Here is a 109030-nt window from a genome sequence, read left to right as displayed (position 1 = left end):
ACTGACACTGACAGACCCTGACAGACCCTGAGTGACCCTGACAGACCCTGACTGACCCTGACAGACACTGACAGACCCTAACAGACACTGACTGACCCTGACAGACCCTGACAGACACTGACAGACCCTGACTGACCCTGACTGACACTGACAGACACTGACAGACCCTGACTGACCCTGACAGACACTGACAGACCCTGACTGACACTGACTGACCCTGACAGACCCTGACAGACCCTGACAGACCCTGACTGACCCTGACTGACACTGACTGACCCTAACAGACACTGACTGACCCTAACAGACACTGACTGACCCTGACAGACCCTGACAGACCCTGACTGACCCTGACAGACCCTGACAGACACTGACTGACCCTGACAGACCCTGACTGACCCTGACAGACCCTGACTGACCCTGACAGACCCTGACAGACCCTGACAGACCCTGACTGACACTGACAGACACTGACAGACCCTGACAGACCCTGACTGACCCTGACAGACCCTGACTGACACTGACTGACACTGACTGACACTGACTGACACTGACTGACCCTGACAGACCCTGACAGACCCTGACTGACCCTGACAGACCCTGACAGACACTGACTGACCCTGACAGACCCTGACTGACCCTGACAGACCCTGACAGACCCTGACAGACACTGACTGACACTGACTGACACTGACAGACACTGACTGACCCTGACAGACCCTGACAGACCCTGACTGACCCTGACTGACCCTGACTGACCCTGACTGACCCTGACAGACACTGACAGACCCTGACAGACATTGACTGACCCTGACTGACCCTGACTTACCCTGACAGACCCTGACAGACACTGACAGACACTGACAGACCCTGACTGACACTGACTGACACTGAGTGACCCTGACAGACTCTGACTGACCCTGACAGACACTGACAGACCCTGACTGACACTGACTGACAATGAGTGACCCTGACAGACCCTGACAGACCCTGACTGTCCCTGACTGACCCTGACAGACCCTGACTGACCCTGACAGACCCTGACAGACCCTGACCTACCCTGACAGACCCTGACTGAACCTGACTGACCCTGACAGACACTGACTGACCCTGACAGACCCTGACTGACCCTGACAGACCCTGACTGACCCTGACAGACCCTGACTGACCCTGACAGACATTGACTGACACTGACTGACCCTGACTGACCCTGACAGACCCTGACTGACCCTTACTGACCCTGGCAGACCCTGACAGACCCTGACTGACCCTGACTGACCCTGACTGACCCTGACAGACCCTGAAAGACCCTGACTGACCCTGACTGACCCTGACTGATCCTGACTGACCCTGACAGACACTGACTGACCCTGACAGACCCTGACTGACCCTGACAGACCCTGACTGACACTGACTGACCCTGACAGACCCTGACTGACCCTGACAGACCCTGACTGACCCTGACAGACACTGACAGACCCTGACTGACCCTGACAGACACTGACAGACCCTAACAGACACTGACTGACCCTGACAGACCCTGACAGACACTGACAGACCCTGACTGACCCTGACAGACCCTGACTGACACTGACAGACACTGACAGACCCTGACTGACCCTGACAGACACTGACAGACCCTGACTGACACTGACTGACCCTGACAGACCCTGACAGACCATGACAGACCCTGACTGACCCTGACTGACACTGACTGACCCTAACAGACACTGACTGACCCTGACAGACCCTGACAGACCCTGACTGACCCTGACAGACCCTGACAGACACTGACTGAACCTGACAGACCCTGACTGACCCTTACAGACCCTGACAGACCCTGACAGACCCTGACAGACACTGACTGACACTGACAGACCCTGACAGACCCTGACAGACCCTGACTGACCCTGACTGACCCTGACAGACACTGACAGACCCTGACAGACATTGACTGACCCTGACTGACCCTGACTGACCCTGACAGACCCTGACAGACCCTGACAGACACTGACAGACCCTGACTGACACTGAGTGACCCTGACAGACCCTGACAGACCCTGACAGACCCTGACTGACCCTGACAGACACTGACAGACCCTGACTGACACTGACTGACACTGAGTGACCCTGACAGACCCTGACTGACCCTGACTGACCCTGACAGACACTGACTGACCCTGACAGACCCTGACTGACCCTGACAGACCCTGACTGACCCTGACAGACATTGACTGACACTGACTGACCCTGACTGACCCTGACTGACCCTGACTGACCCTGACAGACCCTGACTGACCCTTACTGACCCTGGCAGACCCTGACAGACCCTGACTGACCCTGACTGACCCTGACTGACCCTGACTGACCCTGACAGACCCTGACAGACCCTGACAGACCCTGACTGATCCTGACTGACCCTGACAGACACTGACTGACCCTGACAGACCCTGACTGACCCTGACAGACCCTGACTGACACTGACTGACCCTGACAGACCCTGACTGACCCTGACAGACCCTGACTGACCCTGAAAGACACTGACAGACCCTGACTGACCCTGACAGACACTGACAGACACTGACAGACCCTGACTGACCCTGACTGACCCTGACTGACCCTGACAGACACTGACAGACCCTAACAGACACTGACTGACCCTGACAGACCCTGACAGACACTGACAGACCCTGACTGACCCTGACAGACCCTGACTGACACTGACAGACACTGACAGACCCTGACTGACCCTGACAGACACTGACAGACACTGACAGACCCTGACTGACACTGACTGACCCTGACAGACCCTGACAGACCCTGACAGACCCTGACTGACCCTGACTGACACTGACTGACCCTAACAGACACTGACTGACCCTGACAGACCCTGACAGACCCTGACTGACCCTGACAGACCCTGACAGACACTGACTGAACCTGACAGACCCTGACTGACCCTTACAGACCCTGACAGACCCTGACAGACACTGACTGACGCTGACAGACCCTGACAGACCCTGACAGACCCTGACTGACCCTGACTGACCCTGACAGACACTGACAGACCCTGACAGACATTGACTGACCCTGACTGACCCTGACTGACCCTGACAGACCCTGACAGACACTGACAGACACTGACAGACCCTGACTGACACTGACTGACACTGAGTGACCCTGACAGACCCTGACAGACCCTGACAGACCCTGACTGACCCTGACAGACACTGACAGACCCTGACTGACACTGACTGACACTGAGTGACCCTGACAGACCCTGACAGACCCTGACTGTCCCTGACTGACCCTGACAGACCCTGACAGACCCTGACAGACCCTGACTGACCCTGACAGACCCTGACTGACCCTGACTGACACTGACTGACACTGACTGACCCTGACAGACCCTGACTGACCCTGACAGTCCCTGACTGACCCTGACTGACCCTGACAGACACTGACAGACCCTGACTGACCCTGACAGACACTGACTGACCCTGACTGACCCTGACTGACCCTGACAGACCCTGACTGACCCTGGCAGACCCTGACAGACCCTGACTGACCCTGACTGACCCTGACAGACCCTGAAAGACCCTGACTGACCCTGACTGATCCTGACTGACCCTGACAGACACTGACTGACCTTGACAGACCCTGACTGACCCTGGCAGACCCTGACTGACCCTGACTGACCCTGACTGACACTGACTGACCCTGACAGACCCTGACTGACCCTGACAGACCCTGACTGACCCTGACAGACACTGACAGACCCTAACAGACACTGACTGACCCTGACAGACCCTGACAGACACTGACAGACCCTGACTGACCCTGACAGACCCTGACTGACACTGACAGACACTGACAGACCCTGACTGACCCTGACTGACCCTGACAGACACTGACAGACCCTGACTGACACTGACTGACCCTGACAGACCCTGACAGACCCTGACTGACCCTGACTGACACTGACTGACCCTAACAGACACTGACTGACCCTGACAGACCCTGACAGACCCTGACTGACCCTGACAGACCCTGACAGACACTGACTGACCCTGACAGACCCGGACAGACCCTGACAGACCCTGACAGACACTGACTGACACTGACTGACACTGACAGACCCTGACAGACCCTGACAGACCCTGACAGACCCTGACTGACCCTGACTGACCCTGACTGACCCTGACTGACCCTGACAGACCCTGACAGACACTGACAGACCCTGACAGACATTGACTGACCCTGACTGACCCTGACTGACCCTGACAGACCCTGACAGACCCTGACAGACCCTGACAGACACTGACAGACACTGACTGACCCTGACAGACACTGACTGATCCTGACAGACCCTGACAGACACTGACTGACCCTGACAGACCCTGACAGACCCTGACAGACACTGACTGACCCTGACAGACACTGACTGACCCTGACAGACACTGACTGACCCTGACAGACCCTGACTGACCCTGACAGACCCTGACTGACCCTGACAGACACTGACTGACCCCGACAGACACTGACTGACCCTGACAGACACTGACTGACCCTGACAGACACTGACAGACACTGACAGACAGACCCTGTCAGACACTGACTGACACTGACAGACCCTGACAGACCCTGACAGACCCTGACAGACACTGACTGACCCTGACAGACCCTGACAGACAGACCCTGACTGACACTGACAGACAGACACTGACAGACACTGACAGACAGACCCTGACAGACACTGACTGACCCTGACAGACCCTGACAGACCCTGACAGACCCTGACAGACCCTGACAGACACTGACAGACCCTGACAGACCCTGACAGACACTGACAGACCCTGACTGACCCTGACAGACACTGACTGACAGACCCTGACAGACACTGACAGACAGACCCTGACAGACACTGACAGACCCTGACAGACACTGACAGACACTGACAGACCCTGACAGACACTGACTGACCCTAACAGACACTGACTGACCCTGACAGACACTGACAGACACTGACAGACACTGACTGACCCTGACAGACACTGACTGACCCTGACAGACACTGACTGACCCTGACAGACACTGACAGACACTGACAGACCCTGACAGACACTGACTGACCCTGACAGACACTGACAGACACTGACTGACCCTGACAGACACTGACAGACACTGACAGACACTGACTGACCCTAACAGACACTGACTGACCCTGACAGACACTGACAGACACTGACAGACACTGACTGACCCTGACTGACCCTGACAGACACTGACTGACCTGACAGACACTGACAGACACTGACAGACACTGACAGACACTGACTGACCCTGACAGACCCTGACAGACACTGACAGCGAGTCTCAGTCCAACGGCCTTAAGCTTCAAGATGATATTTGTTTCATCGAGGGGTCTGCTTGCACAATGACTCTCACTGACTAACCTGGCACAAACAGTTACTGTCAGCTGTACGAAGCTCATAGGGCATTTACAAGGTTTATTATTCAAGAATCAATGTTATATCATTTTAGCTTAAATTACCATTGATTGTGGCTTTAATATTAAGATATGGGGTAGGTAAACTGATCTTAGACCTTTGAGGGTAACTTCTATCCAGAGCAGAGCACGTGCCGCAGCCTTGTGCCTCTGAGTGGAGGTTGTTGAAGTGACATCGCCCCCCATGGTGGAAGTTGTTGAAGTGACATTGCCCCCCATGGTGGAGGTTGTTGAAGTGACATTGCCCCCCATGGTGGAGGTTGTTGAAGTGACATTACACCCCATGGTGGAGGTTGTTGAAGTGACATCTAGCCCCATGGTGGAGGTTGTTGAAGTGACATCTAGCCCCATGGTGGAGGTTGTTGAAGTGACATCTAGCCCCATGGTGGAGGTTGTTGAAGTGACATCTAGCCCCATAGTGGAGGTTGTTGAAGTGACATTGCCCCCCATGGTGGAGGTTGTTGAAGTGACATTGCCCCCCATGGTGGATGTTGTTGAAGTGACATCACCTCCCATGGTGGATGTTGTTGAAGTGACATCACCCCCCATGGTGGAAGTTGTTGAAGTGACATTGCCCCCCATGGTGGATGTTGTTGAAGTGACATCGCCCCCCATGGTGGAAGTTGTTGAAGTGACATCGCCCCCCATGGTGGAAGTTGTTGAAGTGACATCGCCCCCCATGCTGGAAGTTGTTGAAGTGACATCGCCCCCCCATGGTGGAAGTTGTTGAAGTGACATCGCCCCCCATGCTGGAAGTTGTTGAAGTGACATTGCCCCCCCATGCTGGAAGTTGTTGAAGTGACATTGCCCCCCATGCTGAAAGTTGTTGAAGTGACATTGCCCCCCATGGTGGAAGTTGTTGAAGTGACATTGCCCCCCATGCTGGAAGTTGTTGAAGTGACATTGCCCCCCCATGCTGGAAGTTGTTGAAGTGACATCGCCCCCCCATGCTGGAAGTTGTTGAAGTGACATTGCCCCCCATGGTGGAGGTTGTTGAAGTGACATTGCCCCCCATGGTGGAGGTTGTTGAAGTGACATTGCCCCCCATGGTGGAGGTTGTTGAAGTGACACTACACTGTTGTTGTTGACATGGCACCGCCCCCCATGGTGGCCCCCTAGATATCACTGCTCTGTGTGGATCTGTTCCACACCCAGTCACAGCACACACCAATCAGCAGCCAAAGCCAATCAGCTGGCCGTGTGAGCTGATCCCAGACTCCCCTTCAGTTCTACTTCCTCCCTCCAACAGAGAGGCTCAAGATCAGTTCTACCTCCTCCCTCCAACAGAGAGGCTCAAGGTCAGTTCTACCTCCCTCCAGCAGAGAGGCTCAAGGTCAGTTCTACCTCCTCCCTCCAACAGAGAGGCTCAAAGTCAGTTCTACCTCCTCCCTCCAACAGAGAGCCTCAAGGTCAGTTCTACCTCCTCCTCCCTCCAGCAGAGAGGCTCAAGGTCAGTTCTACCTCCTCCCTCCAGCAGAGAGGCTCAAGGTCAGTTCTACCTCCTCCCTCCAGCAGAGAGGCTCAAGGTCAGTTCTACCTCCTCCCTCCAGCAGAGGCTCAAGGTCAGTTCTACCTCCTCCCTCCAGCAGAGGCTCAAGGTCAGTTCTACCTCCTCATCCCTCCAACAGAGAGGCCCAAGGTCAGTTCTACCTCCTCCCTCCAACAGAGAGGCTCAAGGTCAGTTCTACCTCCTCCCTCCAGAGAGGCTCATGGTCAGTTCTACCTCCTCCTCCCTCCAACAGAGAGGCTCAAGGTCAGTTCTACCTCCTCCTCCCTCCAACAGAGAGGCTCAAGGTCAGTTCTACCTCCTCCTCCCTCCAACAGAGAGGCCCAAGGTCAGTTCTACCTCCTCACTCCAACAGAGAGGCTCAAAGGTCAGTTCTACCTCCTCCCTCCAGAGAGGCTCAAGGTCAGTTCTACCTCCTCCCTCCAACAGAGAGGCTCAAGGTCAGTTCTACCTCCTCCCTCCAGCAGAGAGGCTCAAGGTCAGTTCTACCTCCTCCCTCCAGCAGAGGCTCAAGGTCAGTTCTACCTCCTCCCTCCACAGAGGCTCAATGTCAGTTCTACCTCCTCCCTTCAGCAGAGAGGCTCAAGGTCAGTTCTACCTTCTACCTCCTCCCTCCAGCAGAGAGCCTCAAGGTCAGTTCTACCTCCTCCCTCCAGCAGAGAGGCTCAAGGTCAGTTATACCTCCTCCCTCCAACAGAGGCTCAATGTAAGATGTTCCACTGCCATCTCCACACTCTTCTAGAGCAGCATATTAAACACACAAATGAATGCATGCATATAGCCGTACACACAGGTATGTAAACAATAAACATAGCATGAAAGTATCTCTTTGTATTTATGTGAAGGAGAAAATGTAGAATAAAGACACACTCAACATGGATGGATGGCCAACAGTACATATAAACATGTCCAACAACAGTCCAGTTTGAGGAGGGGGGGGGGGCTGAGAGGAAGGTAGGAACACAGAACACCAGCCATGTTGCCTATATAAAGGACCTCTCACTGTGCTTCCATTATGTAAGACAGCAGACTACACCACAACATTGCTCCATCTCCAGCCCTCAGAGGACATCTAATGGATAGGTTTATATCTCGTACAAGGCTCCTTGACAGAATATATAAGCTATGAACTCTGATCCTTAAGAGGCTTCTGGGCACACCCATTAACATTGAATGTAATTCCTGACTGCAACGGTTTTCAGAACTAGGCTATTTCACAGCACTATATCTCCAACTACAGCGCTCAATGTGCCGACTGACTGGCTAATGACTTCCTCTGCATGCTTCTCCATTACACAGTGCATATTAAACAGGCAGCAAAAAGCCTTTCTCAACTCTCAAAGACCATAGACTTAGGCCAAATAGACAAAGGCAAACACACACTACTCACTGTTGAACTCCCTGTGGCGGGCCCGGGCCCTCCAGGGCCGGTTACGGATCCAGTGCAGCCGCCGGGACAGTTCCATGGCCTGGTGCCAGCAGTGTGCTGTGGCACGAGTCATCCACCATCCGCCTTGTCCCCGAGACAGGAGCTCATCCCTGGGCTGTAGTGGCCCACCTCTGGGCCTGTCCCTGGAAAGGATGTGAAGTTCCTATGGATCTCAAGTCAGACTAGCTGGGTCGGTCTGTTTGTTTACAGCCAGTCCTGGCTCTACCAGAGTCTAGTGAGAACACTGTGATGGTGTGGATCATCTCTCCCCCTTCTTTCTCTCAGCTTTATCTTTAATGCATGAGTCTGTGGAACCAAACTCCCTGGGCTGGGCGGAAGGCTCAGGGACACACAGACACACACACAAAAAAACACACTCCCCAGGCCCAGGCACCTATCAACGGGCTGCATCTGAGACGAGGACAGGAGTACACACCCTGCTGAAACGTAATCCGCTCCGGTCCGGACCAGAAGGGAGGGGTGAGGACAAGAAACGGTCACATACACAGACTACCTGACTCAACACAAGGCCATAATATATAGGGCCTACTGCATTGTCCTCACTTTATAAACAAAGATCATCTTCAGTTGGCTGAATCCCAACAGATGACTTGACATTAATTTTGCCATCTAATCCATCATGTGCTTGCTTAGAGATATCTAGTGGACAATCCTCTCAGTTGTTGTTATGTATACTACAGTACAATGCACTCAAACTATTCACACAACTTGACTTTTTTCACATTTTGTTGTGTTATAGCCTGATTTCAAATGGATTAAAAAAAATATAATTCTCACCCATCTACACACAATAACCCATAATGACAAAGTGGGGAAAAAAAGAAAAATCCGAAATTTTTAGCAAATTTATTGAAAAAGAAATACAGTATCTCATTTACATAAAGGTATTCACACCCCGATTCAGTACTCTGTAGAAGGACCTTTGGCAGCGATTATAGCTTTCTGGGTAAGCCTCTAAGAGCTTTCCACACATGGATTGTGCAACATTTGACCATTTTTAAATTCCAAATTATTCAAGCTCTGTCAAATTGGTTGTTGATCATTGCTAGACAACCATTTTCAGGTCTTGAAGTAGATTTAAGTCAAAACTGTAACTCAGCCGCTCAGGAACATTCACTGTCTTCTTGGTAAGTAACTCCAGTGTATATTTGGCCTTGGTTCTAGGTTATTGTCCTGCTGAAAGGTGAATTAATCTCCCAGTGTCGGGTGGAAAGCACACTGAAACAGGTTTTCATTTTCCAGGAATTGTGTACAGATCCTAGGTACATGGGGCCGTGCATTACCATACTGAAACGAGGTGATGGAAGCGGATGAATGGCACGACAATGAGCCTCAGGATCTCGTCACAGTATCTCTGTGCATTCAAATTGTCATCGATAAAATGCAATTGTGTACGTTGTCCATAGCTTATGTCTGCCCATACCATAACCCCACCATGGGGCACTCTATTCACAACGTTGACATCAGCAAACCGCTTGCAAACACGACACCATACACGCCGTCTCACCGGTACAGTTGAAACTGGGATTCATTAGTGAAGAGCACACTTCTCTAGCGTGCCAGAAGCCATCGAAGGTTAGCATTTCCCCATTTAAGTTGGTTATGATGCCAAACTGCAACCAGGGCAAGACTCTGGTGAGGACGACAAGCACACAGATGAGCGTCACAGAGACGGTTTCTGACAGTTTGTGCAGAAATTCTTTGATGATGCAAACCCACAGTAATCAGCTCAGACGACCCCACAGGTGAAGAATTCGGATGTGGAGATCCTGGGCTGGCGTGGTAACATGTGGTCCACGGTTGTGAGGCTGGTTGGACATACAAATTCTCTAAAACTATGTTGACGGCTTATGGTAGAGAAATTAACATTCAATCCCCTGGCCCCAGCTCTGGATAACATTCCTGTAGTCAGCAAGCCAATTCCGCACTACCTTAAACTTGAATAATGACAACCGTTAACATGTATACATCAACACCATTATGGAACAACTTCTAGGAGAGACTAGAACTTAACCGTCAATGGACACAACCCGCCGCATAGGAATGAATGTCAAGACTGTAACATGACAACATGGGGGATTGTGGAATAAGAACATGTTACTGAAATGTTCTGAAGGATGAAGTGATGGGTGGTGGAAATAGAGGTAGAGGCCCATGTGTCCTCTGTGCACAGCTTTTTATTAACATTTGGACAGTAAAGATGTTGCAGATAAACAAAATAACAGTCATTACAAAGATCCTCTTCTTGGTATGAGAGAAACAATGTCAAGGACACCACTATAGCCTGGTTCTATAGCCGCTGGCAGGACTGCACAAAGCGATGTGCGACCAGGCTAACACGCCCACATCATATATCTTCCTAGGCTGTGTTTAAACAGACAGCACAATACTGCAAAAAAAAACATTTTTTTAAAGAAGCTGATAGGATTGGTCAAAAGTCCAATTGGTGAAAAAGGATCCGAAATGGGCTGTCTGGCGAAACGCAGCCATAGAAGGCCGCACAACAATATAAAAAATGGCCTACATTTGGTCTGGCAGACAACACATTTACAAAAGGCACAAGTGAAAACCATACTCTGGCTGCATATAATACTCTTACAAGAACAACAAGAGAAACGTACACACCACTGATTTCCCCTGTGGGAGATATTTTATTCAGCAAGTTCAGACACCCAAATATAATATTCCTACTAAAGATTGAAACAGAAATGCCTGTTGTTCTGTAATGTATAGTGATGGACCTAGTCACTCATTGTGAAGTTAAACCTTTGATTTGTAAAGTAACATGCTATACAGGAAATGTATATTTCAGTCACGTGGATGGACAGATTGAAGTTAATGAGTTCATTTGTTAAAATGTCACCAGTACTTGGAATCCATAGTTATGCAGTAATGTAGAGTAAAAATGATTGCAGAAAGTGAACCAACAGCAGTTGAAGATAGTGATATCACCAAGGGTGACATTGATAAAGTGATATCACCAAGGGTGACATTGATAAAGTGATATCACCAAGGGTGACATTGATAAAGCGATATCACCAAGAGTGACATTGATAAAGCGATATCACCAAGGGTGGCATTGATAAAGCGATATCACCAAGGGTGACATTGATAAAGCGAGTGACACGGGTCGACCACAGTCCATATTGGCTCTGCCATAACCTGGCCAGAATAATTCCCAAATGTAAAAATGGATTAATGTGCTTTATAGGTGAAAAATCTGTCGATGTGCAAGGCACCTATCCCTAATTGCCAATTTCAGTCACTCTGAAACAGCATCTGCTAAATTATTACAATTTCAAAAATGTACACCTGACCACTGAGAACTATAAAAAGTGACCAAAAAAAAAACCTCCAAAAACATTCACATAGCAGTCACACATCCATGGAAATGTTTCTGTTTCACATTCAGTTCATGTAATGCAAACAAATTGATTTGATTAACAGGTGACAGGACTTGGTAAACAGCTTTGGATGGAATTAGATAATTTATTAAAAAGGGTCAATATGCAATTGCTACATCGATTTTTAGACTTATAAATTAATGATATGTACCCATTGATTCTTGAAGAATATAAATTATAAATGCCTGATGAGCTTAGTTCAACTGACTTTCACCATTAGAACCGAGAAAAAGCTTACATTTTGTTTGTAAACAAAGTAAATGTAAACAAACGGCCTCAAAATGGTTAAGACTGTCATTTTGATATCATGGATGGTCAGTCCTTGCAGTCCTTTGAGTGGCTATATTTCTCCCTCAGCTTTTTACCAAAACAGGGGCAGGGAGTACCCGTTTTATTTAACTCGGCAAGTCAGTTAAGAACAAATTCTTATTTACAATGACAGCCTACAGGCCCAAACCCAGAATGCGCTGGGATAATTGTGCACCACCCTATGGGACTCCCAATCACGGCCGGTTGAGATACAGTCTGGATTCGAACCAGGGTGTCTGTAGTGATACTTCTAGCACTGAGATGCAGTGCCTTAGACCACTGCGCCACATTGTTATAGTTAAAACTACTGATTGCCCCTTTAAAGCAAATTTCCAATGACAAGATACATGCATACACCAATAAGAGACAGCGCATTCAGAACAACTACTTTTGGATGCTAGTGCCCAGAGTACAGTGATCCACAACATTGACTTGCTCTCAACAACCTGAAGTTCATAAAACTACCACTAGATGGTGCATAGAAATCAAATATGTCTCAGCCAGTAGATTTAATATTTGATCGGGCTTCTCAATGAATTGCATTGTAAAGGAGATGTTGCATTCCTCTAATCCTGCAAGCTGCATCAAATGTTCATCCAAATTGCATGAATGTGCATATTTACAGCATTGAATCCTACCAAATTCATGTTGTTGGATTTCTAGGTCTATAAAAAAATAACAATAGAGAGCAAGACATGCATGACACCATGACAAGTCTATGGCAGAGAGGTCATGAATAGGATCGCCATCTCATGGGTATATTTTTTTTATACAAAAAAATAAAATAAAAACATTGAGACCAGTCCTCTGTATATTATTGGAAACACATCCTTTCTACATTTTCAGCAACTGTCCTTTTGGTTCTTCAGATAGGCTTATGGTTTGAAATGAAAACGTCAGTAAATGTAACATCTTAAAATCAAGCACAAAATTCAGTAAGTGCTGTTAACGTGCCACTGCTGGTGATTTCAACGCTGTCTTAGAGAGCCAGCTTGGTGTAATAAGGGCATAGGCTACAAGTCAATGTCATCTACAGGCCTACATGTTCCTTTCTGGACATCAATAGGGCAACCATGGTAACAGCTGTAACAATGTCAGTAACTGGTGATCTTGTAACATTTCCTGTGTGTGCCATGGTGTGCAAGGCCAATAGAATGATAGCATCCATGTGAGGCCGAAATTGGGCAATCGGCAACAGTAACTAAATTACTATCACCTGACAGATTAATGGTGAGAAATAACACAGTAAAGAGAAAATGCAATCTATTCTTATGAGAATGAGCATGTGTCAGAGACAATCTCTTATCTTGGTTTGGTAGAGAGGAATAAAGAAGATAAAAAAGGACATTACAAAGTGGTCACAGAATATGGACCACTTTGTTCTTCTGGGGCAGCAGGTAGCCTAGTGGTTAGAGCGCTGGACTAGTAACCGAAAGGTTGCAAGATCGAAACCCCGAGCTGACAAGGTAAAGCGCTGTTGTTCAGGCCATCATTGAAAATAAGAATGTGTTCTTAAATCGACTTCCCTAGTTAAATAAAGGTAAAATAAAATAAAAATTCACCGTCTGTCAGCTTCACCAATAAACATTACTTTGATGCCATAACGGCTCAACCCATGGCAGTTTCCATATAGTACATGAGTCAGTCACTTGACAGCCACTAAGTTGGAGAAATCTTCAATGACCAGTAAACAACCAGACAGGCAGTTTGTGCACACACACCACCTGGCCTAGTGCAAGTATGGCCAGAATGGGCATCTTTGACTGACACTTCCATCTTTCAAAACAAATAACTAATTTAATATTTAAAAAATATCAATTTTCCACTAGCTTTATTCAGTAGGTCCTGCTGATGAAAACCTACTCCTCCTAAATGGTCAGTAGGGCCTGTTCAAATCTCCATTTGATATTCTTGCGTTGTTAAATGGTTAAACTCCCATGGTTGATCGTCTCCATAGGTGTAACCAGTAGGAGTGAACTACATTGTGCTGCATGCATGTGGTTGTCAGAGTCCACCGGCACTAGAAAGTGGCTTTCCTCAGCACTGAACACACACACACTGTACAGTCCCATAGGACAAGCAAGTCACACATTATTAATAATAAAGTCCTGGCAAAAAATTAATTCAAAACAAATGTTCATCATTGGCACAGAAGGAGTGCAGCTGTGATTGTGGTCTGCCTGTTTCCACCTTTGGCTCAGTATCTACCTCCATCCCTCCACACCTCCTTTCATCCCTCACTCCAGCTTCTCCTCAGGGATGTTGTCCAGGTCTAGGTCACGTGAGGCCACACAGCACAGACACAGCTTCTGGGTGTTCAGGGAGATCGCATCTGGGGAAAGGAAATAGAACCAGGAAGTGTCAAATCCAAGCACAGCTCCCCAAAGCAAAGTGTTACAACTTTTAGTGCCCCCAACCAGCCAGTGATTGTCAAGAAAATAACAGTCGTTCTCATGGTTGACTGTTAATTAACCAACATATTTAGTATCTACTGGCTTCCCTACAAGCCACTGATGCAGACCTTTTTAACATGTAGTTGTTCCGAGGTCTTATAAATCCATGTAATACTGCCTACACTTACACAATAAATCATTTATTTATTTTAGACAGGTCTAAAGAAACATGATATAAAGAAAATTGAGTCTATTTCAGAAAAACAGAATAGCATACTCTGAGTTGTCCTTGTGGTAGGTCCTGTTCTGGCTATGCCAAACTAGTTCATTTAGCAGAAACGATTTGCTTAGAATTATGTGGCATTATTTATAGTATGAAGAATACAATTGAACAAAGCTGAATAAAATATAAAGGATATTTTATCCAAATGATTCGAGGGAGTGCACACATGCGGCAATTCTGTGTTGAGCAGTTAACAAAGAAATGGGTATTCCCAGGAGCGCAACTTTGGTTTTAGAAGTGGGAGGAGTCCGCTGGGTGCTAAAGCACACCATTGACTTGTATTCCTATATGCTTCATTTAGAGTAATTAATGCAACTTTAGTTATTCTACAAACGTTGGGCTATATGTTTAGATTTGATTTGAATAAAGTTGCTTGAAAGGCATGAGCTCTGTTTTGTTTTTAGTGCAGGCTGTACACACTACATCACTCTTTCATTCACAATTTTACAAGCACTTGATAATGCCTTGAATTTTACGGCGGCATCCCCTTCTGCGGCCAGTGGCCGCTGTGCCTTTGGCCCGAGCGCTGCGAGCACCGCTCACTCGCATTGCACATCACGTGATCGGGTCTTTCACAGACTACAAGTAAAGACAGACACATCGGGGACGCAAATGCGTGCGTCTTTATCCTATTCCCGAGGTGCATATCGAAGATACTGGAAGAACTGTCCACATTTACCTTACCAACAGCAAAAGCACTAGCCTATGTCAATCTACTATCCCCAATAGTACAAAAGTCAACCTATTCTGTGTGAGAAATAAATATTCCAGTCTGTGCCAGTTGTGCGATGCGATAGATCCCAAATCAATAAAACCACTAGCATCAAAAAAAGTTCACGCAACACGGCTGATGCAAAATATCAAAACGTTTAGCTTAAAATGTTCATAAACTGTTATGCTATTTCTTCACATTTTAAGCGCAGCAATGCACTCATGGTAGTAGGTTGTAAGCGCGAATGTTCCTTAACGGCAAAACACCAGTATCAAAAGTGACCGCAAATGCAATTATGCATGTAATGTTTTTATTATAAAGGTGCATTTTTATGGTGAAAATGATGTTCCCCAAACTTGAAATTCACGCGATGCTTATGTATGCCAGTTAAGCTCTACGCCCCTTGTAAAGCAGATTAATGTGCATAATTTTAAGAAGTTATTTGGTCTCTTTAGTGTGTGCGACTACGATTCTAAAAAGGTCGCAAAAATAAAAGGCATTGTTTCTTGTCATTCACAAGTGATAATTCACAATAGGCTAATATTGTCACCCATCAGACTATTTTTGATTTAATCTCCTCTTTACATATACGTGAAATTTGTTTTGATTTAGAATGGGCCATTATCAAGCACCCGTCTCAAAATCGTGTCAGCGAAAAAAGGACATGTCATCTATGCACTTAAATAGCGAATGGAGGACGCTTTTGCCGTGGTTTATTTTCATGCCAGCCAGGTAGCTATACTCCTGTTGTAAAGATAAATAATGTGCTGAATATTAGGAAAGTTGAGAAATAAATACAGTAGGCCTATAGCCTATAGAGAGCTGATGGGATCCTCTGTTTAGTAGAAGCCATCACTCTGTTTCTTCAAATAATTACAAAGCCTATAGAAATGTTGGGCAACATGAGCTCATGGGCTCTCATGAAGTGTTTGATTAGATTTTCGAAAACATTTGCATTGATGTCAGATTGATTAGAGGGACAATGGAGTGCTAAGTACCAGGAAGTTAGCCAGTTTGGTAGGCTACTAATGACCATCAGCAGCATCAAAGCTTGGAGAAGCCTAATTACCTTGACTAAACAGTCATGTTGAATTTGACTGCCTTCATGATGGCCTGTGTGAGGGTAATATGGTCACAGCAACAGCCCTACCTCCAACTACAGTAGATCTAACTTTGGCTGCCCAATTACAAAATCACAAGGTAACCATGATATGAATGGATAGCTTTCCACCATGTACAGTGGGGCAAAAATGTATTTAGTCAGCCACCAATTGTGCAAGTTCTCCTACTTAAAAATATGAGAGAGGCCTATAATATTCATCATTGTTACACTTCAACTATGACGGACAAAATGAGAGAAAAAAAATCTAGAAAATCACATTGTAGGATTTTTTATGAATTTATTTGCAAATTATGGTGGAAAATAACTATTTGGTCAATAACAAAAGTTTATCTCTATACTTTGTTATATACCCTTTGTTGGCAATGACAGAGGTCAAATGTTTTCTGTAAGTCTTCACAAGGTTTTCACACACTGTTGCTGGTATTTTGGCCCAATCCTCCATGCAGATATCTTCTAGAGCAGTGATGTTTTGGGGCTGTTGCTGGGCAACATGGACTTTCAACTCCCTCCAAAGATTTTCTATAGGGTTGAGATCTGGAGACTGGCTAGGCCACTCCAGGACCTTGAAATGCTTCTTACGAAGCCACTCCTTCGTTGCCCGGGCGGTGTGTTTGGGATCATTGTCATGCTGAAAGACCCAGCCACGTTTCATCTTCAATGCCCTTGCTGATGGAAGGAGGTTTTCACTCAAAATCTCACGATATATGGCCCCATTCATTCTTTCCTTTACACGTATCAGTCGTCCTGGTCCCTTTGCAGAAAAACAGCCCCAAAGCATGATGTTTCCACCCCCATGCTTCACAGTAGGTATGGCGTTCTTTGGATGCAACTCAGCATTCTTTGTCCTCCAAACACGTTGAGTTGAGTTTTTACCAAAAAGTTATATTTTAGTTTCATCTGACCATATGACATTCTCCCACTCTTCTTCTGGATCATCCAAATGCTCTCTAGCAAACTTCAGACGGGCCTGGACATGTACTGGCTTAAGCAGGGGGACACGTCTGGCACTGCAGGATTTGAGTCCCTGGCGGCGTAGTGTGTTACTGATGGTAGGCTTTGTTACTTTGGTCTCAGCTCTCTGCAGGTCATTCACTAGGTCCCCCCGTGTGGTTCTGAGATTTTTGCTCACCGTTCTTGTGATCATTTTGACCCCATGGGGTGAGATCTTGCGTGGAGCCACAGATCGAGGGAGATTATCAGTGGTCTTGTATGTCTTCCATTTCCTAATAATTGCTCCCACAGTTGATTTCTTCAAACCAAGCTGCTTACCTATTGCAGATTCAGTCTTCCCAGCCTGGTGCAGGTCTACAATTTTGTTTCTGGTGTCCTTTGACAGCTCTTTGGTCTTGGCCATAGTGGAGTTTGGAGTGTGACTGTTTGAGGTTGTGGACAGGTGTCTGATAACTGATAACTGATAACAAGTTCAAACAGGTACCATTAATACAGGTAACGAGTGGAGGACAGAGGAGCCTCTTAAAGAAGAAGTTACAGGTCTGTGAGAGCCAGAAATCTTGCTTGTTTGTAGGTGACCAAATACTTATATTCCACCATAATTTGCAAATAAATTCATTAAAAATCCTACAATGTGATTTTCTGGATTTTTTTTCTCATTTTGTCTGTCATAGTTGAAGTGTACCTATGATGAAAATTACAGGCCTCTCTCATCTTTTTAAGTGGGAGAACTTGCACAATTGGTGGTTGACTAAATACTTTTTTGCCCCACTGTATATGTCTTCAAACAAAGTCTACCTATCATTCCCCACGAATCAATCTTTCCTGTTGAATCATGTCAGCTCTATTCATTACATCTTAAGGTTGTTTCAGCCCAGTCTCACCGAGCATCCTGCCCAGGAAGGCAGGCCTGGAGGAGGGGGGCAGGTGGATACAGATGTAGTACACTGGAGCTCCAGACAAAGCCACCCCGATACCAACCAGAGAGTTGACGGTATCACTGTAGAGAGGTACTACCACCAGGAACACACTGCATAGGCAGTACACTATAGGGAAGAACAGAGAGAGCTGGAGAGAGGGAGAGAAAGAGGGAGAGAGAGCGCGCAAGTGGGGGGACACTCAACATGAATTATGCATTCCATCATGTTCTCACATTCCTCAGAGCAGTTGACAAAATAACTGATAGAAAAGTAGATGACTGACAGGAATTAAGACATTTAGTAACCGTGAATAAGGTCCTTACCTTGACGGGCCGGGGCATGTTGGGAGCCTTGAACCGGAGGTATATCTGGCTGGCGATGGAGAGGCCGATGAACAGCCAGTAGTTGAAGCTGAAGTAGTTGATGAGCTGGAACACGTCCTTCACGCACAGGTAGATCAGAGACATGCCTCCCTGCAGGAGACACAGAACACTTCAGAAGTCTGATCCTATATCAGACATGCCACCCTAAACCAGACAAAGACAGTGCCCACACACACCAGCAGGATAAACCCTATATTTCTACAGAGAAAAAGGATTGTAAAGCTACTATATACAACATCACACTCCCCATCAATCACTGTGTGACATGACATTTAAGTCGTCATTCACTTACGTTGAAGAGCAGTGCTGGGATGGGGGTGTAGCGCTCGACATGGATCATGCAGAGGACGTTGGGTAAATGGCCCTCCCTGGAGCCCACGAAGAACAGCCTGGAGACAGCAATGATGGAGGAGTTGAGTCCTCCGTAACAGGAGATGGCCACTGACAAGGGGATCAGCCACCGAGCCCAGCCCAGGACCAAATCAGAAAAAGTCTTCAAAGACAAGACAACATAGGTTCACATCTGGTATTTGGCTACAGAAACCTTGGTTAGGCTGTGTTCCATTTATTTCAACCAATTCAGCAATTTATTGCCTTTCCTTGGGGAAAGGCAATAAGTAAACATAATTTTCTGTTTACTTCCTGAATTGCAATGGAATTTACCCCATCTCTGCTAGCAACCGTCAACACACCTAAAAAGGACACTTACTCAGGGCATTCTGTAACTACATGATCATTATTAATTACCATAGTCCTGTGTACAAGCTAACCTCAGCAGCTAGAGGACTTTCCCTCCTCTTGGTTATCATGTCAGTGAGAGTCACAGGAGAATAGTATAGCTGGTGCCCCAGGCAAGCAGAGCAGCCAGTCTCCTACTGATGATGTCATAGGAACCAGAGAACAGCAACAGCTGATCAACTAGCTACACTGAACAGATGCTGCCAATTAAGACCTGCCCGTGACCTGCTAATGGTTTAACCATGGTGTGTGTGTTTGAAAAGAGAAGCCTTTTTCATTCATCATGATTGACTTAACATGGCAGGTCCCAACTCATCCATAACCCTACTAGTGGTGAGCGATTAATCAAACATTTGTTTTATTAAATAACTAATTGACAGACGCCTGTTCAATTACTTGAATTCCATTTACTTCTGTTTTTTGTGAGCTCAACGCGCAGTTTCTCTAGAAATAAATCAAATAATTAGAGAAATTAAGTCAAGAACAAATGTGGGACGCTGGGCTGAAGGGAGTTATAGATTTCATTAGGCAAATATTGAACATAATTACTATGTTTCTGTGCTAAACTAACTGCAGAGCCTCCAGAAACTATTTATATCCCTTGACATTCCACATTGTTGTGTTACAGCCTGAATTCAAAAATGGATTCAATTGTTTTTTTTTACCACATACAATGCCCCATGATAAAGTGAAACCCGGTTTAGAAATATTTGCACATTTTGTGAAAATGAAATACAGAAATCGTATTTACATAAGTATTCGCAGCCCTGAGTCAATATCTTGTAGAAGCACCTTTGGCAGTGATTACAGCTGTGAATCTTTCTGGGTAAGCCTCTAAGCTTTCCACACATGGATTGTGCAACATTTGACCATTTTTTCTTTTCCAAATTCTTCAAGCTCTTTCAAATTGGCTGTTGATCATTGATAGACAACCATTTTCAGGTCTTGCCAAAACTGTAACTCGACCACTCCAGGACATTCACTGTCTTCCTGGTAAGGAACTCATGTAGATTTGGCCTTGTGTTTTAGATTATTGTCCTGCTGAAAGGTGAACCAATCTCCCAGTGTCAGGTGGAAAGCACACAAACAGGTTTGCATCTAGGATTTTGCCTGTGCTTAGCTCCATTCTGTTTCTTTTCTTATCCTGAAAAACTCCAGTCCTTAACGATTACAAGCATACATACACATAACATGATGCAGCCACCACTATGCTTGAAAATATGGAGAGTGGTAGTCAGTAATGTATTGTATATGCTCCAAACATTGTATTCAGGACAAAAATATATTGTCTTGCCACATTTTTTGCAGTATTACTTTAGTGCCTTGTTGCAAACAGGATGTATGTTTTGGAATATTTTTATTCTACACAGGCTTCCTTTTCACTCTGTCAATTAGGTTAGTATTGTGGAGTAACTACAATGTTTTATCCTCAGTTATCTCCCATTACAGCTATTAAACTCACTGTTTAAAATAAATCACCATTGGCCTCAGGGTGAAATCCCTGAGCAGTTTCCTTCCTCTCCGGAACCCAAATTAGGAAGGACGCCTTCTTTGGATGGTGTATCAATACACCCTGTCACTACAAAGTGTAATCAACAGTAATTGGTAATACGCAGTCTTAAAAGTAGGGCTAGGCAATACAGCCACAATTATATCACAGTATTTTTAGTTTTTGAATAATACAAGTTTTACATTTGCTTTATGAATAGTGAGTGATCCTAGCGTGGCAACACATACATTCAATTAGTCTTTCTCCACTCTGATTGTTTTATACTGTTCAATTCAACCAAAACATATTTCAGCACTAATAATCATTTCCTGCACTCAATTACAGTGGTGGGAAAAGTACCCAAATGTCATACTTGAGTAAAAGTAAAGATACGTTAATAGAAAATTACTAAAGTAAAAGTGACCCAGTAAAATACTACATGAGTAAAAGTTAACGTATTTGATTTTAAATCTAATTTGATCAAATTTACTTATAAATCATTAGTATAATGATCAGTATAAATCATTTCAAAATTCTTATATTAAGCAAACCAGATGGCACCATTTTATTTACGGATAGCCAGGGGCACACTCCAACACTCAGACATAATTTACCAACAAAGAATGTGTTTAGCGAGTCCTCCAGAGAGGCAGTAGATGACCAGGGATGTTCTCTTGACAAGTGTGTGAATTGGACCATTTTCCTGTCCTGCTAATCATTCAAAATGTAACAAGTACTTTTAGGTGTCAGGGAAAATGTATGGAGTAAAAAGCACAGTATTTTCTTTAGGAATGTAGTGAGGTAAAAGTTGTCAAGTAAAGTACAGATACCAAAAAAAAAGCAACTTAAGTAGCACTTGAAAGTATTTTTACACAAATAATTTCCACATAGGGCTGCATGATATGTGCAAATAACCAAGGACTTATTTTTAACCAAATGTTACAAATGCAATTTGACTTGCGAATTAGAGAAACTGTTGGAATCATGTAAATAGAGTGACAGTTCAAATTCTATAGTTAAAATATAAGAGTGGGCACTGAATACAGTGTTGTTTGAGATGACAACAAATGAAAATGCCAGGGATGAGTTATCGTGACAGGGTAGGAACTAAAGTGTTAATACGTGTTTCCTAGGGGACCCAATATGCACGGGCAAACATTGCATGTTCTCTCTTAGCTACATCATGTAGGTAACATATTCTTGCTTTGCATATTCCTCTTTGATTTAGAAGATACTGTTGCAAACGTGATGGTTTAAGTCTACCCCATCACTTGTATTATCAGGCTGTAACAGCTAGCTACGTTTGCTCTTACTCAGTACATTTATTAGCGGCTAACAGTTAGCGTCTCACAGGATTTAGAGCAACTTGCTAAGACGTTGCTTTGCTGCTGTAAGAAACAAACTAATAATGTCATTATAGAACGCTAGTGTATTTATATTAATTAAGAAGCACGGCATTGTCGTCATTAACTTTGTTGCATTTGCTACATTGACCATGCAGACTGAACGCGTCTCATGGTTGAGGATGCGCTCCTTGAGTGACAGGGGGCGGGGCTAGGTCTGTGGAAAGTGACACGGAGAAAAAGAGCGGAGAGCGATGACTCAAGTAGCGATGTAAAACTATCAAAATTGACATTACACATGGCGTATCACATTTAAAAAATCAAACATTCAAATACCGGTATAGAAGGTAAAGTAAAATCCCAAACCGGTCCCTGCATCAATACCGGTATATCATAAAATACGGAATACCGCCCGCCATACTTTGAATAACTAGTAAAATGATTGTCGAGACAGCTCTGCAGCATACTTAGGCAGCTACTAGCGATGAGGGTTTTGAAATAATTTCACTATTCGAATGGTATCATGAATAATTGTGAAATATGTGTTTGACCTGAGCACTGCTGCAGGAGGGAGAGACGCTGGTGCTCTATTGCAGCTATTGAGGGGCCGAAGAGATGGGAGCAAGCAGACGGAGGGAGACTCAGTTAGCCAAGGCAACTCAGCTAACGTTACAGCCAAGACTACAGTCGTGGCCAACAGTTTTGAGAATGACACAAATATAAATTTTCAAAGTCTGCTGCCTCAGTTTGTATGATGGCAATTTGCATATACTCCATTATGAAGAGTGATCCTCTTTGCCATGCTAATGAACTGAATCCCCCAAAAACATTTCCACTGCATTTCAGCCCCGCCACAAAAGGACCAGCTTGACATCATGTCAGTGATTCTCTCATTAACACAGGTGTGTTGACGAGGACAAGGCTGGCGATCACTCTGTCATGCTGATTGAGTTTGAATAACCACCCAAAGCTTCAAAAGGAGGGTGGTGCTTGGAATCATTGTTCTTCCTCAGTCAACCATGGTTACCTGCAAGGAAACACGTTTCGTCATCATTGCTTTGCACAAAAAGGGCTACACAGGCAAGGATATTGCTGCCAGTAAGATTGCATCTAAATCAACCATTTATCGTATCAACAGGAACTTCAAGGAGAGCGGTTCAATTGTTGTGAAGAAGGCTTCAGGCCGCCCAAGAAAGTCCAGCAAGCGCCAGGACCGTCTCCTAAAGTAGATTCAGCTGCGGGATCGGGGCACCACCAGAACAGTGCTTGCTCAGGAATGGCAGCAGGCAGGTGTGAGTGCAACTGCACGCAGTGAGGCAAAGACTTGGCCTGGTGTCAAGAAGGGCAGCAAAGAAGCCACTTCTCTCCAGGAAAAACATCAGGGACAGAATGATGTTTTGCAAAAGGTACAGGGATTGGACTGCTGAGGACTGGGGTAAAGTAATTTTCTCTGATGAATCCCCTTTCCGATTGTTTGGGGCATCCGGAAAAAAGCTTGTCCGGGGAAGACAAGGTGAGCGCTACCATCAGTCCTGTGTCATGCCAACAGTAAAGCATCCTGAGACCATTCATGTGTGGGGTTGCTTCTCAGCCAAGGGAGTGGGCTCACTCACAATTTTGCCTAAGAACACAACCATGAATAAAGAATGGTACCAACACATCCTCCGAGAGCAACTTCTCCCAACCATCCAGGAACAATTTGGTGACAAACAATGCCTTGTCCAGCATGATGGATCACCTTGGCAAAAGTGATAATTAAGTGGCTCGGGGAACAAAACATCGACTTTTTGGGTCCATGGCCAGGAAACTCCCCAGACCTTAATCCCATTGAGAACTTGTGGTCAATCCTCAAGAGGCGGGTGGACAAACAAAACCCCACAAATTCTGACAAACTCAAAGCATTGATTATGCAAGAATGGGCTGCCAGGATGTGGCCCAGAAGTTAATTGACAGCATGCCAGGGCAGATTGCAGAGGTCTAGAAAAAGGGTCAACACTGCAAATATTGACTCTGCATCAACTTCATGTAATTGTCAATAAAAGCCTGACACTTATGAAATGCTTGTAATTATACTTCAGTATTCCATAGTAACACCTGACAAAAATATATAGACACTGAAGCAGCAAACTTTGTGGAAATTAATATTTGTGTCATTCTGAAAACTTTTGGCCATGACTGTACCTAACTTGTAGCAGCCAATGTTATTTATCAAACATTTATCACTATAACAGTGCATGTCTTGATTGAGCTAGCAACCTATAGCAAGCTAAGCTAATTGAGGAAACGCTGCGCTTTATCCCCAAACCCATTCAGATAAAACAGCTTACCTGTTGGTTGCTCGTTGTAGCCTACTCATCATTTCGCAAACTTTTAATTACATAATTCTATTCCTTCTTGCATTAGTGAATTTGCGCTCCACTTGCTACACATTGAGCCACTTTGATTGGCCAACAAACAACCTACACGTGAAGGCTACCAGACTTCTTATGGGGCATATCATAATAATGATATTGAAAAGTTGTTTTATTAAATTAATCATTTGAAATATAATGGTAAATCCTTGTACGCAACATGGATGTTTACATTTTATTTTAGAAAAAGCCTTTGTGAAAAATAGGCCTATTTTTTTGCCAACATTTATACTCACAAGTACTTGAATACTAACGTCAGTTCGTATATTCGAATAACCGTGCACATCCCTACTATCTAGCTAAATAGGATGACAAAGACCTTGCACTATAGGGAGCACAGGGATGACGTTAGATGGTTGGCTGCTACTTCCTGAACAGAGATAAAATGACCAAGGAATTAAAAATGAAACTGATATTTTATTATTTCAGAGTAATTTCCTTTTTCTATTGACATCTACCGAATGTGGAACTGAGAAGACAATGGAATGTTTTCGGCAATTGAACGTTCACTATTTTGGGCTTTGGAATCTCCATTAAAAAGCTATAAAATAATTCTCATGTCATTATTTCAGAACTCATTTAATGTTTTAAATGATCTAATCCAACCTCAAAATGCACCAATCGCTCAACATTAAACCCCACACAACCTCAAATCCAGAGCAGAGTAGAACTCACCATAGCCACAGCATCACTGGCCAGCACGGTGCCAGCATCCATAACGGTGTAGTAAGCTATATTAGTCAGAATGTAGATCACTGTGACGATGGGCATGGAGATCCCTATTGCCAATGGGAGGTTCCTGGTAGGAATGGATAAAAAAAATTGATAGAACGCTTTATAAAAATAGAAGGACAAACTTTGCGGGGAGAGAGAAACCTTGACAGGAACCAGACTGCCAGTGCCGGGCATACGTTCCTTGTCTATATATAACAAGAGTCAGACTAAGACGGGTCAAGAGAGGACTGGCAGTGCAGGGCTGGTGGAACATAGGAACAGTACCACCCAACCCTATGCCATACCGGGGTATACAGTAGCGCTATTTCTTTCCAAAATTAAAAATAAATATAAACATCATGACAGATTGCCTCACCTCTTCGGGTTCTTGATCTCCTCAGTGATGAAGTTGAGTGCGTCCCAGCCCGAGTAGGAGTAGAGCGCAGCGTACAGAGCCAGGGCCATGTCCCCAGGGTTCACTTTAGAACCCTTAAACAAATCCTCAAAGTTCTGCGTCTGGCCTACAGACAGAGGCCAGGGATCACATAATGAATTAGATATAATAGATTAAATAATTGAGTTAAATATCATAGCTCTTTTCCTAGTTTTCAATGCTCTTTACATTGTAAGGGGGACTCACCTCATCCACTACCAACTTTAAAAAACTCACACTCACACCTGGTCAGCAAGTGAAGCTCTATCATGAATAGGCCAGCACACTGACATTAGGGACAGGTGGGTTATGTGTCCCTAGCCAGATGCCGTACTGTACCTTGTCCCAGCTTGATCATCCCAGCAATGATGATGACAATGAGGGCCAGGACCTTGGCTACTGTAGAGACCACCTGGAGAATGGCCCCCCACTTCACCTTCATACAGTTCACACACGTCAGGAGACCTAGAGTGGGAGAGGAGGAAGAAGAATGTAGCAGACCACTCTCTGCAAGCAACTCCAAAGCAAGTGTTTCAAACCAGGGTTGGTTTAGGTAAATTCCATTTCAAACTGATGTAAACCAATGGCTTAGGAACGATTCATATCAGAATTCTTCACCTGCGGGATCGTCTGAGACCAGACACCCAGACAGTTGATGAAACTGAGGAGTATTTCTATCTGTAATAAAGCCCTTTTTGTGGGGAAGAACATTTTCTGATTGGCTAAGCCTGGCTCCCCAGTGGGCATAAATGGGACTCATACCATCCAAAAAGTTATACCTTTGACTCATCGATCCATAAAACATCCTTCCAAGAGTATTGATGATCATCCAGGTGTTTTTTGGCAAGCTTGAGTCAACTTTTTGGATGAGATGGGTCCCATTATGTCTGGAGAAAACCAAACACTAGAAAGAACCTCATACCAACAGTCAAGCATGGTTGTGGTAGTCTGATGGTTTGGGGATTCTTTGCTGCCTCAGGACCTGGGCAACTTGCCTTAATAGAAGGAACCATGAATTCTGCTCTGTATCAGAGAATTCTACAGGAGAATGTTAGGTCCTCCGTCTGAGCTGAAGCTGGGGTGCAGCTGGATCATGCAGCAAGACAATGGTCCAAAACACACAATCAAGTCTACATGAAAATGTATAAAAAGCAATGCTTTTTCCTAATCCCAAATGAGATGTTGTGGCAGGCCTTGAAAAGAGCAGTTCATGCTTGAAAACCCAAATGTCACTGAGTTATAGCAGTTCTGCATACAAGAGTGGGCCAAAATTACAACACAGTGATGTGAGAGACTGATCAACAACTACAGGACACATTTGGTTGCAGTCATCCAGTCACTGCAGTTAAAGGTGGCACAACCAGTTAGTGTAAGGGGGCAATTACTTTTTCACACAGGGGAATTGGGTGTTGCATAACTTTGTTGAATAAATTAAAAAAGTATAAATGTTTTGTTATTTGTAAACTCAAGTTCCCTTTATCTAATATTAGGTTTTGGTTTAGGAGCTGATAACGATTTTATTTTTTTGTTTGTTGAGAAAATCAGAAAGGGGGCATATACATTTTCACAGCACTGTAGTTTGAATAGCGATCCTTATTTTGTCTTCATAAACTGGGTGGTTTGAGCCCTGAATGCTGATTGTAAAATGGCGCCGGAAGAAATGGCAGCAGATTTACAGGCGCCCAACCAATTGTGCTATTATGTTTTTTTTCGTGTTATTTGTAACTTATTTTGTACATAATGTTTCTGCAACCGTATTTTACAGCAAAAAAGAGCTTCTGGATGTCAGGACAGCGATCACTTACCTCGGATTAGACAAAGATTTTTTCTTCAACAAACAAGACATTCTCCAAACACCCCACAGAGCCGACATCCACGTTATTTGCAAGAGGAAGCGACGCAGGTACAGAGGACAAAGAGCCGGATGCCTGGTCAGGACCCGGAGAAGGCGACTGGGAAAGCTGCCGTTACCGTCAATACTACTCGCCAACGTACAATCATTGGACAATAAACTAGACGAGGTACGATCACGAATATCCTACCAACAGGACATCAACAACTGTAATATCATGTTTCACGGAATCGTGGCTGAATGACGATCAGCTAGCGGGATACACGCTGCACCGGAAGGATAGAACAGCACACAAGGGGGGAGGGGGGGGCGGTCTGTGCATATTTGTAAACAGCTGGTGCATGAAATCTAAGGAAATCTCTAGATTTTGCTTGCCTGAAGTAGAGTATATTGTCATAAATTGCAGGCCACACTACTTGCCTAGAGAGTTTTCAGCTATACTTTTCGTGGCTGTTTATTTACCACCACAGACACATGATGGCACAAAGACCGCACTCAGTCAGCTGTAGAAGGAAATAAGCAAACAGGAAACCACTCAACCAGAGGCGGCGCTCCTAGTGGCAGGAGAGTTTAATGCAGGGAAACTTACAGTGCCTTGCGAAAGTATTCGGCCCCCTTGAACTTTGCGACCTTTTGCCACATTTCAGGCTTCAAACATAAAGATATAAAACTGTATTTTTTTGTGAAGAATCAACAACAAGTGGGACACAATCATGAAGTGGAACGACATTTATTGGATATTTCAAACTTTTTTAACAAATCAAAAACTGAAAAATTGGGCGTGCAAAATTATTCAGCCCCCTTAAGTTAATACTTTGTAGCGCCACCTTTTGCTGCGATTACAGCTGTAAGTCGCTTGGGGTATGTCTCTATCAGTTTTGCACATCGAGAGACTGACATTTCTTCCCATTCCTCCTTGCAAAACAGCTCGAGCTCAGTGAGGTTGGATGGAGAGCATTTGTGAACAGCAGTTTTCAGTTCTTTCCACAGATTCTCGATTGGATTTAGGTCTGGACTTTGACTTGGCTATTCTAACACCTAGATATGTTTATTTTTGAACCATTCCATTGTAGATTTTGCTTTATGTTTTGGATCATTGTCTTGTTGGAAGACAAATCTCCGTCCCAGTCTCAGGTCTTTTGCAGACATCTGACCAGAGCACCTTCTTCCACATGTTTGGTGTGTCTCCCAGGTGGCTTGTGGCAAACTTTAAACAACACTTTTTATGGATATCTTTAAGAAATGGCTTTCTTCTTGCCACTCTTCCATAAAGGCCAGATTTGTGCAATATACGACTGATTGTTGTCCTATGGACAGAGTCTCCCACCTCAGCTGTAGATCTCTGCAGTTCATCCAGAGTGATCATGGGCCTCTTGGCTGCATCTCTGATCAGTCTTCTCCTTGTATGAGCTGAAAGTTTAGAGGGACGGCCAGGTCTTGGTAGATTTGCAGTGGTCTGATACTCCTTCCATTTCAATATTATCACTTGCACAGTGCTCCTTGGGATGTTTAAAGCTTGGGAAATCTTTTTGTATCCAAATCCGGCTTTAAACTTCTTCACAACAGTATCTCGGACCTGCCTGGTGTGTTCCTTGTTCTTCATGATGCTCTCTGCGCTTTTAACGGACCTCTGAGACTATCACAGTGCAGGTGCATTTATACGGAGACTTGATTACACACAGGTGGATTGTATTTATCATCATTAGTCATTTAGGTCAACATTGGATCATTCAGAGATCCTCACTGAACTTCTGGAGAGAGTTTGCTGCACTGAACGTAAAGGGGCTGAATAATTTTGCACGCCCAATTTTTCAGTTTTTGATTTGTTAAAAAAGTTTGAAATATCCAATAAATGTCGTTCCACTTCATGATTGTGTCCCACTTGTTGTTGATTCTTCACAAAAAAATACAGTTTTATATCTTTATGTTTGAAGCCTGAAATGTGGCAAAAGGTCGCAAAGTTCAAGGGGGCCGAATACTTTCGCAAGGCACTGTAACTATTGTTCACCTAATACCTTTTTTGCACTATTGGTTCGAGCCTGTAAGTAAGCATTTCACTGTAAGGTCTACCTACACCTGTTGTATTCGGCGCACGTGACAAATAAACTTTGATTTGATTGGCTGACCGCCGTGGTATATGAGATTGTATATCACGGGTATGACAAAACATTTATTTTTACTGCTTCAATTACGTTGGTAACCAGTTTATAATAGCAATAAGGCACCTCAAGGGTTTGTGATATATCTCTAAAATACCACGGCTAACGGCTGTGTCCAGGCACTCCACGTTGCGTCGTGCATGGTAACAGCCCTAAGCCATAGTACATTGGCCATTTACCACACCCCCTCGGTCCTTATTATTTAACTATACTAATGGTACTTAGAGTGCTAATAGCTGCTAACACATGAAGCAGGAATGTGGCTTAGGCCACATCACACCCAAGGCTAACAGAAGGATCGTGCAAACTGAAAAGTTGCAAATCTTATGTTGAAGAGAGTTCAAAATGTTGGATTTTATTTGATTTTTTTTTTTTTTTTTTTTTTTGAAGAGTTAGATCTTACTACACATTTTATTTTTTTAAGAGACAACCTCTGGTAATAGATTATCTATATACACACACAACTGCTAAATCATTGGAATCATTGGTTTCAACAAGGACCTAATGTTGCTAGTCAGTGTGTTTCTGCTTCAGGGAGAATTTCTACAATGGCGTCACACAACAACCAAATGCTTCCATGACATGTTTGTGTTCTGTTGTCATGGCCTATGGCATTTATGTACATCAAGCTCTGCGTTTTGGCAACATGGATTCCTTAGCATTTAGTGGAACAATTATACCTACATCTTTTCAGAAACATGAGTAGCATACACTGTTAGTTGCAATATTAAAATGACATTTAAAATCCCCCACAAATAACTGAGCAGATTCTCAGTTAGCTACTAAGATGTTACCAGGTTGCTTCCGCATAGACCTTGGCCTCCTACACTAACCAGAGAATCAGCATTCCTTTACTCACTCGTATTTCATGAAGGAACGTGTGAGAATGTCTCCCCAGACCCATAAAGAGAACAAGCATTTACAGTTGGCCTAATTCCTGAGGGGATTCAACTAAATGCCAAGTCAGGCTGTTCTTTTATTACAGATCCCTCTGACTCAACATAACCCCTTTTGAGGCTTCTACACATTTGTCTGACAAAGCACACTTTTTTTTTTTTTTACCTTGGAGTGGCTCAGCTCCAACTGAAAAACACACACACTCACATTCATATCCCCCTGGCAACTGCAGAGCTGACACAGGATGAGAGAAACAAACAGCAGGACTGAGAAAAACAAAGAGAACACAAGTGCACTTTAAAGCTAGACCCAGTTGAGACCCAGTTGAGACCCAGTTATATAATTTGTATTCATGCAATATCACACTGTCTCAGAGACAAAAAAATCCCCAGGGAAGACAATGTCAAGAAACCCAGGCAGAGTTCTTTAGTGGCAGCTGGGCCAGCCACCCTTTGATCAGTCAGTATCAGACAGCTGATGTTCTCGTTTGCGTGTAGCCAACAAGCATGTAGGCTACTCTACTCTAAGTGGGATCAGCTTTGGACGTTAAGGCAGTCAAATGGAATTCTAATTTACAATTAAAGGCAGCAATAAAGGCAGCCTACATTTGTCTTATGTGATATTTTGATTAATACCCCTTAGAGCTACCCCCCTACTTTGTGCAATTTCTGCCTGAAGACATACCCAAATCTAACAGCCTGTAGCCCAGGCACAGAACCAAGGATATGCATATTCTTGGCACCATTTGAAAGAACTGAAGTTTGTGAATTGAATGTAGGAGAATAACACAATAGACCTGGTTTAGATAAAACAATGAAAAAAACATACATTTTTATTTTTATATTATCATCTTTAGCATGAACAAGATAAAACATACATTCAGATAGGATGATGGGGACAATTTCAGTGAAAAATATAAGAGGGCAACAGTACTTGTGCAAAGTTTCAGAATGATAACTTCCAAAACGTGTGCTACATGACATTTATCATGAAGTCACCCAGGTGTCCCACACAAGTATAACTTTATACAAAATACCAAAATGGTATTTATATCTATTTATATAGCCCCAGCCTAAAACCCCAAACAGCAAGCAATGCAGGTGTAGAAGCACGGTGGCTAGGAAAAACTCCCTAGAAAGGCAAAAACCTAGGAAGAAACCTAGAGAGGGACCAGGCTGAGGGGTGGCCAGTCCTCTTCTGGCTGTGCCGGGTGGAGATCACAGTGGTTGTAGAGGGTGCAACAGGACAGCACCTCAGAGTAAAAATGAACAGTTTAGGGTTCCATAGCCACAGGTAGAACAGTTGAAACTGGAACAGCAGCAAGACCGGGTGGACTGGGGACAGCAAGGAGTCATCATGGCAGGTAGTCCTGAAGCATGGTCCAAGGGCTCAGGTCCTCCGAGAGAAAGAGCAGACTTAAATTCACACAAGACACCGGATAAGACAGGAAAAGTACTCCAGATAACATACTGACCCTAGCCCCCACCCACTTTGCCATATAACCCCACCAACTTTGCCAAAACTCTAGACAATATTCTGCTGCTGATGCCAGACCAGTCTCTTTCTGATGTAAAGCAGAGGGCCACTGAGCATGTGATGGGAGACTTCATCTTGCAAACACAGCAACGCCTCCATGCTGTTCCCTTTTGGCCCTTAGGCACATCCATGCCTGCACAAATATATTTGGGCAGATGAACACTTGTGGCAGGAGCAGAAGGGACAGGGCTTGGTGCAGTGGTGCTGTAGCCAGCAAGCTCCTTGATGCTCCCTCTAATGTAGACTGATTGGAGGAAGCATGCTGGCTGTGTTGAGATGTATGGGTTTGCATTCTACACTAATAATATATATATATATATATATATATATATATATATATATATATATATATAAAAATAAAGGGAAACTTAAACACCACAACGTAACTCCAAGTCAATCACACTTCTGTGAACTCAAACTGTCCACTTAGGAAGCAACACTGATTGACAATACATTTCACATGCTGTTGTGCAAATGGAATAGACAACAGGTGGAAATAGGCAATTAGCAAGACACCCCCAATAAAGGAGTGGTTCTGCAGGTGGTGACCACAGACCACTTCTCAGTTCCTATGCTTCCTGGCTGATGTTTTGGTCACTTTTGAATGCTGGCGGTGCTTTCACTCTAGTGGTAGCATGAGACGGAGTCTACAACCCACACAAGTGGCTCAGGTAGTGCAGCTCATCCAGGATGGCACATCAATGCGAGCTGTGGCAAGAAGGTTTGCTGTGTCTGTCAGCGTAGTGTCCAGAGCATGGAGGCGCTACCAGGAGACAGGCCAGTACATCAGGAGATGTGGAGGAGGCCGTAGGAGGGCAACAACCCAGCAGCAGGACCGCTACCTCCGCCTTTGTGCAAGGAGGAGCAGGAGGAGCACTGCCAGAGCCCTGCAAAATGTCCTCCAGCAGGCCACAAATGTGCATGTGTCTGCTCAAACGGTCAGAAACAGACTCCATGAGGGTGGTATGAGGGCCCGACGTCCACAGGTGGGGGTTGTGCTTACAGCCCAACACCGTGCAGGACATTTGGCACCAGAGAACACCAAGATTGGCAAATTCTGTGCTCTTCACAGATGAAAGCAGGTTCACACTGAGCACGTGACAGACGTCACAAGAGTCTGGAGACGCCGTGGAGAACGTTCTGCTGCCTCCAACATCCTCCAGCATGACCGGTTTGGCGGTGGGTCAGTATTTCTTTGGGGGGCCACACAGCCCTCCATGTGCTCGCCAGAGGTAGCCTGACTGCCATTAGGTACTGAGATGAGATCCTCAGACCCCTTGTGAGACCATATGCTGGTGCGGTTGGCCCTGGGTTCCTCCTAATGCAAGACAATGCTAGACCTCATGTGGCTGGAGTGTGTCAGCAGTTCCTGCAAGAGGAAGGCATTGATGCTATGGACTGGCCCGCCCGTTCCCCAGACCTGATTCCAATTGAGCACATCTGGGACATCATGTCTCGCTCCATCCACCAACGCCACGTTGCACCACAGACTGTCCAGGAGTTGGCGGATGCTTTAGTCCAGGTCTGGGAGGAGATCCCTCAGGAGACCATCCACAACCTCATCAGGAGCATGCCCGGGCGTTGTAGGGAGGTCATACAGGCACGTGGAGGCCACACACACTACTGAGCCTCATTTTGACTTGTTTTAAGGACATTAGGACACTTGTTTTAGGACACTTGTTTTAAGGACATCAAAGTTGGATCAGCCTGTAGTGTGGTTTTCCACTTTAATTTTGAGTGTGACTCAAAACTATTGATAATGTTTGTGTGATTTTGTTGTCAGCACATTCAACTATGTAAAGAAAAAAAGTATTTAATAAGAATATTTCATTCATTCAGAGCTAGTGTGTGTTATTTTAGTGCTCCTTTATTTTTTTGAGCAGCATATACATACATACATACATACATACATACATACATACATACATACATACATACATACATAGGCTATGGTCGTTCTCATACAAACCCTCACAATGACTAGCTAACGTGTACTTTACCCATTTTATTACATCTTTATATGTTGCAAATAAAATGTAAAAACAATCACATAATATTTAATATTAATTTCAAACAACGGCATTAGCATGAGAGCAACTTACCAGTCCAAAACAATGTCCTCTCCGTTCAAAAAAAAATATGCTTCAGTTTCAGAATCAAAGCTATGGGAGCTAATGAGTCTTCAAAAAGCAGATCTGTCTCACTTTCACGATCAATTTCCTCAAATTGTTTCTACATTCGTATATCTAGTCTTAGAAATAGCTTTCCTTGACTTATTCGCCATGATGTTGAATAAATAAACAGCTGAAGATGCAAGTCACCGAAATACTGCTGTGCGTAATAAGCGTCGCTCCTTCACGATTGAATTGGCAATGGTGAAAGAACGGTCCTTACGCCAGCGTTCAATGGAAAGGTTTGTCTTACAACAAAGAACCATGGGATATTGCAGTTTACCTCTGCTCATTGGCTATCTACCCAGCTAGAGTTCAAGACGATCAGTGGTCATTGGGTTAAAATACAGTCAATCAACGAGACAGTGGTCATATAATTGGTGCACAATGGGCTTGTCTTCCAATTGGTTTTTCCGGGTCAATACGTCCCGCAAAATGACCCATCAAGTTTGGTTGTGTTACAAACAAACAGTTGATTGCAAGGAAACCAAACATGACTGGATAAAGTCAGGGAAAGTCTGTCTATTTTACGTTGAAAATTGAATGACACAAAATTCAACAAGATAAGCGTTCACAAAATGTTTCGTGTTAGGCTATAAAAAATGGATTTAACTGAACCAAAGACCATTCATTGTGTAACAATGAGCCTTGGGATTGCAACCAGAGCAAGATCTTCAAAGGTAAACAATTTATTTCAATGCAATCTGTGATTTTGTTACGCAAGTGCTGGTTGAATAAGTAGTTTGATATGGGGGTCTATGCTCAGATAATCGAAGCGTATTCTTTCGCAATAAATCTTTTTTTAAATATGACAACGCAGTTGGATTAACAAGATTCTAGGCTTTTGAAGCATGTGAGACACTTGTATTTTAAGGAATGCTTAATATGACTATTTGTGGCGAACACCGTATGTTGTCGAATTCAAACCCGCATCCGGGATGGGTAGTTCAGAGAGGTTATTAATTAAAAGACAAAAAAAAATTAAATTAAACAATACTACATTACTTCCTATTAGCAATACATTTATTGTTTGAGAAACATGAGCATGCTCATCGGTTTCTGTTTCGTTGGTGTAATTTTAGCAGGAAACTAATATTTTGGCTGGTAAATTTTCCATCTAACTGCCAGTGGCTGTTGGACCAAAAATACAATTTTAGGCCCTGGTTATGACATGAATTTGTCCGGGATGCTGGCCTTCTAGGCAGAGTTCCTCTGTTCAATGTCTGTTATTTTACCCATCTTCATATTTTATTGGCCAGTCTGAGATAAGGCTTTTTCTTTGCAACTCTGCCTAGAAGGCCAGCATCCCGGAGTCACCTCTTCACTGTTGACGTTGAGACTGGCGTTCTGCAGGTACTATTTAATGAAGCTGCCAGTTGAGGAATTGTGAGGCGTCTGTTTCTCAAACGAATGTACTTGTCCTCTTGCTCAGTTGTGCACCAGGGCCTCCCACTCCTCTTTCTATTCTGGTTAGAGCCCGTTTGCACTGTTCTGTGAAGGGAATAGTACACAGCGTTGTACAAGAGCTTCAGTCTCTTGGCAATTTCTCACATGGAATAGCCTTCATTTCTCAGAACAAGAATAGACTGACGAGTTTGAAAAGAAAGTCTTAATCGAACCCACAAATGCTGATGCTCCAGATACTCAACTAGTCTAAAGCTGGCCAGTTTTATTGCTCCTTTAAATCAGGACAACAGTTTACAGCTGTGCTAACATAATTGCAAAAGGGTTTTCTAATGATCAATTAGCCATTTAAAAAGTATAAACTTGGATTAGCTAACACAACGTGCCATTGGAACACAGGAGTGATTGTTGCTAATAATGGGCCTCTGTACGCCTATGTAGATATTCCATAAAATTACATTTAAAAAAAAATAAAGCCTTTTCCAGCTACAATAGTCATTGACAACATTACCAATGTCTACCCTGTATTTCTGATCAATTTGATGTTATTTTAAATGGACAAAAAAAACATGCTTTTCTTTTAAAAAAACAAGGACATTTCTAAGTGACCCCAAACTTTTCAACGGTAGTGTATATACATACATACCAGTTAGAGAGAATCAAAAGTAAAACGGCATGGGGCCACCATTTATTTTGTTATGTTTGAGTCACGGCATAAGGCATCGCAAAATGTGTATAACTGCAGAAAATCGCTTAAAACCCTAAATGTTGTCTGCGACAAAGAGGACCTCTAAAATGTTCCTTCAGCAACTGCGATATTGGCCAAGCCCACTTCGACACCCCGCCACGACCACCTGCGTTCAGCAGGGCACACCATAGAACGACACTTTATAAAAGTCCAGGTAGTATCTCCTTATTTCAAAACAAGCAGAGGGAGGAAAAGTGAGCTCAGCTTATCTTACTGATGATGGCTGCTGCTATGAGTTTCACAGCATCGTAGGGGGCTGAGCACGTGGGGTAGAAGGGCTGCACCAGGTAGTTGGAGAAGGTGAGGGCTATGACAGCCTGGCCTGCTGGCTCCACGATCATCAAGGACGACCACAGCCTGATAATTAAAAATAAGAAATTAATGAGGATATAAATAGAGAGCTTTTCTAGATACTCGAAGCACTTTACATAAAGGTCTCTTTTGCAAAATAGTTTCTCAATGAGACCAACCTGTAAAAAAAAATGTTTTTAAGTGGAATCTCACCTAATGAAAGCCGCGAAGCCACCAAAGGACTCCAGGATGTAGGCATAGCTGGCCCCAGACTTGCGGATGGTGGTTCCCAGCTCGGCGTAGCACAGGGCCCCGAAAACAGAGAAGACCCCGCCGATGGCCCACACCACCAGAGACAGGCCGAAGGAGCCTGTGTAGAGGAGCACCCCTTTGGGGGAGATGAAGATGCCTGAGCCGATCATGCTTCCCACAATGAGGCAGACCCCTTGGAGCAGGGAGATTTCCTGCTTCATGCGCATGGAGCCAGTCAAAATGGTGTCTGTGTCTTGCTCAGCCCCCATGGTGATGGTTCGGGGAGGGTATGAATAAGGTGGAGGGTTGAGGCAGAGACCAGGGTGGAGGGATTGAGGACAGAAAGATAGAGTGGAGACAAGAACAAAGTAGAGGGTGCAGGACTGGAGACCAGGGTAGAAGGATGGAGACGGGTGGAAGCAGCACGTCACTAAACAAGGCCACTGTCAGAGGCTCTCAGCTGATGGTCATCAATGTTCTTGATCAGCTGTACTCTTGACAAGAATTCTGGAGGGAAATAAGGACAACTGTTAGCACAGGATGAAAGACAACATAACTTGCTGTGTGAGACCATTAGGCTTCAGGCAATGACTCCTTGTATTAGGTAACTGAAATGCAGCATTTGAGGGATAGAATCCAAAAGAAACTGGAAAAACTAGCTAGTCCTACAAGCTGGAATTCTCAAAGATGCAGCTGATTACAAACCTACTTACAGGTACAATGTGGTAGCAAGTCTAGAGTTTCTCTACAGAGTCTCTGAGCCACAAACCGTAGTGGAGGAGGAGTTGAAGAAGGATGTGTTTCTGGGTAACGGATAGCGTGGAAAAGTGCTAATGAATGCTACAGCAAGGTCTTGTGACCAACTGTTTTTCCACTAACAGGCGCGGTTTCCGATCACATATTTTCCTCCCTCTAGAGTTGAAATAAACTTGTCTGGGATTCAAGTCGCTGTTTACTCAAGCGCAACCTCTAACAAAGAAAAAAAACAAGGACGAGTGAATCAGAGTTCAAATGCCTCCTGTTACCATGGGAGAATTTCACCAACTAGAACATTGTCAAAGTGAACGTAGAACAGCCCACACACTTTGCATTCCATAACAGTAAGGCTAGATAGATGCTCATTAAAATTCACTAATGGTGTACTAGAGCTTGATATAGCCTAGCTGAATATCTAAGGCAACAATGCTGTCAGTAGGAGAGATGCATCTTTCAAATGATCTGCCCCCGATATATAAAGGGCTCCGCACGTAACAGTTGGCAATACATAGAGAAGTTAAATGAGAAGATGAAATGCAAACTTTGAGGTGGAACTGAGCTACAGTGGCAGTAAATGTGCAATGCTGAAAGGGAGGCAGCAGGAGAATCAGCACTTTACTCAGAGTAAATAGCTCTCCTCCCGGGCAGTGTTGCTGTGGGAGGTGAGATATAGGTGAGATATAGGATTCGTATTTATTTGTGCGCACAAAGAAATACAAATCCTATATCCAACCTCACGCAGCAACACAGTAAAGTGCGGATATATTCATTTTTGGAGGCGCAGCGCACAGGCATAAACTTGGGTCTAATTTACTATAAAGTCTACAAAGTGAAACTATGTCCTCGTGTTTGACTTTTCATATAGTATTGTTCACAAGCTCGGATGTTTTTCAACGTTAGTTTGGAGTCTGCTGCTTTAAATGATAGTGTAGCGACGCCCGAGTCAGATCACTCATCTCACGGCCCGTTACCACGGTAACCTCCAGCCTTTATATTTTGGTTAAAAGACAAGTTAAAAAATGTTTTATTAGATTTAGAAATATACCACATTACTTAATAATACATTGTTGTAGAAACATTACAAAGCATGAGCATGTTTTTTAAATGCAATTATGACGAAAAATATATAATTTTGGCTGGCAGAAAATCTGATTGGCTGGTAGACTCCCCCCCCCCCCCCCACTCTACCTGCCACAGTGGCTGGTGGAACAAAAAGTCAATTTTAGGCACTGGTATTGCGATTAAATACTGCGATTTTATTGCAGTTTGACGTTCGGAACATATTGCTCACGATATGTCTGCTGCAGAGAGACAAGAGCATAAAAAATGTGTTTTGATCAGTCATGGAAATAAAAGTGCTGAAAACATAAGCTACAGGATGAAAAATACTTTAGAGCAGGTACAATTTCTCGAGGCAAGCCGAAGTCTACGGCCTATCGTCAGTATTGGTCAACAGTAGGGGACTCTTCAATTAAGTGTTTGTCATTCAACAACATACGATTAAGTTTAAGCACATTTTTTCGCTTGAGAAATACGGCACCAAACATATTTGATAGATGTGAAATTGCGCGACTAAGACCTCCTCTGCAAAAACTTCTAAATTAACGAGAGATTTCTTGATTTTATCTTAGTTTGATTCTTGCTATTTTGTGTAAGTTTTACTGTATGTTGTTACTACAGTGGGACAAACGGTCATATCGTTTTAAGGTAATGTATTTTTACGTGAGTAGGTGAGGCACAGACGTTCGCGTCGCTTAGCTGAGTTCCGCTAAGAGCAAACCAAACCTACTGTACGGTCGCCTTAATGCTGCGTCTGTTTGTAATGCCCCTCTCTGTGTTTGTAATGCTTCTATTTGTAAAGATACTTGTGTGTTTAATGCAGTCTCTCGGTTTCTAATGCCTATCTCTGGCAGAAGCGTCCTCTACTTTACTAGCTAGTTCCTCTCATATCCATGAACAGGAATATAATAGGGAGTCAGAGGGACCAAGGCCATGCAGACAAGTCTATTAGATTCCAGTGGTACCTGGTCTGGTGGTCTGTGTATGTTCTGGGAAATACACTGTCTTCAATTAAAAGTATTCGGGATTCCTGGCAATAACAGCCTAGAGGCTCATAACATAATCACAGCTTTAACTAAAAGATATCAGGGTGCCATGTGATAATTAGTTTTCCACTCATGCGTGTGTCAACATCAGCTTGTAGCAAGTGATGCAACATCTAGATCACAATGAAGTTATTCTACCTGCTTGAAAGTCAAATGTCACAACCCATATCATGTTCGAATTAGTTTAATCTACATTACAGTGTTCAACATTTTGCTAGTCAGATTAAATCAGGCTGTAATACAAAATGTATTGGTATAAACAACATGAAATAAATGCCTGATAAAATTACATTTAAGGTTAATCGAGCATGCTTTTGCGGTGCAGTTGCTAGCGCGCCGGACCTCGGGCTCGAAGGTCAAGGGTTCGAGACCTGGCTTCCCTGCCTGTTATATATTTATAGCTTGCTAAACTAGCTAGCAAATATAACTACTGGCACCTAAAGAACTTCCAACAATGATCAACTTAGACAATAACACATATTTGCCAGGTAGTTTGAGTAAATACAAAAAAAACATGAGTGTTTACCAATCTTGAACCCGTTCCAACAGACGCAGTTCAATCCAGTGACGTTTAGCTCGCTCTCTACTGTAGCTAACAAGTTTGAACCAGCTGGCTAGTTTAACATCTTAACTAGATCAATTTAGTTAAGAAGTGAAATCAAATTCTCTTTAAAAAAAATACCTTACCTTGAAATATTCAATGAGACTAGAACCCCATGTGCAAAATTACTCAACAATGGCTGTTTGACTATCGTTGACTGCATCTTCTACCGCGTTCAACTATTAGATTGAACTAGGAAATGTAGAAGTTTCGGACTTGCTAACTGGTTGTAATTCTACACGTGCCGCGTTCAACGAATCAGCAAATCGAAATGGAGTTTCCTTGTTCTAAATAGTACAGAAAGGCTGCATCGTCACTTGCTAGTGAAGCTTGTCGCATGTTCCCGCCCTCCTTTTCTTGGGTGAGGTACTAATAATGATGCTAATGTCCTGTGATGAAATTGTGGTTAGGATGAGTTTGAAGCATCTTTTTAAAGTCAGGTTGAAGTTAGTTGTTGAGGTGAGTTAGGATTAAATACGAATGTATTTAAACCTTTATGACTAAAAACTAACCAGGAGACTGAGGGGTGCTTATCTAGCTGAGCACCTTGATCTCCTGTTCTGTGAGCTGGGAAACCTGTGTGCCTGACAGTGATCTGAACACTCCTGATAATTGCAATTGCAAAAGATTAGTTCACAATCTCACTGGATGATAGTGTGTGAGCCAGGTGTGTGTGAAGTGCATCTATTTCAGTTTCCCTAAATGACCATCTGATACTCATTCACCCATTCCTAAAGAGATCCATTATAGTCTATCAGTTACTCTGGGGTGTCAGGTGGCTGGGTCCTCATGATTATTTTGTTGATTATTTACCCCAAATAGTAGTGCCTTAGCCCCTGTTATCTATAGAAACACCATACCTTTTCCATAAATAGTCCCCACAAGTACTTGTCCAGTGGTGTCTGTGCTATTGATCTCAGTGATCAGTGTCCTATATTTCATATATGTAGTAGCGATACCAAGCAGATTAACATTGATCCTCATATAATTATAAAGAGACATTTAAATCTATTTTCCCCACAAACCTTTGTTCATGATATGTACAATATTACTCTGACGTCTCTATCAGCAGCATGCCTGACCCTGAATTAGAGCTAGAATTGTTCTCATCTATTTTAATCTCTCTGGCAGACAAACACACTCCCTTTAAATGCATTAGAGGAAAAAACAGAAAAAAACAAAAAACACAAGTCCTTGGTTCTGTATAGAACGCATAAGAAATCAGGTCTGGGCCAAGGCTAGAAAAACTGGCTCTGTAGCTGATTGGCGGCTTTTCAGTCAATTGAGAAATTGATGCTCTTCCTCAATCAAGAAAGCTAAATCTACTAGCTACTTTCTAAGTTATATCAAATCAAATCAAAGTTTATTTGTCACGTGCGTCGAATACAACAGGCAGACCTTACAGTGAAATGCTTACTTACAGGCTCTAACCAATAGTGCCAGAAAAAAAAGGTGTGTGTGTGTGGGTGTGTATGTGTATGTGTGTGTGTGTGGGTGTGTGTAGGTAAGTAAAGAAATAAAACAACAGTAAAAAGACATTTGAAAATAACAGGAGCAAGGCTATATACAGATGCCAGTTAGTCAGGCTTATTGAGGTAGTATGTACATGTAGGTATTGTTAAAGTGACTATGCATATATGATGAACAGAGAGTAGCAGTAGCGTAAAAAGAGGGGTTGGCGAGTGGTGGGACACAATGCAGATAGCCCGGTTAGCCAATGTGCGGGAGCACTGGTTGGTCGGCCCAATTGAGGTAGTACGTACATGAATGTATAGTTAAAGTGACTATGCATATATGATAAACAGAGAGTAGCAGCAGCATAAAAGAGGGGTTGGGGGACACACACACAATGCAAATAGTCCAGGTAAACATTTGATTACCTGTTCAGGAGTCTTATGGCTTGGGGGTAAAAACTGTTGAGAAGCCTTTTTGTCCTAGACTTGGCACTCCGGTACCACTTGCCATGCGGTAGTAGAAAGAACAGTCTATGGCTGGGGTCTCTGACAATTTTTAGTTCCTTCCTCTGACACCGCCTGGTGTAGAGGTCCTGAATGGCAGGCACCTTTGCCCCAGTGATGTACTGGGCGGTACGCACTACCCTCTGAAGTGCCTTGCGGTCGGAGGCCGAGCAATTGCCGTACCAGGCAGTGATGCAACTGGTCAGGATGCTCTCGATGTTGCAGCTGTAGAACCTTTTGAGGATCTCAGGACCCATGCCAAATCTTTTTAGTTTCCTGGGGGGAAGTGGCTTTGTCGTGCCCTCTTCATGACTGTCTTGGTGTGTTTGGACCATTCTAGTTTGTTGTTGATGTGGCCACCAAGGAACTTGAAACTCTCAACCTGCTCCACTACAGCCAGGTCGATGAGAATGGGGGCGTGCTCGGTGCTCCTTTTCCTGTAGTCAACAATCACCTCCTTAGTCTTGGTTACGTTGAGGCATAGGTTGTTATTCTGGCACCACCCGGCCAGGTCTCTGAGCTCCTCCCTATAGGCTGTCTCGTCGTTGTCAGTGATCAGGCCTACCACTGTTGTGTCGTCTGCAAACTTAATGATGGTGTTGGAGTCATGCCTGGCCATGCAGTCATGGGTGAACAGGGAGTACAGGAGGGGACTGAGCACGCACCCCTGGGGAGCTCCAGTGGTGAGGATCAGTGTGGCAGATGTGTTGCTACCTACCCTGACCACCTGGGGGTGGCCTGTCAGGAAGTCCAGGATCCAGTTGCAGAGGGAGGTGTTTAGTCCCAGGTTCCTTAGTGATGAGCTTTGAGGGTACTATGGTGTTGGATGCTGAGCTGTAGTCAACGAATAGCATTCTCACATAAGTGTTCCTTTTGTCCAGGTGAGAAAGGGCAGTGTGGAGTGCAATTGAGATTGCATCATCTGTGGATCTGTTTGGGCGGTATGCAAATTGGAGTGGGTCTAGGGTTTCTGGGATAATGGTGTTGATGTGAGCCATTACCAGCCTTTGAAAGCACTTCATGGCTACGAATAGCATTCTCACATAAGTGTTTATTTTGTCCAGGTGAGAAAGGGCAGTGTGGAGTGCAATAGAGATTGCATCATCTGTGGATCTGTTTGGGCGGTATGCAAATTGGAGTGGGTCTAGGGTTTCTGGGATAATGGTGTTGATGTGAGCCATTACCAGCCTTTGAAAGCACTTCATGGCTACGGACGTGAGTGCTACGGGTCATTTAGGCAGGTTTCCTTTGTGTTCTTGGGCACAGGGACTATGGTGGTCTGCTTGAAACATGTTGGTAATACAGACTCAATCAGGGACAAGTTGAAAATGTCAGTGAAGACACCTGCCAGTTGGTCAGCACATGCCAGGAGCACACGTCCTGGTAATCCGTCTGGCCCCGCAGCCTTGTGTATGTTGACCTGTTTAAAGGTCTTACTCACGTCAGCTACGGAGAGTGTGATCACACAGTCGTCCGGAACAGCTGATGCTCTCATGTATGCCTCAGTGTTGCTTGCCTCGAAGCGAGCATAGAAGTGATTTAGCTCGTCTGGTAGGATCGTGTCACTGGGCAGCTCTCGGCTGTGCTTCCTTTTGTAGTCTGTAATAGTTTGCAAGCCCTGCCACATCCGACGAGCGTCGGAGCCGGTGTATCTCAGACTGTTGGTGATCCATCTGTTTAGCTTTTTGTGTTTCGTGTAATTGATATGGATATGTACAGTGTAACATATGTACAGTTTTCATTGATATGTACAGTGTAATTGATATGGATATGTACAGTGTAATTGTTGTTTATTGATGTGTTCATGCTGCATAAGAGATCATGGTCTCAGCATGACTCCCTGCTTAAATAAAGGTTTAAAATTAAATTTAAAACACTTAAATAGAAGAAAAAGTCACATGAATTTCACATGTGAAATTAACGTAATCCCATGTGACTTTTCCTAAGAGTATACTACAAAAAGAGCCTATCTATTTATTCTAAAGTTTGCTTTTGTTTTCCTAATTCATAGCCCACTCTGGTTGATGGCTGAAGTGAAGGTCTTGTTGTGAACTAGTAAAGTAATAGTCTGCTGACATCAAGCGATTGAAGAGGGAACATTGTAGAGAGGTCATTCACAATACGATTTTGTCAGAGAGGCCTACTATAATATTACGGAAAGGGTAAAGGACAGGGGATACCTATTCAGTTGTACAACTGAATGCATTCAACTGAAATGTGTCTTCAGTATTTAACCCAACCCCTATGACTCATTACAGGTCTCAATTCTGGATAGGATACTTTATCATGCAATCACAAAGGCATAGGAAAAAGACGTGTTACCATGAAGCAGAAGGCCATTTAGCCACTACACTTATAGCCTAGATATAATTTTATTCCAATAAATACGCTAGGGAGTGGCATTAAAACATCAATGTCAAAATTTCACAGATCGGCCTATGTGTTACCTTGTAATTATGTCACACACGAAACATTAGGCCTATACATTGTGGTCAAGTTACGTTTCATTTACCTTCAACGTCTATTTCCATTAAGTTAAGCTATTAGTAGGCTGCCTCGCTCTGATACCGTTTCAGCACCATGGACAAGAGCCATTAGGAGCGGTTCCATCTCTGACAATACTTTAATTTACGGGCGGCACCATTAGAGAAAACAAAGAGGGATAACACCCACCCCGTCACCTTTCATAGGGTCAACTTGAGCTATCCTACACACAGGAACATTAGAGGAAAAAGCGACCGTCTCTTGCCTAGGAAATGCGCGTCAGGGGACCGCGGTAGCCAATCTGCTTGAGCACGTATAGACGCTTGTAATTCACCAGCCCCCTTGCTGTCTCGCGCAGTGCTCTCTTTCCCCACACAGCAGTGTTCTTGCTGACTCAGTGCCTTGCTCGCTTTTTTCGCCAAGCACCGATCAGTAACTGCGACGCACGCTCCCTCCAGTAGCCTATAGCCCACTTCAGCAGCACCAACGCCGCACAAACCGACAGACATGGCTAAAACAGCAATTGGTAAGCTAACGATGTATCGTTATTTATCTTTGTTTTGGGGACGAGTTGACAGTCACAGAGCGTTGGGTGGTGATTCTGCATGAGGCTGGAATGATGCTGTGTGAGCATGCAGCGGCGACACCCTTGGCACAAAAGACTGCCAAGCATTTATTAAAGGGAGCGGTCAAAGTCTGTCGCATGTCAACAAATATTGTAGTTTTAAACTTGTAAATGGACGCAATCATGTTGCTTGTGTTTACAATTGAACCTGAACTGTACGCATGTGTTTTTTCTTTCATTCTATATCAACAGGGTCGGTTGATAATAGTGGGCTACAGTGTAGGATTAAATAGCCCAATAACATTTTATTATAGGGATATTCAATCTCCCTTTTTACATTGTGCGGAAAGCGAATACACAGCCTAGATTGAAGAAATCCTATGGACACATTTGCTGTAGATTATTCGAGCAGGAAAGACGCTCTTGTGGATGCTGGCTGCCGCACCTGCCGCCGTAGACCAACACATGCTCATACAGCAGCATAATGCAGAACGACCGCACCCAACATCACGGTCTCTCTCTCTCCTCACCAGCCCAGAGCAGAATTAGGCTAAACCTTTACACATATTATTATAGGGACTGGGCTACTATGTATTATAATCGTATGCTCAATCAAGTTGAATGATGAGAGGAATGCATGAGAAGAAATGAATATCTAGCCGCACACTTTACATCTGAGCTAAAGCTGTCAGGTGAAGAATTACGACTTGCAATGAAAATGAATGGTCGTTTGCAGAATTAGATTTTTTTCTCTCGAATCTATATGGATACTAATCATATGGTCACATTCATTCCTAGTGGCCGATGATTGCCCTGTCATTCAATTTATGATCTAAACATGTCTATTTGGTTATATGGAGGAATGGATGGAAGTGAAATGTGTCATCATATTCCGGGAATTTCATCCCTGGTCTTGATATAATTTTAATGCATGGCTAGGCCTGATTTGCTTACAGCCAGTCATGATAAATGTTTTAAGATATTTGGGAGTATAAATAGTATAGACCTATCCAAGATTGTCTAATGCTTGATGGAGCACTTTCATGCGGATTAAGGGCCCTTTTGAGTGAGTTGAGACCCGTCTCTATGGCGACGACGGTCAAGGGACTACTTGTATTCCGGATGACTAGGTCGGCGATGGATGTGTGGATGAGGGTGCAGACAGAGAGCAATGCATTTAACTGTGTCAGGTCCTAGCGTCTGCCTGCACCTGCAGCGGGCTGTTTCGTTATGTCTCGGCTGGCCGCATAGCTGATAGTTATGTTTTTTTTTTTTTTTTGTATTTTATTATTGAGTTGCAGACAGACACTGGGCGAGTGGGATGGGCCAGACACCCAGAGCACATGATCGTCATAGACGTCGTCAGTGGGCGCAAGGGCAGGCAGGGCCGTAGGCCGGATCAGTTGAGTTTTGGTTATGTACCATACTGTCAATGACAGTGATTGTAATATAACTAGAAATGTGTCCTTGCTGTTTATAGAATATTCAATGAGAATATGTGGCCTACAGCCTTGGATCAACGCATTTTTAGCAGACAGACAGGCAGAAAGGCAGGCAGACAGACAGGATATTTGACAGTTGTGGGCGGCATACACAGCGTCCTCCCAATGGCATTTAGTGGTAGGCCTATTAAATGACAAGCCAAAATTCAAATGCATGCTCTCTGCCCACTTGGCTACTGATTTGGCTAGGGACATTAAAAATGCTTACGTTAATGTACATTAAGATCCTTGTTAATTTATAATATATACAGTGCCTACTGTGTGATCTCTCAGATAAGCCCATGAGTTAGGTGTGGCCATCAGATATCTATTCCTCATTCTTTGTGTTAAGGGGCCAAAGCTTTCTGGGACAATGGCGCCCCCCAGAGGTCATAGCCTCCGCAGTGTCACTGAGTGCATCCCTGAACCCAGTTCTGCCTGAGTCACTCCTGTGAGTCTTGTTGCCATAGAGCTGTATTCATCACTTCCCAAGACCTATCAACAGTTGTAGAATAAAATGTATACGGGTTAAGCAAAAGCTGAAATCAAATATCTCAGCCAGAGAGGGGAGGCTATCATCAGCAATGTCTCTCAGATAAAATAATAATTGTATCCTAATCAAATCAAATCAAATGTTATTAGCCATATGCGTTGAATACAGTGACATTCTTACTTACGAGCCCCTAACCAACAATGCAGTTTTAAAAAATACGGATAAGAATAAGAAATATAAGTAACAAGTAATTAAAGAGCAGCAGTAAAATAACAATAGCGAGACAATATACAGGGGGGTACCGGTACAGAGTCAGTGTGCGGGGGGAACCGGTTAGTTGAGGTAATATGTACATGTAGGTAGAGTTATTAAAGTGACTATGCATAGATGATAACAACAGAGAGTAGAAGCGGTGTAAAGGAGGGGGAAGGGGGGGGGGCAATGCAAATAGTCTGGGTATCCATTTGATTAGCTGTTCAGGAGTCTTATGGCATGGGGGTAGAAGCTGTTCAGAAGCCTCTTGGACCTAGGCTTGGCACTCCGGCACCGCTTGCCGTGCGGTAGCAGAGTGAACAGTCTGTTACTAGGGTGGCTGTAGTCTTTGACAATTTTCAGGGCCTTCTTCTGACACCGCCTGGTATAGAGGTCCTGGATGGCAGGAAGCTACCATCTGTAATGCCTTGTGGTTGGAGGCCGAGCAGTTGCCATACCAGGCAGTGATGCAACCAGTCAGGATGCTCTCAATGGTGCAGCTGTTCCTTTGAGGATATGAGGACCCATGACAAATCTTTTCAGTCTCCTGAGGGAGAATAAGTTTTGTCGTGCCCTCTTCACGACTGTCTTGGTGTGTTTGGACCTAGATGACATTAGGTCTAGATGACATTAGGTCTAGATGACATTAGGTCTAGATGACATTACACTAAATAGGGAACATGAATCCTTGGGTGTGGTTATTAAAAACGTGTTTAGGCTCAGGCTTATTGGTCTGTTGTTTGCATTTCAGTGTTCAACAATGCATACTAATGTCTGAAACCTCCCTCGCTGATAATATCCTCCATCCACCATCCCACTCAATAGCCCATTTCCACTGTAGTTCTCCGTTAATGCTGTACTTACACAACTGATTATATTGTCGTCTAGAGGCTAGGTTGTAAACTAAATGATGAGCTTTATCACACACACACACACACACACACACACACACACACACACACACACACACACACACACACACACACACACACACACACACACACACACACACACACACACACACACTCAGTCAGTCAGTCAGTCAGTCAGTCAGTCAGTCAGTCAGTCAGTCAGTCAGTCCAGTCAGGCTGCTGTTTTAGCTTATTGGGCCCTCGAGACCTGTAAGGCCCCAGTATTGGTTTAGGTAGGAGGGATGCTTACAGACAGAACAGGACAGTATTGGGTTGGGGTGGAGGTAGGGATGGGCAGAACAGGACAGTATTGGGTTGGGGTAGAGGGACTGGCAGAACAGGACAGTATTGGGTTAGGTAGGAGGGATGCTTACGGACAGAACAGGACAGTATTGGGTTGGGGTGGAGGGATGGACAGAACAGGACAGTATTGGGTTGGGGTGGAGGGATGGGCAGAACAGGACAGTATTGGGTTGGGGTGGAGGGATGGGCAGAGCAGGACAGTATTGGGTTAGGTAGGAGGGATGCTTACGGACAGAACAGGACAGTATTGGGTTGGGGTGGAGGGATGGGCAGAGCAGGACAGTATTGGGTTGGGGTCGAGAGACGGGCAGAACAGGACAGTAGAACAGGACAGTATTGGGTTGGGGTGGAGGGATGGGCAGAGCAGGACAGTATTGGGTTAAGTAGGAGGGATGCTTTCGGACAGAACAGGACAGTATTGGGTTGGGGTGGAGGGATGGGCAGAACAGGACAGTATTGAGTTGGGGTGGAGGGATGGGCAGAACAAGACAGTATTGGGTTGGGGTGGAGGGATGGGCAGAACAGGACTGTATTGGGTTAGGTAGGAGGGATGGGCAGAACAGGACAGTATTGGGTTGGGGTGGAGGGGTGGGCAGAACAGGACAGTATTGGGTTGGGGTGGAGGGATGGGCAGAACAGGACAGTATTGGGTTGGGGTGGAGGGATGGGCAGAACAGGACAGTATTGGGTTGGGGTGGAGAGACGGGCAGAACAGGACAGTATTGGGTTGGGGTGGAGGGATGGGCAGAACAGGACAGTAGAACAGGACAGTATTGTGTTGGGGTGGAGGGACTGGCAGAACAGGACAGTATTGGGTTAGGTAGGAGGGATGGGCAGAACAGGACATTATTGGGTTGGGGTGGAGGGATGGGCAGAACAGGAGAGTATTGGGTTGGGGTAGAGGGACTGGCAGAACAGGACAGTATTGGGTTGGGGTGGAGGGATGGGCAGAACAAGACAGTATTGGGTTGGGGTGGAGGGATGGGCAGAACAAGACAGTATTGGGTTGGGGTGGAGAGACGGACAGAACAGGACAGTATTGTGTTGGGGTGGAGGGACTGGCAGAACAGGACAGTATTGGGTTAGGTAGGAGGGATGGGCAGAACAGGACATTATTGGGTTGGGGTGGAGGGATGGGCAGAACAGGACAGTATTGGGTTGGGGTAGAGGGACTGGCAGAACAGGACAGTATTGGGTTGGGGTGGAGGGATGGGCAGAACAAGACAGTATTGGGTTGGGGTGGAGAGACGGGCAGAACAGGACAGTATTGGGTTGGGGTGGAGGGATGGGCAGAACAGGACAGTAGAACAGGACAGTATTGTGTTGGGGTGGAGGGACTGGCAGAACAGGACAGTATTGGGTTAGGTAGGAGGGATGGGCATAACAGGACAGTAGAACAGGACAGTATTGGGTTGGGGTGGGGTGGAGGAATGGGTAGAACAGGACAGTATTGGGTTGGGGTGGAGGGATGGGCAGAACAGGACAGTATTGGGTTAGGTAGGAGGGATGGGCAGAATAGGACAGTATTGTGTTGGGGTGGAGGGATGGGCAGAACAGGACAGTATTGGGTTAGGTAGGAGGGATGGGCAGAACAGGACAGTATTGTGTTGGGGTGGAGGGATGGGCAGAACAGGACAGTAGAACAGGACAGTATTGGGTTGAGGTGGAGGGACGGGCAGAGCAGGACAGTATTGGGTTGGGGTGGAGGGACGGGCAGAACAGGACAGTATTGGGCTGTGGTGGAGGGACGGGCAGAACAGGACAGTGTTGGGCTGTGGTGGAGGGACGGGCAGAACAGGACAGTATTGGGTTGGGGTGGAGAGACGGGCAGAACAGGACAGTAGAACAGGACAGTATTGGGTTGGGGTGGAGGGACTGGCAGAACAGGACAGTATTGGGTTAGGTAGGAGGGATGGGCAGAACAGGACAGTATTGGGTTAGGTAGGAGGGATGGGCAGAATAGGACAGTATTGTGTTGGGGTGGAGGGATGGGCAGAACAGGACAGTAGAACAGGACAGTATTGGGTTGGGGTGGAGGGACTGGCAGAACAGGACAGTATTGGGCTGTGGTGGAGGGATGGGCAGAACAGGACAGTATTGGGTTGGGGTGGAGAGACGGGCAGAACAGGACAGTATTGGGTTGGGGTGGAGGGATGGGCAGAACAGGACAGTAGAACAGGACAGTATTGTGTTGGGGTGGAGGGACTGGCAGAACAGGACAGTATTGGGTTAGGTAGGAGGGATGGGCAGAACAGGACATTATTGGGTTGGGGTGGAGGGATGGGCAGAACAGGAGAGTATTGGGTTGGGGTAGAGGGACTGGCAGAACAGGACAGTATTGGGTTGGGGTGGAGGGATGGGCAGAACAAGACAGTATTGGGTTGGGGTGGAGGGATGGGCAGAACAAGACAGTATTGGGTTGGGGTGGAGAGACGGACAGAACAGGACAGTATTGTGTTGGGGTGGAGGGACTGGCAGAACAGGACAGTATTGGGTTAGGTAGGAGGGATGGGCAGAACAGGACATTATTGGGTTGGGGTGGAGGGATGGGCAGAACAGGACAGTATTGGGTTGGGGTAGAGGGACTGGCAGAACAGGACAGTATTGGGTTGGGGTGGAGGGACTGGCAGAACAAGACAGTATTGGGTTGGGGTGGAGAGACGGGCAGAACAGGACAGTATTGGGTTGGGGTGGAGGGATGGGCAGAACAGGACAGTAGAACAGGACAGTATTGTGTTGGGGTGGAGGGACTGGCAGAACAGGACAGTATTGGGTTAGGTAGGAGGGATGGGCAGAACAGGACATTATTGGGTTGGGGTGGAGGGATGGGCAGAACAGGAGAGTATTGGGTTGGGGTAGAGGGACTGGCAGAACAGGACAGTATTGGGTTGGGGTGGAGGGATGGGCAGAACAAGACAGTATTGGGTTGGGGTGGAGGGATGGGCAGAACAAGACAGTATTGGGTTGGGGTGGAGAGACGGACAGAACAGGACAGTATTGTGTTGGGGTCGAGGGACTGGCAGAACAGGACAGTATTGGGTTAGGTAGGAGGGATGGGCAGAACAGGACATTATTGGGTTGGGGTGGAGGGATGGGCAGAACAGGACAGTATTGGGTTGGGGTAGAGGGACTGGCAGAACAGGACAGTATTGGGTTGGGGTGGAGGGATGGGCAGAACAAGACAGTATTGGGTTGGGGTGGAGAGACGGGCAGAACAGGACAGTATTGGGTTGGGGTGGAGGGATGGGCAGAACAGGACAGTAGAACAGGACAGTATTGTGTTGGGGTGGAGGGACTGGCAGAACAGGACAGTATTGGGTTAGGTAGGAGGGATGGGCAGAACAGGACAGTAGAACAGGACAGTATTGGGTTGGGGTGGGGTGGAGGGATGGGTAGAACAGGACAGTATTGGGTTGGGGTGGAGGGATGGGCAGAACAGGACAGTATTGGGTTAGGTAGGAGGGATGGGCAGAATAGGACAGTATTGTGTTGGGGTGGAGGGATGGGCAGAACAGGACAGTATTGGGTTAGGTAGGAGGGATGGGCAGAACAGGACAGTATTGTGTTGGGGTGGAGAGACGGGCAGAACAGGACAGTATTGGGTTGGGGTGGAGGGATGGGCAGAACAGGACAGTAGAACAGGACAGTATTGTGTTGGGGTGGAGGGACTGGCAGAACAGGACAGTATTGGGTTAGGTAGGAGGGATGGGCATAACAGGACAGTAGAACAGGACAGTATTGGGTTGGGGTGGGGTGGAGGGATGGGTAGAACAGGACAGTATTGGGTTGGGGTGGAGGGATGGGCAGAACAGGACAGTATTGGGTTAGGTAGGAGGGATGGGCAGAATAGGACAGTATTGTGTTGGGGTGGAGGGATGGGCAGAACAGGACAGTATTGGGTTAGGTAGGAGGGATGGGCAGAACAGGACAGTATTGTGTTGGGGTGGAGGGATGGGCAGAACAGGACAGTAGAACAGGACAGTATTGGGTTGAGGTGGAGGGACGGGCAGAGCAGGACAGTATTGGGTTGGGGTGGAGGGACGGGCAGAACAGGACAGTATTGGGCTGTGGTGGAGGGACGGGCAGAACAGGACAGTATTGGGCTGTGGTGGAGGGACGGGCAGAACAGGACAGTATTGGGTTGGGGTGGAGAGACGGGCAGAACAGGACAGTAGAACAGGACAGTATTGGGTTGGGGTGGAGGGACTGGCAGAACAGGACAGTATTGGGTTAGGTAGGAGGGATGGGCAGAACAGGACAGTATTGGGTTAGGTAGGAGGGATGGGCAGAATAGGACAGTATTGTGTTGGGGTGGAGGGATGGGCAGAACAGGACAGTAGAACAGGACAGTATTGGGTTGGGGTGGAGGGACTGGCAGAACAGGACAGTATTGGGCTGTGGTGGAGGGATGGGCAGAACAGGACAGTATTGGGTTGGGGTGGAGAGACGGGCAGAACAGGACAGTATTGGGTTGGGGTGGAGGGATGGGCAGAACAGGACAGTATTGGGTTGGGGTGGAGGGATGGGCAGAACAGGACAGTAGAACAGGACAGTATTGTGTTGGGGTGGAGGGACTGGCAGAACAGGACAGTATTGGGTTAGGTAGGAGGGATGGGCAGAACAGGACAGTATTGGGTTAGGTAGGAGGGATGGGCAGAATAGGACAGTATTGTGTTGGGGTGGAGGGATGGGCAGAACAGGACAGTAGAACAGGACAGTATTGGGTTGGGGTGGAGGGACTGGCAGAACAGGACAGTATTGGGCTGTGGTGGAGGGATGGGCAGAACAGGACAGTATTGGGTTGGGGTGGAGGGATGGGCAGAACAGGACAGTAGAACAGGACAGTATTGTGTTGGGGTGGAGGGACTGGCAGAACAGGACAGTATTGGGTTAGGTAGGAGGGATGGGCAGAACAGGACATTATTGGGTTGGGGTGGAGGGATGGGCAGAACAGGACAGTATTGGGTTGGGGTAGAGGGACTGGCAGAACAGGACAGTATTGGGTTGGGGTGGAGGGATGGGCAGAACAAGACAGTATTGGGTTGGGGTGGAGAGACGGGCAGAACAGGACAGTATTGGGTTGGGGTGGAGGGATGGGCAGAACAGGACAGTAGAACAGGACAGTATTGTGTTGGGGTGGAGGGACTGGCAGAACAGGACAGTATTGGGTTAGGTAGGAGGGATGGGCAAAACAGGACATTATTGGGTTGGGGTGGAGGGATGGGCAGAACAGGAGAGTATTGGGTTGGGGTAGAGGGACTGGCAGAACAGGACAGTATTGGGTTGGGGTGGAGGGATGGGCAGAACAAGACAGTATTGGGTTGGGGTGGAGGGATGGGCAGAACAAGACAGTATTGGGTTGGGGTGGAGAGACGGACAGAACAGGACAGTATTGTGTTGGGGTCGAGGGACTGGCAGAACAGGACAGTATTGGGTTAGGTAGGAGGGATGGGCAGAACAGGACATTATTGGGTTGGGGTGGAGGGATGGGCAGAACAGGACAGTATTGGGTTGGGGTAGAGGGACTGGCAGAACAGGACAGTATTGGGTTGGGGTGGAGGGATGGGCAGAACAAGACAGTATTGGGTTGGGGTGGAGAGACGGGCAGAACAGGACAGTATTGGGTTGGGGTGGAGGGATGGGCAGAACAGGACAGTAGAACAGGACAGTATTGTGTTGGGGTGGAGGGACTGGCAGAACAGGACAGTATTGGGTTAGGTAGGAGGGATGGGCAGAACAGGACAGTAGAACAGGACAGTATTGGGTTGGGGTGGGGTGGAGGGATGGGTAGAACAGGACAGTATTGGGTTGGGGTGGAGGGATGGGCAGAACAGGACAGTATTGGGTTAGGTAGGAGGGATGGGCAGAATAGGACAGTATTGTGTTGGGGTGGAGGGATGGGCAGAACAGGACAGTATTGGGTTAGGTAGGAGGGATGGGCAGAACAGGACAGTATTGTGTTGGGGTGGAGGGATGGGCAGAACAGGACAGTATTGGGCTGTGGTGGAGGGACGGGCAGAACAGGACAGTATTGGGCTGTGGTGGAGGGACGGGCAGAACAGGACAGTATTGGGTTGGGGTGGAGAGACGGGCAGAACAGGACAGTAGAACAGGACAGTATTGGGTTGGGGTGGAGGGACTGGCAGAACAGGACAGTATTGGGTTAGGTAGGAGGGATGGGCAGAACAGGACAGTATTGGGTTAGGTAGGAGGGATGGGCAGAATAGGACAGTATTGTGTTGGGGTGGAGGGATGGGCAGAACAGGACAGTAGAGCAGGACAGTATTGGGTTGGGGTGGAGGGACTGGCAGAACAGGACAGTATTGGGCTGTGGTGGAGGGATGGGCAGAACAGGACAGTATTGGGTTGGGGTGGAGAGACGGGCAAAACAGGACAGCACCAGTGCAAGAGGAGGAAGAAGAAGAGAAAATGGTGAGGAAGAGGGGGTAGGTTATTGATGATCTGTGGTCTCATGCTGATGGATTACAACAGGAAACGTAACAACTGGCTCTGTTTCCGTGGTGAGGAGGAGATCTCCATGGGGATAAGAGAAGATGTTCAGTGTAGATCTTGCGGTAGAAATTAGAAAATCATTTTCCTTCGAGAGTCATATACATAAAAAGGAATGTATTTGTTTACTGTAGAATTGTGTGGTTTTAGGTCACCATAATAGAATAGCAATGTTTAGTTTAGAAATGTATTTAATATAAAGCTATATTACGTCATATAAGGACAAGGCCCATATTGAATGCCCATTGCAAACATCGCTGAAGTTGGAGACTTTTATCTCCCTCACCAACTTCAAACATCTGCTATCTGAGCAGCTAACCGAGCGCTGCAGCTGTACATAGTCTATCGGTAAACAGCCCACCCATTTTTACCTACCTCATCCCCATACTGTTTTTATTTATTTACTTTTCTGCTCTTTTGCACACCAATATCTCTACCTGTACATGACCATCTGATCATTTATCACTCCAGTGTTGTTAATCTGCAAAATTTTAATTATTCGCCTACCTCCTCATGCCTTTTGCACACATTGTATATAGACTCCCCTTTTTTTTCTACTGTGTTACTGACTTGTTAATTGTTTACTCCATGTGTAACTCTGTGTTGTCTGTTCACACTGCTATGCTTTATCTTAGCCAGGTCGCAGTTGCAAATGAGAACTTGTTCTCAACTAGCCTACCTGGTTAAATAAAGGTGTTCTCAACTAGCCTACCTGGTTAAATAAAGGTGTTCTCAACTAGCCTACCTGGTTAAATAAAGGTGAAATAAAAATAAAATAAATAAATAAAATCACTTCAACTAAATGTGTTGACAACGTTCACTAAACAACAAAACACACAACAGGGTAAGACCAGGATAAGAGAAAGTTGACACAACTACCTGCTCATTAAAACTTAACCTACAAAATCTGCTCCACTAAAACACCATTTGTTGACATCACTGACAAGATGTCATGAAGGGAAAATGGCTGCTGCCTGTGTTTCCCGGCACACACACTGCCCTCTTAATGACGACGTGACAGCCAACACACACGCCCACACACACACATGCACACCTACACCCACACACGTACACTCACAACTGCACCCGCACACACACACACACACACACACACACACACACACACACACACACACACACACACACACACATCCGTCCAGCGGGCCACCAGTAGAGATGGTCTGGTCCAGTAATAACAAATGAAAATCCCCTCCACTACCTCAGCGAAGTCAGTAGCATCCATTTGCCTGCCCTGAGGTCCCTCCATCCCTGTGGGAGTCAGCCAGCTCAAACCAGCCCTCCTTTCATCCTCTTCACCCCCCCTTAAATTTTCTCTTCTTCTCTATGGGAGGGGTTAACCGAGTCCTCCTTTTCTCCTTCTCTTCTGGGAAGGAGGGGTTAACAAGAGAGTTAACACAGTCCTCCTTTTCTCTGCTCTCCTCTTCTCACCCCCTCTTTTATCTTATTTTCTTTTTCTTCTGGGAGGGGTTAACAAGCCCATCGGAGAGTCAGAGAGCTATTGCAACATGTGAGAGTTGATCTGATTTCCCGTGGCGTCTGCTAGGCTGAGAGCTGTCTGGTTGTGCAGTACCACTGCTTTGGGCACTAGCAACACTTCACTCAAACAGACAGAAAGACAGGGAGAGGGTTTGGCTGGTTGAGCAACAGCAGAGCGGCAGTAGGCACTAGCTACACTTCTCTCCTCCATGGAGAAGCTGTTTGACTGTAAATCTCAGCCTTATTTTGCTCAGTTTTGACTCCCAGCCAGGGAAATCAGTCAGTGATAGATGTAGCAATTTTCAGCCCTGCAGCCCACAGCGTGTGGTGGATGATAGATCATAGAGGCTTGGGTGCTGTTTGGCACGTTGAGGTGCCCAGTTGGACTCTGACTGTGCCTCCAATACACACTGTACTGACCACTACAGCACAGCAGTCAGGAGGACGAGAGCCAGAGTGTTTGCTGCAGTATGATACAGTAGTTTCCCATCTTTGGTGGCTGCCTCATGGGGATGCTACAGTAGGTTCTAGTCCCAATTTGGGTGCCAAAGCTCAGGAACTTTGTAGCCTGTTATCCTAAAGTGAAATAATATTGAAATAGAGCAATACAGTTTGGATTCCAGGCTAGGATATTTTGGCAACATCAGCCATAATCATTCAGCCTCTAGGTGCTACCCCTGCTGTTAAATCACTGTTGGATGTTACCAGTGCTAGCTACAGACAAGGAGGGTAGCTTGCCTGCTAGCTAAGTAAATCAATTATATGCTGAAATGAAATGCATAGCTAATGATGAATGGAGAATGAATGCTGTGGGGAGGTGGTCAACCGTTCAGACCATATGAGGACACAGCAGACACCCTCTCACGCAAGTATGTACACACACAAACATACACACACACAGCCATCCCACTTCCCTTCAGTCTGCACAAACAAAGCTCCACAAAATGGGGCTTAGAAACCTCAGGCTGATTCATCTCACTAGACCGCCTTTGATTATCATGTTTTTCTTTTCTATTTCAGGATTTGCTGAATATTTATTTTCCTAAACATCTAAAGATGGCGATACCATGTGGGATGATCATTTATGAGGAGGAGAAAGTGGGTTAACGATGTGTGTGTGTGTGCGCGCATGTGTGTGTGTGTGCGTGTGCGTGTGTGTGTGTGTGTGTGTGTGTGTGTTCCCCACAGCATACAAAGAGAAGATGAAGGAGATTTCTGTCCTATCTCTCCTCTGCTCCTGCCTGTACCCTGAGGCACGCAAGAACCTGATGGGAGAGTTCCAAGGTATGCAGAAGAGTCACCTGACTTTTTTAGTGTTTCAAATCACTTTCAACTTACTGTAAAGGCAACGAAGAGGCAATTTTTTTGTCTAAGTGAAAGTTTGATTGGGGTAATATTAATACTACTAAGGCAGCATTTTGAGTTTCCTTCTGTGGTTTTCCTCCATCTGTCCCCCCTCTACCAAACACACACACACACACACACACACACACACACACACACACACACACACACACACACACACACACACACACACACACACACACACACACACGTCTCACCTTGCAGTAGCAGGCATGGAGGTGAAGCCCATCAACAAGCGTGCCTCTGGCCAGGCCTTCGAGGTGATCCTGAAGCCCCCCTCCCCGATGTCGGACGCAGCCCACTGTGTCACCTCGCCCCCTAAGAGGGAGGTCTCTCTGGAGGACATCCAGAAGAAGCTGGAGGCCGCTGAGGACCGGAGGAGAGTGAGTCACCATCTATCTATCAGTTTACCTTAGCATAAGCCGACAACTTAATTCCAAAACTGAATCACACTGAATCACGCTAGTAAATTATACTTGGGACAAACTTTGTCCTAGCTTACTTGTCTTAGCCAATACCTTAGCTTGTCTTAGCCTATACCTTAGCTTGTTTTAGACTATACCTTAGCTTGTCTTAGCCTATACCTTAGCTTGTCTTAGTCTATTCCTTAGCTTGTCCTAGCCTATACCTTAGCTTGTCTTACCCTTACCTGCATTCTATTCTGTTCTATTCTACTTTATTCTATTCTATTTGGATTCCTTATTCTATTCTACTTCATATTATTCTACTCTTTTCTACACTACTGTACCCTACTCTACTTTACTCTACTCTATCACGCCCCCTCCTCAGTCCCAGGAGGCCCAGGTTCTCAGGGCCCTTTCAGAGAAGCGGGAGCACGAAAGGGACGTGCTGCTCAAGGCCATGGAGGAGAACAGCAACTTCAGCAAGATGGCAGAGGAGAAGCTTACCATGAAGATGGAGCAGATCAAGGAGAACCGCCAGGCCTACCTAGCCTCCATCATGGAGCGCCTGCAGGAGAAGGTGAGAGGAGAGCTTGGTGGGAAAAATTGTAGGTGGAGACAGCAAGACCAGGTGAATGGAAGGGGTGGACAAGATAGAAGGGTACGATGTGATAGGTAGGGGCTGGTGGCATCATTCAAGGATGGAACACTGGCAATTGTAGTTAAACATGTCAGCTGAAAGGGGGAGGACAGTAAGTTGACAGACTTGAATCAGAGAGTCTCAGGGCAGGGTCAGTATTAAGAGGTTTCTGGTATGTCCAACATGGCAGCATCTCTCTCTGTGTTGTCCTCAGGAGAGGCATGCCCAGGTGGTGCGCAGGAACAAAGAGCTGAGGGAAGAGCTGACAGCGTGAGCAGATGAGGGGCGCCACCGACCATCATACCCCCCTACAGCCACCCTTCCCCCCGACAGCCCCCCCCCCCCCCCCCCCCCCAGATCCCCCTACTACTACAGCCCCCACAGCATCAGACAACCCCCCCCCTCCCTTGAGGGAGGAGGATGACCAACCCACCCACCGCCAGCCCACACCAACAGCGTTAGCAAATGGGGGGATCACAAACAAATATGAAAATGTCTCCCACTCCTCCCTATAAAAGAATGTGTTTGCTCAATTTCAAATGATGAAAAAGAAAGAAAAGAGAAGCCAACCAAGTGAAAGTGGGTATTGTTTTTTGTAAATACTTCCTTTTTTGTTATATACAGTATGATAATACAGCTAAAGTATTGCAGTTTGCGATTGGATCATTTTCTCTATCTATGGATGTACTTTGTTGTGTAGTTTTTCTCAGAACAAAAAACGTTTGCAGTTTCTCTTGTACTATCAGGCTTCTGTGATGTTGTGAGTTTGCCAGCTAGCTGACGTGTGTTTGCGGTGGTTATTTTCTGACCATGTCTGTGTCTGTGTCTGTGTCTGTGTCGGTCAGTCAGTCAGTATGGGGATGATTAGAATGCAAGCTGCACATTGACTCCTGGAAGAGAGACTAGCTAGACTTCAGGAGACTTATTATAGCATTTATGAGCCGATTTTCTCCTGTCTGTCTGTCTGATCCCCCACTCTCTTACATACAGTTGTACATTCACACACACACATGCACGCTCACACACACACATACTCTCAAACACACTTACACACACACACACACATTTTGAGAAATTTGGCAAACATGACACGTCGCTCAAGAGGAGCTTGCTAAATTCTGTCAGTTGGGCATTGCAGAGGTCACATGACATCCCTGGCTCATACCATGATGTCACAGAGGGGTGTTATGATCCTTCCTGGTTCCCAAGACCCCCTGCGTCCCCTGTCAATCACTCTCTCAGCATGTATGTACCATCTTAGACATGTAGATAATGTAATCGTGCCTAGAATGCTACAAACTCATATAGCGGCTAACATAGAGGCAATGGTAGATCCATAAGTTACATCCATGTCCTGCAAGCTTATGTGCCCTCTCATTTCTTTCACGTCGTACCAGAGAGGAACCAATGCCAAATGCTACTAGGAAGGTTTCACACTATATATGGAGAATCGTAGAATAACTCTCGCACTATGGAGAATGAATCATTGTACCTTCTTCTTAGTATTTAAACAGCTTTTAACTGGGTACAGCAGACAATGGCATACGAAGGGCATAAACAGCTAAAGTGGGCAACATGTAAGCCAATCAACACATAGACTTCAAATAACAGTTAGATGATGTTAGATGTGTTAACATGACAAAGGAAGACAGTGGCCATCTGCAAAGGGTGCATGCAAGTGTATACAGGTCGTGTGTGTGTGTGTGTGTGTGTGTGTGTGTGTGTGTTTCAGGAGGGGTGGGTGGATTGTGTGTGCGTGTGTGATGGGGAGCACAGGGAGCACAGCCAGGAGGTTGGAGCTGTATATCTGACCATCGGTCACATACTGATGACATCACAGCGTCCTGTCCATGGTGATGAATCTGCCTGCCTCTCTCTCTTCCTGTTTGTGTTTCCCCCCTCCGCATATATCTTTGTGAGCAACCTGTGGTTAATAAAGGTTTGGGGTTCTGTGAATGATATTGGCTGTGTGTGTGCTTATTCTATTTCTGATCTATTGTCTTTTTAGCTTGGAAGAAGACAAAAATAATTCTAATTGTTTTTGAGCATGTCCAATTACAAATGCAGATGAATCTGTCACATTAATCTTTGTTTGTATATATTATTGTATTATTTCTATAATATAACTATATTTATTACTCAGTCTCTGAATGAGCCTGAATATGGACATGGCCAAGGAAAGTAAGTGATCATCATCCACAGTTGTAGAATCGCATATGACCAGCAGGTGGTGACAAAAGATTGCAATTGGCAGTGTTGTAACACCTTGACCCTTCACTATGAAGTAAATCCAGAATTGCCTGTAGGATTTACATGAGACAATACTAGACTCTGTAGTGTAGACTCTTCCCCCATAGTTACTGATGAGAATCACCTTACGAGTCTGGCAAACAAACGACAGGAAGAACGATAATGAGGATGGATGGAGACAGAGGGAGAGAAAGAAGGAGGGAAAGGGTGTGGGAGAGATACAGGAGAGGAGCATATTTTGGCAGAGCGTTGATGAAAGGAGGAGGAGGATGGATGGAGACCAAGTGAAAGAGAGAGGGATAGGAGGGTGGGTGAGATAGAGGAGGATGATTTGGCAGAGAGTTGATGAAAGGCGGAGGAGGAGGAGGAGGAGGAGGAGGCTCTGTTTTATCACTCCTCTGACGGGCGTCCCAGCAGCAGCAACAACAGTAACTTGGGGGAGCGTGGGAGCCAAGCACACCGGGAGGAGAGTGGGCTGCAACCATAGCTCTGGGACAAAGCAGCACTGTGCTCTCTCTTCTCTCTCCCTCCTACCTCTCCCCTCTATCCCACACTGCTCTATTTCCCTCTCTATTCCCTCTCTTTCTCTCTCCCCTCTCTCCCACACCCCTATGTCTATCACACTCTCTCTTTCCCACTCTTTCTCTCTCTCTCTTTTCCCACTTTCCCACACTGCCCTTTCTCTCCATCTCCTCTCCCTCTCTTCCCTCTCTGCCTCCCACACTACCCTCTGTTTCCCCTCTCTCTCCTTTAGCCTCCTCTCTCCTTTCCTCCCTCTCTCCCTCCTCCCTCTCTTCCCACGCGGTAGGGCCAGCCAAGCTGCCATTGTCCAGGACATCCCCTCGTTGTTAATCGCTTCCTGTACACACAGAGAGGCAATCAAGAGACCCAGAGGCTGTGGCTGAGACCGGGTGTCAACTGTCTCACAGCACAGCAGAGAGCAGCGTAGGGACAGATAGGGACATGGACAGACAGGGACTGGAGCAGGGACTATTACCACTGTTACCTATGGAGAGCAGTGTGGGGTCAAAGTCGATATTACTACTGTTAATCACAACGATATCTTCCTTTATCTAAACAGACTTCGGAAATGTTGGATAATGTTGGTGAAAGATTGATCTAACAATTAAAATAAATAAGGAAGAGAATCTCAACTGTTCCAGGCAGTCATATTAACCAAAGATGGATATAAATAGGGAGGGTTGAATTTTGAATATCAGAAATCGTTATTAAAATGTGTCTTTCTCCACACGATCTCAATCACACCACAGTTTGGGACATAGAAGGAGCAAACAATGGATTTCATTTTCTCATAGCTTTTTATTGCAGATAAGTCACACAGATAGATAAGTGAAGGACGGAATAGAGTACCTCACATGCCATCCCAGCACTCTCTCTTTACATACATCCCATCTCTAGTGTAGATGTATACACACAGTATATCATTATTAGAAAGCTGAGAAATCAGATGTATCAGCGCTTTTTTATACAAAACACTTATGACAAAATCACTTTTGAGGTTTGGTAAAAATACACATCTTACAAGAGGGGATGCTATTACTGTCACAGACTCGCCATAGAATCCACAGAGATATGGTCGGAAACAATCTAGAATTGGACCGTATAGGGGATATATGTAGTCTAGATATCTCTGAGCAATGACTATATAGAGGTACAGGGATACTGCAGTGTGTTTGAGCGATTGTTCCTATTGGCATCTATGTTTGAAAATGATATCATATGATAATTTGCCTATTAATTCATACAAAAATATATGTTTTAATTGAGAAGAGTGTCACGCCTACACCACTTTTTATGGATCATATAATATAATTGAATGCAGAGTGTAAAGAATTTATGTTGCAAGTCTCAGACCAACTAGTATTGTAATTCTTTGAAAAAGCATTGCATTTTTTTATTACACCGATTCCAATTGGTTCCATACATCTCAATAGCTGCCTGCTCAGCTCGCTATGACAGTATGTTGTTTAATGTTAAACAATTGTACAGCTACCCCTTTTTGACTGCAATCTGCTAACAATCAGAAATATAGGGTCTTGTGACCTCTGTAGACATCACGTCTAAGGACATGAACTCTTTGTTGTCCTCACCCTTGACTCATGACTGTAAATACATTACTTCAGAGAGATTTTGCTGCGATAGAAACTCACACAGAGAATGAAAATCAAACGAATGGAAAACAAGAGTGTTCCGGATAAATTCTAACAGTCAAACAAACACCTGGTTTTTAGTTCTTCCAGTCAATAAAATGCCATAAAAGGGGCACCACCAAGACCTCCCTCTCCATGCCTCTCTCTCTCCCTCTCTCTCTCCCTCTCTCTCTCTCCTCTCCCTCTCTCTGGGAGATACAAGTACAGTCCAGGGCTCAATGGGAAAACATAGGGGACAATTTCGCTGAGAACTTGATGGGCGACTGATTGACAGCCTGACCATCTGTGAAATGTTCCCCTTACAGGCTGAACAACACATAGATAACTCAATATTGTTAATTAAACAATCACTTTGTTTGCTCTCTTATAATTGTTTCCCTCTTTCGTCAACATCATAGAAAAACAACAAAATAAAAAATGGTATTCCTATAGCTATCTCCTTTATAGAATGTTGATATGGTATGATAGAAAAACAACATCTTCTTGGCCATGGAAAGGTCCAGCTCAGCTGGTGAGTTCAGTTCAGTTCGTAGTGATGGTGCACTCTCTAGCCATCTACTTGGTCAGTTTAGTCAGTGTGGAGGGGGGTTAAAGATTGTTCAGAAAGCCCCTATCTCCATGCCCCAGGGCCGGTAAGGCTGCTTCCCCAGGCTGGCTTGGCTGGAGGGGGTGTGGACGGGGGGGCTGAGGGTGCCGGGGGACAGCAGGGGAAAGGCACTGAAGGGGAAGGGGAACGCCGATAGGGTGGAGAGGGAGGACAGGGAGAGGGGAGGGGAGAGCTTGGAGGCTGCAGCGGCGGCTGTGGACGTCACGGTGAGGTTCAGCCCTGGGGGGAGGGGGGCAGCACTGGGGGGGACACGGAGAGGACCCCCCTGGGCGTGACTGTGCTCAGAGAGGGGGGTGGCACCGCTAAGCCTGCTGGGAGCATGGCCATGGGGCGAGGAGCGAGGCTCTCTCTCTATCGGCGAGGAGGAGGAAGAAGAGGATGAAGAAGAAGTAGAAGAGGAGGATGACGGTGAGCTGTTGGAGGCGCTGCGTGGTAACGGTAATGTCGCCCCCTGCTGGTGTTGATGGTGCTGCTGCTGGAGGAGGAGGTGGTGGGCCAGGTGGGCGGAGGGGGGAGACCCAAAGGCCGAGCCCCATGCCAGGTGGCCCAGTCCAGACACAGAGACGGAGTGGGCCTCTCTCTGGGAGGCGTAGCTGTTCAGGTGGGAGACCAGGCGGATCCGCAGGGGGTCAGTGCTGTCCAGGCCTTCCATAATGCTCAGGTAGCGGGCCGTCTCAGCCAGACATTCCCTGAAGCCCAGACCCCGGTAGTCCGAGGCCAGGGCATGGGCATCAAAGTAACCTGGAAGGGAGAGGGGAGAAGCAGGGTAAATTAACTGTTTTCAGACAATACCACCAAACAAGTAGAGCAGGAATAAAGGAAGTCTACTGAAGTCTACTAATAACAATGAGTGTGACAATCCAGGAAGATAGTTAAAGTTAGCAAAGAAACTAAAGCAGGTGTCTTGTGCTATGCCTGCCAGACTTATTAAAATATTTAATGAGATGCACATAGCTTGAGTTTACAGAACAACTCAGTGAAGAGAAAGATATTATACAAATCAACAACTTTACAGTCAATCAATATTATGTCAGTTCAAAAATATTGTTTCCTTTCATGATACAGTAATTATTTTATTATGGTAATTTATTGTAGTACAAACGACTCCACCACACCTTTTCCTCCAGCAGCATGAAGCATCTTCAGATGATCCACCGTCATCTGCAGAATCTCTGCTTTCTCCAGTTTAGCTGAACCCTGAAGGATTTCGGGACAGAAGGCACATTAATTAAACGAATAAAAAGGTATTGAATATCGTTTAAATCATTAAAGAGATATACTGGAAATTATTATTCCTTATTTACTTAAAACATGTGGAAGGTTTATAAACTTTAACTGTTCTCTACCAGTTCAAAGCACGTTGACGTGTCCTGTCAAACTTTTTGATAGGGCGATTGTTTTAACCATGACACAGGGATCGGATTTTACCTGCTTCTCGAACGCGCTAGGGACCAGTCTGCGCAGCTCGGTGAGGCTGTTGTTGATTCTGTCACGGCGACGTTTTTCAATGATCTGTAGGAGAGATGAGCGATTGGAACATTCAGTCACTGAAAAAAATAGAGAATTTAGTTGGTGTAAAAACGTGCGTATTACACACTTTTACGCACGAAAGTTCTAACAAGAAATGTACTCACTCCTCGACGGCGCTTCCTCGCATTCACTTGAGTTTTTGTTGCTGGAGACATCGGACCATGGGGAGAACTCATGTTCCTGAAAGAACAACACATTCAATTATTGTATTAATGTGCGTTACTAACGCACATCAGGCCTCGGAAATGACCAAATTGTTAAATATATTTTAACATTTTTGCACGTCTTTTCTCATAAACAATATCAAAGCAATACAGGAGTAAGACCCTTGAAACGTAGGTTCGGAACACATAATAATAATGCAATGAAACGAAAATATTGGACACAATCTTACCCATTTTCATCGGCACTCTCCTTCTCAACCTCAATGTTCTCGTCCAGCTCGCTGTCCGAGGAGCTAAAATCGTGATTCCTTTTCATTTTTATCCGCTGTTGTGTTTCCTTCGTTCAGAGTACAATACAGTATGGTCCAAGTCTTTCAATTCTCCGACTCTCTGTGCGTCTATCAGCTATGCGTCGAGCTCATCCGTTTGAAGGACCAAGCTTTCCCACGGTATCATTTCTACATCACTGCCAGCCAGAAGGGGCTTGGCATTGCACCATAACTAGCCAATTATAAGTCAGCTATGGTTTGAGTGACAGCACAGTTGCAAGGGAACTCTACGGCCTAAACACGCCCCACTGCTTTGAATGATTTTGACAGGGGTCCAATAGACTTTCGGTCCGTGACTGTCAACCCCCCTCCCCTCCCGAGTACTGTGGCTGTCTGTCCCGGTTGTGAGGAGTGGCTGGCCTGCTGTCACCACGCGCTTGCCGTGGGAAAGTTTCTTAGCCCAACGCTGATAACCAATCAGGGGCGACGGCAGTCTCCGGCGTTTGAAATGAATGGGGCAATTGGTCGGGGCGACGGGCGGTCTGGAGGCGAGCGTGTGAACCTGTAATCCAATACTAACTCATCTAAAGGACAGCCAGTGTTCAAGAGGAAACTATGAAGTCTAATCTTACCCATAGCGGACATGATGCACGGTAAAGATGCTTTAGGGACTGGAGAGGATGAGGACTTTGCCACACAAAAGGCATAATGCAATTAAAGGAGGCCAGCTTCCCCAGTGTGTCATCACCACACCACACCCTCTCTGGGTCCCAATAATGGCCACACTCCCAAATCATTTGACAGACATTGTTGTGTGTGTTTGTATATCCCCTCTCCTCATGTGACAAGCAGATTAAGCTCTTGCTGATCCTTTTGACCTGCTTTCATGAGTCATACACACACACACACACACACACACACACACACACACACACACACACACACACACACACACACACACACACACACACACACACACACACACATGTGGTCACATGTTTTCTGCTGGTCTTGGCTGTCTCTCATGACAGGCTGCCATGTTCCCCCACCTCCTGCCACTGTGACCTGATCATGTGCTGGCTGGCTGCCCTATAAAGATTCTGATAAGAGGAAGAAAGGTGAGAGGACCATACAGTACATCAGCAGTATTTGCCCCATGACCCTTGTCCATATAATCTTACTCATTATGATCTGAAAGGCAAAACTGATCCTAGATCAGAAATCCTACTCTGAGACAGTCTATGAATCCCTGATCCTTATCTCTAATAACGCTAGTCAGCAGCATGCATAATAGTCATCAGGCCAGGAGAGGAGCTGCCTTGGTAAGAAACATGAATGAGAGGAAGCTCTTAGGGCTGTTTTCATGTTGTTGTTATTGCTGCCTTCAGCCAGCTAGCCTCGAGTTCAGACATGACACAGACAGACGCATTCCCACACACTCCCACCTTGCTGCTGCCTGCTGATTGTTGGCGTGGCAGGGGGGCACAAACATATACGTGCACGCACGCACACACACACACACACACACACACACACACACACACACACACACACACACACACACACACACACACACACACACACACACACACACACACACACACACACACACACACACACACACACACACACACACACACACTTCCACATTCTGCTGCTGATTGTTAGTGTGGCAACAGGCAGGCAGGCTTGGCGGGCTGTGAGTCGGAGGGTGGGTGGGATGGGGGGCTTCGTTCTCTCCCTGTTGTATTTCAAATTCACTGAGGGTTCCCACGCTGCTGTTATTTTCTGCCTGTTGTCTTTGTTCTCCAGGCTCATCACATGTTGTGATTAGTGCCTTTCAGAGGACTGCCTTTGAAGGTAACCGAGGCGCACGCACGCATGCACACACACACACACACACGCACGCACGCATGCACACACACGCACGCACACACACACACGCACGCACGCACGCACGCACACGCACACACACACACACACACACACACACACACATCCAGCCGAGGTAGTGGCTGTGACACAACATCATTTCCCTCAACCCCCCTGCGCTTGCCAATCAGACTGAAGCTCAAACAGTCTTATTTCATGTTGGCTTGGTGGTTTGTGTCCTCTGACTTTTAGACTACACACACAGTCGCTGTGTGGTTGTCTTGGGGTTGTAGGTCATCCGACTGTCTGACACACATAGCCACGGTGTAGTTTACTCCAGGAGTTTATTAATGTCATAATGTTATTATTCCAGGAGGTGTTAATTGATACATGAAGTGTCTGGAGGATCAGTTCAAAGCAAAAGAAAATCCTTCTTCAAAGATCCTCCTTTTTCTCACCTCTCTTTGACTGATTTCTTTGAGTTTGCTGAAAACTGAGATGCAACAAACAGACAACAACCAAGAAATCATCTGACTTCATTTACAAGCCACAAGTCCCCCGGGCCCAAATAAATGGATGCCTCTGGCCTCTCTCTGAGGCCCCAGAGGAATACATGGGGGAGCTTCTGAAATGGCCCTCTATTTCTTTTAATACACTACTTTGTCTGCCTCGTCTAATAGCCTCTGTCTCTGAGGGCTCTTCATCACACACAGGCTCTCTAACCGACATGGGATAAGATGTCGAACAACGGCGTGAGGCTCTTCGGAGTCCAGACAGATGTTCCCTGATGGAAACAATGAACAAGCCGACACGTCATTCTTCAGTCACAAGGACCAGTGGAGACCACATGTTATTGTTTATAAATAACCTCTGTGCATTAAGTTTCACAGAGGAAAGGCTAGCTTTGTCTCCACTCACTGGGAGAGGAAGCACTGGCTAATTCTCCCTGAGACTTGTGTGACAACCGCTCATTGTGTGTGTGTGTGTGTGTGTGGGGCGGGGTAGGGGGGGCATTGTTTGTTTGGCCGTGTTTGGTCATCTACATACACATGCACAAACACAGACACACACACACACACTAACACACAATGCCTTTGGAGGATGTGTTCAAGTGGTAACCCATTGACACCCATGCCAATTCTCACGTTGTCTCCTTCCCCCAAGGGAAGGGTTCTAGAGCCACCTCTGTCTTTCATTGTCAACCTACCACACCCCATATTTATGTCAGCCCCAGTTTTGACTGACTGAAGTCAAGAGGATCACTTCCCATTGGCATGTACAGTTGAAGTCAGAAGTTCACATACACTTAGGTTGGAGTCATTAAAACTCGTTTTTCAACAACTCCACAAATGTCTTGTTAACAAACTATAGTTTTGGCAAGTCGGTTAGGACATCTACTTTGTGCATGACACAAGTCACAAGTCCAACAATTGTTTACAGACAGATTATTTCACTTATAATTCACTGTATCACAATTCCAGTGGGTCAGAAGTTTACATACACTAAATTCACTGTTTCTTTAAACAGCTTGGAAAATTCCAAAAAATGATGTCATGGCTTTAGAAGCTTCTGATAGGCTAATTGACATAATTTGAGTCAATTAGAGGTGTACCTGTGGATGTATTTCAAGGCCTACCTTCAAACTCAGTGCCTCTTTGCTTGACAACATGGAAAAATCCAAAGAAATCAGCCCAAAATTGTAGACCCCCACAAGCCTGGTTCATCCTTGGGAGCAATTACAAACGGCAGAAGGTACCACGTTCATCTGTACAAACAATAGTACGCAAGTATAAACACCATAGGACCACACAGCCGTCATACCGCTCAGGAAGGAGACGCGTTCTGTCTCCTAGAGATTAACGTATTTTGGTGCAAAAAGTGCAAATCAATCCCAGAACAACAGCAAAGGATCTTGTGAAGATGCTGGAGGAAACAGGTGCAAAAGTATCTATATCCACAGTAAAACGAGTCCTATATCGACATAACCTGAAAGGCCGCTCAGCAAGGAAGAAGCCACTCCTCCAAAACCACCATGAAAAAGCCAGACTACAGTTTGCAACTGCACATGGGGACAAAGATCGTACTTTTTGGAGAAATGTCCTCTGGTCTGATGAAACAAAAATAGAACTGTTTGGCCATAATGACCATCATTATGTTTGGAGAAAAAAGGGGGAGGCTTGCAAGCCGAAGAACATCATCCCAACAGTGAAGCACGGGGATGGCAGCATCATGTTGTGGGGGTGATTTGCTGCAGGAGGGACTGGTGCACTTCACAAAATAGATGGCATCATGTGGAAGGGAAATTATGTGGATATATTGAAGCAGCATCTCAAGACATCAGTCAGGAAGTTAAAGCTTGGTCGCAAATGTGTCTTCCAAATGGACAATGACCCCAAGCATACTTCCAAAGTTGTGGCAAAATGGCTTAAGGACAACAAAGTCAAGGTATTGGAGTGGCCATCACAAAGCCCTGACCTCAATCCCATAGAACATTTGTGGGCAGAACTGAAAAAGCATGTGGGAGCAAGGAGGCCTACAAACCTGACTCAGCTACACCAGCTCTGTCAGGAGGAATGGGCCAAAATTCACCCAACTTATTGTGGGAAGCTTGTGGAAGGCTACCCAAAAAGTTTGACCCAAGTAAAACAGTTTAAAGGCAATTCTAGCAAACACTAATTGAGTGTAAGTAAACTTCTGACCCACTGGGAATGTGATGAAAGAAATAAAACCTGAAGTAAATCATTCTCTCTACTATTATTCTGACATTTCACATTCTTAAAATAAAGTGGTGATCCTAACTGACAAAAGACAGGGAATTGTTACTCTGATTAAATGTCAGGAATTGTGAAAAACTGAGTTTAAATGTACTTGGCTAAGGTGTATGTAAACTTCTGACTTCAACTGTATTTTCAATGCAGCATCATAACGGCCTCTTGTTGGATCCACTTGTTGGATGAAAGTACGTTAGAAATGGATTATAAATGCAGAATTATTATTAACACATTTAACATGGCCGTTAGTACCCTTAAAAAGGGTGTACGATGCCAAAGTCTGTCCAATGAGAACACAATGCTTCACTTTTTACATTTTCATTATTTCCCAGAAATATTTGACTGTGCTTGTTGATTTTAGAACGGCCCCTCTTATAAATATGCAACTGCGGCAGCCTCTTCCCAGACGCCTTCATATGTGTTGTGCTGGAGGGGGTTTCTAGTCGAGGAAGTGGGTCGACAGGTTTGGCCTGAGTCATGTCTGACTCCTGGTGGGTGGCCATGATGCATAGACACCACAGACTCTCCCCTTGGGAGGGGGGTTCTTTCATCTCTGGTCTGGTTTGGGGGACCGGAGGTACAAATGTAGGACCTTAATTTGAGCCAGTTTGCTACAGCAGGAAAATTATCTTGCAGCAACAGGATATAAGAATTATAGACGGGTTCGTTGGTTAGCAACAAAACCAAGGTGTGCTCAACAATGGGGAAAAACAGACAGGGTTGTCTTAGACTTTTGATAACATGTAAGCTATATTTCTTCTCCACTGTTTATTGAAAACATAAATACATTTGCAGAATGAACACTTGTTGTCTCTCAAATACATTGTTACAGTTGTTGGTTAGCTAGCCAGCGAATTTTTGCCATATTTGCATTGACATGAAATCAGTCAAAACACCTCAAATCAAGACATGGTATCAATAACATGATGAAACATGCTGAAACAAGCCACTTATGATTCCCCACATGGCAGTGTCATTCTTGCTAGAAATCTGGCCAGAATCACAACAGGCTTACTTCTGCTCCATGGAAGCGTGCACATCGTTTTCGTGACGTTGTCAGCTGACCCATCTATTATGTGGATTATAATTAATGGCCATTTTTTGTAGGGGTTTATACATTGTTTTTAGGGAAAATTAAGTCTGACATGTTAAAGTGGAAATTAATATCCTTTTTAAACCTTAAATAAGCTAAAAGTTTGCTCTTCCACTTTATATTCTCATCAACAAAAGACTGATCTATATGTTTGAGGGCTAGGGCATTGAGCCAAAGACAGATCTGTGTGATTCATGGCTAGGGCAATGAGCAACAGACTGATCTGTATGTTTGAGGGCTAGGGCATTGAGCCAAAGACTGATCTGTATGATTCATGGCTAGGGCATTGAGCCAAAGACTGATCTGTATGATTCATGGCTAGGGCAATGAGCAACAGACTTATCTGTATGTTTGAGGGCTAGGGAAATGAGCAAAATACTGATATGTATGTTTGAGAGCTAGGGCAATGAGCAAAAGACTGATCTGTATGATTCATGGCTAGGGCAATGAGCAAAAGACTGATCTGTATGTTTGAGGGCTAGTGCAATGAGCAAAAGACTGATCTGTATGATTCATGGCTAGGGCAATGAGCAAAATACTGATCTGTATGATTCATGGCTAGGGCAATGAGCAATAGACTGATCTGTATGTTTGAGGGCTACGGCAATGAGCAAAAGATCAATCTGTAAGATTGATGGCTTGGGCAATTAGCAAAAGATTGATCTGTATGTTTGATGGCTGGGGCAATTAGCAAAAGATTGATCTGTATGTTTGATGGCTGGGGCAATTAGCAAAATATTGATCTGTATGTTTGATGGCTAGGGCAATGAGCAACAGACTGATCTGGACAGGGTCATAGTGTCTCCCGCCCCTCCTGCCTTCAGTATTTATGCTGCAGTAGTTTATGTGTCGGTGGGCTAGGGTCAGTCTGTTATATCTGGAGTACTTCTCCTGTCTTATTCGGAGTCCTGTGTGAATTTAAGTATGCTCTCTCTAATTTTCTCTCTTTCTTTCTCTCTCTCGGAGGACCTGTGCCCTAGGACCATGCCTCAGGATTACCTGGCCTGATGACTCCTTGCTGTCCCCAGTCCACCTGGCCGTGCTGCTGCTCCAGTTTAAACTGTTTTGCCTGCGGCTATGGAACCCTGACCTGTTCACCGGACGTGCTACCTGTCTCAGACCTGCTGTTTTCAACTCTAGAGACAGCAGGAGCTGTAGAGATACTCTTAATGATCGGCTATGAAAAGCCAATTGACATTTACTCCTGAGGTTACCTGTTACACCCTCAACAACCACTGTGATTATTATTATTTGACCATGCTGGTCATTTATGAACATTTGAACATCTTGGCCATGTTCTGTTATAATCTCCACCCGGCACAGCCAGAAGAGAACTGGCCACCCCTCATAGCCTGATTCCTCTCTAGGTTTCTTCCTAGGTTCTGGCCTTTCTAGGGAGTTTTTCCTAGCCACCGTGCTTCTACACCAGCATTGCCTGTTTGGGGTTTTAGGCTGGGTTTCTGTACAGCACTTTGTGACATCAGCTGATGTAAGAAGGGCTTTATAAATACATGTGATTGATTTATCTGTATGTGTGAGGGCTAGGGCAATGAGCAAAAGACTGGATTGTCCGTGTTCATTTTAGCACTTTGACTGACATGTTGATAGATGAAACGCAATCCAATCTGATGTATTGGTGGTGAAGTAATTTGAGGCAAAAGCATATTTGGAATACATTTTAGAATTTAGAATGAGTAGCATCTTTGAATACCTTCATTGTGTTATTTTTACTACACCGCTGTAATTACATTTCCAGAAAAATTGCTGATGTTACCAGTACTACTCCCAGTACTCTCAGACACCACACACACACACACACTCACACACACACACACACACACACACACACACACACACACACACACACACACACACACACACACACACAAACACACACACACACACACACACACACACACACACACACACACACACACACACACACACACACACACTCTCTCCCACCCGTTCTCACTCATCGCCTAATTTGATAACGACTCTACGATCAAAACATGCTAGTGTTTGACATTTGGCCTGACTAAATGGCCTTTTGATGCGTGGCGGCCTGGGAGAGAGCAGCCCCCATGGAAGGCTGTGGGCCCCCCTGCAGCCCCCTGACCCTGGTAATGATGGGGAGGTCAGAAGCCAGGTTGTGTGAAAGCCCCTCCACATCCTCCTTCTCACTGGTATGGCTGAGAACCAGCGCTGCTTGTGTGATCCCATGAAATGTATGCCTTCAGGGGCTGGGACCGGGGCAGGATCGGTGCAGGACCAGGGTAGCAGATGCAACTGGAAAAGGCAAACCCTCTGCATGTTGTGGTTCGCCGCCGTGACCGTGAGGGGACTGTCTATCTGTCTGGAATGGAGGAGAAGGAGATGCTGAGGGAAGGGGGGATGAAAGAAATAGGTAGAGACACAGAGAGAGAGAAAGAGAGAGAGAGAGAGAGAGACAAAGAGAGAGTGAGAGAGAGAGAGAGAGAGAGAGGGAGAATTTGAGAGAGAGAGAGAGCGAGAGAGACAGAGAGAGAGCGAGAAAGAGAGAGTAAGAGAGAGAGAACAAGAGAGAGAGCAAGAGAGAGAGAGAGGGAGAGAGAGAGAGGAAGAGAGAGAGAGAGAGAGAGCAAGAGAAAGGGAGAGTGAGAGAGAGCGAGAGATAGAAAAAGAGAGAGAGAAATAAAGAGAGAGAGTGAGAGCGAGAGTGAGAGCCTGAAGGGCAGGAACGGTTATTCTTCTTTCATCTTGTTCTGTCTGTCTGGTGATCTCCTGGTGCTCTCCTGGTGCTCCCGTCTATAAGCCATGACTGTCTGCTAGGCTTGTTATGATACAACCACATCAATGTTGCTATCCTGACCCTAATTACAGTAGCTTCAGACCAGAACGTCTAGTCAATCTCTCTGGAATCTGTTTTAAGCTCCTTTGTCTGCATCCCCTTCTAAGACCATTTAAAGAAACATTCTGGAACAATCGTCACTCATATCAATTTGTTTTGTTATTAATCTAATGCCTGTTGGCGTCATACAGAACAGTGCTGTATATTAAAGCACTGCTTTTAAGACAACATCCTTCACGTCTAATGTAAGTGCATACAGGCCTTACACACTTCACTATGAACTGTTTCTCCCTCCCTGCTGGCTGCTTGGTTTCTCTGGTGAACATGCTGCTCTCCAGTAGAGGGTAGAGAGTAGACATGTGCAGCTATGGGGGTTTGATCACACTGAGCAACTGCACATCCCTGTTCAGCTCTGCATGTCATAAAGCTGTCAACAGGTTACAAGGCAAACTACCAGAGAACTCTTAAACCTGTGTCTACCAAAAAAAAGGCCCCACCCCTCAAATACCCCATATCACAACCCCTGCAGTCAGTATGGTAAAACAGCCCCCCCCCCCCCCCCCCCCCACCCTCCTCCTCTACCCCCATCCATTCCCCCCTGTCCCCTTCCACCTTTGCAACGTGTGTAAAATTAGGATTGGGGCCCAGTGGCCCGGGTCATCTGCTCTCTGTAATTGCATTTCCACGCTTGACTCTCGTTAGTCACATTTACAGGGTGCTGTCTGCTCGCTGGGTTAGTAGTGTTAAAGTACACTTGACTTGCTGTAATACCGATTGCACCTGGGTGGCTAAAGCATTACACTGGACATGTCTAAAATAATCTGAAAACACCAGAAAGAACCAGAAAGCACTAGATTCTAAAAGTCTGAAAACACCAGAAAGAACCAGAAAGCACTAGATTCTAAAAGTCTGAAAACACCAGAAAGAACCTGAAAGCACTAGATTCTAAAAGTCTGAAAACACCAGAAAGAACCAGAAAGCACTAAAAGTGTAATAAAAAAACCACTGGAATATTAAAGCACCAGAAACATAAAGCAGTAGAATCTGCCTGTAACATGTACCAAGGTAGTTTGAGGCCCACATGCATGATTTGTGCTTCTACATCTACATTGCTTGCTCTCTGGGGTTTTGGGCTCCGTTTCTGTATAGCACTAAATACATTTGATTGATTGATTGTTTAGGTTTAATTTCTGTGACCTCATGACCTTCACAGTTTACAATCTGATAACTGATCAAAGTAAACATGGCGTATGTCATATGGGTAACACCAGTGACAGGCAGGTTAACACTGACATTTCTCACACAGTCATGTAGAACCTGTCACTAAACCTCCATTATACCACTCATGCCTTGTCTGATAACTTTGAGTCAGGGCCTAGGGGCTCAGAGGGGCCAGGAGGGGCCAGGCGGGGCCAGGGGGGGCCAGGAGGGGCTGGTGAGTGATGTGAGAGAGTATGGAGAGCCTCACTGTGAGGTTTGTGTTAGCCTGATTACTGTTTATTTGGCTGTTAGTCTGACAGGGAACACAGTGGACAGGCACACGCAGACATAGACACACAAAGAAACACATGCACGCACGCACGCGCACACACACACACACACACAAATGCACGTACACGCGCACACACAAACACACACACACAGCACTGACAGGCTGTTTTCAGAAGGTCCCGTGGCAGCACAAACCCAAACATACTGGGGTCACACACCCTCACCCCTCCAACCAGAGCCCAGGGACTGAAGAGGTTCCCGCTCAACCAGACCTGCTTAATAAATTCATAAGCACATATGAAAAATAATGTTTTTGTCTTTCATGGCACCAGATACATTCTCTACATGTTTTTAAAGAGGGGACTTTCCAGACTCTATCCCCAGAATTAATTCTGTTGAAGATTCATTCAATAATTGTTGTGTAACTTTTTTTTTTCAAACTTTTCTTTTGATATAGAGAATTTATAATGAGATCCTCCCAGACATGCACATGTAAACAATAGTCTTGAAAACATCACATGCTGTTCCACCACACACACACACACACACACACACACACACACACACACACTGACACAAAAGAAAGGACAGATTACCGTACCGTGTCAGTAGTGTGTTTAGTAGTATGGAGTGGGGGTATGGGGTAAGTGGGGAGAGGATGGTGGTGGCTACATGACCTCAGCTGTAAACCTCTCCCATTTCCCCTCCTCCCTCCTCTCCAGGCATGGGAAGCAGTAGAGGGGGGGTCACAGGCCAGGCTAACTAACATGGGCAGACAGCTGTGGGTCCGGCGGTGAGCAGCCGTTACTGCAGGGCCCAGTCAGCCCCCCCCCCCCCCCCCCCCCCCCCCCAACCCCCAACCCGACACACACAGGTGGTGAGCCCCACAAGCTGTCTGACAGACACAAGGCAGGCAGCAGGCCTCGGCAGGTCAGGGGGTAGAACGTAGGACATGGTGGGGGGAGAGGACAGGGGGTGAGGGTAGAGAGTAGGACATGGTGGGAGAAGGGTGTGGGTGTGTGACCAGCAGACCGAACAGCATTGACCTCTTAAGCATTGTGTGTTTATACTTTAGTGTGTGTATACTGTAGTGTGTGTGTGTGTGTGTGTGTGTGTGTGTGTGTGTGTGTGTGTGTGTGTGTGTGCGTGCGTGCGTGTGCGTGAGTGCGTGCGTGCGTGTGTGTGCGTGCGTGTGTGTGTGCGTGCGTGCGTGCGTGCGTGCGTGCGTGCGTGCGTGCGTGTGTGTGTGTGTGTGTGTGTGTGTGCGTGTGTGTGTGTGTGCTTGTGTGTGTGCGTGTGTGTGTTTGTGTTTAAACTTGTCTAGCTACATCGGTGCATCCATTTTTCTTGGAGAATGTTTCTCCCAGACTGAATTCAGGGGAATGTTTTTCACAGAATGCCATAACACTTCAATACATGTCACCAGAGAGTAAATGCTCTCAGAGCCTCTGTCACCAGGAACCTGTTTGGTTTGCAGATTCAACAGGATGTGGTCTTTGCTTAGCCTGGTCCCAGATCTGTTTGTGCTGTCTTGCCGACTCCTATAGTCATCATCACACCAAAGTTGGCAAAACAGCACACACATATCTGAAACCAAGCTAGTCCTGTCTAAACAGGATATGGTGGGCAGCCAGAGTGGCGGTTGTGATCCGTCCCTTTGTGTGGGGTGAAACCAAAATGCTATATGCTCAGTCTTGGGTAACAAAAGTCTTGGATAATAGCCAAAATGTTTGTTTTGTTCTTATTTCCTGTGCAATGAATAAGTATCAGAAATGTTTTTGTTGAAAAGTCAACCCTCTACACAACATGTGTTAAACTCATTCCACGGAGGGCCGAGTGTCTGCGGGTTTTCGTTCCTCCCTTGCACTTGATTGATTAATTAAGGTCACTAATAAGTAAGGAACTCCCCTCACCTGGTTGACTTAATTGGAATGAAAAAACAAAAACCAGCAGACACTACACCCTCCATCAGGGGCGTAAAGTACTACTTAAGTAGATTTTTGGTGTATCTGTACTTTCCTATTTATATTTTTGACTACTTTTACTTTGACTTAAGAAAATAATGTACTTTGTACATTAAAATAATGTACTTTGTACATTAAAATAATGTACTTTGTACATTAATAATGTACACAAATGCTTCATTTGTACATGATGTCTGAGAGTTGGAGTGTGCCAGTCAGATGTCACGTACAAAGAAAATGATGCCATCTGGTTTGCATGATATAAGGAATGTGAAAAGATATATACATTTACTTTTACTTTTGATACTTAAGTACATTTAAAACCAAAAACTTTTAGACTTTTACTCAAGTAGTATTTTACTGGGTGACTTTCACTTTTACTTAAGTAATATTCTATTAAGGTATCTTTACTTTTCCTTAAGGATGACGATTGGGTACTTTTTCCACCACTGCCATCCATGGAATGAACTTGACACCCCTGCTCTACACTGACTGAATCTGACAAGAGAGGACTGCACTTCTCCCAGATGGGCGGGTGTGAGTTGATGTGTAAATGAAGTTAAGTTAAGCAAATGTTTTCCTCTTTTCGAAACTATGTTTTTGCTTTTTTTTCACTCCTGATTATTTGTGGGAGCCGGGGCCTTTTTTTGGTAAAGCCATGAGAAAACATGGGGAGCCTCGATGCTCTGTTTATATTGAACCTGCGTTGCTCAGTATTTGTTGACCCTTGCTGTGAAAGAAGCCGGGCAGAGAGTTTCGGAGAGGTTCACAGGCACAGAAAAGTCATTGTTGGCAATAGCACCGGCCGAGAGGTGCATGTGTGTGCATGCGTTATCCACACAAATAGACCATGACTGTGAGGTCGGGACCTCTCCCTCAGCTCCCTCGCTGTCTCCACACAGTGCTAGCTAACTGTGAATATGGTGTTCAGAAACTCAGTACATAATGAGGCTACATGCGTGCGGAATATTCACAGTAACATGCAGAACATTCTCTAACTGTGAATGTTGCGTGCAGAAACCTCACCCCAAACTATGGGCAAACGTGAGGAACCATCAAGAACAGAGAGGAACAGAGTTATAACATCCCCTTTCATTTACCCACTCTTCTATAGAAGTTCTACCCCCAAAACCACTGTTGTAATGCCTGGTGTTCACCACACATAGTTCCTTTGTTGAGGCAGAGTGGAGAGGGATTCCCATGCAGTTCTGTGGCAGATGGGTTTCTCTCTTTGTGACTGTTGTGTGATGGTAGGTAATGATGCATGGTTTTCAAACAGGCTGTGTCAGGGAAGAGCACCAGTAAATAAGGTGTGTGTGTACATGTGTGTGTGTGTGTGTGTGTGTGTGTGTGTGTGTGTGTGTGTGTGTGTGTGTGTGTGTGTGTGTGTGTGTGTGTGTGTGTGTGTGCGTGTGCGTGTGTGCGTATAGGAACCCTGTGAGAGTGCCATGGAGCTGTAAACACAACAACAGGAACTAGTGAGGACAATCACAGTCTGACCTCATAATGGAGTCGGTCTCTGTACTATCTTCCCTAAAGACAGACAGAGCCCGCCAGGCAGTCACACAGTTATATCACATAGGAACCCGTTGTGAAGGTCTCGAAACATCTAAATATACATAATATCTCTGAATAATGCCCGTCATTTGACAGCTAAAAAATCTAACGTTATTCTCAAAAAGCATGCTTCTGTAAATTGGGGGACCAAACTATAACTTGTTGAATCTATTTGAAATCTAACAATTTATTAAACTGCGCGACCAAGACATTATCCACTTTATATTGTAAATACAATCATACTTGGCATAGCACATTCATCATGTATACTGTATATCCTATTGTGTACATGCCAGTTTTTTATGTAATCTTTGTTTAACCTTTATTTAACCTCTATTTAACCTTTATTGAACCTTTCTTTAACCTTTATTTAACTAGGCAACTCAGTTAAGAACTCATTCTTATTTACAATGACAGCCTACCCCGGCCAAGCCCTCCCCTGACCCAGATGACGCTGGGCCAATTTCACGCCGCCCTATGGGACTCCCGATCACGGCCAGTTCTGATACAGCCTGGGATCAAACCAGGGTCTGTAGTGACTCCTCTAGGGCTGAGTTGCAGTGCCTTAGACGTCTGCGCCACTCGGGAGCCCAGTTGTATTACTTCACTTACTACTTTCTTCTATTTACTTGTTATTCTTCATGATCATTTAACTTGTTATATTATTGATTACTGTTGAGAGAGCTTGCATTTCACTGCACCGTTCATACCTGCTGTAAACTGTGGACGTGACAAATAAGACTTTCTTTTAAATCTACACTACGACCATCCTGATACTGTAAGAATCATAGCATCTCTCTGTTGGGGTGTTTTCTCCAGGCTCAGCTGGAGACGCCCACACACCCCCACCACAGGAAGTGACATCGTCCAGTAATGGCGAGAATACAGGAAGTATGACGGCAGTGATTGAAGGACATAGGGGACACATTAGGAAGCATAATCCAGCAGCAGCTGTGGATGAGAGCTGATCTTCCCTACAGAGATTAAATCAGGGATTGAGAACAGGCCAGAACCCTGGGACTGGAAATACGTTTTATAGGAGATGTGGCAATATTGACTGGAAGGGTATCTACATCTACAGCCCATCCATAACACAGATAATAAAATATACAGTGGCTGATCATATTGATGTCATATGACCGTGAAGACAACATCATGTAAGTGTAGCTTTTTATTCCAGGATGGTAATAAAGAATGTCAGAGGTCAACCTTCCATTATTATATTATTCAATCACATCGGAGACAAATTTGACATTTTTTCACCCCCACCAGTGGAGGGTTCAACACAGCATCGGCCTCTCTCACACTTGCCAGTTCCATGGGACCAAGAAATGTCCTATTCATTCATCTCTACTGTTGGCGGCACCACCCTCACCCAAATTGCTGGTCGTGCTGCTGGGACACGTTATTCATTAATTGGAGAGGACTGAAGAAAAATCCTATTAGCCCTAAAAAGAAACAAGCCTTGAGATCTCTCTGTCTTTCTCACTGCTCACAGTGTTTGGGAGTTCCACAGAGCCACACAGATGTTGAACTTGGCACTTTCCTAGGGGCCGGTGGCTGTGGGGCCAGTGGGGCCAGTTGGGGTCCCCAGTGCCTCAATGAGAGCTTCCTTTGTGGGACACAAAGCATTGTCTGTGTGTTCTGGAAACAGCATTGGTGATGGGAACGTGGCCCAGAGCTGGAGGCTCTCTCTCCCTCTCTCTCCTTTTCTCTCCCTCTCTCTCTTGCTCTCTGTCTCTCTCTCTCTCACTACTGCGTTTCTGTGTGTGGGAGAGTGTTTTGGAGAGAGGGTGTGTGTGTGTGTTTCATGGCTGACCCAGGCTCTCTCAGGCTCTGTGAGGTCATGGTGACAGCAGGAGCCAAACGTCCCTGTCCTTCTTTGTTCCCTGGTGCTGGCCTGCTACCTTACTAACCCTGGTGCTGGCCTGCTACCTTACTAACCCTGGTGCTGGCCTGCTACCTTACTAACCCTGGTGCTGGCCTGCTACCTTACTAACCCTGGTGCTGGCCTGCTGCCTTACTAACCCTGGTGCTAGCCTAGCCTGGAGGTCCTCTTACCTTTCTAACCTGGCCTGGCCTGGAGGTCCTCTTACCTTATTAACCTGGCCCGGCCTGGAGGTCCTCTTACCTTTCTAACCTGGCCCGGACTGGAGGTCCTCTTACCTTATTAACCTGGCCCGGCCTGGAGGTCGTCTTACCTTTCTAACCTGGCCCGGCCTGGAGGTCCTCTTACCTTTCTAACCTGGCCCGGCCTGGAGGTCCTCTTACCTTATTAACCTGGCCCGGCCTGGAGGTCCTCTTACCTTACTAACCTGGCCCGGCCTGGAGGTCCTCTTACCTTATTAACCTGGCCCGGCCTGGAGGTCCTCTTACCATTCTAACCTGGCCTGGCCTGGAGGTCCTCACACCTTATTAACCTGGCCCGGCCTGGAGGTCCTCTTACCTTATTAACCTGGCCCGGCCTGGAGGTCCTCTTGCCTTACTAACCTGGCCCGGACTGGAGGTCCTCTTACCTTATTAACCTGGCCCGGCCTGGAGGTCCTCTTGCCTTACTAACCTGGCCCGGACTGGAGGTCCTCTTACCTTTCTAATCTGGCCCGGCCTGGAGTTCCTCACACCTTATTAACCTGGCCCGGCCTGGAGGTCCTCTTACCTTATTAACCTGGCCCAGCCTGGAGGTCCTCTTGCCTTACTAACCTGGCCCGGCCTAGAGGTCCTCTTACCTTATTAACCTGGCCCGGCCTGGAGGTCCTCTTACCTTTCTAATCTGGCCCGGCCTGGAGGTCCTCTTACCTTATTAACCTGGCCCGGCCTGGAGGTCCTCTTGCCTTACTAACCTGGCCCGGCCTGGAGGTCTTCTTACCTTATTAACCTGGCCCGGCCTGGAGGTCCTCTTACCTTTCTAATCTGGCCCGGCCTGGAGGTCCTCTTGCCTTACTAACCTGGCCCGGCCTGGAGGTCCTCTTACCTTAATAACCTGGCCCGGCCTGGAGGCCCTCTTGCCTTACTAACCTGGCCCGGCCTGGAGGCCCTCTTGCCTTACTAACCTGGCCCGGCCTGGAGGTCCTCTTGCCTTACTAACCTGGCCCGGCCTGGAGGTCCTCTTGCCTTACTAACCTGGCCCGGCCTGGAGGTCCTCTTGCCTTACTAACCTGGCCCGGACTGGAGGTCCTCTTGCCTTACTAACCCTGTTGCTGGCCAGGCCTGGAGGTCCTCTTACCTTATTAACCTGGCCCGGCCTGGAGGTCCTGCTACCTTACTAACGACTTACCTCACTTTGCATGAGGCTGCCAAGCTAACCTCCTGTCCTTCGAGCACTTAGATGTGGGGCTTGTGAATGTTAGTTTAAGGCTAGGGCTAGGCTTAATCTGTTTTCAGAAAACCAGGAAGTAATATACTATATGAACTAGATTACTCAAACATTACGGCAGAGGAGGTGTGTGATGTAATTGTTCTTTACTTGGGGAGTTTGGTGGAGTAGCACCATATTTTTACAGAGAAATGACTCAGTGCTACTCCATTGGCAGTGACTTTCATTATCAACTAAAAGCATAATAAAGTATTTGTGTGTCAGAAACTGAAGAGTGATTCTCAAGAGAACACATGCAGAGAATGTAGTGGTTACTAAAGCAATGGGCCTCTCGTCTCGCCGCCCCTCCCTCCCATGATCCCTTTAGAGAATGATTAGACATGCTGCTGATTAAGGGTCAGGATGCTAGTGATCCATTTTAGGACTTTGGGAACCTTCGCTGCATGGTCTGAAAAATTGGCATCTACGTCACGCAGAGAAAGGAGTGAGGTTTATGGGGGAGGATGCATGGGGAGGGGTTACGCCAAGGAATGTCACATGAAACCCCAAAAAAGAATGAAGAAAAAAAACACTAGTTTAAAATTATGCCTGGAGAACAAAGATGTAGAGAAGGATTTAATTGGGCTTTTCCTCATGGTTCCAGACTCTGTGTCTCAGGGAAGGAGACAGAGAGAGAGGGCTACGGAGGATCACACACACACACACATACATGCACGCACACTCGCAAAGCAAGCACAGGACAGAGACACATACACATGTACTGTGCGTAGACACACAAACACACTCTCTCTCTCTCACACACACCCACACACATACTCCAGAATGTTCCCAATCCCCTGTCCCCAGGCTTCAAAAAGACAGTACAGAACCCAGACAGGTAGAGATAGAGAGACAGACCCAGACAGACAGACAGACAGACAGACAGACAGACAGACAGACAGACAGACAGACAGACAGGCAGACAGACAGACAGATAGCGACAGGCCCAGAGAGAGAGAGAGAGAGAGAGAGACAGACAGACAGACAGACAGACAGACAGACAGACAGACAGACAGACAGACAGAGACAGAGAGACCTACATAGAGAGAGACTGAGAGACAGACCCAGAGAGACAGCGAGACAAACCCACAGACCCACAGAGACAGACCCACAGAGACAAAGAGACAGAGAGACAGACCCACAGAGACAGACCCACAGAGACAAAGAGACAGAGAGACAGACCCACAGAGACAAAGAGACAGAGAGACAGACCCACAGAAACAGACCCAAACAGACAGAGGGTATAGTACTATAGATGCTGACTGAGGTAGTTTGTGGGGAAGCCCAGGCCTCGAGTCTAAATGATCACTGTCTACACTCCGTCGCCACCGCTCCTCTGACACACACACGCACTGCACCACCCCACACCACAATCCCGCTCCACTACAAAAGACAGGCCCCCAGTCTAAAAAACAAACACTTTGATTTTTAGAGGGGGGCAGTGGTGGAAGCTGAGTCGGGCTGAGGGAGGAGCCAGGCTGAGAGAGGAGCCAGGCTGAGAGAGGTGCCGGGCTGAGAGAGGTGCCAGGGTGAGAGAGGACCCGGGCTGAGAGAGGTGCCAGGCTGAGAGAGGAGCTGGGCTGAGTTGGACATGTGAACCATGCCTGCTTCAGGATGGAGTAGAGTATAACTTCTCCCAGCTGGGCTCTGCATGGAAACCCCTGGCCTGGCTGCTTCTAGATGGGGCTCTCAGGAGTCCTTTGTTAGCCACCACACACAGTAGAAAGGCGGATGTTTTAGGTTGACTTATTTCTAGCTTCGACCATAGCCTGGTCCCAAGGATAGTCAGAGGAGATGGCTGAAGCCATATAGATCTCAGACCAGGCCAGTAACTGTAGACTAGGACTGACTGACTTTGTTTTCCCAGTGTGCATGTGTATACAGTAGGCCTATGTGTCTTTTTATTTTGTCATTGATCCAGGTCAGTGGCAGTAACAGTAATGACTGGTGGCAACCCGTCATTCAGGGCAGGTGGGGATACCTGTTTTGAGCCCCACCGAAAATAAAACGTGTGTGTGTTCCTGTTTTGCATGTTATTTTGGCATTAATACATGTCACGTATCAGTTTGCAAACAATGTTAAAAAAGTATCTTTGCGTTAATAAAGCTGTATACAAACATGGTCTTTTTTTTTGCTTTCTTGAATAAGACAGGTGTTTCAGCCGAGCTCAGTGCTTTCTGTGGTGGTGGGGCAGCCAGCGGAAAATATGGAGCGTAGGGGTTGGTAATATTCTCTAGGTGCTCCATGATTGGCTCAGTGTTCTGTCACTCATGAGGACACTATGTCACTGCAAAATCTATGGGGCGAGCTCAAAAATTCAAGCCCCTTGGGTGCTGCTATAGAGTTACATTAGAGGTACCCATCCAAGAAGGCTCAAGGTCATTGGCCATAGATAAAATTATGTTAAATCGCATTATATCTACAGTAGCTTTGATTGGACTGATCATGTCAACAACATACTTTCAGAATCTTAGCTTGCATGATAGACAAGCAGTCATCATCATGAATCAGGTCAACAATCTACTGACAAATCCTTTTAATTCCTGTCATATGAAGAGAAATTATAGAGAAAACGTATCGGTGCTCATCAGGCATTGGTAACATTACATTCATCAGGCAACATTACACAAGAAGTTGTAAATCACAAATTCAACAATGAGTGGTTTGGACGGAATCAGTGGCCAACTGATGACAAAATTTGCCCACAAGAAGGACTGCCGCACCACCTTCCTGTTCAAGTGAGCACAGCACAACAAGGTGAGTCCAAAAATGTATTGTATGCATAAATCATACAATATGCCAGGGATGTATGTACATTGTAGCTAAGAAAGTAATACTGTGTGTATGTTGTGTAGTAAGCTGTTAGTAGCCCATGTGTCTCACCCTGATAATTTGGTCCCTTTCCCCCTCATAACTTAGCCTGCTATTCTGACATGGTGATGCACATGTAGCCTATAGCCTGTTTTAGAGAAATGTAATCATCAAATGTTGTAAGAGCTTTCATTGTCTGCTTATATGCCCCTTTTATTTATCCTATGGTTCTGACTTGGTGTACAGGGAGAATACTGTATGAACAGCCCATGTTCTGATTTCTGTCGCTGTACATTTCAAAAGGGCTGAACAAATAGTTATATTGACTACATTCATCCTAGCTCGCTCATTAATGTCTTAATCGAAATGACAGATTACCTCTTGTCCGCTCATCGTCCCCTTATGCTATAGTTTGTACATCTCAATTGTCAGTAGAAACCACATTTGTTTAAGCAAGTCACCCACATCAGCTATGTTCTTTTAAAAGGCAGTAAATGAGGCTGAATGAACTGTTTCGCTGCCAGACAAGGCTCCGCTGATAGCCAGGTATAGCGGTGGTGAGGGTTCACTCCATGGTGGTGAAAAGAAAACTCTGCTGTTGGGACAGCTTTATGTAGAGCCTAACAGCTTTCTGGGCACCGTTTGTCACAGTTATAGTGCAATTAATGTATGATTTAGTTTTGTGTTGTGTTGTGTAGTGGCTTTGCTGGCATGCATAAAAATAAAGAAAATGGGGGTTTGTCCCACCAAGATTTACATGACATGATGTTACAGCTTTTCTGTCCCCAGACACCTTTGTAGCTCCAGTGATTGCTTAGCTCCTGTAGTGATCGTCTCTGTAGCCCATCTCTAGCGTTTCAGATGACGGCTGTCTAATCCGGGGCAGGTTCCTGCCTGTCTCTTTGTTTCACCTTGCTGAGACTTGACTCCTCTTTACCCCAGTGCAATGCAGCTACCTAGGGGATGAACACATCAATGTCACAACAACACTGGCTTTCTGGCCATAGTAATATCCCCTCTCTCTATAGCCTTGTTTCCCTGCAAATCCCCTCCTCTCCCCACCACTATTTTACCACCCTTGTATAAATCTCAGGGTATTATCAGGCATCACCTAGTTGATCTCTGCCACCTCGCGGAGAGGCTCCCACCTAAATCCTGGGGATCATACGCACACACACACACCTGAAGCCTGGGGATCACCTGGGGATCAGGGGCCAAGCGCTGAGGGATTACAGCAAAGTGTTTAACTCTGACACGCTGGCTTTAGCCTCAATACCCCTCCTAACATCTCTCCCAATACCCCTCCTAACACCCCTCCCAACACCCCTCCCAATACCCTTGCCAACATCCCTCCCAATACCCCTCCTAACACACCTCCCAACATCCCTCCCAATACCCTTGCCAACATCCCTCCCAATACCCCTCCCAACATTCCTCCCAATACCCTTCCTAACACCCCTCCCAACACCCCTCCTAATACCCTTCCCAACATCCCTCCCAAAACCTCTAGAGACCCCTTCATACCCTCACCACCACATTAACAAAAGCACCTACCTCTATCTTTGCCCCCCCTGTCTCCAAACCTCATGGCCCATACAGAGAGGGTGGATGCCCAGCCCTTACAGCAGGATCCCCCATTTCAGGGCCTACGTCGTGCCATAGATTCCGTCTAACACTAGTCATCGTCTAACACTAGTCATCGTCTAACACTAGTCATCGGTCGTCAGTGGTTAAGGGCTTGGGGGGTTTTCGGTTGAAGGTTGAGTCAAGGGGGGTGGGGGTTGGTTGGTTGGTTGAAAGGGTTGGAGTGAAAAGAGGGTGATTCACCTGCACCTGTGCTGACTTAGACTTACCTTACCACACGTACCTCTGGCCCAGCCTAGCCAAGATCCTAGCCAAGAGCCTAGCCAAGAGCCTAGCCTTCTTCAAAGACATCTCTGACTGATCTGAAGATTTAATGAATGGGAGGAGGGAAACACTGTCAGGGACTGACATGATTTGGAAGTAGCCTCAGGGGGTAGATTTGATCGCCCAATAGAAGCCTTACTCTTCGCTCTAACCAGGATGGCAAAGATAACATTGATGACTGTCATTATGTTTTGATCTTTAGAAAGGGAAAGCCTTCTTAATCCTGAGATCAAAATGTGTGTGTTGTCATTGGGACTATGTAATAATAGCATGTTTCTATGCTGTGTTCTAGTTCAAATGGAATGAAAGAGAGGTGTTAAGGGTTCAACGACAGGAGAAAACAGAAAGGTGGGCCCGGGAGAAACTAACACGGGAAGCCAGTGGTGGAAAAAGTACCTAATTGTCATATTTGAGTAAAAGTAAAGATACCTTAATATAAAATTACTCAAGTAAAAGTAAGTCACCCAGTAAAATACTACTCGAGTAAAAGTCTAAAAGTATTTGGTTTTAAATGTACTTTTTTTTTTACAGATAGCCAGGGGCACACTCCAACACTCAGACATAACTTACAAACTAAGCATTTGTGTTTAGTGAGTCCACCAGATCAGAGGCAGTAGGGATGACCAGGGATGTTGTCTTGATAAGTGTGTGAATTAGACAATGTTCCTGTCCTGCTAAGCACTCAAAATGTAATGACTACTTTTGGGTATCAGAAAATGTATGGAGAAAAAGTACATTATGTTCTTTAGGAATGTAGTGAACTAAAAGTAAAAGTTGTCAAAAATATAAATAGTGAATAAAGTACAGATACCACAAAAATCTACTTAAGTAGTACTTTGAAGTATTTTTACTTCAGTACTTTACACCACTGACTGGAACTGAGACTAGGCCTAATCAGGGAGCAGAGCGAGAGAGAGACAACCCACCCACATCCACTGAGGACACACAAAAGCCACAGATTGTACTCCTTATGGACTCAAACAGGAAATGCATACAAGAAAAAAAACTTTGCCCCAAATACACAGTGGCTAAACTCTGGTGTCTAAACACCCAGAGCACCCTAGACCTGCTGTCAGAGGACCAATTGGGTCCCCCAGCCACATAATAATTCACATTGGCACAAACGACCTGAGAGCACAGCACAAACCTCAAGTGAGTGATTGAAAAAGCTTCTCCCACTTTCCCCAACTCACAAGTGGTTATCTCCACCCTGCTACCATACAGCGGGTAAACGCAACCATTTCCCGTGACTGTGCCTCAAAACATAACGTTTACTTGTCCCACCCTGGACTTGAACAGCCTTTATGACTCGGGCTACCTCTACAAGGCAAGACTCCCCACCTTTGCCAGGACCCTAAAGGACATCACCCTAAACCGCAGCCCCAACACCTCACACATGAGCAACAGACCAAAGGACACCCTGCCGGACCAGTGAGGGTCCATGCCGACAGGACCTACGCCAAGAGGTTCTTCATCCAGACCACAGCACCACCAGCCACATGCACACAACAACCAATCAATACACCCCCCCAAAAAAACAACCATGCCTACACCCTACAGTGTATTCAGAAAGTATTCAGACACCTTCCCATTTTCCACATTTTGTGACATTACAGGTCTGGGGTCCACTCACCAACCAAGAATTCACAAAATGGGACAGTCACACAACTGAGATGCAGAATTCTGCTAGAATTTTTATATTTATTGAATTTTTTATTTCACCTTTATTTTACCAGGTAGGCCAGTTGTGAACAAGTTCTCATTTACAACTGCGACCTGGCAAAGATAAAGCAAAACAGTGCGACAAAAACAACAACACAGAGTTACACATAAACAAACGTACAGTCAATAACACAATAGAAAAATCTATGTACAGTGTGTGCAAATCCTTTCTAAGGCAATAAATAGGCCATAGAGGCGAAATAATAAAAATTTAGCATTAACACTGGAGTGATAGATGTGCAGATGATGATGTGTGAGTAGAGATACTGGGGTGCAAAAGAGCAAGAAGATAAATAACAATGGGGATGAGGTAGTTGGATGGGCTATTTACAGATTGGCTGTGTACAGGTACAGTGATCGATAAGCTGCTCTGACAGCTGATGCTGAAAGTTAGAGAGGGAGATATAAGTCTCCAGCTTCAGTGATTTTTGGAATTCGTTCCAGTCATTGGCAGCAGAGAACTGGAAGGAAAGGTGGCCAAAGTAAGTGTTGGCTTTGAGGATGACCAGTGAAATAAACCTCAGAGTACAACGCAAATCCCAAATAATGCATGCAGAGCCGTATTAGGACCATACCCACTAATTATCAACATCCAGAAAAGAGCCGTTAAATTCCACAACCACCTAAAGGAAAGCAATGCCCAAACCTTCCATCACAAAGCCCTAACCTGCAATGAGATGAACCTAGAGAAGAGTCCCCTCAGCCAACTGGTTCTGGGGCTCTGTTCACAAACAGACCCAACAGAGCTCCAGGACAGAACCACAATTAGACCTGACCAAATCATGATAAAGCAAATAGAGAATAACTTTACACACATTGGAAAGAATTCACAAAAAAAATGAGAAAATGTAAATGTTATTTGGCCCTAAACAGAGAGTACACAGTGGCAGAATACCTGACTACTGTGACTGACCCAAAACTAAGAAAAGCCTTCTATGTACAGACTTAGTGTGCATAGCCTCGCTATAGGAAGACCTGGCTCTCAAGAAAAGAAAGGATATGTGGCCACTGCTCACAAAATGAGGTGGAAACTGAGCTGCACTTCGTAACCTCCTGTTCAATCATAATGACCATAAGAGGAACATACAGTGCCTTGCGAAAGTATTCGGCCCCCTTGAACTTTGCGACCTTTTGCCACATTTCAGGCTTCAAACATAAAGATATAAAACTATTTTTTTGTGAAGAATCAACAACAAGTGGGACACAATCATGAAGTGGAACAACATTTATTGGATATTTCAAACTTTTTTAACAAATCAAAAACTGAAAAATTGGGCGTGCAAAATTATTCAGCCCCTTTACTTTCAGTGCAGCAAACTCTCTCCAGAAGTTCAGTGAGGATCTCTGAATGATCCAATGTTGACCTAAATGACTAATGATGATAAATACAATCCACCTGTGTGTAATCAAGTCTCCGTATAAATGCACCTGCACTGTGATAGTCTCAGAGGTCCGTTAAAAGCGCAGAGAGCATCATGAAGAACAAGGAACACACCAGGCAGGTCCGAGATACTGTTGTGAAGAAGTTTAAAGCCGGATTTGGATACAAAAAGATTTCCCAAGCTTTAAACATCCCAAGGAGCACTGTGCAAGCGATAATATTGAAATGGAAGAAGTATCAGACCACTGCAAATCTACCAAGACCTGGCCGTCCCTCTAAACTTTCAGCTCATACAAGGAGAAGACTGATCAGAGATGCAGCCAAGAGGCCCATGATCACTCTGGATGAACTGCAGAGATCTACAGCTGAGGTGGGAGACTCTGTCCATAGGACAACAATCAGTCGTATATTGCACAAATCTGGCCTTTATGGAAGAGTGGCAAGAAGAAAGACATTTCTTAAAGATATCCATAAAAAGTGTTGTTTAAAGTTTGCCACAAGCCACCTGGGAGACACACCAAACATGTGGAAGAAGGTGCTCTGGTCAGATGAAACCAAAATTGAACTTTTTGGCAACAATGCAAAACGTTATGTTTGGCGTAAAAGCAACACAGCTGAACACACCATCCCCACTGTCAAATATGGTGGTGGCAGCATCATGGTTTGGGCCTGCTTTTCTTCAGCAGGGACAGGGAAGATGGTTAAAATTGATGGGAAGATGGATGGAGCCAAATACAGGACCATTCTGGAAGAAAACCTGATGGAGTCTGCAAAAGACCTGAGACTGGGACGGAGATTTGTCTTCCAACAAGACAATGATCCAAAACATAAAGCAAAATCTACAATGGAATGGTTCAAAAATAAACATATCCAGGTGTTAGAATGGCCAAGTCAAAGTCCAGACCTGAATCCAATCGAGAATCTGTGGAAAGAACTGAAAACTGCTGTTCACAAATGCTGTCCATCCAACCTCACTGAGCTCGAGCTGTTTTGCAAGGAGGAATGGGAAAAAATTTCAGTCTCTCGATGTGCAAAGTTCAAGGGGGCCGAATACTTTCGCAAGGCACTGTATTTCCCTCAAATTACACAAACCCACAAAGAATTAGAATACAAATCAAATTTGGACAAACTCCTGTATTTGTTAGGTGAAATACCACAGTGTGCAATCCCAGCAGCAAAATGTGTGACATCCTGGCACAAGAAAAGGTGAACCAATGGAAATATAACCTATATTTATCTGTCTATTTATTTCCCATCCATCATTCAAACATTCTGCTATAAATGTTATACAAAGAAAGACAAAGAAAGACAAAGAAAGAGAAGGGAAGATAAAGGAAGAGAAAGGAAGCTAAATGTGATGTCTACATTGTGATGTCTACATTGTGATGTCTACATTGTGATGTCTAGAATGTGATGTCTACATTGTGATGTCTACATTGTGATGTCTACATTGTGATGTCTAGAATGTGATGTCTACATTGTGATGTCTACATTGTGATGTCTACAATGTGATGTCTACATGATGTCTACATTGTGATGTCTACATTGTGATGTCTACATTGTGATGTCTAGAATGTGATGTCTACATTGTGATGTCTACATTGTGATGTCTACAATGTGATGTCTACATGATGTCTACATTGTGATGTCTAGAATGTGATGTCTACATTGTGATATCTACATTGTGATGTCTACAATGTGATGTCTACATGATGTCTACATTGTGATGTCTACAATGTGATGTCTACATTGTGATGTCTACATGATGTCTACATTGTGATGTCTACATTGTGATGTCTACATTGTGATGTCTACATTGTGATGTCTACAATGTGATGTCTACATTGTGATGTCTACAATGTGATGTCTACATTGTGATGTCTACATTGTGATGTCTACATTGTGATGTCTACAATGTGATGTCTACATTGTGATGTCTACATTGTGATGTCTACAATGTGATGTCTACATGATGTCTACATTGTGATGTCTACAATGTGATGTCTACATTGTGATGTCTACAATGTGATGTCTACATTGTGATGTCTACAATGTGATGTCTACATGATGTCTACATTGTGATGTCTACAATGTGATGTCTACATTGTGATGTCTACAATGTGATGTCTACATTGTGATGTCTACATGATGTCTACATGATGTCTACAATGTGATGTCTACATTGTGATGTCTACATGATGTCTACAATGTGATGTCTACATGATGTCTACAATGTGATGTCAACATGATGTCTACAATGTGATGTCTAGATGATGTCTACAATGTGATGTCTACAATGTGATGTCTACATGATGTCTACAATGTGATGTCTAGAATGTGATGTCTACATTGTGATGTCTACAATGTGATGTCTATAATGTGATGTCTACAATGTGATGTCTACAATGTGATGTCTGCATGATGTCTACAATGTTATGTCTACATGATGTCTACATGATGTCTACAATGTGATGTCTATATTGTGATGTCTACATGATGTCTACATTGTGATGTCTACATGATGTCTACAATGTGATGTCTACATGATGTCTACAATGTGAGGTCTACATTGTGATGTCTACAATGTGATATCTACATGATGTCTACAATGTGATGTCTACAATGTGATATCTACATGATGTCTACAATGTGATGTCTGCATGATATCTACAATGTGATGTTGACAATGTGTTGTCTGCAATGTGATCTCTACAATGTGATGTCTACAATGTGATGTCTACATGATGTCTACAATGTGATGTCTACAATGTGATGTCTACAATGTGATGTCTACATGATGTCTACATGATGTCTACACTGTGATGTCTACACTGTGATGTCTAAAATGTGATGTCTACAATGTGATGTCTACATTGTGATGTCTACATGATGTCTACAATGTGATGTCTACATGATGTCTACAATGTGATGTCTACAATGTGATGTCTACATTGTGATGTCTACAATGTGATGTCTATAATGTGATGTCTACAATGTGATGTCTACAATGTGATGTCTGCATGATGTCTACAATGTTATGTCTACATGATGTCTACATGATGTCTACAATGTGATGTCTACATTGTGATGTCTACATGATGTCTACATTGTGATGTCTACATGATGTCTACATTGTGATGTCTACATGATGTCTACAATGTGATGTCTACATGATGTCTACAATGTGAGGTCTACATTGTGATGTCTACAATGTGAGGTCTACATGATGTCTACAAAGTTATATTTGCATTGTGATGTCTACAATGTGATGTCTACATTATGTCTACAATGTGATGTCTATAATGTGATGTCTACATGATGTCTACAATGTGATGTCTGCATGATGTCTACATTGTGATGTCTACAATGTGATGTCTACAATGTGATGTCTACAATGTGATGTCTACATTATGTCTACAATGTGATGTCTACATGATGTCTACACTGTAATGTCTACAATGTGATGTCTACAATGTGATATCTACAATGTGATGTCTCCATGATGTCTACAATGTGATGTCTATATGATGTCTACAATGTGATGTCTACAATGTGATGTCTACAATGTGATATCTACATGATGTCTACAATGTGATGTCTGCATGATATCTACAATGTGATGTTGACAATGTGTTGTCTACAATGTGATGTCTACAATGTGATGTCTACAATGTGATGTCTACATGATGTCTACACTGTGATGTCTACAATGTGATGTCTACAATGTGATATCTACATGATGTCTACAATGTGATGTCTGCATGATATCTACAATGTGATGTTGACAATGTGATGTTGACAATGTGTTGTCTACAATGTGATGTCTACAATGTGATGTCTACAATGTGATGTCTACATGATGTCTACATGATGTCTACACTGTGATGTCTACACTGTGATGTCTACATTGTGATGTCTAGAATGTGATGTCTACATTGTGATGTCTACATTGTGATGTCTACAATGTGATGTCTACATGATGTCTACATTGTGATGTCTACATTGTGATGTCTACATTGTGATGTCTAGAATGTGATGTCTACATTGTGATGTCTACATTGTGATGTCTACAATGTGATGTCTACATGATGTCTACATTGTGATGTCTAGAATGTGATGTCTACATTGTGATATCTACATTGTGATGTCTACAATGTGATGTCTACATGATGTCTACATTGTGATGTCTACAATGTGATGTCTACATTGTGATGTCTACATGATGTCTACATTGTGATGTCTACATTGTGATGTCTACATTGTGATGTCTACATTGTGATGTCTACATTGTGATGTCTACAATGTGATGTCTACATTGTGATGTCTACAATGTGATGTCTACATTGTGATGTCTACATTGTGATGTCTACATTGTGATGTCTACAATGTGATGTCTACATTGTGATGTCTACATTGTGATGTCTACAATGTGATGTCTACATGATGTCTACATTGTGATGTCTACAATGTGATGTCTACATTGTGATGTCTACAATGTGATGTCTACATTGTGATGTCTACAATGTGATGTCTACATGATGTCTACATTGTGATGTCTACAATGTGATGTCTACATTGTGATGTCTACAATGTGATGTCTACATTGTGATGTCTACATGATGTCTACATGATGTCTACAATGTGATGTCTACATTGTGATGTGTACATGATGTCTACAATGTGATGTCTACATGATGTCTACAATGTGATGTCAACATGATGTCTACAATGTGATGTCTAGATGATGTCTACAATGTGATGTCTACAATGTGATGTCTACATGATGTCTACAATGTGATGTCTAGAATGTGATGTCTACATTGTGATGTCTACAATGTGATGTCTATAATGTGATGTCTACAATGTGATGTCTACAATGTGATGTCTGCATGATGTCTACAATGTTATGTCTACATGATGTCTACATGATGTCTACAATGTGATGTCTATATTGTGATGTCTACATGATGTCTACATTGTGATGTCTACATGATGTCTACAATGTGATGTCTACATGATGTCTACAATGTGAGGTCTACATTGTGATGTCTACAATGTGATATCTACATGATGTCTACAATGTGATGTCTACAATGTGATATCTACATGATGTCTACAATGTGATGTCTGCATGATATCTACAATGTGATGTTGACAATGTGTTGTCTGCAATGTGATCTCTACAATGTGATGTCTACAATGTGATGTCTACATGATGTCTACAATGTGATGTCTACAATGTGATGTCTACAATGTGATGTCTACATGATGTCTACATGATGTCTACACTGTGATGTCTACACTGTGATGTCTAAAATGTGATGTCTACAATGTGATGTCTACATTGTGATGTCTACATGATGTCTACAATGTGATGTCTACATGATGTCTACAATGTGATGTCTACAATGTGATGTCTACATTGTGATGTCTACAATGTGATGTCTATAATGTGATGTCTACAATGTGATGTCTACAATGTGATGTCTGCATGATGTCTACAATGTTATGTCTACATGATGTCTACATGATGTCTACAATGTGATGTCTACATTGTGATGTCTACATGATGTCTACATTGTGATGTCTACATGATGTCTACATTGTGATGTCTACATGATGTCTACAATGTGATGTCTACATGATGTCTACAATGTGAGGTCTACATTGTGATGTCTACAATGTGAGGTCTACATGATGTCTACAAAGTTATATTTGCATTGTGATGTCTACAATGTGATGTCTACATTATGTCTACAATGTGATGTCTATAATGTGATGTCTACATGATGTCTACAATGTGATGTCTGCATGATGTCTACATTGTGATGTCTACAATGTGATGTCTACAATGTGATGTCTACAATGTGATGTCTACATTATGTCTACAATGTGATGTCTACATGATGTCTACACTGTAATGTCTACAATGTGATGTCTACAATGTGATATCTACAATGTGATGTCTCCATGATGTCTACAATGTGATGTCTATATGATGTCTACAATGTGATGTCTACAATGTGATGTCTACAATGTGATATCTACATGATGTCTACAATGTGATGTCTGCATGATATCTACAATGTGATGTTGACAATGTGTTGTCTACAATGTGATGTCTACAATGTGATGTCTACAATGTGATGTCTACATGATGTCTACACTGTGATGTCTACAATGTGATGTCTACAATGTGATATCTACATGATGTCTACAATGTGATGTCTGCATGATATCTACAATGTGATGTTGACAATGTGATGTTGACAATGTGTTGTCTACAATGTGATGTCTACAATGTGATGTCTACAATGTGATGTCTACATGATGTCTACATGATGTCTACACTGTGATGTCTACACTGTGATGTCTAAAATGTGATGTCTACAATGTGATGTCTACATTGTGATGTCTACATGATGTCTACAATGTGATGTCTACATGATGTCTACAATGTGATGTCAACATGATGTCTACAATGTGATGTCTACATGATGTCTACAATGTGATGTCTACAATGTGATGTCTACATTGTGATGTCTACAATATGATGTCTATAATGTGATGTCTACAATGTGATGTCTACAATGTGACACACTGGCAACCACTCTCAAACATATGCACACATTGTCCAACCCACACACCCACAAACTCTTGTTGTTTTTCTCATAAATGGGGTTAGGGGGCCCAGAGTTCCTTAATAGCCTGACTAGGGGTCCCAGGGTTCCTTCATAGCATGGCTAGGGGTCACAGGGTGCCTGCCTGCTATAGGGGTACACACATGTACACCTACCCACGCATAGACACACAAACACACACACACACACACACACTTACACAAACACTCAAACACTCAAACACTCAAACACACACACACACACACACACACACACACACACACACACACACACACACACACACACACACACACACACACACACACACACACACACTCATACTCGGTCCATACCGAGTATGGACCGAGTGCGAGGGGTACCCCTCTCTCATTCTCACCCCCTCTCGTCTTTCAGCTCCAATCCCAGCTATGTGGACAGGAGGATCCTTGTGCTGAGAGGGAAAACAACTGCGCTGTTGCAGAGCCTGAGCCTGCACCATGACCTTACGACCCCTGACGGCATGGGAAAGTGCACTGCCCTGCTCAGCTGTCGTTCAGCCGGCCGGTGGCCTCCGCTCCCACTCAGTAGTGGTGAATCAACCTGCGGCCCAGTTGCTGTCTCTAATTGGTGGTCCCATGTTAGCCTAGCGGCCTAGCGCACTCACTTCTTCAGGTCACTCATCCATACCATCATTAACTCTGCACAGTGTGGGGCAATGTGATATGGAGAGGGGCGAGGGACCGCCGTGGGAGAGAGAAGGGCTGTAGAGGGACTAGGGTGGACATCAGATCTACTGTGAGAACAAACTCATTGGTCCCCTATGTGTGTGTGTGTGTGTGTGTGTGTGTGTGTGTGTGTGTGTGTGTGTGTGTGTACCCTCTCTTATACTCACATCTAAGGAGGAGTGACCTCTACTCAGTCCCTTCAGAATTACACGATTCTGCGATGAAACGATTCTGCGACAAAATCAGTGCGTATTGCCATGCAGAATCACAAAATCAGTGCGTATTGCCATGCAGAATCACAAAATAAGTGCGTATTGCCATATGCAAAATCACAGAATTGCAGCAACAAAATCAAGCATTTTCTTCCTCAAATATCATAATAAATCCATGCCAAATCCTGGAGGGATTGCCAACCCAGCAACAGGCTCTCCCACACTCACATCCCTCTGTATAAGCAGTTAGAATAGTTCTGCCCTTCATTTGGTTCTCACAGTCAGCAGCATTGTAGGAATGTGAGCTATGTGAGACCCCCGAGGTTGAGGGTGCGGTTAGGGTGGGGATTTAGAGCAGGCCTTGCTGTTCCCATGTCACAGGCTGACAGGGGTTATGTGGAGGTATTCTGCAGCAGGCATACTCCGTCCACAGTCAGCTATACTCCTGTTGGGGCCCTCTCTGGTCATAACATGGTCACGTGTGGTTGTATACGTGGTCCAGAAAGCAGGGCTAGCTAATGGATGTTATAACACAACAAGACCATCTATTACCTACTTTTCATCATTTTGTAACCAGAGAAGTTAGTGAGTATGAAGGTCTTCACTTGTTCATGTAGTACAGTATGTGCATCTAACAAACATAAGATTAGAGGTCTGAGGTTCACGTTGACCTTACGACCCCTTAGTGACCCACATACAGTAGTTAATCCCCTGACCCCCTCCTACTCCCATCCTCCCATCTTCCACCCCTCCTCTCCTCCCATCCCCCTTACCCTCAGGCTCCCAGACACAAAGATGCCCAGGCAGAGAGAAAGAACGAAGGAGAAAGAGATTACAGGAGAGAGAGAGATAGAGAGAGAGAGAGAGAGAGAGAGAGAGAGAGAGAGAGAGAGAGGGGGAGAGAGAGAGAGAGAGGGAGAGAGAGAGAGAGAGAGAGAGAGAGAGAGAGAGAGGGAGAGAGAGAGAGAGAGAGGGAGGGAGAGAGAGAGAGAGAGAGAGAGAGGGAGGGAGGGAGAGAGAGAGAGAAAGAGAGAGAGAGAGAGAGAGAGGAAGGGAGAGAGAGAGAGAGAGAGAGAGAGAGAAGGAGGGAGAGAGAGAGAGAGAGAGGGAGGGAGAGAGAGAGAGGGACCTGTTAGAGGCATTAATTGGACTGGTGGGGGAAGCACTAACCTTTCATCAGACATATGGCGGACCGTGGGGGTCGGGGGAGTAGGGGGAGAGGGAGGGGGGTGGGGCACAGCACCCGTCTCTCTCATGTCAGCAGCTGACTGCAGTTAATATTTCATTACCAACAAATGGGGGGCACCTTCACCCCTGGTGGTGGTGTGTGTGTGTGTGTGTGTGTGTGTGTGTGTGATGGGGGTTGGCATGGCGTTTAAAGGGGGGCAATTATGCCAATTAGGCTGCTGTCACTGGTGGGATAGATACACAGGACACTACACAGACCTGCAGACCCACCACGAGGTCACTTTCACTTGGCCTGTCAGCACACCTAAGCTGATGGATGGTCAAGGTTCAAATAAAGAAGGGTTCACAAATATGTCACATAAACTATCAGGCCTTTGAGTAATAGCTAAACCTCTGAATATAGTTATGTAGATTGAGAATGAGGAATTATATTATGAATTCTATATTCTATTGATACATTGATACAAATTGATACAAATTGTTTGACCATAACAAAAGTGACAGGGCAGTTTGTCTCTCATCTGAAAGAGAGTTCCCTGATACTGCTCTAAGGTACACTTTGATCTAAATGAAAGGCGGTAATGAGGCTGATGGTGATGGGGAGGTAAATGGTAAATTGCAACTCTGTGGGGATACATGGTTCAGAATGGGAGCCAGATTTAGTGCTGAAGGGACTTCATTGTGTGATGATTCTGGAGATAGAAGGATGTGGTGGGGTCACAGATAAGAATGGCTAGTGTAGTGTAGTGTGGTGGTGTGTGTGTGTCTCTGTGTGTGTGTGCGTGTGCGTGTGCATGTGCATATGTGTGTGTGTGTGTGTGTGTGTGTGTGTGTGTGTGTGTGTGTGTGTGTGTGTGTGTGTGTGTGTGTGTGTGTGTGTGTGTGTGTGTGTGTGTGTGTGTGTGTGTGTGTGTGTTGTGGGACTAAGGGTAACCTATTCTCTGTCAGGTGGCCTGGAAGGCAAACAGGGGAGGTCTGTGTTAGTTGTAACAAATAGGAGTCATGGGTTAGCTTCACAGGATAAGTGTTTGGTAGATAGGGGGAGAGGGGGGAAAGAGAGAGGAGGGGGAACCAGAGAGGGAGTGGAGAGAGAGATTAATCAGAAGAGATGCACGTAAAGGCTGTCTCAGTATTTATGCTGCAGTAGTTTATGTGTCGTGGGCTAGGGTCAGTCTTATATCTGGAGTACTTCTCCTGTCTTATCCAGTGTCCTGTTTGAATTTAAGAATGCTCTCTCTAATTCTCTCGTTCTCTCTTTCTTTCTTTCTCTCTCTCGGAGGACCTGAGCCCTAGGACCATGCCTCAGGACTACCTGGCATGATGACTCCTTGCTGTCCCCGGTCCACCTGGCCGTGCTGCTGCTCCAGTTTGAACTGTTCTGCCTGCGGCTATGGAACCCTGACCTGTTCACCGGACGTGCTACCTGTCCCAGACCTGTTGTTTTCAACTCTCTAGAGACAGCAGGAGCGGTAGAGATACTCTTAATGATCGGCTATGAAAAGCCAACTGACATTTACTCCTGAGGTGCTGACTTGTTGCACCCTCAACAACTACTGTGATTATTATTATTTGACCATGCTGGTCATTTATGAACATTTGAACATCTTGGCCATGTTCTGTTATAATCTCCACCCGGCACAGCCAGAAGAGGACTGGCCACCCCTCATAGCCTGGTTCCTCTCTAGGTTTCTTCCAAGGTTCTGGCCTTTCTAGGGAGTTTTTCCTAGCCACTGTGCTTCTACACCTGCATTGCTTGCTGTTTGGGGTTTTAGGCTGGGTTTCTGTACAGCACTTTGAGATTTCAGCTGATGTAAGAAGGGCTATATAAATACATTTAATTTGATTTGATTCAACGAGAGAGAGAGATTGATCAGAAGAGATGCAGGTAAAGGAGGGGTTCAGAGAGAGAGAGAGAGATTGATCAGGAGAGATGCAGGTAAAGGGGGGGTTCAGAGAGAGAGAGAGATTGATCAGGAGAGATGCAGGTAAAGGGGGGGTTCAGAGAGAGAGAGAGATTGATCAGGAGAGATGCAGGTAAAGGGAGGTTTCAGAGAGAGAGAGAGATTGATCAGGAGAGATGCAGGTAAAGGGAGGTTTCAGAGAGAGAGAGAGATTGATCAGGAGAGATGCAGGTAAAGGGGGGGTCAGAGAGAGAGAGAGATTGATCAGGAGAGATGCAGGTAAAGGGGTTTTCAGAGAGAGAGAGAGATTGATCAGGAGAGATGCAGGTAAAGGGGGGTTTCAGAGAGAGAGAGAGATTGATCAGGAGAGATGCAGGTAAAGGAGGGGTTCAGAGAGAGAGAGAGAGATTGATCAGGAGAGATGCAGGTAAAGGGGGGGTTCAGAGAGAGAGAGAGATTGATCAGGAGAGATGCAGGTAAAGGGGGGGTTCAGAGAGAGAGAGAGATTGATCAGGAGAGATGCAGGTAAAGGGAGGTTTCAGAGAGAGAGAGAGATTGATCAGGAGAGATGCAGGTAAAGGGAGGTTTCAGAGAGAGAGAGAGATTGATCAGGAGAGATGCAGGTAAAGGGGGGGTCAGAGAGAGAGAGAGATTGATCAGGAGAGATGCAGGTAAAGGGGGGTTTCAGAGAGAGAGAGAGATTGATCAGGAGAGATGCAGGTAAAGGGGGGTTTCAGAGAGAGAGAGAGATTGATCAGGAGAGATGCAGGTAAAGGGGGGGTTCAGAGAGAGAGAGAGATTGATCAGGAGAGATGCAGGTAAAGGGGGGGTCAGAGAGAGAGAGAGATTGATCAGGAGAGATGCAGGTAAAAGGGGGGTTCAGAGAGAGAGAGATTGATCAGGAGAGATGCAGGTAAAGGGGGGGTTCAGAGAGAGAGAGAGATTGATCAGGAGAGATGCAGGTAAAGGGGGGGTTCAGAGAGAGAGAGATTGATCAGAAGAGATGCAGGTAAAGGAGGGGTTCAGCAAGAGAGAGAGAGATTGATCAGGAGAGATGCAGGTAAAGGGGGGGTTCAGTAAGAGAGAGAGATTGATCAGAAGAGATGCAGGTAAAGGGGGGGTCAGAGAGAGAGAGAGAGATTGATCAGGAGAGATGCAGGTAAAGGGGGGTTCGGCGAGAGAGAGAGATTGATCAGAAGAGATGCAGGTAAAGGGGGGGTCAGAGAGAGAGATTGATCAGAAGAGATGCAGGTAAAGGGGGGGTTCAGAGAGAGAGAGAGATTGATCAGGAGAGATGCAGGTAAAGGGGGGGTTCAGTAAGAGAGAGAGAGATTGATCAGAAGAGATGCAGGTAAAGGGGGGTTCAGAGAGAGAGAGAGAGATTGATCAGAAGAGATGCAGGTAAAGGGGGGGGGGGGGTCAGAGAGAGAGAGATTGATCAGAAGAGATACAGGTAATCCATAGAATCAAACCACTTCTGGCAAAATCAGAACATATTAAACAAACAACAACACGAAGAAATGGAGATGTATGGATAAACCACATCTCCAAACTTTTTGGATCTATAACAAAGAACAAACATGTACATGAAAAAGTCTTAGAATCAGCTGTTTATGACTACCAGAACCCACTGGATTCTCCAATTACATTAAATTAACTACAGGACAAAATACAAACCCTCCAAACCAAAAAGGCCTGTGGTGTTGATGGTATCATTAATGAAATTATAAAATATACAGACCACAAATTCCAATTGGTTATACTTTTGAGATACATTTGAGATTTTTGGTTCCAACAGCTGTCTTTGTGAGAGGCAGAGTAGGTAAACACAGAGTGAAGGAAAAGCAGCCAACAAATGCTCAGCATATGTGGGAACTCCTCCAAGACCGTTGGAAAAGCATTCCAGGTGAAGCTGGTTGAGAGAATGCCAAGAGTGTGCAAAGCTGTCATCAAGGCAAAGGGTGGCTACTTTGATGATTCTCAAATATAACATATGTTTTGATTTGTTTAACACTTTTTTGGTTACTACATGATTCCATATTATTTATTTCATAGTTGTTAGGTCTTCACTATTATTCTACAATGTAGAAAATAGTAAAAATAAAGAAAATCCAAACTTTTGACTGGAACTGTATATATCAACGAATTGGCGAGGGCACTACAACAGTCTGAAGCAGCCGGCCTCACCCTACTAGAATCTGAAGTCAAATGTCTAATGTTTGCTGCTGATCTAATCCCCAACCAAGGAGGTCCTGCAGCACAAATATAAATTATATCTAGACACTGTAGCCCTAGAGCACACAAACAAATCATGCATACCGCAGCCTAAACATCAGCACCACAGGTAACTTCCACAAAGCTGTGAACGATCTGAGAGACAAGGCAAGAAGCGCCTTCTACGCCATCAAAAGGCACATCAAATTCAACATCCCAATCAGGATTTGGCAAAAAAATACTTGAATAACTTATAGAATGAATTGCCCTTCATGGTTGTGAGGTCTGGGGTCCGCTCACCAACCAATAATAAAACAAAATGGGACAAACACCAAATTAAGACTCTGCGTGCAGAATTCTGCAAAAACATCCTCCATGTACAAAGTAAAACATCAAATAATACATGCAGAGCAGAATTAGGACGATACCCACTAATTATCCAAATCCAGAAAAGAGCTGTTAAACTGTTAAATTCTACAACCACCTAAAAGGAAGCGATTCACAAACCGTCCATAACAAAGCCATCACCTACAGAGAGATGAAGCTGGAGAAGAGTCCACTAAGCAAGCTGGTCCTGGGGCTCTGTTCACAAGCACAAACAGACCAAACAGAGCTCCAGGACAGCACCACAATTAGACCCAAGCAAATCATGAAAAAGCAAATAGAGAATAACTTTACACACATTGGAAAGAATTCACAAAAAAAATGAGAAAATGTAAATGCTATTTGGCCCTAAACAGAGAGTACATAGTGGCAGAATACCTGACCACAGTGACTGACCCAAACTTAAGGAAAGCTTTGACTGTGTACAGACTCAGAGAGCATAGCCTTGCTTTTGAGGGGTAGGCAGGTAGGCAGGTAGGCAGACCTGGCACTCAAGAGAAGACAGGCTATGTTCACACTGCCCACAAAATGAGGTGGAAACTGAGATGCACTTCCTAACCTGCCAAATGTATGACCACATTAGAGACATATATTTCACTGAGATTACACAGACCCACAAACAAATCCAATTTTGATAAACTCCCATACCTACTGGGTGAAATACCACAATGTGCCATCCCAGCAGCAATATTTGTGACCAGTTGCCACAAGAAAAGGGCAACCAGTGAAGAACAAACACCATTGTAAATAAAACCTATTTTTATAATGATTTATTTTCCCTTTTGTACTTTAACTATTTGCACATCATTACAATACCGTATATAGACATAATATGACATTGGAAATGTCTCTGTTCCTTTGAAACTTATGTGAGTGTAATGTTTACTGTTCATTTTTTATTGCTTATTTCAATTTAGTTTATTATCTATTTCACTTGCTTTGGCAATCTAAACATGTGTTTCCCATGCCAATAAAGCCCTTAAATTGAATTGAGAGAAAGAGAAAGAGAGAGGAGGGGTGGATGAAGAACTGTCTGTTTAACTGTGAGACAGAGAGAGAGGGAGAGAAGGGGGTACAGAAAGAGAGTGGGGAGAGGCATTTAGGCCTGGCCCTCTGTAGGAGAACTGTACATTTGACTGTGCTGTGGACTAATGGTGCTGGCAGGGAGAGGGAGAAGGAGAGAGGGGCTGCAAAGAGAGAGAGAGAGAGAGAGAGAGAGAGAGAGAGAGAGAGAGAGAGAGAGAGAGAGAGAGAGAGAGAGAGAGAGAGAGAAAGGAGGGGGGGCTGAGAGAGAGAAAGAAAAGGAGGGGTGGGTGACTGTCCGTTTGACTGTGCTTTGGACTAATGGAGCTGGCAGGGCGGAATCAATTACTAGCCAGGGAGGATTTTCCCACAGGCTGGAGCTTGGGAACACAGGAGCGCTCCCTCCTCAGGCCAAGACAGCTGGCACGGCTACCGCCACGGCCCTGACATTGGGAAAAGAGCCTGTCCGGACAGACAGACTCACAAACCCCAAAAAGTTCACTGTTAAACCTCTGACTGACTGACTGACCGATCATACTTTTTGTTGGTGTTCTGCTTCAGTACCACCACTTGCTGAACATTACAACCACTGTTACATGTGAGATTTACCCTCTAACAGGTTACCTAATATTGCGTCAAGATGATATTATCATAATGAAATAAGCAGAAAATTATTCAAAAGTAACATTCATGCATACTCTAAACCTGTGTCCGTCAGTTTGTGATAAAGAATGTCATGTACAACTCAAAATGTCCTGAAACGCTCTGTTTAGTCTTTGGGGGATAAATAGCACAGAATGAGAATATTTTAACCCTTACTGAATGCAAGGCCATTTTCTGAAAGTATCCCCTCTTACCCTCAGTATGGTCCAGTCCCCATGTGGGTCCCACCAGAAACCCCTCCACCTTCCCCTGGACTCAGTATGAGCCCAGAGCTGTCCCTCCCCAGGCAGGCATCACGTGTCACTCTCCACGTGGGAGACAAAGCGACCAGACAGTGTTGATGCCATTGTAGGGTCGGGCCACTGGGGTCTTTCACAACCAGTTTAAAGAAACATCCACTCAGGGCTACTGAGATGCCCAACGGGTCAGCACACTTTGTGTGTGTGTGTGTTTTGACAGAGGTGTAATCACGTGTAACAATGCAGCATGTATGCGTGTGCGTGTGCATGTATGCGTGTGCGTGTGCGTATGTGTGAGTGTGTGTGTGTGTGTGTGTGTGTGTGTGTGTGTGTGTGTGTGTGTGTGTGTGTGTGTGTGTGTGTGTGTGTGTGTGTGTGTGTGTGTGTGTGTGTGTGTGTGTGTGTGTGCGCGCACGTAATTGTGTGTGTGTAAGTGGGTGCTGTGACAGAAGTGTGTGATCATATATCACCATTTCTATCCTGTGGGGAGGAGAAGGAGCTGAGACTTCTGTTGTCACAGCACATATAGTATGTATGATACACATAGTCTTGTTTAACTGACCTTGTGGAGACACACAATTCAGTCCCATTCAAAATCCTATTTTCCCTAAACCTAACCCCCAAAACCTAACCTTAACCCTAACCCTAACCGTAACCCAAAAACCTAACCCTAACCCTAAAACTAACCCTAGCTCCTAACCCTAAACCTAAGTCTAACCCTAACACTAATTCTAACCTTAACCCCCTAGAAATCGAATTTGTCCCCAGTTGGTCAAATTTTAGTTTGTTTACAATTCTTGTGTCATCCCCACAAGTATTGTTTAACACATCCACACACACACACACACACACATGCACACACACACACACGCACATGCACGCGCGTGCACACACACACACACACACACAGCTGGAATACCAGCTGCCATTCCTTGACACATACATACACGCGGGATTGCCAATGTGTGTGTGTGTGTGTGTGTGTGTGTGTGTGTGTGTGTGTGTGTGTGTGTGTGTGTGTGTGTGTGTGTGTGTCATTTCCAGGCTATAGTCAGTGAGGCCTTGTCACGGAGTGAACTCTTGATCTGTATATCTGCTGCTAGCCAAGACACACACACACGCACGCTCGCACGCACACGCACGCACGCACACACGCTCGCTCGCACGCACGCACGCACACACACACACACACACACACACACACACACACACACACACACACACACACACACACACACACACACACACATTGGCCATCCTGCGTGTATGTATGTGTGAAGGAAGGGCAGCTGGAAATCCCCCACACTGCAGGAGCAGACAGGGGAAGAGATGATGGGAACATGGAGATCTATGAAGAGAGGGAAAGTACTTGAACCCCCCTCTAAAAGAAATCCACAAACACTCAGGGCTCTACTCCGTCTGGATCTCTGAAGCGTTACAGATTGCGTGATAGAAATGTCAAGGTAATTTCCGATTGAGCCGAAATACACAACCTCTACCGCCAATAGTGTCTTCGCTAACGTTGCCTTTGAATTTCCATGATGCGGACTGAATAGAGTCCTATGACATGACATGTAAATACGAATGGGGGGAGCAATAACTACCAACAGTCTGCCTGCGCTTCACCTCTCTGCTCCTTTAACACCATCCTGAGTCTCACTCTGGAGAGAGAGAGAGAGAGAGAGAGAGAGAGGAGGGTGAGAGAGAGAGAGAGAGAGAGAGAGAGAGGAGGGTGAGAACATTGTTCAGAACAGAGAGAGGAGGGTGAGAACATTGTTCAGAACAGAGGGGAAGGTGAGAACATTGTTGGAACAGAGAGAGGAGGGTGAGAACATTGTTCAGAACAGAGAGGGGAGGGTGAGAACATTGTTCAGAACAGAGAGAGGAGGGTGAGAACATTGCTGAGAACAGAAAGAGGAGGGTGAGAACATTGTTCAGAACAGAGAGGGGAGGGGAGATAAGGAGAGAGAGTGTTTTAGGGAGGTAGAGAGGGAAGGAAGGAGGGTGTTTGTTGAGACGAGGGAGGTGAGAGTCTGGTTTATTTGTGATGGGGGGGATGAGGGTGTCTGTTTGTACAGGATTAGTAACAGTGAGTGTGTGTTGGGTGGGAACAGGGAAGGGGGGGGTGATTGTGAGTTTGGTGGGGAGGGAGGGACACAGTGTTCTCATGTTTGTTTAGTAACATGAAGAGTGGTTTAACGTGAGATAACGTTTCCCAATGAGGATTAGCTGTAAGATGACATGGCCCACAGACTCTGATACAAGGTTTGTTTTGATGTAAACTTCAGATTTTGGAGCTGATCCCAGATCTGTGTCTCTCTGTGCAACTTCTACTGCTTCTGGGCCAGAGTCGTGCAGTGGAGGACTGTTCCCAGACCAGTAGATTGGTATTAGTCAGGGACCAGGGACCAGGGTCC

At 45.2% G+C, this 109030-nt stretch overlaps 3 protein-coding genes across 3 annotated transcripts; 1 reads left to right on the top strand and 2 right to left on the bottom strand.

Moving 5' to 3' along the window:
• Positions 1-10627: 10627 nt before the first annotated feature.
• Positions 10628-41103, bottom strand: LOC110496550 (Y+L amino acid transporter 2). Its single transcript, XM_021572516.2, has 10 exons — positions 40928-41103; positions 37341-37886; positions 37051-37193; positions 26409-26534; positions 26013-26157; positions 25598-25721; positions 19234-19434; positions 18882-19031; positions 18523-18706; positions 10628-14508 (listed from the first exon to the last, which is right to left on the bottom strand). Exons 2-10 carry the CDS (start codon positions 37646-37648, stop codon positions 14414-14416), a joined length of 1476 nt encoding a protein of 491 aa, XP_021428191.2. The 5' UTR covers positions 37649-37886; positions 40928-41103; the 3' UTR covers positions 10628-14413.
• Positions 41104-45576: 4473 nt separating this feature from the next.
• On the top strand, positions 45577-61660 carry LOC110496860 (stathmin-2-like). The gene is made up of 5 exons (XM_021572874.2): positions 45577-45809; positions 58484-58579; positions 58865-59043; positions 59450-59641; positions 59916-61660. Exons 1-5 carry the CDS (start codon positions 45791-45793, stop codon positions 59973-59975), a joined length of 546 nt encoding a protein of 181 aa, XP_021428549.2. The 5' UTR covers positions 45577-45790; the 3' UTR covers positions 59976-61660.
• A 1591-nt stretch (positions 61661-63251) lies between these two features.
• Positions 63252-67124, bottom strand: LOC110496549 (hairy/enhancer-of-split related with YRPW motif protein 1). The gene is made up of 5 exons (XM_021572515.2): positions 66654-67124; positions 66364-66439; positions 66158-66241; positions 65845-65926; positions 63252-65470 (listed from the first exon to the last, which is right to left on the bottom strand). The coding sequence occupies exons 1-5, from the start codon at positions 66737-66739 to the stop codon at positions 64722-64724; spliced, it is 1077 nt and encodes a 358-aa protein (XP_021428190.1). The 5' UTR covers positions 66740-67124; the 3' UTR covers positions 63252-64721.
• Positions 67125-109030: the final 41906 nt, after the last annotated feature.

This window comes from Oncorhynchus mykiss, chromosome 18 (genome assembly GCF_013265735.2).
Source record: "Oncorhynchus mykiss isolate Arlee chromosome 18, USDA_OmykA_1.1, whole genome shotgun sequence".
Lineage (NCBI taxonomy): Eukaryota > Metazoa > Chordata > Actinopteri > Salmoniformes > Salmonidae > Oncorhynchus > Oncorhynchus mykiss.
Note: the sequence above shows the minus strand (reverse complement) of the source record. Positions and strands in the feature narration are given on the sequence as shown.

Coding starts and splice junctions, on each gene's coding strand:
- LOC110496550 (XM_021572516.2), bottom strand. CDS start 37,648: ATGGGGGCTGAGCAAGACACAGACACCATTTTGACTGGCTCCATGCGC. Junction 19,435..25,597: donor CCAGTGATGCTGTGGCTATG/GTGAGTTCTACT, acceptor TTGTCTTTGAAG/ACTTTTTCTGATTTGGTCCT. Junction 18,707..18,881: donor ACATGCCCCGGCCCGTCAAG/GTAAGGACCTTA, acceptor CCCTCTCTCCAG/CTCTCTCTGTTCTTCCCTAT.
- LOC110496860 (XM_021572874.2), top strand. Junction 59,044..59,449: donor CCGCTGAGGACCGGAGGAGA/GTGAGTCACCAT, acceptor CCCCCTCCTCAG/TCCCAGGAGGCCCAGGTTCT. Junction 59,642..59,915: donor TGGAGCGCCTGCAGGAGAAG/GTGAGAGGAGAG, acceptor TGTTGTCCTCAG/GAGAGGCATGCCCAGGTGGT.
- LOC110496549 (XM_021572515.2), bottom strand. CDS start 66,739: ATGAAAAGGAATCACGATTTTAGCTCCTCGGACAGCGAGCTGGACGAG. Junction 66,440..66,653: donor GAGAGTGCCGATGAAAATGG/GTAAGATTGTGT, acceptor TTGTTCTTTCAG/GAACATGAGTTCTCCCCATG. Junction 66,242..66,363: donor CGAGGAAGCGCCGTCGAGGA/GTGAGTACATTT, acceptor TCTCTCCTACAG/ATCATTGAAAAACGTCGCCG.